We start from the raw sequence: 143,634 nt of genomic DNA, 5'->3' as shown, positions 1-143,634 counted from the left end.
CAGGGAGATGCGTATGAAGGGCACGGCCACCCTGGTGGCCATCGGGGACTTCACCTGTCTGTCCATGGACGTGCCCGATCAGGACGAGCCCTGGTCCATGCTGAGGTACGGCGAGGTGGAGCAGCGGTGGAAACCGCTCGCAAACAACCTGCCGCCGGACATGATCAACGTCAGAGGGTACGGCTCGGCCGTCCTCGACAACTACCTGTTCATCGTGGGCGGTTACAGGATGACGAGTCAGGAGATCTCCGCCGTGCACTGCTACAACCCCAGTCGCAACGAGTGGAACCAGGTGGCGCCGCTCAACCAGAAGCGGTAAATCCATACGGGGGTCAAAGAAACGCATCTTTTCTGAGTCTGAGCGTGTGATGTCAACATGTGTCTTTCTCTTCAGGTCCAACTTCAAGCTGCTGGCAGTGCAAGGGAAGCTGTACGCTGTCGGGGGTCAGTCTCTGGGCACCGTGGAGTGTTACAGCCCGGAGCAGGACTGGTGGACCTGCGTGTCCTCGATGCCTGATCCACTGGCTGAGTTCTCTGCCTGTGAATGCCAGGGAGTGATCTACGTCATGGGTGGATACACTGCAAGAGGTTCGTCGGGATTATTTAAGTCACAATGGACTGAAAAAAATGATATTTTTTTTATTATTTTAGCCACTCAATGAAAGTTCTGTTCATGAAATATACACCTGCTTAAGTCTGTGATATCTTAAAGGAAAGGTTTACCGCTTTCTCTTACCTTTGCCATGGTGAAATTGAAGTATTTCCCTAACTTGTTAACACCAAAGTCCATAGAAAAATTCAGCGTTTTTTAGCTCACAGTGACACAGGAGCTGCTGGTCTACTGCTGCCTCGTTTGGTAAGATTGTGTCACTGCGGTCAATCCAAATGAAGGAATTCAATCGCCAAAGTCACCAAATAACACATTTTAACTTACTGGTGGAGGCAGCAGTGGGTCAGCAACTCCTGTGTGCCGTGATCAATGTTTTTCTTTATGGGCTTTGGTGTCGGGGATTGAGCTTTGAGGTTTTCAAAGCGACACAAACTTCTAGTCAGAAAAAACTGTCTATCAGTGAGTTAGAGTAGTAAACATATTCAAAAGATAACAAAGACTTAAGCTGAACCTTTGGTTAAGTGGCTTAAATCAGCGTATGTGTTTCAGGCCGACTCATTTGAAAGTCGAATGAGTTTTTGTGGTTTTCTACTCATTTAAACTCAAAGCGCTTAACTGAAATTGTGAAAATAGCCCTTTGTTTCTTCTTCATCTTCTGTCCAACAGACAGGAACACAAACGTTCTCCGCTACTGTCCCACCTCGGACACCTGGTCGGTTTTCCGCTCGTGCTCCGCGCACATCCGGAAGCAGCAGATGCTCTCGGTGGAGGACACCATCTACCTGGTGGGCGGCTACACGCACGAGCTGGAGACGGGACACAGGCAGCGGCGTCCCAGCCAGACGGAGGACGTGCTGACGGTGCAGTCGTACAACGTCACCACGGGCGAGTGGATCCAGCTGAAGGAGAACACGTCCAAGTCAGGCCTGAACCTGACGTGCACGCTGCACAACGACGGCATCTACATCATGAGCAGGGACGTGAGCCTGCCCACCAGCCTGGAGCACCGCGTCTTTCTCAAGTACAACATCTTCTCCGACGCCTGGGAGGCCTTCAGACGGTTCCCGGCCCTGGGACAGAACATGCTGCTGTGTTCGCTTTACCTCCCCAACACGCTATGATGGACACTTGACGACGGGAAAGACAGTAAAGTGGCTCAGAACTGCGTCTGGTTGCCAGGTTGAACACCTCGTGACCAATGTGCCTCAACAAAAGGAGAGAAACACAAAACACTACATTGTACAGACCTGCTGTTGATGCAAATGTAAGCTTCATTTTCAAGTATGAAAGCGATAAAGTGCAATGGTTTGTGCCTTTCGTGTGCTAGCGCATAAATCGCAGTATTATTCATCGGTTTCTCTGAAAATAATTACCAGGCAAAGTTTGGAATAACCCACACGTGGCTGCTCTGAAGGTGTTTACTGCATCCTTAAAGTGAAAGTTCAAGTTTCTAGAGCTGTGGATGTATGAGATACTGACACATACTGAACACTTAACATGGCTGCCAGCAAGGAATACCAGATTTTAGCCACTTAACAGAAGGTTAACGTAATAAAATATATGCCAGATTACGCCTGTTGTATCTTAAAACTGTTTTGTTCACTGTTAAAGGACCTTTTCCAACAGAAAACAACAACATTTGTGTTGCTTCCTGAACCAAACTCCATAGAGAAAATCAGTGATTTTAACACCATGGAACACAGGAGTTGTTCATCCACTGCTGCCTCCATTAGTAAGTTAATAAGTCATTTTGTGACTTCAGTGTTAAAAATCTTTTGTTCAAATAAATAAGTGACCCAAACTTAACTAAATGAGGCTGCAGCAGACCGGCAGCTCCTGTGTCGCTCTGAGCTAAAAACGATGATTTTCTCAATGGAGTTTGGTGTGGGAGTGTGAGCTGTTTAAAAGCGTCATATTTATCAGGAGGAATAAGCAACATCTTCTAAAGATGGTGTGGACTTCATGCTAAGTGTAGCTGCCTGTCTTATGCTGGTTCTTCAGGCACAGGGGGCGCTCACAACACTTCAAATAACCCAAACTCTCCTTTCAAATACTAGTTTTACCATCTGGGTGAAAGATATTCAGCACAGTGGACGCTAACAATGATTTAACCCAATTTAATGACTCACTCCCTGTTCAGGTTGAGTCATGTGTTCATTTTCATGCAGCAATCAGAAGAATAAGAGGTTTTTAATGAATGAACCTTCTGGGTTTTTCTAAGCACCTGGTGATCCATTTTTCCAGAGAACCACACATTTGCCACTGTGATACGAACACACGACGAGCACAAACGGTGGATTATCCTGCATAAGAGCATGTTTTAACAGCTACGGGCCTCGCGGCTCCTCAATGTTTACACCCGATGTACATTTTTAATCCATAATTCACGACAGACTTACAGAAATAATACCACGTTTCCCGTCTCTGAAGACAAACGGCTTTGGTTTTACACTGCCACACGTTTAATGGGGGAACATGAAATTTCTGTGAACTGTTCTTTGTTTTCCAAACACTCGCACACTTTATTTCCCAGAGATACGCCGCTACGAGCAAAGCTTAAAGGGCAATTCCATGAAAGTGACGACGCACACGTGCCTTCCGCAAAAAAAAAAACAACCTCAGTTAACAAAAAAAAAAGAAGAAAAAAAAAGCACAAAATGCAAGACTTGTTACATTGCCAGCAACTGACCAAAACTTTGACTTTTCTTTTTTTTCCGTTTTGATTTATCGGATTATTTTAGCTTCTCTCTGCTTTCATCTGTCGGACGGGTCGCAGGTCATGATGATGATGATGATGATAATAAAGATGATGATAATCAGGGAGGGGCTGTTGATTCTGTCCTGTTGTTATTATTTATTTATTTATCTACGTGCGGTTCATCGCAGGGATGGGACGATACCACCTTCTTGTGTCTGATACCGATAACGATATCACAAACTCGAGTATCGACCGATATCAGTCAGATTCATGTCAAAGACATAATTCTCCAGCTGTGTCACAATAATATTCTTGTAATAAACGGCAATTTCTGGATTGTGTCAGATTTTACATTTTTATCTACCCAATATACCGATACTGATTCCCATCCCTAGTTCATCATTAGATTTGACTTTTTTACCAAAATATCTGCTTTGTTGTGATTAGACCATGTGACCAAGAACTCTATGGATTATTCTGCTCCGTTACGTCTTTCTCACGAAAAACTCAACACTGGTTAAAGACAAAAATTTGAATTAAGGCGAAGAAGAAATGCTGCACAATCCAAAAGACAGGGAAAAAACACTGCAGGTACATGTACACCAGCAGGGGGCAGCACATACCTTCTTTGTTCATGAATAAAAACATGAAAACATTTTCCCCGCAGAGAAAAAAGTGTCCTCTCCTCTTCACCTTCACACTAACATTCTGTTTCACTGGAAAACAACATAAAACATTTCATACCTGAGCCATCACATGGACGTTACTCAGAGCTTCGGTTGTTGGCTGGATGAATGATGAATGATGAATGGATGAAACAGCTTTTTAATCCACAGCAGCTGCAACGATGGAGAGAATGAGAATCAATTGTTGCCATCGGTGATTCATCAGGATTGATCCTCTGTTCTCTGACACACACATATGTGTCCCCCACGAGGTCTAAATGTCCTCACAGGTTTTTAGTTGTCGTTTTTTTTGACCTCACAAAAATATAAATACACAAGTGCACACACACACACGCAATGAGATCGCAGACACCGATTACTGCCAAAGGGATCAGCATCACAAAGTGATAATAAGTCATAATAACACAGTAATAATGTCTATAATTAACAGGGAAATATGTGACATGTGTCTGTCAATAATACATAATTAGCAGTTAACTAATAAGTAATGATAGCAGGTAACAAGTAATTGTGAGTCTGCACGTGACATTAAATATGTGATATTTGTCTTGAAGTAACAGTAACATGTGAGTAACAAATGAGAAGTAATAAAGTCTATAAATGATAGGAAATGTTAGGTTTGTTGTAATAACTGTGTAATAACTGTGTAATTAATATGTAATAATGTCTATAAGTTGGGTAACATACTGTATGTGAAATGTCAGTGAGCGTGAGGAGTGAACAACAACAATATGATGTTAAACTGCTGCGATGAGAGGAGAGTAAAGGTTTAAAATATACACAGTGTTTGTCTTTTTTCTTTGGGGCGAGAGACAACTGAGAGAATGTGCTCTGCATTCAGAGAGAGAGTGAGAGAGAGAGAGAGAGAGAGAGAGAGAGAGCAGGGAGGGAGGAGGAGGAGGAGGAGGGAAAACACTGTGTCACATCATCCACAGTCTCTGTGTGTGAGAGACAGAGAAGGACAGAGGACTGATCTGGACGTTTGAGGATGTTCGTCCACACAGCCGGAGCGTCATCCAGGAGACGACGATAGGATTACCAACAAACAAACAAACAAACAAAAATAAACAAACACAGAGAGAGAGAGAGAGAGAGAGAGAGCAGAGGAGATCAGAGCCCACGGGGAAGGAGAAGAGAGAGAGAGAAGCAGCAGCAGCAGCAGCAGCAGCAGCAGCAGCAGCGTTTCACAGAGGAAACAACAGAAGCACGTTTATGTTTCTGCTCTGGAGCCTGAAACATCACAGCTGAGGGCTTTTTCTTCTCCTGCTCCTCTGCTCACAGACAAACATCTGCACCATCATCACCATCATCACCATCATCACCATCATCACCATCATCACTGCTGCTGCTGCTGCTGAGGCTTCAGTCTCAGACCATGAGCGAGGCGAAAAAAGGCGAGCTGGCCATGCGGGACAAAGCCATCCTGCACCAGCAGAGACGCCTGAAGCAGGCCACGCAGTTCACGCACAAGGACTCGGCTGACCTGCTGCCCCTGGACGGGCTCAAGAGACTGGGCACGTCTAAAGACCTGGTGAGTGAGCGAGTGAGCGAGTGAGCGAGTGAGGGAGCGAGTGAGCAAGTGACTTTAGAGAATCTGCTGCGTGAGGCTGTCAGGTCGTAGTAGAAGGTGGTTTAGTGATATTTTTGACCCTTAGAGTATTTAGGCTGCTTTTTCCCTCCATCACAGAAGATAATGTGTAATATAGAATGTCTTATATATATATATATATATATATATATATATATATATGTATATATATATATATATGTATATATATATATATATATATATATATATATATGTGTGTGTGTTTCTTCAAAATTTTCACCAACTATATAAACACACCCAAGCAAAAAAGTACTCTAAATCTTTAAAAAAAAAATCGGAGTGAATTTGTGAAATTTTCTGAAAACTTCGCAGTTCAAAGCTCGTTTTTATTTAGTCTATTTTTCTGTGATTTATGCACAAAGATCGTAGATCGCAAAGTTACGATTGAAAAACGAGTCGTAACTTTGACTCGGCGACACAAAAGAAGACCTAAAAAGTCACACGCCCCCAGGATCGTCCATATAAGGAGCTGTGTATAAATCCCCATGGCAACTGTGAGCACTGAGGGTTAAAGTGAGTCGATTCACTGCTGCGCTCGTTTGACCTAAAATACGTCTCGGTAGGGGACAAATCTGCGAGTGACACAAACTTCAGAGTCTCCTTAAAAAAAAAAAAAATGACACGCTGTTAGCACGTGAGACGCTACACGAGGTCATGTCTCCACACACATGTGATGCTGCTCGCTGTCGCTAAATACACCAGACTCCTCTGTTAAATACTGACATTTTAGACATTTCCCTGGTCATTGTTAGAGATGAACCCACGTTTTTAAGGATCGTTAAGTCTTTTCAACTGAGCTGCAGTTCGGCTCCATTCTCGCGTCGGACGTCACTTCCTGTCACGGGGCTCCGACCAAGGTGCTATGCTAGCGGAAACGCAACTTAACCGTTGATGAATCACGTCGATAAAGTGCTGGAAAACTGACAAACGCTGCAGGATAAAACTGCGACTAACGAGTCAGTTCTTGACGAATCAATTTGGGCCTCAGCTGAAATTATATTTTTGAAAGTTTCTTTGAAAAAAAATAACGACTGAGCGACGATAAAAATTTTAGACATCAGATATTCCGTTGCTCAAAATCTGATAAAGTCTAAATATGAAGCAATTTCACTGCCAGTCTGGAGAAAAAAAAAACTAATTTTCTTTGAGCACTAACGCAGCGTCCAACTGTGCCGTAATATTCTGCGCTGCTTCCATTCAAACCGACTTCTTTTTGCACAAATTCTCCCCTGATGGGATGACAGGCAGTCCTGTAAGTAAAACAGGATGTGTCCAGCCTCTTTACTTCCCTTGACAACAAAACACCGTGAGCGTGAGAGAGAGAGAGAGAGAGAGAGAGCAGGAACTCCCTGTAATAATCTGAAGAATTAATGACTTCACTACTCACTTTGATGGCAGCTTCCCCAGCCTCCCCGGGCGTTTTCCAAGAACCCCGGCCGCTCGCTGGCACAGAGACGCGGCGTTCATCACTGGCAGGTTTTTAATTCCAACATTTGCTGCTAGAAGAAGAAGAAGAAGAAACATTTCACTCCCTGCGTTTTCTTTCTCTTTGACTGACAAAACATTTCATCTCATCTAATGATAGACGTGTTATTTTCCATCGCTTGCTTCCACCGGTAACGTGTCATTTAACACGGCAAGTGTTAGCGTTAATAACACGGCAAACAGACCGTGGACTAGTTAAGGTGTAAACACTGTTTTTCTCTGTTATTCTTTTGATTTATTTACGACAGCGTCATTCCACCGCTTCGGTAGACTGACTATAGATCCTCAACAAACAGGGAGCTCTTTCTTAGATTCACTAAAATGGTGGAAATAGTACACACAAAAACTTCTTTTTATCGCTAAAAAGGAGGCAAGAGAAGCTAAAATATGTCGTTTGGGTTCAAAAATGTGTCATTTATGTCAAACAACCCTCTTCTTCTGAAGCTAACTGAGCCCCAATCCCTGATTTAAAAATGCCAAGAAGTGGGCTGAGAGTCTGATATAATGATATAAACCTTCAGGTTAAAGTGTAAATAAACCTCTAAACCAATTATTTAAGGTAAAACAGCATGTATGTGTGTCTACGTAATGTAGTAAATGTCCCCAGAAAGATAGGGTTTTTTGTCTTTGGACCTCACACACACACACAAACACAGCTATAGGCTACAGTCTCGTCTTCCTCCCTCTTGAATTCTGGTCAGTGGAGCCGCGTTACATAACAGTGAGATTGTTTGGCTTCTCTTTAGCCTGAGGTCCTCTCACTATCATCATCATCATCATCATCAGCAGCAGCATTACTTAAATTCTAGAGTGAGCGACGCAGTGAGCATGAAAAGAGCAAAAGAAAAATCCACACAAAAGTGATGGAGGGGAAGTGAAGAGACGGTGGGAGACGTGGGTCAGGGAGGTAGCGAGGGTTTGTTATATAACGCTGATGCAGAGTGTTCAGTAGCCACAGTGCAGTACATCTAGTTTAAATCCACGGCTCGTGTGGGTTTTCAGTCCAGTTTTCCTCCCACTGTCCAAAAACTGGACACTCTGCCACACTCCGCCTTTCACCCTACGTCAGCTGGGATCACTCTCAGTGGTTTTTGCCATGGGTCCACGCGGTGGTTCAGTGGAGGTCATGTTAAAACTTAATTAAATCATTCAAAAATACTGTATTTTATTATTTGTTTCTCCGCTCTACTTCCTGTTCCTACAGGAAGTAGCCGTCTGAAGTGCACTCAAACGTGATTGGTCAAAGTGGAAACTGAAACCAGAACATTCCTAATCCCGTAATCTGGACCCTCACCTCACAGATTCTGCATATTCAAACGCTTGAATTTGCACGAGCAGCTGGTACACGCTGTGTCTAATCCTGGAGCAGGTTTTTATTCTCTTTCTCCTCCCGATTGCAACTCACTTGTTTATTTTCTCCCGGAGGCAAAGTAGCTCTTCAAAGTCGAGAGCAAACAGGACGACGTGACGTGACAGTCGGTCGGGACGCTTTTTACCTCCGCCTCCTGCGTCCAAAACAAACCGGCGGTAAATCGGTTTGGATGCAGATGCTTTATTTATAAAGCGAGGTGAGAGCGTGACCCATGTCTCCCTCTGTCATCTGGAGACGTGGACGGGTGGAAACCTGTCCTCAGCTGCAGCGAGAGAAGACGGGGAGGCTAAAAATAACCAACAAACACAATCATGAGAAACCCCCGACAACAGAGGAGGTGGAACAGAAGAAAGAGGAGGCTAGAGAAGCTAAAATATGTCGTTTTGGTTCGAAAATGTGTCATTTATGTCGATTTACTGGAAGTAAACGAAGAAAACCCTCTTCTTCTGAAGCTAACTCCCCCCAATCCCTGATTTAAAAATGCCAAGAAGTGGGCTGAGAGATGAGGCAAAATTGAGTTTCACCGAATTTCCCAAAACCTGGTGGGAAGATGTTACAGACCAGGACGAACAAAAAAGTTGACTGTAACCATGGCCGCAACTCAACAGGAAGTCGGCCATTTGGAATCTTGTTTGTCCCGTAATTTGTGTCACAATAGTTTAAGGAAAACACAAAAAAAATGGCTAATTTCATGTAATCAGTGTTGAATAAAATTCTTGACTTTAAAATGATAACAGGCCACATATAACACAGTATAACGGTCATCGTCATGAAGGTAGAAGCAACAAATATTCAAAAGTTTTGCTTAATAAGTCATTAAATTCTTTATCAACTGATTTTATTAAGAAAATATTGAATTGTCTGACGTCATTTGCATGATTTGATGAAAAGTACATTTTGAAACCTAATCAAAATGCCTCCATTTTTTAATGGAATAATTACAAGCTTAATTTATTTAAATGAACAGTGTCCAGATTTGATTAATTGTCTCCAATTTGTTCAAGGTTTTTTCCTTGAGTGGACAAAAAGAGATAAAGTGCACATTTACAGCATAATAAAAACCTGCTCCACTGACAAAGTCGTCATCCTTTGCACATAATTTAAAGATAATTTGAAATATTTGATGTTTTACAGACCAAACTGAACCATTTAGAACAAATTAGCATGTAGCATATGCATATATAAGAAGAAGATTGATTTTGGGGATCTTTTAGATTAAATCAATTGACTAGAAATCACTTTTTATAATCCAGCTGTATTCATTAGCACATATCAATGTAATTATCACAGTGAGCGCTGGAAAAATGAATCATTTATTAACAATCAACTCATTATCCCAGGATCAAATCAACAGATTCGCCGTCAGCTCTGTTTGATAAACCACGTCGACCAAATTAGACGAGTTTTATGGCAATTATAAATGATTTCAGGGTGAAGTGAAGAGACGGCGTGAGATGTGAGGGAAGAGAAGAAAGAGGGAAAAAATGGACAGAGCTGTAAAAGAGGAGTGGAAGTGACAGGCGGCTGTAGATGTGAAGCTGCCGGAGCTTCCTGGTGGGAGCGACGGGAAGTCGGCCGCCAGCAGCCTCGTTTCAGGGTAAAAGAGAGAGAGAGCGAGAGGACATCACGGAGGTCACGTGACCGGCTCAACCACAGAGCAGAGTCGGTCACAGTCACATAATTAGTCCACGTGGCAATTAACCTCGAATCTGAGTCACAGAGGGAAAAGAGGCAGAGGAGAGGCGGAGGACAAGGAGTGCTGGCAGCTTTAAAGCTGTAATAGGCGACTTTTTGGGGGGGGCTTTACATTGTCATCAGAAAAATGATTTAACGCGTACAATTTTGCGACATTTCTTGGTGAAGTTGTTGAAGCTGAATATCCTTAACCTGATTTAAATGGCGTGTTGTAACTGGGAATTTCCGAGTAAACACGCCAACCCCGACATGGGATTACATGGGATCACAAGATGGCCGCCAGCATACAAACACTGCTACTTTTACTGTTAATTTCACAGTAAATCAGTCGTACACATAGTACCGTTTACCATTCTTTTTTTTTTTTACAGCTGTTAGCATAGCCATTAGCCTAGCTGTCAGCCACTGTAGCGAGCTTAGCTTTTTTTCTTAACAACTGCGACCAATCAATCACACACTCTGCCAGAGACGAATGAGTGATGAGATTAACGGATTATGTGACTAGTTTAGTTTATAACTAGCTAATCCAGAAACTGTGAGTTCAAAACACTATGTCTGAAGTTATATGAGACAACATGGGAAACAACTCCAAGACTCACAATCAGCTCCTACTGAGATAAATTTAACAATAAAACGATAATGGCATCAGTGGGAAAAATAATAATAATAATGATAGTAATGGATTTGGCATTAAATTAATACCATTATTCTCTGCTGATCATAATAGACCTTTGTCGTTTTCACATATCAGTATCGTACAGTCTATTGCGCAATCAGCAGCAACAAATGTTCAAAATGATATCATCCAAAAATCAGCGCATGCTGTGAAAACAGATTACACCTCATTGGTGCCAATTCTACCTCAGCTGCTTCAACAATGACAAAGACAAAAAACAAATATTATCTGCCAATTCGAATTGAAGCAGAGCAGCCTGGACGCGTCGTGCCTAACAGATAAAGTCTTTACGGGGACACCTGTCTTTCTATCAGTCACCTGCTGTCTCCATTAGATTCAATAAAAAATAAATGCTGAGCTGACTCACACTGACATTCACTTAGCGCCATCACAGAAAAGAGTCAGCGGAATGAGGTGAGAAACGAGCTGGAACCTCCAGATCTGTCACCAGGGAGGACACTTGTCTTTGCACACAGTTTAACTTGACATGAAGTTCACTCTATAATTGGATTTTAGAGACTAACAGCTGGGGAGAATAGAAGTTCTGTAAAACTGCTCACTCACCTGCACCAAAGTCCATAGAGAAAACCAGTGTTTTCAGCTCATGGGAACACGGGACCTGCTGGTCTACTGCTGCCTCCTGTGGTCAGTTTGTGCCACTGCGGTAAATCTGAAAGAGGAACAAAATAAGAACAAAATAGCACATTTGAATTTACTGTGGGACGAAGCAGTGCATCCACAAACTCATGTGTGCTGTGGTGTAAAATGAATGATTTTCTCTATGGAGTTTGGTGCGGGCATCACATGTAAGAAATACACATAGTAAAATTGTATATATAAACACCTACATATTACCTACGTAATACCTACGTATACGTCAGTAAAAAAAAAAAGAAGCAGGGAAAACCTTTAAACTGTAGGGGGAGCTGTGTAGAGAAAACAGTGAAAACGTGACCACACTTTGACAAGTGCCGCGTTAAAGTAGCTAGCTTTAAGAATTCTAGCCAAGCAGAATTAGCAGATTTATTTCTTAAAACAGGAACATTTTTAATCAATTTAAGAATAATTGGCGTAGTCCTTGTAGAGCTGTTTTTTCGCTTTTTTGACTATCGCTCTTATCTTAGGAGTTCGGGTGAGGGTTGAGGAAAATTTAATGAATTGAGCAAAGAAGAAAAATATGAATTCTGTTGAGATAAGGGAAGAAAAGCACAAAAAGAAACACAAATGAAAGGGGAGAGAGCAGAGGACGGGGAGAAAATTGAGAAATGAAAAGTAATGGAAGAGAACGGCGCGAGGGGAAAATGAGAAAAGCCATAAAGTATAAAAAGGAGAGAATTGGGTAAAGCGCGAGAGGAGCGATAAAGAGGCGACGGAGGAGGGCATGAGGGGAAACAGAGAGGGGGCAAACCCGGAGAGAAAAATGGAGGCAAAAGCAGAAAGAGAATGGGTCAAACTGAGAGACGATGGACGTGAAGAGGAGAAGAGGCCATCATTACCGCCTGTTTATAACTCAGCTGCTCTGCCACAGCTGGAGCTCAGAGATGAACAAATGGGCTACATCAAACTCGGTGACATGGGTGGTGATTACGAGCGTCGAGTGCTGTTGCTTTGTAGCTCGGCACAGAGGACGTCAGTGGACTGACCGAGAAAAAAAACAACAAAAATCCTCTCCTTCCCCCCACCACCACTGAAGAGAATGTCTGTGAGCGAAATGACAGCCAGAAATGACAACGTGTGGAGGTGTTAGATGTGTGTGTGTGTGACTAGAGGTGACGCTAAAACACAATGACAGATAACGCAGAGCGAGGCCACAGATGCTCAGACATGGTCAAGCATGACATTATATTATTACAGCCACAGTAAGGTCACACAGCACTCAGTCTCTTATGCACTTTGGTTTTTTTTAGCTTCTTCTTCCATGAGACCTTGTGTATTTTCAGTATATATATATATATATATATATTTTCCCCCCGCGAGCAGAATCTAACATTGTTATGTGCAGGTTAAATAGAGCAGAACATTATATCATGAGCAGTAATGTCATTATATCACACACACACACTTTATTGATGCTGCTTAGCTGCTTAGATAATCAACAGGGACAACAGAGTTAATGTTAATACTGTGCCGTGCCAGTGTTTCCCAGTAGAGACAGTTTGCTAGCAAGCTAATGCTATTTACCTAGCGTGGCAACCGAGAGTCGCAAGGTAGAAGAAAAACACAACATCGTAAAAATGGTGAGAACCAGCATCTGCTGTTACGGCAAAGTCTTCTGAATTGTCTGAAACTTTCAGTCACCAGCGGAGGTAATGTTAGCATCAGGCTAGGGAAGTTTTTTTTGTCTTCTAAAGTGGCCAAACACTCTATAACTGTGATACATTAGCATGCAGTGCTACCAAAGTGCTAAGGCCACACTACACTGTCAGTTATGTTGTGTTATATTCAGAAAGAAGCTATTGGCTGTCGTAAAAGTTGCAAAATGACACTTAATGACCTAATTTCCTACGTGTATGGTAGTTGTAATGGACGCTGTAGAGGAGCGGAATAGACAAAAAGTGAGTAACAATACACCCTAAATATGTTTTGAACTACAAATGAATTTCTTTTGTCAATTATTGTTTTTTTTTAATGTCACAAACAAAAGTCCCCCAAAAGAGACACTCTAGCAGAGCTTTTTTAAAATGATCTTTATATATTTATTTATTATATTTCAGTGCTGTGATTTATTTTAGACAAAGAAATGGGGAGGGGCCAAACGATATGTGCTTTCACATCAGAGTCGCTAGATTGTTGATTACATGCTAAATTTAGCAAAGTCGCCTAGCTGCCATTATACAAACTCATAGTACTGTTTAATTTAAACTGTAGACACGTTGCTACTGTGTTTCTGTGCGAAAATGTGTTGTCATTGACTGGTATTGCTAACAAAGGCTACGCTCGAGATAGGTTTGCTTTTCTGACTTTGCAACTGGAACACGGTGAACAAAGCAGCATATTACACTGAAAACACATTTAAACATCCACCTCCTCGCAAATCAAACAAAGAGTGTTGTTATAAAGGCTTGTATTTCTCTCCAACGCATATTTGATAGCATATTTTTAAACAATCAGTTCTCCTTTCATGATATTTCCATGTTTGTTCATGTTTGAACATTTCTTCATAGAGGATTTTAGCTTTGGAGAAACCCTGAAAGGAAGGCAAAGGGCTTTATGTTTTATTCATGCGGTGAGTGTGGTGGTGTTGGGTGACCTGCTCTTTTTCCAAGTGTTCTGTCTGAACGCAGACTCTGTAATGGTGGAGCAGCAATGTGATTATGGAGGAACAGGCAGCTTAAATACAATTTACGTCTCCTACGGCCCGCAGAGAACAGTCAGTCAGTGACATGTCGTGTTAAAACAAGAGCAACGCACGAGCATTACATATATGCTGCACAACATTGTATTACATGACGCCGTAGTTCCCCAATTAAGCTTTCACAACATGATAGTGTGATCTTAATTTCAGCTAGTTGGGCAAGCGTTTTTTTGTTTTCCTTTCTGTGTCATTTGTCATGACAGGAACATTTTAAGGCCCCGAAGAAATAAAATCCCAACATCAAACCCAATTGACCCAATCTATGCTCGTTTATCAGTCCGTCTCGCTTTTTTCTTTTTTTTTTTTACGTTCTCTTTTGCCTCCCTAAGGCGTAAGTGCACTTCATAGATTGAGATTTCCTCTTCTTCTGCAGAGAGCGAGTAGCATGGGGCCTCTTTGATGGGTTGTTGTTGCAGTTTCCTGTATATGCAGCTGATCATAACATGCCACACAACCCTCACAGGATTGTTATTGCTGTGGAATAACAAAATTCTCGCCTGTCCAGCACATTTTGAATTTGTGCATAAAAACACCTGAATGAATAAATAAATAAATAAATATCGCATTCAAGTTTTTAAGCTCAAAGGAGGTGCAAAGGTTCTTGCACCCTAAAAGGAACTGCTTATCTTGGCAAACTAACTCCTGGCTAAATTTTGGAAGCCTTGTGAGTGGAAAAAAAACCCACTTGATTTCTAGGAGTCTGAAAGCTGCTCTTTTAGTAAAGGGCAGTGTCTGAAATGTTAATAATAAAGAAAAAAAAAATAAAGGTGCCAGACTGTGAAGCTGCAGCCTGTGAAGTGTGCTAATGCAGTATTCAAGGTGAGAATCATGAGAGGCATTAGTTTGTGTCACTAAAAAATCACTAATAGTTCTTCAACAACACAGTAAGTACCTCAGTCCTACATTAACTCTTGTCAAACAGTTTTTAATCTGAAAGGTACACGTTGTACCTCAAATATCAGCGACTTCTAGTGTTGCGCGTGCACATACTGATATGATGTACAGTGAAAATGCTACCACAGCTAATCTGTGTGCTTAGAAACGTCTTGGATGTACAGATTATCTGGAGGACAAAGAGTTAATCTGACATGTTCCAATAACACAGTGACCTACATATATTTTTTTCTCTCTCGATTAGATGTAAGTCGTAGCTCAGTACAGCCACCTGTGTCATCGTATAGAAAATGTATACAACGATGCCGAGCAGATGCTGCCTGTAATTCGACACGTATTGAATTCACTCGCACCATTTCACACCAGTTATCACCTCACAAATCTGTGCAGTGGCAACAACATAGGAATCGCTTTATCAATCCACCAATACCTTTCTGCCAAACAGCTGTCACAAAAAAATACCGAAATCATTTTCACATTTTCACTTTTCTGTCTCTTTCTTAATGGCAGAACAGGACATTTTGAATTTTAGGAGAGTGTTGTGCACATAACGATCAGTATGCGCCCCACTGAGTACAGTATCAGGACCTATTGACTGTATTGAATTGGCCTCTGGGGCTTCCGTTTCCGACAGTGGATGTGCAGGCAAAAACATCCATTTACCATTCGCTGTCTACTGTTTTCAGGATGATGAGCGATGTGAGAATGTCAAACATTTAAACTATGGCTTGATTTTTGTTCTCCTACAGCTAGCAAATGTTTGGTTAATCTATTAACCTGCACGTAAATAAATAAATAAAAAAGACGACAGTCCACGCACTTCGGACCACTTGTTCCATACCGGTGGGAAACCAAAGCCTGCACAAATGGAATTGGTCAAACTAGAAGTGGACATGTTAGACTCTGTTGATAAAGATATGCTGCATGTAGTAGTTAATATGTAGTTGAACCTCGGGTGTACCCCAAGTTCAGGATTCCAAGAACTTTGGGTATGTCTATGGGTTTTTACGGGTCTACCATAGACATGTTATTCCCCTGTTATTGTGTGTGAAATTCCACATAGCGCTGAGTGGTACTGCTAACAATGGCCAGACCGAGATACATTCGCGTTTTTCCGACTTCTCAACTGCAACGCGGAGAACTTGGGGGATGACTTCACTCACACTTCTGACTTCTGAGTTCCAGTGTAAATGGAATGAGCAATTGTCTGGAACTAGAAAACATAGCAAAAAAATTCCACCTTATCTCTCAAAGGTGGCCTTCCGAGGTCTTATTTTCTCTAACCAAATCCAGGTAAGTATTCCTTACCAAATAGTAGAAAGAAATGCAAAACAACTGCAAAGCACCACACTAAACCAACTTGCACTTTTGCTATGGGCAAAATCGTCACGTCGTCGGCATATCCATGAGAAAATGCTCCATACGTCATTCATTTCTCTCACTGTCTCCCTTTGTAGCAACCCCACAGTATCGTGCAGCGCCGTCTGCTGGAGGGAAACATCACACGGCTGCGGGGGGAGGCCCGGGACAACACCGCCAGGATTCGCTCACCGCTGGCCGACAACAAGGATGGGCTGCTTGACGCAGAGGAAAGGAGCGAGAGCACGGCCGACGACTCCACAGAGGAGAGGGAGTCCCTGGAGGAGAGCGAGAGGAGCCTACGGTCGGACGAGGAGGACGACAGCAGCGAGGCCGGAGCGAGACAGACGACCGAGAAGACCGAGGTCTCGCAGAGCTCGACCCTCCTCACAGCGCTGGTCGTTCAGTGCAAGGTACTGTACACTTGATTCATGCGTTTTACTACAACATAAACCTCAACTGGATAAAGGGTGATGACATAATAGCCCCCTGGTGCCTGGTTGTGGTGTAGGCCAAAAACCCTGAGCCAAACTAAAGAAAGTCTGAGGATCAAAAACTGCGCCACTTTCAGAACCAATCTATTGTCCAACATGGAATTAGCATCTGGGGCAATGGCCAATTCCTTGAGGGCTCTAGTACGGTATCCAGTACAGTATCTAGTACATATGGTACTCAGTGTAAACTGGTTTATGGTCCACTGAGTGTTGGTAAATGAGAAAAACAGAGTTGTCGTGGAGAGTTGATGTTTTTCCACTGCATCTACAGAGTTTTTGGTTAAAAAGTAATAGCTGATACATCTTGGATGAGTGGTCCACCTCTTTCACGCTCCAAATGGACCTGTGGACAACCAAAGCCTGCTCAAACATGACTCGTCAAACTAGAGGTGGACATTAGACGACTTCCAACCACAAAAAATATTGTTCTTTACCTCCAAATCCTGAATATTCACATGTGGAATCTGTTTCTAGAGATAACTGCTGTGTAGATGCTGGCAGCAGCATGTCTGTGAATCCAGTTGCCTACAGCTAACTACTATTAAGATGTTTCCAGGATATTATGGCTTTGCTTTTGGGGTCACTGAGTTCTGGTGACCAAAGGACCAACCTGGGTGACATGGATCATAAAGACACGTATAGTGCTGCCTCTGTCAAAGCTGAAGTCCACTTATCTGGCAAATTCAGCGTTTTCCCCAATTACTCATTGGGCTTTTGCTCAGTTTTATCATCAACTTGCTAAATGCAAAGTGCTCCTCAGTTACTCATTCTCCTGCTATTTTTAAACTTTGGGGAGAGAGAGAGGGGGAGATTTTGCACCGCAGGGACAGAGACAAAAGAGCAGGTTTGTGCGTCTGCTGATAAGCCAGCGTGACTCGAAGGACAAAGGCAGGCTCAACTCAGTCTGTACACAGTGTGAAGGATCAAAACATCATGGGCTCATGGACGATGAGCATATTTATTTCCATGAGGGGGAAACATCCACGGGTTAAGTGGGTATTGATTTGTGACGGTGGATGACGGGGAGGGAAACGAATGTTTTCAGGATGGGAGCTGAACCGCAGACATCAGAAAATGTAAAAATGTGTCCCCCTCTTCCCCAATATTGAAACTCCATAGTGTTTTCTAAACAATGGCAAAGACATTTCCATATTCCGTATTTGATTTGATTGGTGTTATTGTTTGTTGCACTGATTCGACACTTTTTTTATAGTCAAGGTCAACTGCTAATAAATCAATTTAAGCAGCAGCTGACAAATTTTGAAGGTCAGCAAAGAGTGGAAACCGCACCTCACCTCTTTTCACTGCCTGTTGTGTTATTTGTTTTTACATTATTCTCTGGTCCAACCAACAAATCAGTCTGGTATATGGTATTATAACTATATCTGGTATTATAACTAATAAAAGAAAATACTTAGACTTGAGAAGCTCAAAGCTGCGAAAAGTCCCAAAAATGATGTTAGACTCCACAAAAGTTCAAGAACGTTAACGTTACTGCTGCGTTTTAATTACAACAATAAAAGGCTGTAAATTCACAGGAAGAGAGAGAGGGGCACAATGATGAACTGTAGATCAGTTAAAAAGACTTAAAAATCTCTGAAAACACGCGTTAATCTGCAACATTTAGCAAAGGAAATGTCTAAAATCTTAATATTTTGCCGGCGATCGTGAGCCGAATCACAACCCCTTCAGTCGTAGTACAGACTGTGCTTCGGTCATGCAGGAAGGACGGAATGACTCTGTAAACAAATCGTTTTAATCAACTGATTCTAATGATTCAGTAACAACTTACTTTTAGTATTCAGTAACTGAATCATTAGAATCACGTTTGTTTTGTGCCGCGTATAAACTGACGTCACAGCGATTTCGTCGCACACGCCAACGCTGAGGACGTACTTTAGTCATGGAAAACAACGTGGCTGATACCAAACCGAGTAGAGCCGAGTAGAGCTAGAAGTGTATAATGGAAAAGCGCGTGGTGTGTGGTCTGATGCACAGTTAACAGTGTGCGGTCGCTGCTTATCTCACATACATGCAGAGCTGCCATATGTTCTGAATCTGACTCCCGTCTTTACACAAACATGTCTCTCTCCACTTGTGTAAACGTGACGTGACACCAACGAGTAGAAAACGGTCGTCTACAGACCAGAGTTTGTGCTGCATGACAGCTGAAACATGTGTTTGTGACACGGAGTGCCCTGAAGGCAGCACAGCGACTGTGAGGTGCTGAGGAGAAATGTCACAGGAATCTAGGACAAACAGCCTGTTATCATTATTTTTTTTCTTTTCTCTCTGAATCTGACAAACCCTGGAGAAAAACAACATAAAGTCCCTGTCGTCACATCCCTGTTTTGGCTAACGTTAGCTAAGTTTGTACTGTGAAATGGAACCACTAGCTTAAATGGTGCATTCAGTTGTTGTCATGTCAATAACACAAATTAGTTTTGAACATAACACAAAACTGATTGAAATGTTATCAGTTAAAGCAACATGTCTAACAGGAAAGACAGAACATGACCTAAATCTGAACTAGAACCCAGGCTAACACATCAGGAAACTGCTAAGAAGCCATTAGCTTAGAGGGTATAAGCATAAAAATAATTAAACATTTTAAGTTTATTTAAGAACTGCTGTAAAAATATTTGAGTTTTGGAGAAAGATAGACTGTTTCCATTCAAGAGAATGTAATGCTAACATTCAGTTAGGGGACTGATATAACTGCTGTGTCATTGCTCCTCTAAAGGGCAAAATAAAATGTTAAATTATTACTTTGAACCTGCTAGAACAGATTTTTTTTGGGAGGGGATAGGATTAATAATTTGTGTTTTCTGTACACAAACTGAATCACGTTACTATTTAAATATATCAGATTATAATTCGATCAAAAAAAATGTGTGAACATGGTTTTTTCAGGGCCAATCTGCACATTATTAATCGATTACTAAATGAATCTCCAACTATTTTGATAATCGATTGATCAGTTTGAGGGTTTTTTCATGATTAAAACAAGATTTCTGATCATTTCGGCTTAATGCAATTTTCTAGTTTCTGGGATTTTACAGCTTCTTAAATGTGAATATTTTCTGGTTGCTTTGCTCCATATAACAAAGAATTCATTACTACTGGATATTTTTGGTTTGTGGACAAAAACATGAGAACCATGAACGTAGCTGATATTCCAGGCTCTAGTGATGCATTTGAGATCATTGACCACATGAAAAAAAAACCCAAAGTCCACTAAAATGACTGACAAATAATCAATGCAGTCAGCACAGTGACCTGAAAAGATCAGCAAAAGTAAAATAAAAAAACAGCTTGTGATCTGAGGTAGAACACCAAATGGCCTTGTTGGTTTATTTTTAACTTGGTTATTAAGTGTTAAGCTGCTCAAGCATGTGTCCGATTCAAACCTCCAATGCATAAATCAATGCACAGATCAAGTTATGAAACACAAAATAACATCTGCTTGCCAGGAAATACTCCATTAACCAGAGGTTTGTGTGTGTGTGTGTGTGTGTGTGTGCAAAGTTGATTAACCATCAAATTGGATTAGGTTTTTTTTTCCTTTTTTCTCAGTTTGGCAGTTTCACAAACATGTAGCAGATGAGAGGGTTGATGCAAAAGGGGAAAAGAGATCAGTGGTTTCTCTCTGCAGAGGTGTGTTCGTGTGTCGGAGTGACTGATTGTTTCCCTACAGTGACAGATTAAAGTGGAAAATCACTCGGTGACACCAAACCTCTTCCTCCTACTCTGTCTGTCTATCTTCTCCACAGTGCTGTGAAACTGAAGTCAAGGCGTCCATCAACACGAGCAGCCAACACAACCACATCTCCACCACCTGCTGCAAGAGGCTGGGGTAAGAAACACCTCAGAGACTCACGTCATGAAGCACTGAAAAGATTTTAAATGGATTCTAATAAAGGAGTAAAAGCAAAACACCCTGAAAAAGGTCCAACATGGAGAACAAATCACTAGAAGAAATGTGGATCCTTGCAGATCTGACATTCACTGTAGAAATAAAAATGATTCATTCAATTCATCTTCATGCTTTGACTGAGTTAAGTTATGTCAACATAAAATGCCACAGTCATCACACACATGTCTAAATCCGACAAAACCTTTTAAAAACAATAACCCTGAAGTTCAAGTTTATTACACGGATTGCATTCTTTTTTTAATCGTCAAAAGATTTGAACTTGAACATATTGTTTTAGAGAGGACCAAAAATAAATGATGTTGGTTGAATTTACTTTGTCACATTTGGTTGATATTAACTTGTTGATATTGCATGCGGTTAGTTAACCCAGTTAACCCTTTTAAGGTAAATCAATCACACTTATTACAGTTAAATTAGTGAGTTGATACAGTTTGTTTCCCAACAATTTCAACTTCAAAATATTGGTTTACACTACAAAAACATGCTGGTTGAACTTACTTTGATATTAACTAAGTCACTTCTATGACAGTTAAATAAAAGAGTTGTTGAGTTTTTCTTAGATTAACTGCAATTTGTTAATCGGGCTAATCAATTTCAGTTGAATCAACGTAAAGTGCATTGCATTGCAGTTAAATTATTTAGTTAATAGAGCTCACAGTTTTAGTTTTGGCTCAAATATTTTGGACTTTCTGGTTGAATTTACAATATTTTGTCATGTATTTGTTTTCAATTAAGTGACTCAACTTGGCTTGATATACTATAACATTCTTAATTATTTGTATTTACTTATTTCTGTTACTATTACGGTTCCAGGACGGTTAACAATACCAAATGTGTTTCTTGACTTTAACTTTATATTAAACATATACAGTATAAAATAACCAGTAAAAGAGAAACTAAAGTACATATCTATATCAATACCGTATGTGATCATGTTAAAAAGTATTTTAATGATAAAACTTGGTGTATTTTGTGTGTTTTTCTTTCATTATTTAGATTGGTTCCAGACCAGGACACTTCACCGTCAGTGAGCGGTCTGCAGCTTCAGCTGGGCAGACAGATGCTGCAGTGTTCAGCCCACGTCAAAGGTAACGATGTTAAATAATTTGTGCCGTTATCGATGCCGCCCTGCATCGTAGTTGCCACGGCATTAGATTAATTTCAATTATAAGCGAATGATAGCGCCGAAATGAGACACTGAGCGATCGTGGCTACATTTAAAAATGTAATTTTATTGCTGCAAATTCAAATCATTCGTATTTATCATAGAGAACTCCTCGATCAGGACTTCTTTTAGTTCAAATCTATCAAATAAAACTCATGTTCACTTATTGAATGATTATAAATTGGATTTATAGTAAACAAAGATTAATAAATAGTAGTTTGCTAATTATATGACGTTCTGATATAACTTCCTTTGTTTTTATGGTTTCTTTCATTTGAGGGAATTATTGGGTGTTTTGTTATTAAAACATGTTATTTTTTCCAGTGTAATAAAGGTAAAACAACAAGACTATAGTTTTTATTTTTATGTAGCGTCTGTTAATTTTCCTCTCTAGTCGAGGAAAAAGAACCTCATTCCCGGAATGTAAACAGTGTCCGCCATCTTTGCTAACAGCTACGCTAAAAGGACCAAGTGTCACTGGTGAGAACGTAACAAAAAAAGAATGAAGATATTTCTCTACTCAGGGGAAACTGAGGTCGGGAAGCACAACTTTTCAAAAATACTACCCCTATTCTAGTAATACAAAGCTAAATGCAAATCGGTAAAGTATTCCTTTAAGTATTTTAGGACTCTCAAAACGTTTGGTTCCGTGTGGATAAGAAGCCGCGACGATACAGAGCTTACTAAACTCGCTCTTCTGTGTACGAGTCTAGTTCAGTGTTAAACCCGCCCCAGAGCTCGACTTCTTCATGCATTTTTAAATTCTACACTAAGCTCTGAAAGTCACACCCATGTTTATCTGCTATCATTAGCACAAGAGGGAATCGTGTCTGAGTGATTCAACGTTTGGGTTTGGGGGCAAATAAGCAGCTTCAAATGAGGCCGTTAATGATTTTAAAATCTATACGTCACCTTAGTATCTTAGTATAAGCTGTGAATCTCTGTGAAGTTCTTTGCTGGAGGAGCTGTAACAAAAACAATTTCCTTGCTGAGGATCAATTAAAAAGTATCTCGGATTCTGATTCTTTCTTCTTTGTGTGTTTCCCACCTTCAGACGACGAGGCCTTCGAGCTGTGCCTGGGTCTTCAGACTCTGTTGGAACTCAAAGTGAGTCTTTGCCGTTACTCCGCGAGTCTCTTGGCGCGGCGCGTGTTGCGGTGTTTGCGTATACTCTGAAATAGACACATGGCTTTAAATATGCAAGAAGGGAGGGATCATATACAGAAGGAAAAACATGAAGATTTCAGTAAGGAAGAAGGAGAAGGTGGAGGCAGGAGTTTGAAGAAAAAAGAGTAGTGTTATATAAAGGAAAAGGAAAAGGTTGAGCGGCGCTATTTTCCCTCCATCGCCAGCTGTGCAGGTAAAAGCCAGATAAGAATGAGTTTGAAGACATCCTGTGATGTGGAATTTCGAATATGAGAAACGCAATTTGAATCCCACAGGGACATTTATCTGGCAACCTGGAGGAAGCACTAATGCTAATTGGTGTGGGCGAAAGTGTTTTGGTAAATTAGCCCCAGAGGACATTTGTAACGTTTAATGAACATTTAACCGTCATAATAATTGTCATAAGCAATTTAGAGACACGTTATAACTAATGGCATAAATTAGCTTCTTTTATGGTGCATTGACACACATTTTTTTAATAATCTCTTACTGGTTATTTTCTCCATTCAACGATTACTTGCTTGGTCTGAAAAAGTTAGAAAATCATGAAGACGACACCCAAAAATGTCTCACTTTGTCCACAAACCAAAGAAACCAAGAAAAAATTGTTGGTGATTATTTGTTAGTGTTGAAACCAAACTTTTTTTTTTACGGGCAATGAGATAAGAAGCAAATCAAAGCCAAGATGCAAGAACCGTTGAGAATCACGTAAAATTTGCAAACTTCTGCCCAGTAGTGTTTTAAGACAATAAACATGAAGAACGCACCAAATGCACACAACCTTACTCTGCTGGGTCACCTTAAAGTAGGTCATATTAAAAGGTTAGTGTGTGGGATTTAGTGGAAGTTGCATATTGCAGCCAACTGAATACCTATTGCAAACAAAATAAAAACGGCAGGCTACAGTATATGGAGGAGGACTGACCCTGGGGTCAAATAAAGGGCTCGTTCTATGATGAAACGCGACAGTGATGAATTAACTTTAGAAAACATCATTTTATATATTTCACGTATGCACTGAACACACTGTGTCCTTATCAAGTCTCCTGCCGGTTTTGAAGCGTGTCAAGTGAACTGTTCAACAGTTATGCGCATGATCATCATGATATTCAGGCCGTCTGGATTTATGATGACTTTATGGCTGTAGAATTGTCAAAATATTAGGGCTTCTGCCCCTTTTTCCAATATAAAGTCAACTTTCAATATCCGGCAGTTATTCGGTACTGAGAAGCTGACATCACAAACGTGCGATGCACTGGTGAATCTTGTCTGCGATTGGACATTCGTTCCACGGAAGTCCTGAGGGCTACAGTAAAGACATACCGTTCTAAGTCTAGGAGATGGTATGACAGGATGGTAGAAGAATTTGTATTTACAGATAGATGTTTGTCATGTAACCACAGGTTGAGAACTGATTTACTTACTACCATGTTTTGTCCACCTGTGTCCTCTCACAGTGCTGCTTGGACCTGAGCCGTCGGGTCCTGAAGCTGCAGGGAAGCGGCGAGGAGCTCCCGTTCCACAACCCGTCCATGGACAGCCAGTGCCAACATGACTCCAACGAGAACCTGTGAGCGCGACTCATCGGCGGCGACCGATCTCACCGCGGCACGGTGCCGTTTGTGTCTGGGACCATGTGATGACAGTGTCCCGTGCTGCCAGAGCACGGACGAGCATTCACCGCCGCCGTTCGTCGTTGAGTTTACACCATTGTGTTTGTAGGATTTGCGACGTTCACCGCGAGTATCTCTTCTGTTCAATTAGTCTAGCACACGGAGCAGATGATTGCCAACCAATCAGATCTTTGAGTCTAATCTTTTTTTTGCAATGATGCTCTGTAAAAGGGAAGAAAAAAATGGTAATTTAAGGTCAAATATTTTGTGATTCAGCCTGAGAAAAACAACACTTTATAATTTAAAAAATAAAGTCACAAACTGTAAATGAATCTATATCATTCAGTTTAGATATTGTAAAAGGAGTAATTTTATATTTTGGGACATCTGCTAGTTTATAATAACTTAAAAAAATAGGAAGCCAGTTAGCTTAGCTTAGCATTTTACATTAACCTTTGAAAAGCCTGTTCGCACCGACGTTGCTCTGTTCACTAACTTGAGAAGAATTAGTTTAACATGAAAGATGGGAGCGATGAGACATTACAAAAGCTAATTGGCGATGAGATTATGCGAACTTCCTGATGCTGCATCGCAATTAGATTATATGTGCAAACCCCAAGCAAGAAAGACCAGGCGAAGACAGAAAGGAGAGGAAGTTGTACAAGATCCTAACTTCTAAAAAACGTGTCCCTTGGTTCGAGGTGTTGGTCAAACTAAAGTATGAGTGTTTAGCTCTACCGTTGTTAAGTAGTCAACCCTAGCATGTTGTGTTTACTCACGGGAACTTGCGTGAGTGACGCAAGTAAACACAAACAATCCGGCGACCGTGAGAATCTCATTTCGTAAGAGCGGCGGTGACTTTATTGCAGTGGCACTCTATAAATCCCCTCTAATAAAAATAGGCGCGAGGCCAGACAAACACGGATGACTCAGACTCAGTTACAGGAAAAATCAAAACATTCCATGTGCATGACTCTGTAAAGTTCTGCTTTTGTACAAGTCTGCATGTTTGTGCACTCGTCTGATTGTGTCAAGTTGGACGTCCGAAGGTGCTGGATGTGTGAGTGTGTTTGGAGTCAAATCGGGGGGGGGGGATTGTGTTTCCGCTACGGCCCACAGGTAAAGTGAGGTTTGGTCAGAACAAGCTGCCAAAAGCCGACCCCAGCTGCCTTCCCTCTCTGCCTGTTTCAGGAGATTTTAAGCACTCGGCCGAGGCTGCCCTACTTCAAGCTCGTCTTACTCTTCATTCACAGGACTTTGGTCTTTTTTGTGAGTTTTTATCCCACCTTTTGTGGCTTACGTTATTCACTTTGAGACGTCGCACGGATTTGCCTGTTACACAAGAACAAAATGTGGTGGTGTTTTCGCAAGTTGCATTTCCATCAAGTGGTACAGTGCAGTTTGGCTTTCCATGGAATGGTGTGGAAGAGTCAACCGAAGAGCCTCCGTTGCAGGGTACGTAGGACAAATGGCGATAGCTGCATCAGAAATACATGGTTCTTCTATGGGGTTTAACGGCAGCTTGCACCTATGACATTGCATTACTGCCCTCTTCTGGAATTGGAAAACGCCTCTCCTCTTGACCAATCAATGGACTGTAGTGTGTCCAATTCCGTTGTGTCAAGCTCCAACTTCTAGGCGCGAAACAACTGGGCTCAGTACCATAAAAAAAAAGGGAATACCAAAACGTTGAACCGTACAGATTGGGTATTTTGGTAGCCCTCAAAACCTTTAACTGCTGAAAAGCTACTCTCTGTTGTTGTATACAGTCAACCTTTAAGTGGCCATTCTGAGTACCGCAACAGAAGTACGGTACAGATCAGTTATTTTGGTAACCCTAACAATGTTCCACCAAGCAGCTCCACCCTGGTACAATATGGAACACAGTCACACAATGGTTAGCACTGTTGCCTTACATCAAGAAGGTCCTGGGTTGGTTTGGTTCTCCTCTCACCATCATCCTACTAACTCCCAACCAAGGCACTGATAGTCAATCTAGAGTTGATTCCTGGAAGCTGCACCTGGTTCAATGTGGATTCATAATGGGTAAAATGCGAGGATTAGTAAAATTACCTTAACCTTAAGTACCCCAACAGAATATTTTGTTGCCCTTCACAACTACTTGACAACCGAAACACAAATAACCGCGTAACGTACTTGACTGAATGGAACTGTACCACTTGATTGAAATGGGGCCCGAGTGGTGGCAAGAGCCACCTCAGATGTGCTCACTGAAGAACGTCACGCTCCGCTTTTACAACACCTGAGCCACAGCGTGCCGCCGACTGTATCCATCCGACCTCTTTGCTGAGGTCTTCCCCATGTAGATTTGCAGTGTTTGTTTCTCTTTGATGTACTGGTGAACTTCTCGTACGAGAGGAATCGATGTATGACAGAAAATTTATTTTTGGTGTTTCCCTTCTTCTGAACAGTATTTTCTCTGCCTAATAAAAAAACATGTATTCTGGCTAACTCTGTTTTGGATTCATAATATTTATATGAACTGATTTTGAAATGAAAACACTATGTCCTACGCCCCGCTAACAGGCCTCCCAACCTGTGCTGTGAATCCACTACAGATGGTCCAGAATGCAGTGGCACGTCTGGTCTTCAATTAGCCTTAAAGGGCACATGTCACCCCTCTGTTCATTGAGCTCCAATGGCTACCCACAGCTGCACATATCAAATCCAAATCACTGATGCTAGCCTACAAAGTGCTTCATGGGTCTGCTCCCACCTACTTAAATGCTCTCATAAAGGCTCATGTTACCCCTCGACTACTCCCTTCATCAAAGGATTTTTCGCCTGGCGGTGCCAACACCCCGCCCACGACAATCCACGACTCTTTTCATGTGTTGTTACGCACTGATGGGATGACCTACCGAGCGCTAACAGAACACTGTCTATCTTCAAGAAGCTCTTGAAGACCCAGCTCTATTATTTTTCGTATTTTCCGTCCTAGCACTTACCCTACCCCATCAGTCCACTGTTCCTATCTAGTGGAGTTCTTTCCAAGACTACTTCTATGTAGCTTATTCCTCCCTTGTAAGTCGCTTTGGAGAAAAGTGTCTGCTAAATGCTTAAATGTTAAGTGACATTTAAATGTCAAACCGCCGTCTGTTTGAAGAATGCGGATCAGGAGACTGATCGTGGTTGTGGACAGGCTCTATCAGAAGAGATATCCATGATTCCCATCGTCCGTACTAGCAAAACTCCCCTGAATGTGCCTTTAATAGTCCACAGTGCCATATAAGGAAGTCCAGAGAAAGCAAAAGTTCCCACAGCATTGAGCCCATGTGAACCTCCTCACTGTTCTGTCCTCCTCAGTCCCACACATATAGACAATTCTTCTTCTCAAGAAGAATTCAAGCGTTGCAAGGATTCTTCCATTTTGTGACACTTTGACAATAATGATCATTACTTATCAGATTAGGCATAAAAAATACTGTGTATGCTCTTTTCTCAATCACTTAGAAGTATCATTATGGCATATTAATGATATTTATCATTATTGATATATCTTTATGACAACTGTCGGGAGATTAGATGGCAAAACAACACATGCACAGCTAAATAAATAAGCTTTTGTTTGTTTGTTTTTTACACGCCTGCCTTGGGTAGAATTTCATATCTGCTTTAACGCCGTTTCCCACAGCTCGTTCTTGTCAGAGCTGTCAGACGCTGTTGTTTATGTGTAACAGCTTCATGTGACAGCTCTGAGCAGCAGAGACATCACTGGAAACAAGAAGTTACGACAAACCCTGCGAGAGAGAGGACCCCCTCCCTTCCTCCCTCTCTGATCCTCCTCGTTCATCTTCTTATGTGTTTTGAGTAACTCTGCACACCACATCCTGTTCACAGTCTTCTGCAGCAGCAGGAGCAGGTAACACCTCAGGTAGGAAAGAACCGCCACAACTGAAACACACGCACACTCATTTTGTGTGAGAACACTGCAGAAGACGCTGGGTAAACGGTTTGTATTTATACAGCAATTTTCTAGTCTTGATGACCACTCAAAGCTGTCTCAAAACCACAGAGTGATCGGTGTCCACCGATCACTGCTGCTTAGCTCACACACCGCAGGTGCACCCTTTTGTAAGAATAATACACAACTCCTTATATATGGACATCCTGGGCTGTGTTTATTGGTCACATTTTTAGGCTTCTGTCTTCTTATTCTTACAGCCTCTGTATATGTGTTTCAACATAGTTATGGGGAAAAAGGAGCTTAAATGCTCTGAGTTCTAAGGGTTCATTCTCTGAACTTTCCTAAAGCGTTCGTATTGGATCAAATAAAACTGCAGATCACAGCACTCTTTGAACTGCGAGTGCTTCACTTTGGTGTCAAAAATGTGAACCTTAGGGAATGCACAGGTGCCTTGTAGTTGCACATGTTAAACCAATAGGTGACACACTATGCATTGCATATGTTTAAAAAATGTAGAGATTTTAAGAATTTTGTGTTATTTTATTTATTATAATGGCCGGGAATAAAGGAGTCACGCTAATGTTTTTTCCATGTACTGGCAGTTTTTGGACTGTATAGTAAGGGTTTTTTAAACAAATGTGTCCCTAAATTCATAATTTAATAAGTCAATAACTAAAAAATGCAAATGAAGAATTAGTGATCTGCAGCATGTGTGAGCCACAGTGTGGGCAGAGGGCCTTTGACTTCATCTCAGACCTTTGATTCTCCTCCTCCTTCATCACAGTCGGAAAACTCCCACAGCAGCGAGACTGTGTCTCCACGTCACGTTCCCAGAAATGATTTACTCTGCCTGTGAACAGAAATAGCTTCTCTTTATTTGGCTTCCATTTCAATCTGTAGCATCTCCTCTCTCCTCTCACTCCATCTGGTAAAAACACACACACACGCACTCACACAAAGCAGCAGCAGTACCTGCAGAGAAGTCACTCAGTGGGAAGGACCACAAGCCTTAACCCCGGAGAGTGAGGTGGATGATGTTTATTGATCAGATCAGCTCTTCAGCTGTTCACTCCTTTAACACAATAGTGGAAACACTTCAAATTATGAACCAAGAAGCTAAAAATCGCTTGTTTTCTCTATGGACTTTGGTGCAGGGAATCGGCAAACTGCAGTTTCCTGTTGAAAAAAGGGCTACTTGAGATCTTGAAATCTTAAGATGTCACTCTTAACCAGATGTTTTATTAGGTTACGCTTTTGTTAAGGTCCAGTGCGAAAGAATTAGTGACATCTAATGGTGAGACTGCAGACTGCAACACATGGAGGACACTCCTGTTCACCCCTGCCTTTTCAAACCTGCACTACGGTGGCCTTCACACACCAGAAATAATGTCTTTATCGTTCATTCTCCAAAATAAGCTTCTGCATCAAAAACAGGTCTGTCACATGACGGCACAAAATGGCGTCTTCCATAAAGCAAGGCCCTTGCCTGCAGTACATACGAAAGGCTTCATTCTTAGGCCACGAAAATCAAGTCATTGTACATGTATACAAACATACTTAGAAGTTTTTACAGTTTTTTTTCTGCCAATAAACCCTCCTAAATATTACATACTGGTCCTTTAAGAAGGAAAAATGCGATAATGTGTGTCAATATCAGTACAGAGACTGATCTTGGGCGTATTAAACAAAATGTCAGCCCATATTTATCAAATTGAGAAGCTTAGTCCTACAAATTGAACTGAATACAGCTGTGTAAAAAAACTAAATAAATCTGTGACACAGCCCACACGCAGCCGAGCGACATGGGATTGATTTAGATGTTCTTCCATTCAGCCTCTCATGGACACCCTTTCACGCTTAATCTCTGTGACACTGAGCAGCAAAAATATAACACTACAGTCATGTTTCACGTGGTTTTTTTCGCTCCACTGATCCAAAATGCTGCGTAAGAAAAAAAAAATGGTATAAACATAAAACCAGCGACACTGCCGACACTCTCTGCATCTGCTCGGATTAAAAGAATAAAACGCAAATAAGACTTTGTGAGGATGACCAGACAGCACGGAATTGAGCGTGACACGGGGGCTGGGTGGTGGTGTCAGTCCCATCAGCAGCTGGGTAGATGTTAATGAAACATGATAAAGCTCGCTTCGTGTTCTCCAATCAGGAGGCTGCAGCTCCAGCTGTCTGTCTGTCAGCATCACGTCCACATCACCACCAACCACCGCCACCCACTGTGGGACCGGGCTAAGTAAAGATCCATGGTGGTGGTGGTGGGGGGGGGGGGACAGTCATGTGGACAGGCCAAAAGAGAAATTAGCAGTCACACTTGCCAATTACATTTAATTCATTATAAAAAATACAGTCTAAAATATGAGTGGAGAATACATTTGCCACTTTATTTTGCTGTTAGACAGCATTTTGTGACCGTGCAACTCCAAAGTCCAAAAAAAAAAAAGCAACGATTTTAGCCCCTGCAGATACAGGAAGTGCTGGTCAACTGCTGCCTCGTTTTTTAAGTTTGTGTCAATGAGGCTAATCTGAGCAAAGGATTTCCAACCCCAGCGTCACAAAACAACTTATCTGAACTTACTGATGCAGGCAGCGGTGGATCGACAACTCCTGTGTGCCCCGACGTGAAATCACAGATTTTATCAATGGACTTTGATGTGGTGGTGAGAGCAGAGTGACACGAACTTCAGTTTCCTGTTGATAAATGCTGCCTAACAGAAAGACATAGTGCTAAACATGTTCATAAAATAACACAACAATTTATCAGATGAGCTGTTTGTCAAGTGGCTAATGTGTGTGTTTTTCCTGCCGTCATGGCTGCCAGTGGAAACTGCAACAACTTTATAAAAGGCTCACTTCATAAATCTTTAAGAATGTTTTTGCCACTTCATATCATCATTAGACAGCTTTTCACTCCCCCGCACCTAATACCATAGAGATAATCCACATTTTTAGCTTGTATGGAGTTGTGGATCAACTCGTGGCTCCATCAGGAAGTTCAAATATGTTATTTTGTGCCTTCAAATGGCGTTTGAAACCTTTCGTTTAGATTTACCTCAAACACAAACTTACCAAAAAAAGACAGCAGTAGTCCAGCAGCTCCTGCGCCCATACAAGACCGTCACTAGTTTGTGTCGCGTACGAAAAAACCATGACAACCCCGTCCACGTTGAGGAGGTACTATGAAATAATGGAAAACAACGTGACTGAGTAGAGTCGAGCCAAGTAGAGTAACAACTGTACAGAACTGTAAAAGCGCCAAAGGTAATGCAGGGTCCACAGCATGTTTGAACGAAGATTAGCAGCTAATGAGATGCATTCAATGACCCTCGTAAACGTCATCACTTAGCCAGCACCTCCACTGCTGCCTCTCGGCACAACTGTCACTTAATCGGAACACTTTGAAACGGCACAAGCAACGACAATAGGTCTCGTCACCTCTCCCACGTCCTGCGGTGTTATCGAATCTTACAAAAAGCCTCCACTAAAAACCCTGATTCGGGTTCTTTCAAAGCCCCTCGCATAATTATCCTCAGGTATTAAAGAAAACAAAGCCGTCCCCGCCGCCGGTGATTCACCGGCATTGTATTTCAGGCGTGCAAACTCTCTCTCTCGCCGCCTCGGCCTGGTTTCACCGGGTATTTAGAGCAATCACGTGTAATTGCTGCAGACATTTCTCTGAAATCATATTCAGACTGTTCAGACCTTTAATTACAATAATAGAGAAGCACCGAAGGTATCAATTCACTTTTGAACATACAGACTTTTCTTAGAAATGACCATGGAAGAATACATAATCTGGATTGTTCACACAATTTCTGACTACTTTATTAATGAGGACAGGATTATCCGCTGCAAATGCTACAGCCAAACCTACGAGACCACAGTGTGTTGGGATGAGATTAGCAGGAAACGAGACATCAACAGACTGCTGTTACTGGAAGAGTCACGAGTGCAACATCCATATAATAAACGTGGGCCTTTTTAACAGCAGCCCTTTTTTGCTGTACGTAATTTTGATCCTTTTTTAATTTAGCGTCAGCAGGGAAAGCATCACATGCACATGTTGCAACAACATACGGTGACGCGGGAAGACGTATTTTTCATTTGTGGTCAAAGATCAATTTCTGACATTTTAATACAAGATACCGCTCTGTTTACGGGGATCGCTCGCTGAGAAGGTCGAGTCTTCTATACTGTGCCTTTAACATCTTCAAAAAATCACTGCCATTAGAGCCGACCACAACTCCCTGAAGGCTCCTGTGAGTGAATGCCAGAGCTTAGCCGAGTGTTTGCTTGGATACAGAACTCATTAAAAACCACTAAGAGGCAATAAGTTCCAACTCGAATGCTTCGTCCTGAAAGCTTAATCTTCTTAAAAAGTTTTGTAGCTTGTGGAAATGAAGGAAAACCTCAGTGCGTCACCTCGTCTCCGCACAACCTTCACTGTCAGGTCACCGTGTCGTCAGGCGGTTACTGTGAGCACCTACAATCACAGACAATCTGTGACGACGTCAGTGTCCACAAATCACTGGAAGACAGACTGGTTTGCACAAGGTCAAACACGATTACATGACACTATAGTGACAACAGCCTGACAACTGCCTGCCTGCACCTGTTATTGATTAAAATCACAATGGGCTTCTAGACTGTACATTCAAACATTTTTTTGTTTTTACAATTAGGTACTTTTAAGTAAGTACTTTTTGTAAAATAGAGTATTTGCCAGATGCAAAATGCTGCTCATATTATAAAAGAAAATGAAAAATACACTTCATATGAACCCAAAAGGATTATTTATGTATGAAATAGGGCTGCAACTAATTAATCGAGTAATCATAAAATGTCGGGAAACATTTAAAAAATGTTGATAATGATGATCTCAAATGTCTTGTTTTTGTCCACAAACCAAAATGATTCAGTATTTAATGATTCCTCTGTTATGTGGAGCAAAGAAACAAAGAAAATATTCACATTTAAGAAGCTGAAAACGATCCGAAATCTTGTTTTAATCATGAAAATGCTTTAAATCGATTATCAAAATAGTTGACGATTCATTTAGTAATGGATTAATCGAGTAATTGTTTCAGCTCTAGTATGAAATCAATTTACAAAACAGTTTTAGTTAATTATCGGTTTTTGTTTTGTTTTAAACTCATGTTTTTCAATTTTAGTTTCCATTCGTCATTATAAAACTATAAAATCCTCGTTAGAGACCAGGTTGAACCCCACAAGTCCCCTTTAACACATAAATAATATCAAGGCTATTTTGATGACGTTCATAAAACTGCACAATAACAAACTCATTACGTGGGCGAGCGTCCAAAACTCAGTATCTGTGGCTAAAAAAGGCAAAACTGGGCTCCGGTCTCAGAAAGTACAAGATATGATGCGACCCAAAAATAGTTTCAATCCGCGCTATTTACAGAGAGAAAAGGTCGGCTTGACCACGACAAGGTCAGCGCCCGCGTGTGTTCGAGACGCTTGTGTTTCATGACGTGAGCCGCGCTGAGAAAATATGTGACATTTTCTCTGGGAGATAAAAATGGAAACGGGAGCTGGACGACAGCGACTTTATAAACTAATCCTCCTGATGCAGAGAAATCTAGTCCTGTTTGACCAGAGACAAGAGTGGAAAAACCCACGGACAAGTGCAGCAGTGATCATGCGCCGTAACATCAGAGGCTGCGATTATTTCACGCTTGAAAATTATCAACTGTTTGTCTTTTTGTTGACAGATAAGACAACGCGGACAAAACAGACAAGGAAGGACATGGCTCTCAAGCTGCAGAGCGTGTACCACCAGTGGGTACGCAAGCTTCGTCTGGTGGTTTCGTGTGACTGGAGTGCGTAGAAAAAATAAAACAAATCATCCGACAAAGTTCTAGGAAACTCGATTTCAGCTTGGTTTTCACCTTAGGGGGCGCAATAGAGCCCTTAGGGAAACTTTTGGGCACTATGAAATAAAGCATTTTGGTTTCAAGTGTTTTTCTCTACATTAACGCCCTCATAAATGACCGCAAAGCCGCAGAATCTTTTAAAGGGCAATCACACACACACACAGGAGAGATGAGACGTGAGGTCGACAGCAACACCTGAGCCTGCACAGCTGACACACGCACACACACACACACACACGTTTGTGTTGTGTATCCTTCATAGTGAAGTCATTCATTGACATAATGCAGTACGTAGCCTCCTCTTACCCTAACCCTAAAACCAGGTCTTAACCCTGAAAAAGGGCATTTTTAGGGGTGCCAGAATATCAGGACTAGCGAAAATGACCAAGTTTTTTGGTCCTCACAAAGATACCCATACAAGAACACACACACACACAGTCACAAACAGCCGTGTCTCTGGTAAATAATGCATGAAAAGGGAGAAGCAGACGACATAGGTGGTTATAGGATCCTCCCAAAGGAAACAGCGGGTGATTTCCATCCTGTGCCTCCAGTCGTCACACACACACACACACACACACACACACACACACACACTGCTCTGCTCAGCTGACAGACAAACGCAGCGTTACGCAACATCTTTCATTTCACCATACCGTCGCCGACTGTGTCGAGGCGATACGAGAAAATCACAATTACAGGATTTGAGGACAGGATTTAATCACGAGGGAAGAAAAATGAATATTTACACATGAAATAAGTCGGAAATAAAGTGCAAATAAGACACGATAAGTCATGTGCACATATTATACTCATCAATATGCATAAACGTCGTGTATTATGTATAGTTTTGTTTTGAAATAATTGATGCACCTTTATGTCGAGAGTCTCATGTGCAAAATACACGCATGGTTTGTTTTTTTCTTCCATATTTCTGTATAAATAATAAATAATAAATGTAGTTTGTGCATTGTGCACTGGCAAACTGTAAAAGAGTCGTGTTTCACGTTTCATTTCTTGAATAAATGAAATAGACAAACATGTATTGATATCCATCAATATGAATAAATGTCTCCGAGTAAATCAAATCATAAACATTCGCATATGTCAATATTAGCGTCTTGTGAGCAAGAAAGATTTTTATCGATACTTATAAACGTCTTGTTTGCACAGTGTGTGTGTATTGGTATTTCAAGTAAGGCTTGTATATTTATCATATGGGACATTAACAAGTGTTTACTTTAAATATTTCTTTTTTTCCCTGGTAAGGGAGAGTTTAGGGCTGAGGGAAAGTTTTTTGTGGTTTTGTTTAGTCATCGCCTACGACAGTGTTTGTCAAACTTGTCCTGCGTGTTATTCAAAATATTAACACATAGATTTGAACTAAAACATTGGAAAATAACACTATCTACAATGGCACACACTGACCACAAGAGGCAGCAGTTGGACCAGTACACCCTGTGTTCTCCCACATGCTAAAAACGCTGATTTTTTTAATGGGCTTTGGTGCAGCGGGAGTAAACGTATAAATCTGAACTAAGACACTGGAAAATAACACTCATCTATATATATATATATATATATATATATATATACACATAATATCACTCCTCATATATAACCTTATAAACATAAACACTATTGGGGAAAACTGTTTGTTTCAAGCAAAATTATCTGCCAGTAAAAAAATGCCACTTAAGTTAAGTTTTCTTGAAACAAGTCAAATGATCTAAGTAAATAAGTCCAGAAAAAAATGGCGCGATTAGATAAACACAGTGAATTCAACGGAATTAGAGTGCCATCTGTGGGTCCCGCCCCACACTTTGAGAACCACGACCTAATGTGACCTCTAAGTGATGAGATTGAACTCTTCAATCATCACAAAATCAACAGTCGGGCAGAAGGAGGCGACTCTTCACAGTCACTCCTCGGCTGATCATTAAACTGAATGAATGAGTGAATGAATGAATGAATGAATGAATGAATGAAGATGATGATGACATTTCTAGGTCACAGTGAGACACAGAACACGTCTAATTCAACTGTCCTCGTGTTACTTGGTGTTTTTTGTTTTTTTATTATTTGCCGCCGATAATAAGGACACACTTGCGGCTTGAAGACAAATCATAGCAGGAAGAAACAACAACAACAACAACAACAACAACAACAACAAGAACATCAACAGGCCCAGAGTTTTAATTATTAACGCGCGCAGCAGGAACACCGCGATAAAACAGCTAAAAAAAAAAGAAAATCCTGCTCATCACGAGTTCCTGCGTCGTTCTCCGAGGTGAGATTAATGCTCCACTACAGAAGAGAAGCTCGACTTAAGAGGGGAAATAATAATAAATAACCAGCGGGCGGGATTCACAATCAGTCCCGTTTGTCAGGACTACGGTGTTTACGGCGGAAAGGGTCTGAACGGAGTCCAGGAGCAAAAGGAAAAAATCCGAGCAGAGACCGCGTGATTGTGGATAAACGGCCTCCTCCAAAACACACTCCAGTCTTCTCCGCTTAGTCGAGTGAGCGACTGAATTATATATGTGTGTGGTTTTGATTTGGATGCAGCATTGAGAGGAGGGGAGGCAGGCATTTGCATGAGCATCTGCGGCTCTGGGATTCAATTTACTGTCTGCACCAATCTAAGCGTCAGCACATTTCACAGGGTTATGGAAATGAAATGTTTTATTTCACAACAAACGCGGCCGCCGGTGGAGACAGCGGGAACTCAATTAAGTGCTCCCAAAGAACGGGTGGCTTTAAATGACTTTATACAGACTTTTCTTGACGCGGTGTTCGCCCGTTTATCCTTAAATATTGTATTGGTGTGCAGTGGCTTTTCTAAGCAAAAGAAAATGGCCACAAACTACAAAAACCCCACTGGAAATCAACAGAGAACAGAAATCATAGAATTCGGTTGCCTCAACATCAAATAATCCTCCAAAATGAGAATCTGTCCAGTACTTTTTGCCTCCCATGCAAAAATCTACCTTTTATTATTTCTCCCCATTCATTTAAATGGTCATTTATATTTTATAATTTCTTCGCAAAGGTTACGCAAAACATGAAGAAGAAGCATTACCCTCTTGAACCTCACATCATAATGTACGATCTGGGAGGTTTTTCTTAAAAAATGTAGAGCGACTCACTCCCGCTGCACCAAAGCCCATTGAGAAAACCAGCAATTTTAAGGTTTTAACATTTAAGGCACACGGACGTTGCCGATCCACTTCTGCCTCCACCACTGAGTTCCCATGTGGTATTTTATTAATTCGGCATTTGAAATCCTTTGTTCGGATTTACAAAAGTGACACAAACTGACCACAAGGGGCAGCACTTGGACCAATACCCCCTGTGTTCTCGCACAGGCTAAAAACACCAGTTTTATCAATGGGCTTTGGTGCAGGAGCGTAAATGGGTCGAAACTTCAGTTTCCCGTTAGAAAACGCGGTCCAAAGGGGGAAAATAAAGGGCAAAACTTACACTTAAGTGAGAGTAAAACTTACATAGGGAGTGCACGGAGCACAATCAGCTGAATAGGACCCGTTTCTGGTGATCTGTTTACATCCTCCGTCCGTGTGGATGCACTCGTAGCTGTGTTTACAGCGGATTGGAAACCTGAGCCCGACGCGTGAGGCTGCAGAGAGCACAAACAACAACAAGAGGAGCCTGGGAGCAGCAGCAGCAGCAGCCTGGGAGACACACGAGGGTCACCGGGTTTATTCACCAAACTATTTACAGCAAGTGTACAGGGAGTGTTGTCCTGTGCTACGTCTGTGAATCCTCATAGAGAACATTGGCCACCAGTGACCTCACTGCTGCCGGGTCCTCGGCATCTGTGGGAGGGAGAACACAAATGTGGCACAGGCGTGGTGGAGACGCTACGCTACTCTCTCTGTGTGTGTGTGTTATGTAACATTGACAATAAAACTAGAACATTTGAGAAGGCGTTCTGAACGGTGCCCACTTCTTGGTTTCACGGCAACGCGTCACATGCAGGAAACGTGCGTCCGATAACCGAGTACCTCGAGTTATACGTAACTAGGATTTTTATCAGATTTTACGTTTTTATCTGTCCGATATGCGACCCAGTTGTTTTCCAATGCCTCGCTTTAATCGTTATATCTTGTGTTTGGGTTGGTGATGTCATCGTTAGCGCCCGCTGAGGCTGAGATTAAAGATCAAAACAGGAACTTCAGACATTCATCGGGTTTCTTTTTCTTCCTTTTCTTCTTGTTCTCGCCAGAACCTTTTTCTTTTGCGAGGTTTTGAGGAAAGGGAATGCTGTGTTGTAGCTTTTGTTTCACGGAAAATATGAAATGTGTCTTTTGGAAAACTTCCCATTAAAAAAGGAATGGAGAACAGAGGTCAAGATGGAATCACATATACACTCCTTGCTTTTTTATTATCATTTATTCCCGTGTGAAAATTAGAGCCAATAAAGCGGTTCCAACGAGACGCGAGTACGCGGTGGAACGGCACCTGTTAAATGCTGGAAAGTCTGTTTGTGCAAACTTGGCTGCATTAAAGCGCAGATTATGAACTCCCCCGCGACGTTCCCTCGGATTTCCCTGCGCTTCGCCGCAACTGCACTCCATCGTCTCAATCATTAACTGTGACGTGTGTTTACGTCACACAAGCGCGAGTGAGTGAGTGAGTGGTGAACTAACTCACCGACTCCCAGCGCCTTCATGTGGTCTCTGAAGCCGGGTTTCTCCTCCAGCACTCGCAGCAGGTTGGTGGACTCCATGCGCTCCAGGTTCACCTTCCAGTAGATGTGGATCTTGTTGTTGAAGCTGACGTAGACGAGGCACGGGCTGTTTTTACCCTCCTTACACGTGTACTGACCTGAAAGCACGCGTAAAAACATCATCATTCACATGCATCACAGTGATGTGACGTGATATGAGGAGACGCCCGGTGTGTGTGAATCCTAATGAACACATGAGGAATCCTCTGTAGCCTGAATACTACTACTACTAATAATAATGATCTATGTGTAGAATAAATAAATGACAGATGAAACAAGCCTAGTTTCCATTACTGCGACACAGCAGGAGGATTTGAAAGGACAGGAGGAGGAGAAAGGTACAACAGCGACAGACTGGAGGGGGTTATCTTTAACTCACTGCTGCCACCTGCTGGTGTCAGAACGATGGCGTTTGAATGCATGTGAACGACTATGATGTAAACATTTGATGCTGAGGCACTAGGATGCAAAACAACTGAACAAATTCTGGGAAATAATAACAATTTAAAGCCAAAGGAAACTATAGATGACAGATTTTTCTCCCATCATAAACGCATTACGTGGAATATTTAAATTTGTGCATGTTTAGATTAGGTTTATTTCATACGTCACGTTTTAAGCGTGGTTGAGCAAATACTTCCGTCGTGGGGGAGGACATTATTTACCAAAGAAACAAAAACAAACAGGATATTTAAAAATGACGGCATGTGTCTCACCTGCACAGAACGCGTTGACATTCTCGTCGAACTGGAAGCGAACCACGGAGCGGTTGTGGTCGATGATGTACGTCTGACCATCCCACGCGCATGCAACCACCTCCTCCCTGCCGTCGCCCTGGAAACCAGACAGACCACGGCGAGCGTCCCGTAGCACGTTTATATTTTCACATACACATTAAACACAAAAAGGTCAAAATATTCCAAAGTGACAAAACCCTAAATATGGACATTTTCATTCAGAACATCCAACTTTTTACAAACTTAACCAACTATTCCTCTAAGGCTTGTTTTTCCCTTTATTTAATTTAGTCCCTTATACCTTTGAATTATTCCCTTATGTGACATGTGACATTCTACTCATCTAAAATCAGTTTTTTGGGTTTTTTTCACATTGTTATTTTACATATTTGATAAAGCTTAAGGGAAAAGTGATCAAAACATGGCCATGATCTGGGACAGGACTTGTTTTTGAGCGGGCGTACCTAATAAAACGGCAGGTGAGCGAGCGAGTGCATGAACTTACAGTGACGTCGAGCTTCTGCAGCGCAAAGAGCTGATGATCCACCTGCACTGACCACAGCAGCTGCTCCGAGCTGTTCATTAACTTTAAAGTACCTTTAACAAAACACATGAGAGGTAAAAAAAAACATAATATGCTGATATTTTACAACTGAAAACTCATAATTAATGACTGACCGTCTAAAGTACAGAGAGCAAAGAGGCCACATTTTGAAGATTCCTCTTTTGAACCTGATTAAAAAAAGAAGAGAGACCTAGTGTCAAAAATCATGTTTTAATCAAAAATCTTAAAAGCACCTTACTCGTAATAAACGGTTAAAAATTAAACACAATACAGTTTTATTTTTTCGTAAAAGGAACGCAGCGCAAACAAAGAACATGTTTACCGGCACCTTTACTGACGCTGCCGATGAGATGAGTGGAAACGTTCTTGTTGTGTATCCGCCCAGTGGTCAGGTGGAGAACTACGTCTCTGGACGGCCCGTCGCTGTGAGCAAAGAAACGAAAGAGTTAAAGCTGAAATTGCCACGTTAAAACCGACCGTAACCAACCGTAGCTCAATCTGTACAACGTCATGTTCTCTTTGCACTCGCGCGTATACCGACAGAGTCTACCTGCCGGGTGTGGCCGGGTCGTCGTCTCCGGAGCCCGACGAGTCCTGTTGTGTCCAGGAGCAGAGCAGGATTGCGTAGCCGCAGCCAGGCTGAGACACCATCAGCTCTGGTAAACCCTCTGGACCTGGGTTCACTGACAGACTGTCCACCTGCAGCAACAACAACAACAACACGACTCAAACAAACTAGAAAATGTTCACATTTAAGAAGCTGAAAAATGACAGAAACGAGAAAATATTCACATTTAAGAAGCTGAAAAATGACAGAAATCAGACCTTAAAAGAAGATATGAATCACAAAATGTTGGGTTCTTTTATTTAAACGTAGCCCTATGAATGAATGATATTGAGAACAAGGAGAGTCCAGCGTACCTGTCCCTCCAGAAGCCATTTCTTCAGCAGAACCAGCTGACCTGACCCCAGGTCAGACCCCTCAGTTGGCTCCTCCCACCGGAAAGCTCGCACCACGCGGTCCGTGTAGCCCACGACCAGCTCACAGCGTCCGTCTCCATCTACACACACACAGTACAGTGGTCACGTCCAACAACACAGCACAGAGGACACGCACGTGTGAGACGCGGTGGTGCAGAGAGCAGACGATTCACCGATGTCACTGATGAGGATGACTTTGGTGTTGGCGGGAATGTGTTGGGTGAAGAGCGGCCTCTGGTCCTCGGAGGACAGGGACTCGTGTTGACTGCTGGTATCTGATTTGCTGGCAGACGAGGTCGTCAGGTCAAAGAGGTGAAACCAGCCCTCTGCGCCCACGGCGACCACCAAGTTCTGACAAAACACAGATGTTTAGAAAATGTTGATCAAATGTTGTTACCCAAACCCAGAAAATACGGAGTGTTTCCTCACCTTTCCTTTGTTGCACACGTCTCCAACGGCGACACAGGTGAGCTGCAAACACAACGCGTGAAAGAATCAAAGATACACTACCAAAAAACAACACTCATTTTCTTCCCATCGATCACGTGACGTTACTGACCATGCCCACACACGTCCTCGTGATCCAGGGTTTACAGTCGTCGTTCTTGTACACGAGCAGTTTCCCGCTGGTGTCTCCGACAATCAGCTCGTTCAACTGCAACGACAATAAAAATACTTGTTTATGCTCTTTATACTATACACAACTGCTGAATAACAAACCTAAACTGCTGTAATGTGGTCAAAACTCTAGCTGCAAATTGATATTACAACTAAATGATGGGTCGTTCACTTTTTTCAATTAATTAGTTGGTAGTTTTCTCCATAAGTGGCAAAAAAATTCAAATGTTTTGATTTGTCCACAAAGTAAAACTGTCAAAGACGAGCAAATACATCAGCAACTATTTAACTCTAAAAAAAACTGAACTAACACTTTAAACTTGAGTATTTTATTACCATAATACTCACTAGAACTTAATTTAGACAGTGATTACTTGTAAGAGATAAATAATTAAGACTAATTGTGTCCATAAATGTCTGCAGTATATCACAAATTCTTTTCTTTTACAAATTAGATACACGTCAAATGGCTGATTTAATTATTACTAAGATGACACGTACAATAAAATAAAATAAACAAAAGTCAGGAGGGGATAAATAACCCTTTGTATGACAAGAGTAGGATTTTATCGAAGTCAAAAGTTGAAGTTAGCTTGATTACCGTGTCGTTGTCCGCGTCTCCGAGACAAATCGCGTGAGGAAACAACGTTCCGGTAAAATCCAAACTGACCCGCTGGACGTAATTTAAAGACCTCATAGTTACAACTGTTAAAATCACTAATTCGCCTTTAACTTCACTGAAGTTAGCTCACGAGCTAACAGTTAGCCTAGCCACCGTTAGCTCCGCTCCGCTCTGCTCTGCTCTGCGTGGCGACAGCTAAGACGCCACATTTACCGTGAACGTAAGATGAATTTATTAAAACGCAGCGTTTGTTCTGACGAATAATTCCAGAGCCCGCACGTTAAAAAAACTAAAGGTGTTAACTCAGGTAGCATGTGCAAGCACTGCTCCGTAATAAATAAAACCACGTGATGTGCTTTCTACGGAAGCTCAGTAAGGACAAATGGTTAATTTCGCAAACGTCCCCACAGCTGTATTTTTTTTTGCGCTTTATTAAGAAGTATTTCATATATACGCGAATACAACGATGAAAATTACAGGTATTTTTAACCTGATATATTTTGTATTTAACGTATTGATTCTGGATGCTTATCAGCTTCTTGGACGTCCTTTTTTCTTTCTTTATATAATGTACTGTTTACAGCCAAAATGAATGATGAGATTAAGTTATTTATCATTTATCTCTTAGTTAGGTCTGGTTTGTGCAAAAATAAACAGTAGGAGGTAAAAAAAAAAAAAAAGATTTTGAGATCATGCACAACTTGTTTTTTATATTAGATTTCCATTTATTTTGTAAAAAATACTGATTTATAATATGCTTGCATATACACAGCATATTATAAATCAGTTACACTTTTTGTGTGCGTGTGTTTCCATTGTTGTCCTCTGGAGGGCGCTGCTCCATCACAACTTTCATGAGGGGAAAACAGACACAGGCCTTTCGACCAGAAGACGGCGCTGTTTACAGAGATATGTCAGTGGAGACAAAAGTCCATCACAGAAAGAATCAAAGTCAAAAACGGTTTCTGTTAATTTTGTATCTTTACAATATTTTTATAATATTTTGTCATAGAAACAATAGCGTTGACCACAACTCTCATTCTAGAAGAATACAGTTTCTGTCTTAGTGTTTTCATTTAGAAACTGTTGTACTTATGTCATAAAGTAGATTGAGCAATGCTGGACTTGCAATGTTATTTTATAGACAGTTTTTATTGCACCTGTTGATCATAAACAAAATTTGATTAAAAAAAACAACTTTCAACAATGATGATATTTTCAAATGTCTTGTTTTGTCCAAAAAAACCAAACTTATTCAGTTTTGCTGCAAAGAAACCAGAAAATAGTCACATTAACGAAGCAGAATTAAAAAAAAATGTAATTATTACCAAAACACCTACACCTAAGTTGACCAGGACTTTAGTAATAGATTAATTATCTATTGAGTTAAACGATTTGTCTATGTACTTGAAATGTACATATTTTAAAGCTATATCAAAGTCTTCACCAGTAGGTGTCACTGTAGTGTTCCCTTGTAAAATGAATGTAGGGCTGCAACTAACAGTTATTTTCATAATCTCGATCATTATCTTGATTAAGTGATTATTTGTCCATAAAATGTTGACAAAAGTTTCCAAGAAACTCAAAGTGGTGTTTTCATCAACGTCCTCACCAGTAGGTGTCACTGTAGTGTTGTAAAATGAATGTATAGTATAAATAGGGCTGCAATAATCAATCCATCTCTTGGTTATTATCTCGATTAATCGATTAGTTGTCCACAAAAAAAAAATCCCCAAAACTCAAAATGATGTTTTTATAAACAAAATGATTCATTTTTAGCAACCCGGAAATAGTCACATTTAAGAACATTAAAACACAGATAAATTACTTTTAATTATTTAAAAAAACACAAAGTAGAGTTGACAAATGAGTTTATGAACTGATTTTTGCTCAACAACAACGATCCTTCCTGAAGAAAAGAGAAAGAAAGTGGTGAAAGTGGAGCAGAGGCTGAGATGTCATATTAATTATTACACTCAGCTCTGACTGGGAAACCCCTTTAAATAGTGTGTGTGTGTGTGTGTGTGTGTGTGTGTGTGTGTGTGTGTGTCCTCACAAAGCGCTAATTGGACTGTGGCAGCACAGAGTGACTGACAGGCCGTGGATTGGTTTCAGAGCTGGTGAAGAGGAGGAGGAGGAGGAGGCTGAAAAGAACCCACGCTTCTTTTCTAAACTCTCTTGCTGCGCCGAAAAAAAACACGGAGGGAGGGAGTGTGTGTGTGTGTGTGAGAGAGAGAGAGGAGGTGAGGAGGGGGGAGGAACTGAAGGAAAGTGATGGTGGGGGTCAGAGTGTGGGTGGGTGTTATATTAGGCAGCAGCAGCAGCAGCGCTGGCTGTGAATGCCACCGCCAACACTGAGAAACTGCACAACCTGTAACAATCCACGACTCAGGAGGCGCGTGCACGGTGGTAAAGGAGAACACACACGCGCACACACACGCGCAGAGAATGAGGGAGAGAGAGCGAGACCCGGAGTAAGAGACAGAATAATCTCGTGCGTAGAACTTGAAAAAACATGAGCACCATAATGAAAACTGCTCCCATTCATTTGGAGACATATAAACTTAACCATAATTACTAACACTAACTTTAACCATATAACTACCACCAATTCAGTTCAACACTAGTCAATTAGTAAACCGGTTCCTCTTTGGGACCAGGTTTTGGTCTCCATGAGGACTAAACTGGTCCTGACAAGGTCAGTGTTTTGTGTCAGAAAACGAGGAACCAAATACAAAAACGCACGCGCACATCATCATGACGCTCAGGGACAGGAACACTTGCGCACGAGCCGAAAAACAGCGCCTTCATAAATCTGCGCATAAACACGGAATAAAATTGCAAAGAAAACCACACATTTCCCTCTGTTCTTGCACGCGCACAGAAAAGACAGTTTATTTGTTGTTGTTTAAAATAAATAAATAAATAAATAAAACGTCCAGACGCACTCCTGATCCTGCTCCAGGATCCAAACACAGACCAGATTAAGATGGTAATATGAAAATAAAACCACACTGAGATGATTTATAGACACACAGTGAAGAAAAACACAAGATCATTTACTTTTTTTTTTATCCTTTTAACTGTGTATTTTTTCATTTTTATTAACTAATAAATGTAAATGTAAAAAACAAGAATCTAATGAGTGCTTCCTCTAAACAAATGTTGCTTTATGTAAAGCATGTTGCTTTTGTGTTTCAAATCAACATTAAAAAAATAAAAGATGCAAAAATGCAGCCAGGCTTTTTTCTGTCACGAAATGACATGAAAATCTGTTATTTCTGGAAAAAAAAGTCTTTTTTTTAGGAAGAAAAGCAAAACAAAAGAAACTTCTCTGTTGTGATTAAACGATTCCAGTGGAAACTTTCCACACACACACACACACACCAGGGAAAGATAAAAACACACACTCTGTTTGTTTAGTGCTTCAAGTGGCACGCGTCCGGCGCGCGCAACACACCGGCACCGGCGCAGGAGCCCAAGGTGGATCCACGCGACAGGAGGGCGTGGCCAGCCCACTGCTCCGTGCGGAGACGGCATTGAAAAGCAGTGGCGTCTGTCCTCGAGGACTCAGAGAAGCTCTGAGGAGCGCGCGACGCTGAATTATCCCCCACCACCCAACTCTGAAAACAAGTGCGCGTCAACGACACGTGAACGGCACGAGCGGGACACACTGACCTGGTGCTTTTGGATTTCGTTTTTATGCGCGTGTTTTTTAATGGACTTCACAGTCAGGATGGAGATAAACGTCCAGCACCAACAGCACCAACAGCAGCAGCAGCAGCATCTCATGCCGCCCGCCTGCTTCTTCTCCGCCGCGGCGCAGAGCGTCCAGCTGAGTCCGTGCGGCAGCGGCAGCAGCAGCGGCAGCAGCGGCAGCCAGGGCGGCGGCAAGTCCGCGTCCAAGCCGCCCAAGCGGCAGCGCTCCACCTCGCCGGAGCTGCTGCGCTGCAAGCGGCGGCTGAACTTCGCCGGCTTCAGCTACACGCTGCCGCAGCAGCAGCCGCACGCCGTGGCGCGCCGCAACGAGCGCGAGCGCAACCGCGTCAAGCTGGTGAACAACGGCTTCGCCACACTGCGGGAGCACGTGCCCAACGGCGCCGCCAACAAGAAGATGAGCAAGGTGGAGACGCTGCGCTCCGCGGTGGAGTACATCCGCGCGCTGCAGCAGCTGCTGGACGAGCACGACGCCGTCAGCGCCGCCTTCCAGTCCGGCGTGCTGTCGCCCAGCATGTCGCAGGGATACTCCGCGGACATGAACTCGATGGCGGGCTCTCCCGTGTCCTCGTACTCGTCTGACGAGGGCTCGTACGACCCGCTGAGTCCAGAGGAGCAGGAGCTGCTAGACTTCACCAACTGGTTCTGAGCATCCGTGTGAGGTAAGAGGAGCTGCCATGGCAACCACGCGCACATCACACTCTGTTATAATAAAAAAAAAAACCAAAACCCAAAACAGTCACTTATCGTTGTCTCTTTCCTCTTCTTCTCCACAGACGCTTGTATCAACCTCGTCCCTGTTGTCGTGCGCTTGTGATGGTCCTGGTGGAGGCTGGTGTCCTCCACGACGTGACGCACTCACTGCACGAACACTGCGCGCTCTCGCCTCTGCTCACGCGCTGTTTAGAGACAGAGACTTGGACAGAACGTCCTGGAGACTCTAGAGAAAGAGAGAGAAGAAACCAGGCCAGAGAATCAGCGCCAAAGGATTAAAAAACAAAAAGAAGAAGAAGAAGATGGACTTCCCCGCGTGGGAATCCAAACTTCTGCGCATTTGCCCTTTATATTAAAAAACAAACAAAAAAAAAAACAGAAAATCCCGCTCTTCTGCAGCACATTTAATTATTATAAAAACATTATTTAACGCCTTTAACTAAACTATGCTAAAGAAAATCAACCCTTCAGTCAAAGTCCAACAAAACGATGCTTCCAAGTCTCGGATTAAAAAACAAAACAAAACTATTTTGGGGGGGAAATATATTAAACTATTTTTGTATGTAAGAGATTTATACATAGATGTTTTGTACACACTGTATATATTTTGTCTATATATTAATGCTTGTACACCTCCTGCCTCTGTAGACTCTGTGTAGTCTATTACTCTCTGGCTCTTCTGTTCCACGAGGTTTCCAGAAGGAGTTTGACACTCTGTTTATATATATATATCTATATGTATACGTTTTTTATTCACTCTCTCTCCATATATATATATATATATGTAGGTAAATATATATATATATATAGCACCAACGTGTCTTATTTAATAGAAGGAGAAAAAAACATGTCCTTGCATCATGTCATGAAGTTCACAATGATCAAAACTTATGCAGCTATTGTCCAAACGTCTCCTGACACTGCCTGCTCTTTATTGTCTTCACACAAACACATGGTGAGAAGAAGAAGAAAAGTCTTATAACCATATTTTCTAAACTCGAGGACAAGAATAAAAATGATTTGCTACTGAATGACCTTGCATGTCGTCTTTCTTGTTGACTGTTTCACATTTTACAGCCTTTATTGACTCACTTTCTTGGCATTTATTCAGAAATACGGTCCTAAAAATTTAAATATAGTGACATTCTTTACGTTTATTGACGCATATGATTGAAAGGGAAAGTGAGAGGGAACGAAGGAGAAAGAATGGGAAACTTTAAACTGCACCAGACGGACAGAAAAGGGACAAAGAAACCCACACTTTTACGCACAATTACGCACGCTTTACGCACGCACTTTTCTTCACTCCACTGTGGAAATTCCGCACTTAAACGTTTTTTAGCATAAATACAAGAGGGAATTCCTCAAGTGTGATCACTTTTTTTGTTTCATACCGAGCACAAAAAGTGCGCAGGTGTCCAAAAAATACTGCGACTCAAGTGTCTCACGCGCGGGCAGCTGTGAGACTGTGACATAACGATGCAGTCCTTTTCTTTGTTTATATACACGAGAGAATGTGTAAGAAATAACTTTTAGAGATGTTTTTACTTTTAAACAATTTCTAGAAAGTTGTGGTTCTCGCAGTTATTTCTAATCACATCGCGTTTAAAAGTGCGGAAAGAATCCAAAATGAGTGAAAGTTGGAGAAAACATCCACATAAAACCTCAATGAATTGTTTTTACACCGTTTTTGTGAAGGGGTTAGAAACCAAATATTTAAACAAACAAACAAATCATAAAGTGCAGTTTGTAATGTCAGTGGCACGCGCTCTTTCTTCCCCTCTCGCTTTCTTTGGCTGTGACAGGTACGTGCGTGCGGTGGGGGCGGAGTCTGCAGCCACCGGGGGCGGCGCGTGTCTGGTGAAATGAGTGAGTGAGTGGGGTTTGTGTGGTGGTCGAGTGGAGACACGGAGCTGAACTGGCTGATGGCTCGTGCCTCCTGACAGTCAGCAGCGTGCCGCCGCTCAGCACACACACACACACACACACACACACACACACACAGTCAGCAACCACCTGGCTCTGCCTGTGTCTGTGTGTGTGTGTGTGTGTGTGTGTGGGTGTGGCTCAGATTCTTTGACCGCAGTGATTATGAAGAAAAAGATTTCAGATGGACTAAACCACATGTTGCATCTTTCTGGAAACGTATTAATAACAGAAAGTAAAGTTAATGTTATATAATTTTGTCTTTTAGTGAATTATGAGGTCATATGATGAACATTATTTCCGAATATGATACCAAAACATTCTGGGAAAGCAGACGGAAATCACAGAGTTATTGTCTTCTATCACACGACTTCAGCTCCAAAGGTTTCTGTAAATGAAACAGTATAAAGCGGTATAAATGTTGTATTTTGCTACATAAATTACCCCTAAAAACAAACATAAATCAGTCATAATTTCACAAGCAACTTTATACTTTCTCACATATAAAATCATAAAATACAATCAATATCTTGTAATTTTCCCTCCACTCACAGTTTTAAAAGAATAAAAAAAATGCCCGTGAACTTGTCTCCAGTGAATCCCTGTGGTATAGAAGTGCCGCAGATACTTGAGCCTCACAGGAACAGACCGGACCGTGACCGCGGGTCAGGTCCTGCAGGAGTCGTCCAGAGGGTTGGAGATGACGGACTTGTGGATGAGCATGAAGAGGGGCAGATAGGCCAGGAAGTCCAGCAGGTCCAGAGGAGGGAAGCGCTGCAGCTCCAGTCTGACGGCCGCCTCCTGCTCCAGGCGGATGCCGCCGGCCTTCAGCTCCAGAAGCAGCTGCTCGGCGCTGATGAATCCCTGCTGAGGTCCGGCGTCTCCTCGCTGCTCCTCCAGGAGGAACAGGAACAGTTGCTGCACGAGTCAGGACGACAACAACAGCAACGCACATGTTTTATTACTTAAATCAACATCTTTGGAGTCATTGTGATGGTTAAATGTCATGTTGTGTAGTGGGGAGATTGGGGGGGGGGCTGTCTCCACTGCCCCCTACTGTCTGTGAATGGAAAACCAGGTGAAAAACGAGTCCTCAGAATCAGGAGGTCACTCGCTTTACTCGCGCAATGTTGCCGTTGCGTGGCGTGAACTCATTTAACGAAGGTTTTGAAGAGCGGCCATCTGCCTAGACAGGTTGTGGTGAAAGGAAACATGTGCGACAGAGGAGAGGAAGCGGGGGGGGAGAGACAGAAGAGCGAGACCAGGAGCAGATAAGCGGATATACATAACAGGTGTGTCAGGTTATAAGTTTGTTTATATATGCGACGACGTCAGCGACAAGAACCCCAACATGACGCGACACCGTCATTTCGTGACGTCCGAAATTTACATTTCTTACAAATATTCCCTTTGTAAACAAGGGAAAGTGGCTCTTGACATGTTCTGGTCACAGTGTGTGTGTGTGTGTGTGTGTGTGTAGCCTCAGATTACCACAGACTGATTCCAGTCTTGTGTGAGTGCACCTGTTTGCGCCGTTAATGCAGTCAAGGTAATAATTGCCTTGGAGGTGGAGGTGGTGGAAATAATCCCTCTGGCAATTAGCCCACTCCACTGCACCACCCCCTCCACCCTCCACCACCAACACCGCACCGACTTCTCCAGTTAACAACCCTATCCCTAGCAGCTCTGTAATTACACGGCCTCCTCCTCTACCTGGCTCGACAGAGGCTCAGTTTTCCATCGTTTCATCTTCCTCCTGCCTTTCAGCCTCTCACCGCTTCCCCGTGTGAGCGAGGAGTCTGTTTTTTTTTGTTTTTTTTTGGCCCGCGAGCGTCCGTCCAGCTGGTACAGACCATAGTCCCGGTCCACCTCACATGAGCCGCGTGTCCCGGGCTGATTACAGGACTGGGCGGAGTGGACGGCGAGTTCACTGCTGGGCACTTTAATGAGATTAGGGCCGTGCTAATCTGTGAAAAGAAGGGAAATGCGCCGCTCTCTCTTTGGCGTTCTTTCCTCATTTCTATGCATGAAGGCCTCTCATATTTTGTACAATGCACGCCTTGAGAATCTGGCTCTTCAAAGTAGTGGACCAGCGTTTATTCCGGTGTAATTACAGCCGCGGCGGGCGTGAAAGGGAGACGGAGGCGTGGACGTGACTGATGATGTGAGCGTTAATGCGACGTGATCGAGTGAAGTGCAGACGTGTGTGGAGGGGAAAACACAAGCGACACCTTCTCCTCACCTTTGCTTTGAAGAGCCGAACCTCGAGGGAGCGAAAGTCCGTGCTGCTGATGAGCGATCGCATGAAGTCACTGAGGGGGAAACAGCAGAATTCACAGGAAATAAAGACATTTTTATAATGCTGAGGGGGATTTAAGGGGAATGTTAAAGGGTTAGTTCAGGTTGGGGGGGGGTTACTGTAACTTTTTAGTTTTAATCCACTACATTTCCGCTCACTGTCTTTATTACTTGTTACTAGCAAATAGAATCAGAAGAGGAAGAGTTGGTATTATGGTCTGTATTCACTCACTCACTCACTCACTCGTGCTTCAACATGGGGTTAAGTGTCTTTGCTCAAGGACACATGTAGACGAGCAGAGGCAGGAATTGAACCCACAACCTTCCAGTTGAACTGGCCCTACCACTGAGCCGCCATGGCTCCTCACTTTTTAAAACTTTAGTACATTTTATATCAGAAAAGGACTTTTTGACACGTTAAACTTTAAGACTTTTACTTAAGTACTATTATGACAAAAGTCATTTTCTGGTAACAAACTTTTACTCCAGTAAGAAAACATACGAAAACCTCGTCCACAGCGACGTCACACGCTGGTGTTTTTCCTCGAAGTGTAAATCCAGATTTGGATTAAATCTAAAGATGTGTCAGAGTTGCTGTAAACTTCACTTCCTGGCGGGTGATTTTTATTTTTGGCGTCTGTGTGTGTGTGTGTGTGTTGTCTGCGATGTTTGTGGTCGACGCTGATGACGGTAAAGTGTTCTGAGCCCTTTGTGGTTGCTCACAGTCGCCTGAGCCGCCCGAGACAATGCGTGCGTACGCGAGGACGTCCCGCCTTAGTAACGGATAAAACTGCGCGGGGCTTTTTTTGGGGGACGGCCGGGCGAGTGTGGAGGGAGGGAGGAGGGGGGAGGTGAGCGAGGTCCGTGTGGAGGTTTCGGTTTAGAGAGAGAGAGAGAACACACTCTGTGGTGAAATGTGACCAGAGAAAATCTAGGTCCACGCGGATAATGAGAGGACAGACTTGTGCTGTCCCGCGTGTGGCTCAGCGACAGTCGTCCCCTTCTCTAACGAGCGCCTGGTGTTAATGAGCGCCGAGCCGCTCAATGGCCTTTTAGAGGCCAAAGAATGGCTGAGCGCCGGGGGCTGTCGGGGCAGCGGCACGCTTGAGTGCTCGCCCCCGCGCTGCCATTGGTTCCCCGCTCGACCGAGACTTGACGGGGATGAAGGCAGACGAGGCAGCTAATGATCATTAATTGCACTTGGTTTCGCAGGAAAAGAGTCCAAAAGCTGTTGCACTCGCTCGGGGACGGTGGCGTGACGACCGGGGAGCGGCAGTGACGGCGCGCGAGGCCTGATAATGGCAGCGTAACCTATTTTTCTTTTCTTTTGTCAGAACTTCAGCGGCTCCCCACCGAGGCCAGCGCAGCAGACTTCGCGCTTACGTAATCCCCACTCCCCCCAAAAAAAGTTTTTGGCGGTCTCCTCATTGGGAGCTGGTGTTCAGGCAGCTCTCCAGCTGGCCTACTTTGAGTTTTTACAGAACTAGGATTTGTTTTATGGGATATTCTTGGGTTTTCCCACCAACAATTACGGGAACGTTTGAATGATACACACTTTGGGGAAAAACGTTCCCTCGACTCCAAACTTCACCCCAAAAAGTTGCTGGATTTGTTGCTTTTTTAGACAAATTCTCAGCTGCAAAACGTGTTCCACCAATCAGCAGTCTTCAGCTCACACGAGTAGGTTCTTCTTTTTGGGGTAAAGTTTGGGGTTGAGGGAACGTTTTTCCCGGTGTTTACAGTGAAGCAGGAGGCGTAAACGTACTCGAGCTGGCCTACTTTTATGGGATTTTTCCCGTCAGAGTCTCCGAAAGTCTGTCACGTGTTCCACCAATCAGCGGTCTTCAGCTCACAGCCCCGCACGAGTAGGTTCTTCTTTTTGGGGCAAAGTTTGGGGTCGAGGGAACGTTTTTCCCGGTGTTTACAGTGAAGCAGGAGGCGTAAACGTACTCGAGCTGGCCTACTTTTATGGGATTTTTTCCGTCAGAGTCTCCGAAAGTCTGTCACGTGTTCCACCAATCAGTGGTCTTCAGCTCACAGCCCTGGACGAGTAGGTTCTTCTTTTTGGGGTGAAGTTTGGGGTTGAGGCAACGTTTTTCCCCGGTGAAGCAGGAGGCGTAAACGTACTTCAGCTGGCCTACTTTTATGGGATTTTTCACGTCAGAGTCTCCAAAAGTCTGTCACGTGTTCCACCAATCAGCGGTCTTCAGCTCACACGAGTAGGTTCTTCTTTTTGGGGTAAAGTTTGGGGTCGAGGGAACGTTTTTCCCGGTGTTTACAGTGAAGCAGGAGGCGTAAACGTACTCGAGCTGGCCTAGTTTTATGGGATTTTTCCCGTCAGAGTCTCCGAAAGTCTCCAATAAGACCAGGTTCTACCAATCAGTGTTTTCCTGCACACAGCCCCACCCCTCTAGAGTTCCTGGTGATCTAAAAAAAGTAAGTTCTTCTTCTTTCGGGGGGAAAGTTTGGGGTCTAGGGAACGTTATTCCTCCAATAATTTCCCCCAATAATTTCACCAATGTTTCCAGGAACTTTTATTACCAGGAACTTATTAAAGACTTTCCTGGTCATCTGTGTGGTTTGTGTTTTCACCGCACCTCAAACCTGTTTAAAAAAGTTAAAATTTTCCTTCCTTTGACTTTTTATCTCATAATTTCATTTTTTTTTATCTCATAATTTCCACTTTTTACTTCATAATTTCAACTTTCTATCTTACTTGGAGAATATTTTTATTATCAAGACTAAGTTTGACCTCTTTCATTTATTTCTGGTGGAAATGGGCTTCCATAAACGTGCATAAAATTAAGTTTCAGGACATTATTGCGTTGCAGATAGGGCGGGAAAATTTTGGTCGCAATTGTTTAAAAAGTGGGTCATTGTATACTGTAGAAAGTTTGGGGAACACTGGACTACACTAAATAATTAAAGGTTGTGCTGTGTCATCAGTCACTGACCTGAACAAACCTCCTGAGTTACACACACACACAAACACACACACACACACACACACACACACACACACACGACAGTGACAATGACTGCGACGACGGCTCCACTGATGCCGTCTGGGAATCCTGTATGGCTATGCACTTGTGGGTAGGTCATGTGACTTGCCCTGAGGGAATGTGGCGCTGTGTGAGGTGGACTCTGGTCGGGGGGGTTTGACGAGGGGACGGGGGGACACATGGACAGATGGGCTGAGTCATGAGCCAAAACAGAGGGAGGAATGAGACGTACGGATAAGAAAAGAAGAGGAGAAGGAGGGAGACGTACGCTACATACAGTATGATGTTAAGGTATATAAAGTGTATTTAAGGGTTGTTTAATAATCCATTTCTACATTAACCCTTAGAACACAGAGCTTTTTTCCATCACCAAGTTTAAATGTGATTTAAATTTAAATGTAAATGCTTTTTTTATGACATTAAACTAAATATTTTTGGTATGTTTTGGGAGGTTTTGCACATTTTTGCAGACAAAATGAATCATTACACTCATAATTCAGGTATTTTGTAACGTTTAACTGTATTTTTTGTTTTGACGAATTTTCATGCTCAAAATCATAAAAAATCTCATCTTTCTCAGTATCTATTCTCACCTCCGCTCGTCACACTAGTGGTCACCAGTGATATTGCAGCGGAAAAGAGAAAACAAGCTGTGAATTCTGACTATTTAAAAAAGTGTATAAACTCGCACTTAACAAGCTGATGCGACGATATAACGATAAAGTACAACAGTGGTTCCCAAAGACTGGGGCGGGACCCACAGATGAGTCAGAGGAGATTTCTTTTGGGTCCCCCCCCAAAAAAAGTCAAATTAAAGTGTGTTTACTGTGATGTGTTTAAAGTTTTAATGAATTTACCAAACACCTGTTGAAAATGATATCAGGTCTTACGGAATTACATTGGCGCAAGTTTGCGTAGCACGATTTAAATTGTTTACTTGTTTATTTACTGGCAGGTCTATTAGCTGTGACCTAAAGAAATGCTACTCTACTCTACTCGGGCTCCACAATTCAAAACATAAAAGAAAAAGGATATATAGTTGCTTAAAGGTCAATTCAATGGTCAGTTTGAGGAAAACAATGGTAGATTTATCAGAATATAAAGTGTTAGACTTAACTCTGCGCTACAATACAACGTGTGTTTTTACTCAATTAACTCAATCAAAAATGTTGTTTTCAAGTCACCTACAAGTCCAAGTCCTACTAATTCAGTTACATTTGAAGAATTACGACAAGGGGAGGGGTTAGAATCCGCATCATCATAAATCAAACGTAATTTTACGCGTAATTATTTTTGGCTGCATCTCCTCAGATTTCAAAGCTCGTCCTGATCAGATTAGCTGATTGTGTAACTACTGTTGCAGCTCATTTCTAAACCCGGATTAGAGACAATAGGATTAAGTGAACCAGGTAAGAGGATCAGTTGAGTTGAGTCGGGATGCGACGACAGAAGGAGGCCATTGTTTTCCTCCTCGTTCGCTACGAGCGCTCATCTTCTCCTCTGCTGATTATTTGGCGAGAGACAGAGACAGAGAGAGAGAGAGAGGAGTTTCTGTGGAAACATTCATTATCATTACTATAATTGCCTCTATACAGAGCGGACACCCCAGGTTCAGGCCGCCGCTCGTCGAGCACGCAGCACAAAGAGCTGGCCGTAAATCAGAGGAACCCGTGACCCCCGGCGCTGTCCTCGCTGAGAGGGAGCTCTCACTGCGGGGCGAGGGCTCTGGGAGCAGAGCAGGCCTTGACCCCGCGGGACCTCCAGAGCGGCCGCGGCTCCACACACACACTCCTGTCTGCAGGAAGCTATAAAACCCCAGGGCAAAGGAAAAAGAACCAAAAAAAAGAAAAACTAATAATAACGCTGTGTGTGGGAATCTGCGGCATATGGGTTTTTTTTTAACGTAGAGACACAGAGGCCGAGTTCAAGTCAAGTGGGGCGAGGGACCGGTTTTCTGTCGGGGACAGGGTTCAGCGGACGGCTGAGGATCACGATCGCTTTTCCATCGCACAGTTCCAGCACGGCGCGGCGCGGTTTCTTCGCTTTTTCCATTAGGGGTCGTACGGAATTAGATCCGTGTCAATATTCTATGAAGTGAGCCCAACAAAAATAAACCGCAAAATCAAAACAACACAAATTGCAGATAAAACGTCTTTCTGATATCTTCTGTCCGTGGGCGGGGCCTTAGGAAGCCTGCCTGCTGATTGGCTAGTGAGTTTCGGAGCGAGAGTCCCTGTCCGTCTGGACGTTTTCCCACGTCAACGTCCGACAAAAATAATTATAATAATAATTTATTAAAATAATCGAACGTTTGTCGGATTATAAACGTAATCTTTACACGTGTCACTCTACGGACTGAAGAGAACGTCTTTGATTCTCGCAGATCGGCAACAAATATCACGTGTTTTTCGAACGAAAAAATGAGAATGACGATGTAAAAAAAGACAATTATCGCGATCGCAATTCCCGTCAAAAGGAGGACCCGTAGTTACGTTTCAACTGGGAGTAGTTACGATTCTGAGACAACACTGAGGGTTAAAGTCAGAATTCTGGGCGTTTTTTTTGGCCCTAATCCTCTTCCGTACTTATGGAAGCTACTTCTAATGACGCCTTCCACGCTTTATTTTAGTACCTGCTCTGACGAGGTTCCAATCGAACTGGGCGCGGTCGCTGGTGGAGTCACGAGCGCGACGTCACGACACAAGAATCAAAGCGAACAATGCTGACACTGTAGATTAAAGTTAAAAAGACACTTAAAAAATCCCTGAAAACACATGTCAATCTCAATGTGTCAAAAAGATTTACCCGTGAGCTTTAGGTTTGGGCCCTAAAAACTTACTTTGTCTCTCTCGTCTCCTCGGCGACTCTCAGCAATATTTCTGCTCGGCTGTGATGCATTCACTGACGTTTGTAAAATCCGCTCGTGCACAGGTGGGACACGCTGTACACCTACGTTTTTTAGTTATATTTCAAGTTGTAAAATTTGCCCGACTCCTCTTTTATGGGAACTCATTGGCTCCCACTGGAGCTGAAACAATGAATCGATTATTAATTACTAAATTACTAAATGAATCGACAACTATTTTTATAATCGATTCATCGGTTTGAAGCTTTTTTTCATGATTAAAACAAGATTTCTGATTTCTGATGTTCTTCATTTCTTGGCTCCGGATAACAAAGAAATCATTACAAGTGAATCATTTTGGTTTGTGGACATTTAAGAACATCATCATTACCAGGTTTGACGAACACCGATCTGCATTTTTTTAAAGGTTTTCTGATATTTTATAAACCAACCGATTCATCGAGAAAACAATCGACAGATTCATCGGTTATGAAAATAATGGTTAGTCGCAGCTCTCGCTCATAATTTGCAGTTACAGCATAAAATTCTATTTTATTTAATTTAAAGTGACATGAATTGGCAATATAAGCCATTTCAGACGTCATTTTTGGATTATTTTCATGTCAGAAAAATCTCTTTGAAGAGGAAAAAGCCCCCACACACGACGACAGAATCACTGGAACCAACTTGCGTACACATGCTTGTTCTTATTTATGGCAGGTCAGTGACTCAGGTCAGTGTGTGTGTGTGTGTGTGTGTGTGTGTGTGTGTGTGTGTGTGTGTGTGTGTGTGCGGACGCTCACTCACTCCATGGTGGTGACTTTCTGTGCCAGACTGGCGATCACAGAAAACAGCCTCAGGTCCACGAGTCCATCTGTCACTCTGAAGTCCACCATCTCCAGGATCTGAAAGGGACATTTGACGGTGGACATGAAGACACTGGGCGGTGCACGTGTGTGTGTGTGTGTGTGGACGCTGACCCTATAGACGTAGATTTCCTCCTCGTCCGACAGCAGCTGTAAAGGCACGATGCTCTTCAGAGCGAGAAGAACCTGAAGGCAGGAGATGTAGCCGTCACCGTCGCTGTCCTCCTGCAAAGAGAAAGAAAAATCGGCATTTAAATAAAAGGGTTCAGAATATTCTGGATCTGGTTTGTATCACTTTCTAAGCCGCTCACACGCTGCACCAAAGTCCATGGAGAAAAGCGACAATTTTAACTTCACAGCACACAGGTGTTGTCCATCCACTGCTGCCTCCATCATTAAAGTTCAAATGTGTTATTATGTGAATTCTGAGTTTTCAGAGTTTGTAATCCGTCCTTCAGATTTCCGATTCGTGGCACAGACTGACCAAACGAGGCAGCGGTCGAACAGCAGCTCCTGTGTCCACATGAGCTTAAAACGTCAATATTTTCTATGGGATTTGGTGCTTAAGACAGTATCTCATTATTTCGACTTTTTATCTCATAATTATGTCTTTTTATCTAATAATTTTGACTTTTTGTCTCATAATTTCGACTTTTATCTCATAATTATGTCTTTTTATCTGATAATTTTTACTTTTTGTCTCATAATTTCGAATTTTATCTCATAATTTCGACTTACTTTGAGGATATATTTATTATTAATTATTAATTTAATTTATTTATTATATATATGAAAGGCTAACTTAACGATTCCTTTTAAAAAAGCAGAATTTGCCACATTTTCCTGACATTTGATCAATTATACATTTGATGAAAGGACAATCAATGCATACAATCACTAGTGTCATGAGAAGTCTTTATCTTTAATTACAGAAACACAAAACAGAGAATATTTAAATAAATACAAATAAATATAATAATAATAAAATATATAATATAAATAAATACTACAACTAGTATTTTTTTTCCCACTTACTGCTTCAAAAGCTCGTTCATATTCCTCCAGCTTCTCCGGACTAAAAATGCAGTATTTTGCCAAAAAGTCGACTGACATGAGAAGAAAAAATAAGAAAATTATTCAAATTTAAGCCTCAAAATTAGAATTCAATAATGTGTGATGTTAATTTCCATCTTCAGGTGGATTAGAGTGACATTTATCACCGTAAATGTCACGACAGGGGGATGAAATTGGCAGAAGTCACTGAGAGAAATCACTGAGAGAAATCAATTTTTTGGGACAAATTTACAATTTTACAGGCTTTTTTTTAATGCGAAAAAACAAAATGTATTTCGCTTTTTGGACAAAAGAAAACATATATTTTATACACCATGATTTGACAATATTTACCTTTTTAAATATAGATTTTCAACATGTCTTATTGTTATTAGTATTATAAAAAATTTGAGATATTTGCAGGTGAAACCGATTAGGTTTTTGTGACTTTAAGTGTTGAAAAATGTCACTTTTTTTCCACTGTGTTACCTAAACGATCAAAGCGACGACCACAGGAGCGAACAAACCGACGACCATGAATATTTTAATAAGCAAATTTGAGAGCGAGCGAGACTTAGAAGAAGGAAAAGGGCGGGTGTGGTGGTGGTGGTGGTGGGGGGGGGTGGGGTGGGGGTGTAAGCTGCTGCTGCCACTTCAATTTAGGAGATGAGAATGAGTCTGACGAAGAAAGGATCTATTCATAGGTCTGGAGAAGAAAGAGGAGCAACGGAGTTGATATCGCTGTGGATTTAAAGCCGTGGACCTCTGGGGGCTTCTGTGCAGTTTCAGTCTGCCATTTATCAGCTTAGGCCTAATCAAAACCAGGCCTTCCACAGCCTCGGCCTTTCACATGCTAAACGTTACACTGGTATCTCGTCAACTTGACTTGTTAAAGCTTGAGTGATCAAAAAAAAACGAGGCGACAAAAAAAGCCTGGCCGCGCGCATCTGTTTGCAAATGTCAGGGATGAGGAGAAGCTGCGGCGGAGATCTGGAGTCAAACGTGTGCGACTGCTGCTGCAGAGCGGGGATTTAAAGTCACTCATTCACACCGTGGACGCTGTGGATGAATGCGTGAGCGAGGGAAGCAAGCGGCAGCTCGCGCAAGTGAGGCTGAGGCTCGCTGACCATCTGGACGAACTGAACGCCGGACAACACAGTGACTTTACGGTGTTCCCACGGCGGCTCATTCACTCGTTCATAAGAAGCCATAGAAGCCAAAACTATTGTAAATAGCTCTTTTTCTATGGCCTGGGTGACCGCTACAATTCACCCATTCACTCCATGTAGACCAGCAGAGTTGGGAATCAAACCCACAATCTCCCAGTTAAAAGGCAACTCTCTCTACCAGTTAACCACCGCCTTCATTCATTGTATGAAGCCTAATTTATTTTTTTACACGTGTGGAGTATTCGACGTGAATCGTTTACATTTACACACTGTACCTTTAATTTGACTTCATTTGATTCTTTTAAACACTGACAAATGACTGGATTAGAAAATAATCCACAGCGGGACAAGATAAATGCTGTTCATTAAAAGTAAAGTAATACGACGTCCGACGCAAGAATCAAAGCGAAGGATGACCGAATGTAGATTAAAATTAAAAAGATTAAAAATCCCTGAAAACATTGACGCTAACCTCCAACATTTAGCAAAGTAAATGTCGCGCTCCACGATATTTCAGTTCTGCGAACAATTCTGTGAACAAATCCTTTTAATCGAGTGATTCTAATGATTCAGTTACACGCAAAAAAACTGCTTGTTTTGTCGCTAGTTTATGTTTTTGTGTCGCGTGACAAGTCACCGAGTTTGTGCGTTTGTGTCGCGTTTAAGACCACGTCGCGGCAGCCGTGCTATGATGACTCCGCTCACGTTGAGGAGGCGCTAGTCGAGTCGAGTCGAGCCGGTGGAAAAGCGCCGTAAGTAACGAGACAATAAAATCGGCTTTAAGGAAACTGCGGCGTTGAGTCGTGAGGAAGAAGCAGAGCTCAACATCAGCCATGACCAAGACCTTTCTCCAGTGCAGCGGTGCAGGAGGAGGACGAGGAGGAGGAGGAGGAGGAGGAGGTCAGGGGGTCCCAGGCTGAGGGGAGACAAAAGGTGCAGCGGAGTGAGAGATTGAGGGAGGAAGCGAGGGCGGGTGGAGGAGCGGGGACAAAGCCGGGGCGAGTAAAGCCTCCTGCCTGATAGCCTTATCTGATTCCACTCCAGCGCTTGATGGCTTTTTTTCCAGCCCGGCCTTTAAAGCGCACAGGTTGTGCTTTTGGTGTGAAGCCTAGCAGAAAATGTTAATCAACAGAGGGACTGTGTTTGGAGCAGAGGCGAGAGAAAGGGGGTGGTGCGGGGGGGGGGCGGAGTCGCACCGCCGAGGCCGTAATCTGTAACGAGAGCGAGGCGATTCAGTTGCAATGGAGAGAGGAAGAATGGGGGGGCCGTGATGATGATGATGATGATGAGAGGGGAGGTATCGCTCTCTCACCGAGCGTTTGTTTTTCCCGTTTTTGTCAGCATCTCGTGCAGCAAACACGACAGCGACTGGTACTCGTCCGTCGAGGATTGACTTTCTTATCATCGTCTCGAGTATAATATTTGACCTTTCTACGACCAATTTGATCACTTTCTCAAAGCCTGAATTTTGTGTTTTGCGCCACGACCGCACAGTATCCTCCAAAAATACAAAATATAACTTTTTAAAGACCATCTTCAGGACCACTTGACCACCAGTGGCGTCGTTACGACCTTTGAATATCGCATTAAGGACTAATTGTCACTGTGAAGGATGATTAAGGCCTTACATTTTTGAGGACATAGGGACATCTTCAACTCTCTGCTGACCTTTGACTCATGGAGAACTCTTAGCTACTCCAAAGAAAGCATTTAACATAAAAAACGATGAGCATTGGAGACAGTCACGACTTGAAGTTAGCATCAGGATTTGCAACTTAACACTGAAGGTGAAAAAGGTGCTGAGTCAGCGTTTATGCTCCCAAAATATAGTAGAAAAAGAAATCCCCGCCCCCCCCCAAAAATACTTTTGTATAGTTGTTGTTTTTATTAATCATGTCAGTTTCAACTGAGAAGTTTGGTGTCTCACACACACACACACACACACACACACACACACACACACACACTCCGCACACAGAGGGGTCCATTGTGTTGTTTTTTTTTTTGACGTGCCTGTTGCTCTCTTTCCCGCTTAATCCCAGACTGTTGTTTCTGCTCATCCTCAGCAGCTCCGTGTAAAAAATGTGCCATAATTCCATAAACAATCGTCACATTCAGCCGCGCCGAGGAGGTGACCCCCTTTTTTCCAGTGTCAGGGTGCAACAATGCCCCAAATATACACACGGAAAATATGTGACTAAGAGCATGAATTTAGAGCGTTCACTCACACACACACACACACACACACACAGATAATGGGATGTTTCAGGTTTAAGCTCTTGAACGTGCGGTGATTCAAATGTGTATCCGTATCAAACACGAAGATTCAAGTCTTATCTGATGAAACTGTCAGGACGGCTATTGTAGATTCTGATTGAATAATAATAATAATAATAATAATAATGATGATAATGAAAAAAACACATAAAATGTGAGATACAATGTTTATCTCGCCATTTAACGGCCTTTTCCATGCAGGAGACTGACATTTGTCACCCGCTCACTCTTCCGCACCAAAGTCCATAGAGAAAAAACATTTTAGCTCATGGAGACATAGGAGCTGCTGGTCCACCGCTGCCTGTTTTGGTACGTTTTTGTCACTTGGTTTAGTCCAAACAAAGGATTTTAAACGTGGAAAATAACGCGTTTCATGTCACTGATGGAGGCAGGCGTGGCTCGACAACACCTGTGAGCTGGGATACAAAAATCTCCATCAATCAACTCAACAGCCAATAAAAAGGTTTCTCTATTTTACTGATTTGGTTCACTGAAAATGAATATTGCCCGTTTGTTCATCTAAGACTGCAAGTATGACTTCTGATGTGCAGACACTTTAAAACAATGACAATGAGTATAATATGCACCAAATGCTGTCATGTTAATGTTAATGTAACCAAAATAATGTTCTACAAAGGTTGCGCGTAGGTTGTGCGTAGGTTGTGACAAACGTGGTTATAGGGGAACGTTCTGGGAACCAAAAGAGAATGTTCTATAAAGGTTGTATGAAGGTTAAGACCAAGGATTGTTCTGGGAAGTAAACGTGCAACCAAAAAAAAACTAGGAAAACTTTCCATATCAACCACAGGAGAACCTTCAGGGAACCCGAACCCTCTACCCTGGCCTCCTCCCTTCACATGGATGGTCGACAACCTCCCGACCCCCATCACCAGAACCAAGCACCAGGACCTTGGGGGGGGACAGAGTTCCCTCCAGAACTCCCTTCAACCACACATCCGGAACTCCGACTACACTTCAGACTTAAAAAGTGCCACAAAAACCTGATGTATTATTATTGTTATTATTTAAAAATGCTAATTGCGTAGTGGTTAGCACCCGCCCCCTGTGACCTCATATGGAGGATACAGAAAAAAAAAAGTGCATTTGTGTGTTTATTGTTAGAAATCTGGACTTCTTTATTAAAGAAAGTTTGGACAACCCCTGACATAGAGAGTCAGTGTGTGTGTGTGTGTGTGTTGAGGTCGGGTTAAAGCGTTTGGTTGTAAAACAAACAAAGACATACGTCGCTGCCACACTCCGCTGCACGCCACCAGCCTCACAGGCCTCACCGCCACAAACCACAACTTACGTTTTTACACACACACACACACACGCGCGCGCGCACACACACGCGCAGATCCACACTGATACGCCCACAGAGTGAAAATCATGTGCTGTATCTGCAGTAAGAGATGTGCAGATAAACTCACAAAGCGAAATCATCTGCTATTATCGCGCCGGCCGCTCCTTGACATTGTGCCATTAATAAGGCCATTGTGGAGTCTGCTCTCTGTTTGGACACCGTATAATAGACTCTTTGACAGATTTACCCCCATCTACTGCCCCCCTCCCCATTTTTTCCTTGCTTGTGAATACAACGGGCATATTCCACACCGCTGCTCATCAATGGCTGAGCTGTTTGTTTGCACAGTCATTCTGGACTGATGGTAAACACATAGAGGTATTCCAGAGCAAAGGCTGAGCAAACAGGGGGGTGGGGTTACATAAAGGCACTGTACGCACACACACACAGGCAACCATCTACACACACACATTAATCCACAAACACCTCTCGCTACGTCTCGCTTTTGAACTTCTTGTTTATTTGGAAGTTTTCCATGTGTGTGTGTATGTGTTGTTTCTTAGGCTCTGTCTCCGCCCCCACAGGTGGAGGACGGGTGACGTCAGTGGGCGGGGTCAAAGAGAGGCCGGCAGGTGTTCCACATCAACGCCGACGTTTGTCAGCGACCTTTTTCGCCCACAGAGAGGAACGATAAGGGAGTAATTAAAGATTAGTAATGAACACATTATGGTGAAAAAGGAATTATTATGAACGTATTCCAGGCTCAAAGGTTAGGAGATTATTATATTTCTGAAATTGACGTAACAGTTGTGTCAGCCATGACATTTAGATTCTACTAACTTTTGTATCCTGTACTTATTCATATCACAAATTCATGTTGATGCCGTCAATCCGGGCATCATTTGTGTTTCAAAATAAAATGAAATATGACAAAAACGGAGAACGGACAATTTATTTAATTTTCAAAATAAAAAAAAATAAAAAAACGGATAATGAACCGTTAATTGGATTTTCAAAATAAAATGAAAAATTAAAAAACGGATAATGAACCGTTAATTTGATTTTCAAAATAAGATGAAAAATTAAAAAAACGGATAAAGAACCGTTAATTGGATTTTCAAAATAAAATGAAAAAAGAAAAAAAAAACGGATAACCAACTGTTAATCTGATTTTCAAAATAAAATGAAAAATGAAAAAACAGACATGAACTGTTGATATTTTGTCTGTTTGATGACAATGTCGTGGGTCACAGAGTTGAATGGACGGTGACCGGCAGAATGCAAGGGGCGTACAGGAGTGTGTGTGTGTGTGTGTACGCGTGCCTATGCACATAAGGGAGAGATTATCTATTTTAAAGTTTGGCAAGTGGTGAGTGTTGGCCCTGAATAACAGACAATTATGAGACATTTACAGTTCACTAATGAGGAGCCACACACACACACACACACACACACGCCGCGCACGCACGCACACACACACCCACGTTAAACAAAAGGACTCTGACAAACGCTCGGGGGCAAAATATGACCAGAACACACACAGACACACACTGATAACACACCCCCATAATCACATACACAGTCACAGTTTTTTTTCATAATATTACCTAAGTACGAGTACTGTAAGTTTATGACATTTACTTTTAAGAAGTAAGAGTATTTAAAAAAATGGATTGAGGATTCAGGATTGAGCCACGGTGGCTCAGTGGTAGGCCGAGTTGTCTCTCAAGTGAAAGGTTGTGGGTTAAATTCCTGGCTCTGCTCACCTATATGTGTCCTTAGTCATCACAACCTAGATTATGACAAATAATGAACTGGAGAAATGAAACGCCCTGCATCTATCTATTGTACAAATATAGACAAAATACCACAAATTGCACCTTTAAGAAACAAAGACCAGCCAGTGGGACGTCACCACACACACACACACACACACACACACACACAGTCCTGTAACAACACAAAAGCGTCTCATCATCAGCAGTAAAACCTTCCTCGTCTTCCTCCTGCTTGATTACCATCTCCACCAAAAAAACACCCAAAAACCTGTCCAATCAGTGCTCCATTCACAGGACAACTGTGACCTGAGTGACCTCTGCAGGGGGTCCAGCCCCCTCAGCCTTGACCTGAGGTGTGGGACGCTCATTGTGGGAGCCGACATCCCCGGCGCTCCCACAAAGGCTTGGACAGCAAAATGAGACACTCGAGGGGAAACGAGAAAACTCCTGACTCAACTCTCTCTCAAAAAAAGCCAATTCTAAAAATCAAGTGCTGTAATGAGGTGGACATTTTTGTCCGCGTCGAGACGAGTGTTTGGTCAATGTGTGTGGCTGTTTGTGTTTTTCCCACCGTGCTCCATTGTTGAAGTAAAGGACGTGAAAACAAGAGTTGAAAAGATTGATCTCAGGAGAACTTGGCCTTTTGAAACAGTTCGGGAAAACACTTTTTTTGTGTTTAATCGTCTTCATGAGACACTCGTCACAATGCAGAGCTGAGTATGCTTTTATTTTTTGAAATAATATCGTCCCTAAAAAGTTTAAAATTTATTCCATCAGCGGTATCTTTGATACCCTTCACCAATAGTCCAGACAGAAATGGCGCGAAATGTAAAAAGTTTGCAAAAAGTTCCCCCGTAAACAACGCTGTAGTACATCTGCCGGCACTGTGAGTGGCGCTGTAACGCTACACCAAAAAAAACAGAGAAGAAGAACAGAAACGGAGACGGAATGAACCCAAGCCAGAAACTTTTTTTTTTGTTTTCTGTCTTTTTGTTTCCGTGCAAATATTTAGCGACTTTACAGACCGCCGACTTCCTGTCATTAACCTAAATACTTTTACGAGAAGAAAATGCGAACTTCTGCTTTTAAAGTGGACTGAGCAGGTTGTTTGGATTAAGTTGGATCTACATCATTGAAAATCACTTAACAATAAACTTAGACCAGTAAGTATGTTCAAAAAAAAGAGAGACAAATTAAAGATTGTATTGTGTTTGTGATGTGATGTGTTTTTGATATCAACTCACAATCTTCAAAATTGGAGCAGCCTTTCCTGCTGCTGCTCTGTCGAGGAGGCTCCTCCTGCAGTTTGGAGAGCATGTTCAGCGCGTTGGTCCTCCTTTCCTCCGCCGTCCTTCTTTCCTCCTCCTCTTCACTTCTGATTCTCAGACTCTCCGGGCTCCTCCCCACGGCCGAGGCTTCGTCGTCCTCGTCGGGGCCTCCTCCTTCGTCCGAGCTGCGACCTGGCGCTGAGACGATATACAACATGAGATGCGTTCAAGAGCTAAGGAAGACTTCAATACAGTAGAGTTTAACAGAAATACTATTAAGCGCTAAAGTACGTCAGTGATTTTCCAACTGTGTGGATCAGTGAGAAGCTCAGCTCCCTCTGAAATCCGTTCAGAATCTGTTTATCACAGACGACGGATCAAAGTCCATTTTGATTGGTTTAAAATACGCTATTATATAGATATGAAATGCTATATATATAGCATTTCATCTTCTACTGCTTTGCGCTCCCCATATTTTTACTTCTACAACATTAAGTACATTATATATCAGAAAATGACGTTTTGATACTTAAGTACAATAAATGTCACCAATGGAGTCTCTCTTCAAGAGAACACTTGACAACAAATGCATAGACATTATTATTATTGTAATATCATTAATAAGTACAAAAGCTTAGACTTTGACAGCCACCAGCTGTTTTTGCGTCATCTACAAGGTTTTGAATCTAAAAAAAACCTTCTAGAGCAAACACCAGGACACTGACTGTGATGAGACTGTGATGTACAACGGGCGCAGGACTAAATTATACGTTTTTCTGTCTTGTGTATGGACTTTTGAATCGGGATTTCTACATGTTTTGTCCAGTTGTCATGGTATATTGTCTGTATATGTTTTTTTTTTTTTATCTTCAATGACACCTGCCTTAGGACAACGGATGAAATGTAGCAAATGTGCTAACTGCTATGAATCAAATAAATGAAATGTAAATGAAAATGAAATGTCATAAACTTTAAGACTTTCTTACTTAAGTGATATTGTATAAGAAAAGTGACTACCAAAGTCATTTTCTGGTAACACACTTGTACTTTTACTAGAAGCATCTCCTTTAAGGTTCTTTACACAACAGTGGGCATTATAATAGAGTCCAGGTGAAAAAGGTCTGTGGTAAGTTTTGTTACTTTGCATTTTAACTTTGTATTTTTACTTCCAGTTTGACTCGGAACATCCTTCCAAATTTTCCGACAAGTTGTATGAGATGTTTTCCGACAAGTTGGACGAGATGTTTTCTGATAAGTTGGACGAGATGTTTTCTTGGATGAGATGTTTTCCGACAAGTTGGATGTGATGTTTTCGACAAGATGTTTTCCGACAAGTTGGACGAGATGTTTTCCGATAAGTTGGACGAGATGTTTTCCGACAAGTTGGATGAGATGTTTTCCGCTAAGTTGGACGAGATGTTTTCCGAACCTGAGAGGAACCACATCTGTATTCACTGCCGTCCACATGGAAGTAGCCACTTAGCGCCAGAGCTCTCTACAAAACCCCATTTCTGCTCCTTTAATAAACACCAATCCACATCACATTGTCCTCCCTAAACGCTGCAGTCACATCTCCCCACAGTCCCCTTTTCAGACGCTCACTAAGGAGCGGACACTCTCTCCCTCTCCCTCTCTCTCCCCCCCGAAAACCTCCATCTCCACTCCATTTTGTCACCCACCGGCCAATTAAGAGTCCCCATTATCTGTGAATGCCGAGTCCACAGAATGCACTTCTCTCTCTGGGTTTGTGGTGGCGGGCGTCGAGACAAAGAGAGCCTCATCAATGCAGACTCCAGCTTAAAGGGACGCTCGGATTGTCTCCGGCAACAGTTTCCACTACAGATTGGGACTCCTTTCTTCGCCTCCTCGCTCGCGAACCACGAGTGCTTTCTTGTGTTAACACATGAGCGATAATTCGGGCTGTGATACAATTTTTTTGGAGATGGCTGCGTTCATTAGGGGAAGGAGAGTGAGAGAAGGGGCTTGACCGGTGGAGGAAGAAGGCAGGCAGGATTTATCACAAACGCGCCGGCGTGGATTCATTTATCCTGTCAGTGGGCGAGCAGCGGGGTCAGCAGCTCAGATTGATGGAGCCATGTCTCATTGGACGGGGCCGTCTTCCACCACACTGCACACAATCACACGCCACCGCTAAGCCCCCGCGTCCCCCGCTCCAAGTTTCAATGTCACCAGAGGGGGGCGACGGGATGGGAAATTTATTCATCTCCGGCGCGGAGAATTCATCATTTCTGAGCAGTTTGTTTTGTTTGTTTTTCATATGTGACGCAAACATAACGTCACAGGGACGGACGAGATAAATGTCTTTATGATGTTTGGAAACACCCACAGTTGTTTTAATTGAAATAAAGTGATTTCAGTTGTTCTGTATCTCTGTATCCATAGTATTTACGTGGCTAATTCAAGTCGTGTCACGTCACTGGCTATGTGTCCATTTCAATGTTATGCTTTTATTAAATTTATTTTTTACTGATATTTATTGTCACAACTGTTTGATGCAGTTGTCTGGTTTGTAAAATGTCTAATAAACTACTGTCCGTGGCAGATTATTGTGACAATTGAGAGTGTTTGTGGAGCGTTTTAACATGCACAAACAGAGATTATCAGAGATTATTAGAGACTGTCTCGTATGATGGTTTAATCATTTATGACTGTTTATAACTCGCCACTGTTTGATAAACCTGATGAAAGGTCAAACTGACAAATATGTCATAAATACTGCAATATTAGCAACACATAAATATGTGCAGTAAATGACACAATAGGTGGATCATTTTTAGATGATCCACGTGAGTAATTGTGTGTATATGTGGCCCAAAATGGGGCCCATGGGCCAAAGTTGGCCCGCCAAAGGGTTGTATATTTGCCCGCCAATATCACGTTTTTAAAGAAAGTTTGGCCGTGTAGTAGAACTTCAGGTTCTTATTGCCATGTATTATGACATGTATCTACATTTTACACATATAATTTCTTTTGTCAGCATTAGCTTTGCCTTTTTTCCAATCCTTAGGTGCAGTTCGTTGACCTCTCAGGGCCACCGTACCGACATCATGTTCTGTTCTTTGAGTCAAAAACCTAATCATATAAAAGACAAAATAAGACAGTGACAGTAGTAGAATGAATTATTCCGTTTTAAGGCTAATCTCATGCGCACGGGGGTTAAAATCTGCGAGCGCAGACTGTTTGTACAATGTACAATCTCTAAATCTGGTTTAACGTCCGACTGAAATTATTCAGGATTTGGTTTTCTTTCTTTCTTTTTGAAAAAAAACAACAACCCTCCTATCCTAACCTCCAACACGGTCCTAATCCATGAATGCACGGTGATTACTGGTCAGTTCAAGCTGGAAACCAGATCTACCCATCTAAACACACACACACACACAGAGCATGTTACCATACCAACCAGCGTCTGAACACGGTAGATAGCTGGATTTGGCTGCGAGCGGCCCGAGTCAAATCCCCTTTTTGCTGATCTCGCAAAGGCCATCGAAGACAAAACACACACACACACAATCACCACCCACAGCTCGCACGGCCTGTGCTTTACACACACACACATCCTGCAGTATGGTTTGACATCCAGTGCACCAGGCAGAGGCAAGAAGGTCCGACTTGTATCTTATTCTTTTGCGTGTTTGAGAAAGGGATGAGCATCAGCGAGACAATTCGGAAGCCGAGGCCTTTTCACTTGATGCCACCCAGCGCCTTCACTTCTCAATCTCCTGGAAGAATGGCAGAATAGGAGTGGGGTGGAGTAAAGAGGGAAAATCCTGGCCAAATTATTATTCATGGGGATGGGATTCTCCTTTTTATCGAAAGCCTTTCTCAATACGTCACCCCTCTCTATCAGCGTTGACAAGTGCCAATCAAAGAGCTCGAGTCCGGGTTTTTTTTTTGGGGGGGAAACGCTGGAGGATTTCAGAGACAATAGGCACTGAGTCCACAGAGGCGATGGCTCAGAGACAATAGTAACATGGCTACACTGTCAGTGTGTGGTCCTCTGGGGGGGGGACGGGACACGATCCTTGCTTAAAACATGACTAATCTCTGCTCGCACCATCTTCTGTCTTTCTGGAGCCTAATCTGTCCCCGTAGTTTCCTCGGCCTCCCCCCGGAAAGACAATCCACCGGGGTCAGTTCAGATTAGTGCTCTTTGTGGCCGCTGCTCTTCCCCTTCGTGACATTCATTCGGACGCTAACATCTTCAGTAGCAGCTGAATGCTAAACCACTAGCGGACGAGCGCGCGGAGTGACCAGGGCAGCAGGGAAACCGTCGTGAAACTGTTACGAGGGGACGGATTAGTCCACCTATGAATTCCTGATGAGCCCAAATGGACAAAGGTCTCACCCCGAGCCTCACTGGGGAGGCAGCAGCATTTTATCACTGCTGATTTTCGGCTTCAGTTTAACCTTGAAAACCATTTCAAATGTCTCCATTCATTCAAGGAATGTCTGTCTGTCCGTTGGCAAGTGACTTACCAATTTGTGCAGTGCCGACTTTGGTGGTGTTTGGATTAGAAATCCCAGAGATGTTGGTAGAAATTAGACGGATACATTAATAAAGGAGCTACTTCCGACTCCCATCAAACTCTTGCCGATCAGAGCATAAATTCGTTGGGTTTTGGAGCCATAGACTTTCATATGTACTTCAGGCGAGGGCCTCCATCTCCAGAGATATCGGTAGAAACGTGACAGATTCATTGCGTAATAAGCCACTTCCGCATGCCTAGAAACAAAAACAATCGTGCCACTTGATCACCGGTGTGATCTTCTGTTGCTGTGGCTCTTCTGCTTCCAAGGTTCATTGGTTTTTCATATAGTGATAGTGGGCAAAATGACTTTTACTGCTTTGCCTCAGACTTTCGGATTGCTTTTCTGTTCATTTCTGACATTAAAACCACATGAATCAACTTTCACCCAGGAGCCAAAATCTCCAAAAGTCTAATGCAGATTTTTAATGCCTTTCAAGTTTCAAAATAGCGCTACCTTTGCTCCCTTTAGCGTCTACTAACCACTATCAGGTCAGCAGCCAAGCTAATCCAGCAGGTTGTCTCAACCAAGTGTAAAACCGTGTAAAGATTTCAGACATGGGTCACTTATGAAAGACCATGTGAGAAGGTCGTCAAAAGAATTGGTTATTGGCCAACATCACGTTTCTAGTACTGATTATTAAAATGTTTTACAATATCTTCTTTTCAGTTTTGGTTTTCGATCATTTTCTTTGTAAAAGCTGTTGTTTCTGGCTCGAATGATTCGAAGCCATAGTCAAATAGTCAGTATGTTTACGTGCACAGTTTAATCAAGCTAAAGCCATAGTCTGACTAAGACAGAATTTGGCATTGACAGACCTGCAGTGAAAATGCAGCCTTGGAGAACTACGACCTGGATGAATAACACTCTACACAAAAATCAGTTCTCACTGTATATATTTTCTTTGTTATGTAAACTCAAGGAACGGTGGTGAAAATCTGTAGATTAGTAGTTGCTGAACCTACACTGTGATGCTTGGTTTGAACTTCGGCAGATCATCTTCTCTATCGTCTACATGCGTAAATGTGTTGACTTGTTGTCGTTGATGTGTACAGGTGTAGCTAATAAAGTGACCTGTGTAAATTATTGAATATAAATCATGCATATTTATATATATACTGACATTTCACAACAAAATTACTGATCTCTTTAATCTCTTACTTACTAACGACAACGCTGGACAGCGTTCCGTTGCAAGTAGCAGAACAAAAAGCCAGGATATTTCAATCCTTGCTTCTTACACTTTTTTACCTTCTTGTGTGTTCCTGTGCAAAAACTAAATCACGGTAATCATGTCGCAGGCCCATTTTCCCAACCGCTTTATATCCACTGAGTCAAAATGGGGTCAGTCCCTCTATTACTTAGGGGCACGACTGAAAGGTTGAACTACTTGCACCTCCGGGGAAACCAAATCTCACCTATCCACACAAAGACCTGCCACACACTGGGCATCCTTTAAAGACCGTGTGACCTCAGGCGTAACCTCTCCACGCCCTGTCGATGACCCCCCACCCCCTCCCCTCCTGCAGAGGGTGACCATGCCTTTGGCCTCTAAAGGGTCAAAGCACATAAGCCATCGGGCAAATCCTCTAGGTGACATCTCTCTTTACTATGGTTTGTCTAATTGTTATAGGGCAGTTAACCAGGGGGCAGTTGTATATAAATGGAGTAGAAAGCTGAATTTTACCACTGACGAAGGGAATTCTCCTCATTGTATGCCGTGACAATGGACACATATACAGTGTATACATTTAATAAGCAAATAAATCAATCATTCTAGGTGCAATGCAGAGGTCTGGTCACGTCTTATCGTCCAGAAGAGTACGTGGGTCTAGACATTTTCCAGAATTTCTCATTAAGTCATCATGAACACAATGAGATTGTCTGGGTAAACTGCAATCATAGCAGCTGGAATAATTCCAGAACATCCAGACAAGGTCCGGATTGACAATTGAGCTTAAAGGAGAATGAAACAAATCCTGTACTTGAATCTTGGATCTACCTACATGTTTGTCTCTGTATGCTGGCCTTGCGATAAAACGGCACCCTTTCAAGGGTGTGACAGAAGTTTTGTGACATCAGAGACGGATGGTGACGGAGCGGTCCGACTTCTCCTTCACTCCTGACTGCGTTTCATGCAAAAACACCCCCAAAATTCCCCGTGAATAATCACGCTTCGCATCAGACATACGAGATCGCTGCAGCCCGGTCCTCGTATCAATCTCTGCTGTGATGGATGCATTTGGAATGTCATTCTGGAATATCATTTTGGAACACAGCCGACCACGGACCATTAGCGTTACGGCACAATGACTGATACTGGACAAGTGAGTCACCAGTGGAAAGAACCAGAACATGATGGCAGCCCGACAGATTCAGTCAAATGGCGGTGGAAAGAAAAAGAGTCGTCTCTCCGCTCGGAGGTGGCTCTTACGTTTCCACGCGGCGACAGAACCCTTGACCTTTTCTCCGTCACGTGCTGCCAGCCTCCCAGTGTTTGTGGTCGGTACAGTAGGCGCCGCCTCTGCACCCATCACTCATGAATGTACACAAGACAGCCACACAGGTGAAGGTGATACTGGGAGCCAGCTGGCCCGAGCAAGGATTAGTGGGCTTAAGTGTACCGGAGGGAAAGGGAACGCCAAACACAGTGCTGACAGTGAGGAGACAATGGCTCCTAATAAACCAGAGCTGACAAGGACTGAATGGGCTTTTACCGGATCAGACGCTAACACGAAGGCAAGCTCTTGTATTGATTAAGTATCGTCGTTATAGGCTCTCGAGTCTGAGCGCCAGCTTTCGACAAAGAGGTGGTATGTCTTAGCGGCAGATTGAGAAAAGTATGATTATATTCTCTCGAAGAAGATGTGAGGGATGCTTTACCATAGTTGGACGGGCAGGGAGAGAGTGAGGATCTGAACATGTTGTGTGAAGGACTCGGGTCTATGATCCATGAAGACGGAGAACCGGAACCTCCTTCAGACTGATCCTGCAGGTGAAAAGATAAGAGAGGTTGAACACAACTTGTTATAATTTAATTTGACAAGGAGCTGAAAGATCAAATGAGTGGATGGACATTAAAAGACAGTAAGTTAGCAATTATATGGTTCTCTCGGTTTCCATCATGTCTGAGAAACCTGCTGAGGAACTAGAGAAAAGTGCTGCTGACAGTTCTAGATCAGATCTAGATGTCTATCTCTGTGAAAGTATGCGCTAGTCTATTGTCTCACGTTGTCTTAATTGTCATAAACATTAAATGGGACAACGCGGCGACATTTGGAAGAGGAGATTACCCAGGCATGGCGACATCAAACCTCATCTCTCAAACATAAAGAATATCTATATGTTTCTTTAATCCCCTACAAAAACTACAGCTAACATTAGCCGGTGCACTTGCAGCTCGCAACGCTTTTATAGTTGAAACATTCTTACTATACTAGCTAGCGTTGGTCAGCTCCTAATTTTGTTAGCATTTTTACTAGCTTGAGTTTAGCTGTTGGTTGCATCGCAATTCTGAGCAGTAAAGTTTTTTTGAAGTAACCAAAAAAGTACTTCATTCCCCTCCCACCTTCCAACATTAACAGCTAGAGAAAAACTTTTTTGTTCTAGAGGCACAAAAAAAGAGCTCCTTTGTTGTTAGCATTTTTACTAGCGTGATTTAAACCCTGGTTGCATCATGTTTGGTGAGGATTAGCATTTTTTTTTCAGGTATCACAGAATTCTACATTTATAGTGCGTTCCAGTTGCCTCGTAAGTCGTAACTGGTGTTTTTTCCCCAAAACTACATGTTGGACGACTTTAACGTTAAAGCTACAGTGAGTTCGCTAACTAGCAAGCTGATCACGTCCAGCGTATTCAAACACAGTGTAATGTTCCACAGACAGGACAGTGTCGTGTTTACGACTAAGACACAAATAAGTACTACAAAAACCCACTGACATTCTGGAAAGGTTTCCCTTATATTTACTTTTTCCGACTTCTGAGACTGATGTCCGCAAAGGTCAGCACGGATTGAATGACTGTGGGATTGTTAGATGAATGCATGTTGGAACGTGTGAATGTATATGTTGCACCTGAATTTGACAATAAAGAATCTAATCTAATCTAAAATCTTACTCCGGATCAGTGATAGCTGAAGCAGCAGCTCCTCCCCCGGCTAATCTGGTGTGTGAATACTTGCTTCACTGAGGTGTATGATGCAAATGGACCGGCGTATGAATCCTGCTCAGAGCACTCCAGCTCCTCGCTGTGGTCAGACATAATTATAGAGGGGTGGTGGTGGTGGTGGTGGTGGTGGGGGGGGCCCGCTTATGGGTCTCATTCACGCTTTTCAGGGGGCTCTCTCTCATCCGTCATAAAGGGGAGATTAATCGTAGATCACGTGGAACACCTGCGTCCATTCCACCGCAGCCCAACACGACACACTCTTACCCCCCCTGACCTCTCACCCCTGTCTGATCCTGGTGGTGGCGCATCCTCCAAAAGAATCCCACCGTGACTGGCGTATAGCCGAGAGTCCCCCCCCCGACCGAGCCGGGGCAATGAGCTGGGGGTAAAAGGCTGCCTGTTCCTGTACAGTCACAGACAGACCTCCCCCCCCTTTCTACTGCTCCTCCTCCCGCCTGCAGCCCGTGACTGATTAACCACACACCTGCTGCACGCCGCGTGCCCTCTGTTATATTGTGTCTCAATTATCAACAACAATTTAGCTCGTCTTGCTGGAACGACAGTTATAAATGTGGGCCAGTTCAAGTTTGTAAAAGGGGGTCTTTGTGCGGGGGGGAGAGATTGTTTGTACCAGGTTCGAGGTTATTGTCCGATCGGAGTTGATTCTTGAAGATTTAGTGTTTGCTCACGGCACGGTCCCCGCTTTTGGACGGAAATCTGATAGATGAACGGCGAGGAGGAGGAGAAGGCGGCGGAGGAGGAGGAGGAGGAGGAGGTGGGGGTAGAGAGTGAAAAGTGCTTTCACAAGAGGCGGCGGCACTCACCGATTTGTTTTCCTGGACTTTCCCTGCGGAGTCACACCTTTCAGAGACGTCGCCAGCTGTGAGGGGCCTCAAAACACCTGACAATCACACACACACACACACAGGACAGGGCGTCAAGCTAAAGGGAGAGGAAGCAATTGTGTGCTTGTAGATGTGGTGAATGCAGGCCCGGCAGGCGCTGTGTCTGCGCACGGGTGCACATAAATGTTAGCCTCCAGCACACACACACACGCACACACACTTACACGCACATTAGCCCATTGTGCTTGAGTGTTTGTGCACAGATATGAGTAATGTAGTGTATTAGCTCCAATTATGGCTCTTAATCTCTGTGCAAATAGTGGCAAAAAAAAGAGAAAAAAAGTGGAGTAACAAAAAGCCCGGAGCACCTGTCTGCGGGAGCGTGCCAGGTGCAAACTTTGTCCTGGAGACACAGAGAGAGAGAGAGACAGCGAGCGAGAGGAAAGACACGCACACGTCCGGCTAACTCAGACACGTTCTCTTTCTCTTGTTGGAGGCACACATGCATGAACACACAAAAAAAAAAGCACCACCACAGTTACCAGGTTTCAATCTGAATCTTCTCTCACTTTTCACTTCATTTGATATCGCACCATGCACATAATTGTGGGTTTGTACAGGTTTTTTTTTACATTTGCGCCTCTGGGATTTTCTGCATCTTTGCCAATAGACTCGGGGTGAATGGAATTTAAATCACGTCGCTCTTAGCGCTGAAAATAAATCCACATTTGAATATCGCAGAACGGGAACGAGTTTTTGGAGCGGAGCGCGACATCGCTAAACAAACTTTGATTTGTTAGCACCAACATTCTTAGATTCTGATGTTTATCAGATAACGTTAGCTTCAAATAGTAGTGGTTTTTTTTTTAATCTAATTGATTTACTTTAAAGCTGCTGTCAGTCATGTTGGATACTGGGCAAACATTCCCCTCCATAGTCCCCATGTCACCTCATGAAAAATGTGACTTTCTTTTACTGTGTGACTATCACTTTGCTGCTGTAATACTGGGAATTTCCCCGTTGTGGGACAATAAAGGTATATGGTACGGTATCTTAATAGTTGGCATCAACCACAATGCTTCTTATTTGTGTTTTTCTTGTGATGCACAAAGACAAGTTGAGAAATATTGAACTAGCTCAAACGGACAGGGTGAACCCAACATAGCATCGCTATCAATTTAGCAAAATTAGCAACTTTGGCCGAGAGCCCTGATGTCCAATAACCCCCTAAAGCACTAAGTGTCAAGTGCCAGGCTTTAAAAACGCCGCTTAAAAGCCAAAGTGCCACAAACAGGTGGATGTCAGGTTGGTGGTATGAGAACACCTTCATTCCCATGCATTATTGGGCTCATATTTTGATGCTATTAGTGCTGGAATTTCAATTTTGCATGAAATCTTCTCACAAATCCTATTCATGCGCAACAATGCTTCTCTGTAATTTGTCCAAACTGACCCTTGAAAGCCCCCCACCCCCAACGTGTTTATCTCCCTCTCTGAGACGTTATCAGACTATAAACAACCAGCACTGAACCAAACGAGTTTTCTGGACACACACACACACACATGCGCTCGCCTCAGCTTATCCATGGTTATGTAGCTGCATGCGCTCGCTTCCAAGTGTCCCCAGCTATCTGTGCCGGACTTTCCCAGTTAATAATCCACTCCAGTGGATTGATCTTTATTAATATGGCACATCCTGATCTGCCTATAAACCTCCCGCCTGTGGCCACACCTTTGGGGGGGAAACAGTTACGAGCTCAGAGCGGCGGCATGCCAGGCAGCAGATGAGAGACGCTATCACTGCTCGTTAAAAGAAAAGCTGCTCAGCGCCATAAAGGCATCGCTTTTCAAGGCCAAACCATGGACAGGTAAAACACACACACACACACATACATATATATATATATATACGTGTATATGTGTGTGTATACAAGCATACGTGTGGTGTTTCCCCGCCCTCCGTCTGGTAATTTGTCTCCACACACGCAAACACTGCACGGACACACCTGTCCGACGGTTTCTGCTTATCAAACGATCTCGTGCACAACTGTCAGAGAGAGAATTATCAGCGTTTAGTGAACTGAGATTGCATGTGGATTTCCAAAAAAAGAAGAAAATAAAACGAAACTCATGACAAGCAATCGCATGTAATTATAGTTCATTATTATTATTATGATTATTATTATTATTACTGTTGTTGTTATTTAAATCACACATTAATCACAGGGACACCTGTCAGCCTGAATCAACAAGTTTCAGTCGTCGCTGAGGAAACTTTAATGTTGACTCAAAGTGAGCCTGAACTTCCTCTTTTGGCTCCATTCACTGACATTATTTACCTTTTTTTTTTTGGATGATATTTTATCCTTGTTTAAACTGGGTTTATAGAGCCTCCCCCTACAAACTCCCCATGAACACCTCACGTACAACATAAGATCTTTATCTCACTGAGAGTTATGAGTTGTGGAATAGAAAGTCTTCTACATGTGATGTTTCCATTCAGGTTTTTGTGGACTTTGGCTCCTTAAATAAAAAAATGAGGCATTCATTCATATAAATGTGTTAAGCGATACCTTCTGAATTAAATCGCGGATCATGCTGCATCCTCATTTCCATCCAGTCCTGCACTGGCGAGAACTCCTCGTCCACACTGCAAGGACTCGGCAAGGTCTCAGGTTCTGGTCGGTCCAGTAGGAGCAGCTGGACCCGGGACAGAGGGCCCAGTTTCCCCGAGTCACAGCCCACCGTCAGCGCCGCCAGGCCAGGAGACAGCACTGCAGATAACAAAGATATGAGGGAAAAATATCCTGCAGCACAAAAACAAAAGACAGTGTCATTTCTGCCAAACAGGTTTGCTTTTGCACAGGTGAATTATATGAAGAAGTAAACAGATAGGGTCTGCATGGCAGGTGCAGACAAGCTATTTTTCATAAACAACACAAAATGAGAGAAATCATTCAACTTTTTAATGGGACAATTGTTTTTTTTTTTACACGTAAAAAAGGTAACTTCAGCCCTGGAACATTATAACTAAAAATATACATGTAAACCTTTAAAAACTTTACATTTCTTACTTCATGAAAGCATCTTACCTAGTAATGAAGTTGCATCTGTTCGTAAACTGACTCTAACTTTGGTTAAATAAGGACAAAATGGCTGTTTTAAGCTAATATACTAAATTAATCAGTTTACGGCCAAGCTACACAGCTGAAAGAATGCTAATGTGCTAACACATATGGTGCTATAGATTTACCATGCTCATGATTTTAGTTTAGCAAGTGGCAATTCTAACATTTTGTTAGCTGGGACTGAATACAGTTCTTATGCTAACATTTTCTGATCAGGGCTTAATAAAGACATTTTCTAGCTAGGGCTAAACATATTTTCTATGCTAACATTTTCTGGTTAGGGCTTAATACAGACATTTTCTAGCTAGGGCTAAACATAGTTTCTATGCTAACATTTTCTGGTTAGGGCTAAACATAATTTCTATATTAACATTTTCTGGTTAGGGCTTAATAAAGACATTTTCTAGCTAGGGCTAAACATAGTTTCTATGCTAACATTTTCTGGTGAGGGATTAATAAAGACATTTTCTAGCTAGGGCTAAACATAGTTTCGATGCTAACATTTTCTGGTTAGGGATTAATAAAGACATTTACTAGGTAGGGTTAAAATCTGTTTTTATCCTACTATTTTCTGGTTAGGGCTTAGTGCAGTTTCTATGCTAATATTTTCTAGCTCAGGCTAAATAAACATAGTCAAAAGCGGCTGTATTAAATTTGTTTTAAGAGGAGGCTATTTGGTATGTAGCTTCTGGTCTGATGGGGACACCACATAAAACTTTACCAACCAAAGTCAGCGCAGTTCACCCTGAGAAAGACAATGAATGAACAAACCAAATAGCTATCACGCTAATTCCCGCCCACAGACATGTAGTAATGTAATTATGGTTCAGAAACTTGAGGTTGCACAAAAGTTATTTATAGAATACTTTGCATCTATATGTTTTTATTTATTGCGAACTACACATCTTTCCAAAATTTAGACAAACAAACTTTTACTTTGAAATATTGTGTTAAATTCACTGTTTGCCCCATCCATTTATTTTAGCCTTTCTTTTAGGTGTAATGTGTATAACTCCACATGTGTGTATGCCTCGCTGTTTGTTTACCAGACAGATGTTGTCAGTTTTGCTGTCAGTTGCACGTTTCCCTGTTGTCCATTTTTAATTGCACGTACACCTGCGCATAAGGGCGTGTCCCCCAGCCCCGGCGTTACCTCTGACCTTTGAACATAGTCACTCCAAAAAAATGACAGCGAATTACTTGTTGAACTGGATTTATGAAATTACAGACAATTCCACCACCACCACCACCACCACCACCCCCAACCTTCCATCCAATCATCATCAGATCAGTGTCCTCACACACACACACACACACACACACCATCTCTCCCTCAGGCTCCAGAGTTCTCATCGTCACACCCAATTAAAAGCGGATCAGTGTCAGCGTGGCTCAGTGCCCATGCAAATCCCCGACCCACGCTGCCACGCTTTTTTTCCTTCTTCTTCTTCTTCTTCAAGGGGATTTCACACAGCACGCTCCACTGCAGGTATCCCCACCACACACACACACACACACACACAAACACACACTTTCCCAGCTGTATCCTATAAAGTTTCCATGTGCACTTGACATTAGAATAACTTTTTTTTCCCCCCCAGTTTTCAGTTTGTCTGTTTTGACTGTGTAATGACACCATGTCCGCTCTGCTCACACACACACACACACAGACTTGTCAGTTGGCGAGTCTTCACACTGATGTGTCCATTGATGTGCCGGTGTTTGGTAAAGTCAATCCCTTAAAAAAAAAAGAAAAAAAAAAGGAACTGTTGCCTTGGCAGATACACACACACACGCAGGAGTCGTTGAGAGGAAATCCCTGGGATAGTTGCTGGTGTAACACAATGTGGTGGTGGACACACACACACTAACTCACACACACTTTCAGTTAGGGCCGGTGGCGGCATTAGTCCCGTCATTAGTCTAAAGTGGCCGCAAGATTGGAAAAAAAACACTCAGCAAACACAGCGGCAGATAACGAATGACTAATCTTGTGATTAAGGCGTCGGACACATTGGTTGCCACCCACTTAGCGTCAGGAAGACAGAGGTCCACGCATGTACTTCAAATTCAAATGCTAAGTAATCCTGCTGAGGGGGAAGTTGGCTTAAGAAACCAATGAATTCACATCAAGAAACGTTTACCAGAGCTACTTTGTTATTCTTGTCGAGCACTTTTTAAAATCTTTTTAAGAGCTCATTTTATTCCCGGGACTCCCCTCGTGCAGTTGCCGTGGAATAACCTGATGATGATTTGTTAATTTAGTCTGAGTCTTTTCAGATTACACCATTCATTGTACGAATGGGGAAAGTTTGCCATGGCTTTAGAGCGAATACAAGTCACGCTAATTGAGTTAAATTAAGATTTAGCCATTAAAATGGCATTTAGAGCCAAATAATCAGGTTTCTGGTACATTGTGTAAATAGTGCTTTCCTTAGTCGCTGCGATATGAATCAGTTTAGAGCATTAGCTCACTTTGGGTCAGAGGCCTGACTTGATTGTTATCAGTCGGCGGCCGCTGTGGCCATAGTCGTCCAGATCCGTCCACATCCTCGGGGTCAAAGGTCACCAGGTTCAGACAGCGGTTCAGGTCAAACGAGCAGGTTAAACACCTTGTTGGGGATTAGTGGGCTGCGAGGGAGGTGGAGGAAGTCATCATTGGCTAATGTCCCTCTCTCTCTCTCTGGCAGCTCACTGAAGCAGCCCCAGGACAAACACACACACACACACACACACACAGACACTGCATTTGTTGGCCAACATGGACTCATATAAAGACCTGAGACAGATAAACTCGTCCCTGTCTCTAACAAGGCACAAGTCACTGTGGAGGGACGGCGTGTCTAGTTAACTACGTTACCGTGAGGGAAAACAACAACAAATAAACACATTAAAGTGAGCGGTTTCGGGTTCTTAAGCGTGTTTGGCTGAAGACTTAGTGGCCAGTGGTGGGACACAAGGAAAACCAGCTACAATATCTAACCTTTACCTTTGTTTCCTGCTTGGAAAGTGAAGTTTGCGTTCACACTCCTGTCCACACCAAACCCCATAGAGAAAATCATCGATTTTACACCACAGCACACGGGAGGTTCTGATTCACTGTTGCCTCCGTCAGTAACTTCGAACGTACCAATTTTGTTAGCTCCAGCGTTTGAAATCCTCCGTTCTGATTTACGTCAGTGACACAAACTTACCGAACGAGGCAGCAGGGGACCAGCAGTTACTGCTTCCTGTGAGCTAAAATCGCACATTTTCTCTATGGGGTTTGGTGTGGCAGAGTGAACAGTTTAAAATGTTCAACTCGTGACTATGTGACATTAAATCCACCCTTTGAAAAACCTGATCTATCACAAAAAGTACAATTTCTCAGCACCTCGTAAAGGTCCAGTACATAAACTCTAGCAACAGAATAACCTTGATTCAATGGGGATATTATTTGATTATTTAGATGACATTAAATACCACTTTCACACTTTTTGTGTTGCTGAATGTGTGTTTGTACCTGTGTCAGGTGAAGGACAGCCCGACGAGTCGGACGCCTCGTCCAGGGAGGGACAGGAATCCGACCGGGGAGCGATGGCCTCCAGCTCGTCAAACACGCGGGACTGACTGCAGCTGAGCTCCGAGTAACGTGACGCAGCTGAGCCGCAGCGTCCTGTAACAGCAGAGTGGGCGGGGTTAATGTTATGATGGTCGATCTTTATGATGATGAGAATTAGATGTAACTGTAATCTGGGTTAGGAAATTATTGGATTTGGAAGAAATGTGTCCAGTTTTCACCTTTATGCTGTTACAGTTCTGTGTATTAACCAGCGTATGACCTAAAACACCAACAAGCCATCATGGCAGTAAACTAAACACTTCTAGAACACTAAACATGTTCTTCGTTAAAAGGAACACACCAGTGTGCACAGTGTCAACTTTGAAATCTGTCTTGGAAGCATCTCTATCAGCTATTTCTACCAAAATCTCTAAAAGAGATGCTTCCAAGACCTAAAAAAGAGTAGATTTTACAGCATAAAATGACTCTGGTTCCTTCAGATGTAGAAGCACTGGTATTCGTTTGGATGTTGCCCCGGAATTCCAGAGTGGCTCGACAAAGCACATGCACTGGACTGCACTCTACAATGAATCCCTGTGTTGTGATGGCAGTAAATCTCAGGGATGTAGCCTGGGACTGGTAAATAGGCTTGTAAACAAACAAAGAATACCACGGAAGCTGACAGTTTAGAGGAAACACCGAGGTATCAGACTGTGGATCTCAGCTTGATGTTGTTGTGGGCTTAGTTAAGCTCGGTCCCTTCCAGGTTTAACACTTTGACAAGTGGACAACTCCCAAAACAAACCCCCCTCCCTCAGGACCTCCAGGAGTGAAGGCACTCAGCGAAGGTATGAAAGTTTAAGGACTGCGTTAATGCCGCGCCCCGGGGGGCAGAGAAGCAGTCTGGTCTCACCTGACATAAAAACCAAATAAGTAGCTGGAAGACCCCACGCAAACGAAAGCTGAAATCAACCGAGCGAATGAATTTTGAAAACCACAAAAAAACCCAAAACAGTTTCACTCGTCCTGGTTTAGAAGTTCGAAGATTAGCGGGCGAAGCAGGTTTTGAGCGGGTGGCGTGTTGTTTGCCGTCGTCCTGAAAGAGGCCTGTCGAGGCTTTTTTCTCACATTAGAAATGCAGAGCAGCTCGCCGCGGACAAAAGGATAATATATACAGAGGCAAAAAAGGCAAACTCGGCTCCTTTGGCTTTGGCCCACATGGGCAAGTTTAAACGTACACATGGAGCCGCCGCCCTCACACCACTGTCAAACACCCACACACTATTGTGCACTTGAGCAGCTCTGTGCTCTACTCGTAGAGACAATGGAAGGACTTGACTTGACACTTCAAAGCATATTGCTGCTGTCAACTCAGCTGTCGTTCTCATCCGACGAAGGCCGCACTGAGACACGGCCCAGTTTTTCAGGGGAGGTTAAGGGTGGCGGTGTTGGTGGTGGCGGTTTTGAGGGGTTTGCTGTGTTTGACACAGCACAGTTAGAGAGAGACAAGGCCTGCTCTGTGTGCCTGTGGCCCTCCTTTTCCCAGTCACAGTGTCGGGCTGACAGACCCTGAGAGGAGAGGCCAGGCCAGGCCAAGACAGTTCCCCTCCAGCCACCCCCCACCCCATTGTCGGGGACAGTTACACTCTGGAGATGTTGCTCAAAACAGGTCAGCTCCGGGTCACGCTCTGTGGATTGTAAGGGATCTGAGAAAAAAATAATGTGATGGAGGGGTCACAAGAGGCTGAGTGGGATAAGAAGAAACTGCCATTTTCGTTTTTAAGAAAAATAGACGTACTGTATTGATCCCAAAAACTGGGGAATTCTTAGTTGGAGAAACAAGTGAAAATAATCCACTTCCAGACAACAGTTTCAGCTCTGTATCACAAGTAATCTGTGTTCCTGAAGATTAGAGCTGAAAAGCTAAACATGAATCACCCCCAGCAATCAGATAAATAGGCTGGTAGTCATCATCTTTTGGGTAAGTGTGAATTCTGGTTAAGTGGACATTCTAAATTGACCTGGAATGGTAACCTGTCCAGGGTGTGCCCCATCTACTGCATGCAGCAAAGTGTTTAATTGCTTTAAAATAAAATCATTTTAGCATTGTTTTATTAAGGGCCTTGCTTTTTGGAGGTCGCCATCTTGAGCCATCAGTAGCTTCTACAGCAGATTTAATGGATGAAACAGCCAAAGTGTGCATTTTCAAAGTTTTTAAGCAAAGGCTTACTACACAAACAAAGAGGGACGAGATCCTTTTTGATATGCAAAGGCCACCATAGTTCCCTGACATCCTTGGGAGAGTGAGAAGGAGAGCAGATGATTCCTCTGTTCAATACCATTTTTAGAAGTTTAGAAGTTACTAATGCTGGACCTAAAAGTTGATGTAGATGAACATTGTATGAAGTCTGTTGTTCACCTTGACCCATCAAATGTTGCTGTAGTCCCATCTCTGTGTCAGAAATGTCTTTGGTAAGAAGATTCGAGGAAAGTCATGGCTCAAAACAACAAAACCAGACTTATACTTTACTTGCCGTCACGTTGAGACCACATTGAGATTGAACTGCCTCCATCTGGGGTCAAATAAATGAGCCGGTGACACTTGCTCTGTGTCCGCCATGAAGAGAACAGCATGCTCCGATACAGCGAGGGCCCCCCCGCAGTACAGCACCACACAGAGAACAGTAGATGCCTCTGATAGAAAGGAGAAAATCCCTACACAATTTCCACATTGTTTGCTTTCTTTCATAAAGTTCCTGGAGGAGTCAGATGTCAATGGCCCCCGTTCTTTATCCCCATTGGGGACGGTAAATTAGTGGCCGCAGGAAAGCCGCAGAGGTATTGTAGATCAGGACTATTGTGGCGGCACTGTGCCGTCAGCGAGCGGTGGTCAGTGTGGATTTATGACCATCGGCTACACGACTCCTTCTCATAGTCCAGAGAATAGCAGAGGCATGGGGGAGCCGTGGCTGAGAGACACGGCACACGAGGTAGGGACCCCGGCGCCTATTGTTGGGGGCTCATGCCTTTGAACGAGGAATCAAATGGTACCAGCTTTTCATCAAAAGCTCTCCTCTCTATTGATGATTTAGAGAGAGAAAGAAAAGCTTTCTGCATTATTTATTACGATGCAAGAGGAGGTGGTAAAAACAGGCTGACAGAGACGCTTTCACAGTGCGCTGATGGGGGCAGGAGCGAGTGAACGCCTCACTATAGAAACAGGCTTTGATTTTCCCCCGTGTCTGGTCATGTGTCTTTGTTTAAGAAAGATGTCCAACCATGTTCAGGACAATCGGGCGCTAAAAGCGCTTTCACGTCAGCAAGCACCGGCGCGGTTCCTGTCAGCCTCTGGTTCTACTGAGAACCTTGGTGCTCTAAGGGGCTGTACACACGAAAACAAGTCTAGGTGAATCCGGTTAAGTGTTATGGGTTTTGTCCACACATAAATGGCATTCTGGGAACCCTGAATTGCTATTTTTTGAAAACGGAGCCCAGAGTGGGAAAATCTGCAAGCCGCACCCTAAATATGCTACTTTAGGGAAATAATGCCATCATCCCACCTCTCTCTTGAGCTGATATTCACTGCCGGTTATCTTCGTTGACATTTGTTTTGAATTTGCTTGGTCTTTTCGCTTCATGATGTCTTTCCTCGGTCGTCCTGGTTTCCTTCATTCTGTCTCCGTTTCTGTGATTGTATTGGTGTAGCAGTGCTACAGTGCCACATACAGGCCGGGCATATGTACTGCAGTGTTTTGGGAAGACTTTCCTGAAACCAGGCTGGGTTTGTGGGAAAACGAACGATTGTTTACTTTTCATTCCATGTCTTTGTGGAAAGGGCCTGAATCCCAGCTTCCTGTCACATGGTACATTATATTCATGGTGTCATCAAGGTACGTGATGAATGTCTCCACAGAAAACTGACCTGGAGTCAGTCATGGCTCTTCTCGGTCTGATAAATGTCTCTGTTCTTCAGCCTTTGAAGCCATGACAGAGGGACATCTTTCTTACCATAGCAGTGTTTTTTGGGGGCGAAGCTAATTTAATCTTGGTTTAGTTTCCACGGGTATAGGGCTTCAGTGAACCAGGACCAAAGTTCTACCACCTTAAGTCATCAATGGTGGGTGTGGCTCAATGCACAACATAATTGAAAATAAACAAACATTAAGTTTTGGCAAGCTGGAATTCAAAGAACACCCAAAACTACCACCAACAACATTATCTCTTCTGGAGACGACTGCATGTTCTTCATTTCGTTTGCCATTTTTCCATCCTTCTTCCTCCCATCTACAACTTGCACTAATAATGAAATCGTTCAAAAGAACATTAGCTTATGGAATTGGCTTTTTTCAGTTTCTGAACCCCATTTCTTTTTGTGTGTGAATATGCCTACCTTTGATGAGAGGAGAGATGGGCGGCAGAACGGGCCAGCGATGAGACTGCAGTGGAGGAGGAGAAGGGGTCAACTTTGCTCCTGACCCTGAGCAGTGGGGAGTTGTCGTGCTCTCTGGACTTGGGCAGGAGGACCAAGTGGTAGAGGGGAAAGCCAGTGGAACAAGGCCATGATTAGAGTCCCAGGATGGGTCAAGACCAGGATCTGTGACGACATCCCGGTGTTGGATTTCTGCTGTTTTGTGTTTTGTGTTACTGCTGGAAGGTTTGTCTAAAATTGGACGGAGGTGTGAAGTTGGGTGAGGTGAGAGATGTTTGGTTTGGCCAAAGACTTGTTCATGGAGAGGAAGACTAGTGGTGGTGTTGGTGGTGTTGGTGGTAGAGGATTGGTGAGAGCGAGTCCCTGCTGCAGTGTGACGGACCACAGGTGACTGCAGCTCTGGAGAAGACTTGGAGAAACAACCACTGCCACCTGGGTCTGAGTCCCTGTAAACTGCCGTAAAAAGACAGACGTAAAACATAGTTCTCTGGGTGAAAACGTGGTCAAGAGTCGAGTTGAGTTCACATTTATTCCAGTGTCCCTGTATAAAGAGCATATTTACCTGAGAGGATGCTGCTCCTGCCGCTCAGGTTCGTGCTGCGGCTGAATAAACTGGATGGAGGACGACTTAAATCTGAGAAGGACGTCCGTGAGAGCAGCATCTCTGAGGTTGAGCGTCCAGAACCAGCAGACCTGAGGAGCAGCTCCACGTCAGGATCTGTGACGGACGCTGCAGCGGCTCGAGGAACATCCTCCATCTTCTCAGATTCCTCTTTGTCCTCCAGCGAACGATGGAAGGAGCAGGTGGGGGAGGAGGAGGTGGAAGACGATGGAGACACTGGACTCGTGTTTGCTTTGTGTTTTTCTCCTCCTCCAGAATCCAGGTGAAGATTGTCGTGGTGGTTCCTCGCTGGACTAATGGTGGACAGAGACGGTGTGACAGGAAGCGGAGGACAGGGAACGACCACAACAGCAGAGCTCCTTCCTGTGATCACACCTTCATCCTTCACCACATGTCTACTTCTACTACTTCCTCTTCTTCTGTGTGGAGTGAGATGGAAAAATCCTTCAAAAAAAGACAACACAATTACTTTTCACTTAATATTCACTCTCATCATCTTATATTTTATTTTAATTATTTGGGAACAATGAATCAGCATTTCCAACTTTCGCTTTCCTGTTCTTAGAAATTGAATTAGAATAGAAAGCATTACATATACATATATAGGGTAGGGTTGGGTTAGGGTTAGGGTATATATATATATATATATATATATATATACACCCTAACCCTAACCCAACCCTATATATTTGTATATATATCAATAACTGGGAACAGTGAGTCTTTATTTCTGTATTCAAATTAGTTCCTAATTGTTCCTGTTTTCTTCAATTATTATAATTTTTATTTCGAAAAATGACTCAGCATTTTCATATTGTCAGTTGGGAATGCTGAGTCACCATTTTCCAACAATAGTGTTCCTGTTTTTTTTCCTGTTATTAACATTATTGTTATTAGTTGAGGACACTGAGTCAGCAATTCCAAATATCGCTGTCTTTACCATTATTATTTACTGGGAATGAGTCAACATTTTTCGACCACTGAGTTCTTGTTTGCTATCTTATTATAAGTTGGGAACAGTGAGTCAGCACTTACACCTACCATTTTCCTGTTTTCTGTATCAAAATTACGAGTTGAAAATGCTCAGTCAGCATTTCCAACTATAGTGTTCTTCTTCTCTAATATTACTAGTTGGAAAACCTTAGTCAGCATTTCCAACTATTGCTTTCCTGTTTTCTTTAGTTTAAGAATGCTGAGTCAGCATTTTCAAGAATTCATACATGTATAAGTTCAGCTGGTCCAGGACAATATGTCATATATATGTCATATTTGTATATTGTCTTATGTTTTTATATTAATAGTTTATACTGCGCTACTTTAACACAACATTTCCCGTTTTTTTGGTGATCAATAAAAGTGTTTGTATGTTTCTGTTTCATTCAAAGAGCTTTTTTAAAGACGGACTTTGGCTAAACTGTTCCAGGACCATCTTTGTAGTTTTGGACTCTGACCCTGATAAAAGCCTCGTCTTTGTCCTCTGGATGATGAACACACACACACACACACACACACACACACACACACACACACAGCAAAAGATCATTTTTTTAAAAAGCTGCGTGTGACATTTTCTTTCCCACTTTACTTTGGTCCTGGAGCAAACACTTGTTTCCCTGCTGAGAGGGTCGAGTCTCTGACAAAGGCGGCGAGTAATCGTCCCGCTGGAGCAGCTGGCTGTTTCCCAACGCTGTGTTCACGCAAGTAACCAGAGCCGCGAAACACACACACACACACACACACACAGTCATCATAAGACGGAGACGTCTGAAAATGAAACTGTGTTGTGAAAAGTGTTTTACAAAGATGTTCAACAAGTTGTTGGTGACAATTTAGGAAACTTTGAAACAGGTAAAACGTGCGCACAAAATATTAATTAGTTCCCATGAAATGCTAATTTGTGGCCACAAAATAAGTCAAATGTGCGCAATAAATACTAATTTGGGGCCACGAATTACGTAAAAATGTGTGCACTAAATATTAATTGGGAAATTAACTTTGATTCGTGGCCACGAAATATTAATTTGTGGTAACGAAATATGTAAAACATGCACACAAATGACTAATTTGGAAATTCACTTGACCACAAAATATGAATTAGTTCCCACGAAATACATAAAATCTGTGCACTAAATACTAATTTGTGGCCACAAAATAGGTAAAACGTGATAATTAGGATAATTTGGAAATTTAGCCACTAAATATGAATTAGTTCCGACGAAATAGGTAAAAGGTGCGCACGAAATAAATCATATCAATAAGATTCTCATGAATTACCTGGAGAGTTGCACAAGTAAAGCAAGTGATTACTTGCTTTACTTTTAGGTTGGGAATGAGTTACAAAGATAGTGACCCTCCTCCCCCACAGTGCTCCTCTGCTTTTGAGAATATCTTAAACATAAAGTAAAATAAGGTGAATTTAAGTGGTTTTTTTTATTATTGGTTTTTATTATTGGTCAAAAAAGTAGAGACTGACCTTGTGTTTCTGTTGAGAACTGGAATGATCTACTATTATTATTATAATAACACAGGATACTGAGTTCAACCACAGTGGATGTTCTCGGTTTCCTCCACAACAACTCAAAATAAATAAATAATGGATGGATTATGTACATAATTATCAGCGGTTGAAGTTTAAATAAAGAGTAAATGAAGTAGAACTGATGGCAGTTAGTTCAACTCAGATTAGATTTGTCATTAAAAAGTAATAAATCTACAAATGAACGATTGAAAACCAGCTTTTTAGACTGCGAACCAACGTATTATTAGTGTTAATGTGACGACAGGTTCTCAATTTGGTTTGGTAACCGGAACCATGTCAGAACAGCAAGAGGGTGTGAAAGAGACAGATTCTCAAACACCAACTCCAGCTTTTCCACCTTCTATTCTCTCCCTCCTCCCTTTTTTTTTGTCTTGTTGTCCACTCTGAGGGTGTGTGTGAGGGAGGGTGAGGAGGGAGGGTGTGAGACAATCTGCTCTTGTTTCCTGCAAAGTCTGCTGCTGCTGCTGCCAGGAGTCAGCACGGGCACGGATAAAGAGAAGCGCAGTGGAGGCCACATTTCTGCACTGCCTCCCTCTTACAATACACTGCCATTACCATCTGTTACACACACACACACATGGAGGAGTGTGTGTGTATGAATGACATGTGTCAGACTTGGCCGCAGCACGTTTCTTCAGGGTTAAGGACGATTGTGAGGGAGTCGACCGACATATGGTGGAATAATTAGTGTTTTACCCCCCCTATACACACACACACACACACACACACACACTGAAAGCAATGCCCTGCTGTGGAGCTGAGGTGTGTGTGTGTGTGCGCCCGGGGGAAAATGCCTTCACATCAGAAGCAGAAGCTTTGAAAGGAGCGGCAGGGCAGGCCTCCCACCGGACCTCAGGTCCTTTCACTCCCCGACCAAACCGCGGGGCCACCAGGAGGGCGGCGCTGTGGGCACTTCCTCACCAGAGACTTGCACTTAACCCAACACAACCCCCCACCCCCCAATGAAAGTGAGTGAGAGAAAGAGATTAAGAGCTAACGACGAGCTTGGTGGCCTCCACTGCCACCAAGCTCCAGGAAGGAGGAGGAGGAGGAGGAGGAGGAAGAAACAGAGGAGAGAAGTTGTTAATGAGCAGCGAGTGCCGGAGTCAAAAGGAGTCAGCGAGCGTCCTCCACCCGTTGGGCGTGAAAGCAGCAGGTGTTTGTGTCGATAAGCCTCACCCTCCAGCGCCGGGGTCTGCGGAGTGGTGAAGGAGGCGTGTGCGCTCGGCGTCCTGGCCGCAGACGGAGACCGAGGCTCGGGTCTGGACTTGAAGTTCTGGAAACACGGCGGTCGGAAGTCCTCGGGGCGAGCTCTCATGTGGGACAGGAAGCGTGGACACAGTGAGGGACGAGACACTGGACGGACGGGAGGCTGGTAGCGAGACAGAAGAAGAGTCACTTTAAAGCTGAAGTGAATATTGCAGCTCAAAAAAAACCCCCATTTTGTCAAATAAACTCTTCACATCTCCGGCCCCGCCCCTGCTCTGCCGCTGTATACACTGAAATGCTCCTCCTGTCTGGTCTGTTTTCAGATGACAGACACAGCAAAGTTTCTGTTCACAAAAACAAACCTGAGGCAAAATAAAAACATCAACAGAAAATCCCCTAAAAGTTACGTACTACAGCTTTAAAATCTAAATAATAATAATAATAATAAGAGAAATTAATATGAGAAGAAGACCAACATCTGTGTCCATGAATGAAGACAGACGATCAACGAGTCTGCTATGGAAGCTCACATCTGACAAAAGACATGAAAAATAAACATATGAATCTTTTATTTCTTAAAAAGAAATAATAAAACTAGATCATCTATTTTTCAACTTCCTGTTATGGCTTTTTAATTCAGACTAAGTCCACTTTGATTTCTGTAAGAGAGTTTTGTTTAAATGACAGATAATAATATTTTACAAGGATGACACAAAACGGCGTAAAGGGAATAAAAAGAAAATTATAAAACCAAATTTAAATTTTGTTTTTTGAAAAAATAAAATGTAAAAAGAGACATTAATGACATGTATGTATTTACTTTTGAATTCATCTGGAATTTTTAACAAAATATTTAGCCTAATCTACTATTTATTTATTTATTTATTATTATTATTTTTACCTTCTGCATTAATGTGAAATTTAATAAAACTTCAAAATAAAAGCCAAACTAAAAAAACAACTGTTCAATGAAAGTCCTGCTGTTCTGTTGTGATTTGTTGAAGGGGGAATTTCAAATGATGCACGCTGCCACCGCTGCCCTCTTGTGCTGAGAGAATGTATTGCACTTCAACACACAAACACACACACACACACAGTGAGTGTGTCAAGCTCTCTGTTCAGTCTCCTCCTCCTCTGAAGGAGAAAAGGAGGCGGAAAATGATGTGAAGAGCGATAAAACAATGTAGAGCAAACACACACACACACGGTCAATATTGAAAATGAAGACAGACAGACAGACAGACAGACAGAGAGGAGGACGAGAGCTGCTGAAAACTCCACTTTGGCCTTTAGAGACCAAACACTCGTAATAAACGAGCGACAGGCGCTTTTATTTGACTTGGATTTAAAGCAGCACGTGAAGTTCGTCTCCTCGCCTCCTTCAACACACACAACAAAAACACAACGTGTGCGTGTGTGTGTGTGTCGGTGAACCAGGAGACCTTCAGATGGAGGGAGGAAGGCGGGGTCACTGTCTGTGACTCACACAGGGAGGATCAAGCCTCTAAATCCCTGCAACCATCTCCCCTCAGATCTGCAGGCTTTAAAAGATTCGCATTCTTGTGATGTAAAGAGGAGGAGAAGTGAGGCAGAGGCGGCAGAACAAGGGCAAGGAGCTCCTCCTCCACGCTCCCCGTCCTCCCCTACGGCCCTTCCCCTCATTACCTGTCACTCAGGGACGTCAAAAGGCCCGAGAGGCGCTTTTGTGTCATCACAACAAGTAACGTTTAGAGCGAGCAGGTCTGAGCACGACGGTGCTACACGGGGACCAAAATAATGACAATGATGAAAAAGAAGCTCTTTTTAAAGCATCGTTTAAATATCACACACACACATACAGGTGATCCACCTGGCGTGAGTTTGTTTACACTACATCAACAATACTCACTGATTCTTTATTTAGTTTCTTTTATTTATTTATTTCGTTTTTATATATGGATACACTGGCGCAAAGTTAGCATCGCTAAGAAGCAGTAAGGGTCGGTGGTGTGGTGGAGGTGGGTGGGGTCAGATTGTGGGGGCGGGGCTGACTCGGGGACAGCGTGGGCCCGCTAAAGCGCGCTCATTGTCTCAACCATTGAAAGTAGAAAGTTTCTCTGAATGCTAAGCTGCATCTGAGCCCGGGCTCCTGACACGAGCTGATAATCAGATTTACTCCTCCGAATCCGCCGGACTCCACAATGTGTCCCACTGTCACCATGTCCAACATCCCCTATCCTCCGTCCACCCTCCTCCTCGTCCCCCACAGCAAAGCTAATTACACCCCGCAGAAACACAAATCTCCATGATTTAAAAAGTCACTTTTTTTGAGGGGTTTAACCTTGTTAGAGCCTGAGCCTGGCTTTCTTTCTCTGTGAAGAATCCTCTGTTCCTGCAGACGCCGGGACATAGACACACTTGTGTCTCCGCTCACAGTCGTCTGCCTTTCACAGAGTTCACTCAGAGGCACTGTAATTAACTGTATGTGTGTGTGTGTGTGTGTGTGCGTGCGTGTGTGTTTAGAGGTGAGGAGGGGGGAGGAGGGTGAGGCAGCACAGGCGGGTCCATCCTCTGCAGGCCATCTGGGACTCTGACTAACTAATAGACTTCCTACATTCATTGAGCCGCGCTGCGACTTGTGCGTCTCAATCAGGGAGCTGTTGACCACAAACAGGCTCCGTAATGACATTAGCCAGTATGTGGCTGTGTGAGGACAGCGTGTGGGCTGCCTGACGCCAGGAGGTCAGCCTGTTTCCTGGGGGCCTGCAGGGGCCCCCGGAGGAGCCCACACCAGTGTCATGGATGTCGACGGAAACAGTTATACTGAGCGTATGTAACTGCTGCAACCGATACAGTTATTTTACTGCAAAGCAGAACTATTGCAACGGCTTCAGAGTCATTGTGATGGTTAAATCTTGTCTCGTTGCCGGGAGATTAGGGGCTCCCCCTAGTGGTAAACTAGCCTTGGAGGACCAAAATCCTAAGTATTGCAAGACATTTGCATAAATTGTTTCACGGCACTACAGACACCCTCCCTACCGTCTATAAGATCCAGGCAGTGATAGCGTCCTTTTAGACGTTCATCATGGCAGAGCCGCTCTAAAAGAAACAGAGAAAACCGTTGTCAGGGGAAGCGAGGAAGAGGAAAACGACCCGAGAATTTAAAAACACAGAATTGAAACCGATGCCGACCGACACGGACATGGCACCACGGCTTGTGTTTGCCAATTCCGAAGGGAGGGGGGAGTGTCAGCGGGTAATTTTAGTCAAACTAAGGCAATAATTTGGTTTTCTTAATGTCTTGTAAACATATAAAATTGAGCTAGTCTTAATCCGAATAACATGCGATTCATAGTTGGACTGGAGTTGGACTGGAGTTGGACTGGAGTCAGACTTGGTGTTCTGCACATACACCATGACGATGTACAGCAGCTATGAAACGGTCCATCTCTTTGTGTTTTTGTGGTGTAAAGGTCGACGGGTAACGGGATTCAATATGCACTAGCTTACTGGGAGATACAGCGCCACCTACGGAGGCGGAGTCAGACGTACACGGCCAATTAATCTCTTGTCTTGTCTTGCGGAAAAATGGATGCCGACAAGACATGGACATGGCTTGACACTGGCTTCAAAAAGTCTGAGTCTAAGCTGTTGTAGCTGCAAAAGTGGGACCAACTCTATATTAAAGTACTTCATATGTATTTTAATACGTCACTACTGTACAGCCCCTGTTAGTGGTCCTATTAGTGTATGTACTGTAAATGCTGCAAAAAGAAGCTAAATCCTGTCTGTTTTACTCCAGTTAGTGATCGTGAATTGCCCGACCCTCCAGTTGCCAGCCCCGATTCCCCGCCAAACGTGAAATATAAATGCCTCAAATTCGACACCTTTGTTGCCCTGCGCCACCCGTTTAAACGAATTAAAGGAACAATGCGACAAGGGAACAGCAAAGGGGAGCGAGTCGGCCTCTGAGTGAAACCATAAAACTTGTCTTGACCTCCTTGTTCACACATATTAAAGTGTCTCAGGGCAGCGCTGTGCTTGTTTGGGCACCTGTACATTCTGTCCCGCGCCGTCCCTTAGCAGCTCGTGTCCCAGGTGACAGGACGGGGGCACGTTTTTGACGCCTATATAAAGCGGACCGCTGGGTCAACAGCCTCTTGTCGACCTGCCTCTCTGTTTAGACAGAGACACTCTGTGTCACCGTAGGTTTACCATCACAATGCCCTCTTGATTTATTAGATATAGCAGGAGCGGAGCCGAGGTGGAGGACGGCGGTGGCGTTGGCGGCGGCGGCGGTGATGCCAGCGCTGATGAACTCGCTGAAGGCAGATCAGGATGTAAATGAGGCTGTAAGGACCAGCAAATGTCTTTGTCTGTCGACTTTACTTGTTTGTTTAACCAGAGGCCGAGACAGGAAGCCGGCCCCACACAACTCTGCCGTCGCCACGGCAACCCCACTGTTAATTGTGGCACATCCACTCCCAGACTCTTTTGAGCAAAGGGGAGAGGTGGAGACTTTAGAGTGTTGGACGGGAGAAAAGAGTGTGTGTGTGTGTGAGTGGGCGTTCTTGTATTTGTGACCTTGTCAGGACCAGCAGTCCTCATGGAGACCAGGACCTGGTCCTAATGAGGCAGAACCTCATTTCTGAGGAACTGGTTAAGTTTGAGATTTAACATGTGGTTAAGTTAAGGTTAATGTTAGGCATTAACTAGTTATAGTTAAAGACATCACTGCAGTGTCCAAAGAAGAAAAGCTAAATTAATTTGTGTGTTTGTGTGAGCACAGAATTTGTGGTTTTGAAGACATTTTACAACTTCAGAGTGTTTTTTTTTGAGGATTAAAGGTCCCGTGTGTAACAATAAGTTGGGTTTATTGGTAGAAATGATAAACATTATCCATATTTATTTTCTCTTTATGCTTTTATCCACATGGAACTTCCGCTACACAGCCTTGTCTGTTTTTAATCTGGAAAAGGTTTTCCGTTAACCCGAAAAACACCCAAAAAAACCCACCCAAATGACGCTAGATGCTGTAGTACATATGCCCGGCCTGTATGTGGGGCTGTAACGCTGCCACCGAAAATGGAATAAAGCTTTACTTTATCAAGGAAAAAAAATATAAAGCAAAGTTAAGTGGGTCCTTAACATAATTTGTTGTCCTAGCCTTAGAATGAGCCTATTTTTGTGTGGTTTTCTTTAGGAAAACAAGATTTCATTTTATGTTACAGCGGCGTGAGCAGAACGTTGATTCACTGGAGCTTCTCTTGCCTCTTTTCTCTCCATTTCTTCCTGTCAGTCACGCAAATAAACAGACACTTACATACAGTATCTGTTAGAAAGTGCACGTTTTGCATTCCTGTGTACATTAGACTGTCAAAGGTTCCCACTTGTTGTTTTTATAGATCTTTTTTGTGTCAGTTTGCTGCTGCTGCTGCTCTGTCCAAACAATATCTTACTCGTCTTATTTGATCAGACACGTCTGTACAGTCAGAGTCGATAAAAACATAATTTTGTTCTTGCTAACATAGTAAAGACAAAGAGTGGGTGAAAATCTAATCTGATCACGTACCATGGTTCACCCGTTTGAAGCCAAGTGTGAACAGGACCATAGGAAACAAACGCACTGTATTTGTGGACTCACGGTGTAGTGACACAGTCCTCGGTCCCACAGGACGGCCTTACTGACAAAAGACACATAAATGGGTCCCTGAAAGAAAAGAAAATAAGCCAAATTAGAGTGAAAACATTATTGATCACACACAGAGGAACACAGATTTAAAAACAGCTCCATCAGAGCCAGATTGAGATTGATCAGACAGAACAGTTCACAGATGAAGTGGTCTCTCTGTGGCCTGTGAGTCCCCACACCGAGGACAATGTCTCGTGCCTGACAAAACAAACATAAAGAGGACACACGGTGAGAGGCCTCTCCACTCCACAGACATTTAAACCCCCACCAGTGCATTAATAACTGCTCTGTCATGATAACTGAGCTGCTGTGAAGACACTGAGGACTCACTCAGGCCCTGAACTTACCCGACACGATCTTTATCTTTTTTTTTTGTTGTGTTTGTTGTTTTGTGTGGTTCATCCACACGAAACAACTTTAAATGATGTAGCATACATGCTAGGCCTGGGTGTGGCGCTGTAACGCTGCTACAGAACAACAGCAGAACACCGATTAAGATGGCAAGCGGTGGGGCGATGACGTTATTATTTTAGGGATCCCAAAATGTTGGTTCTGTGAGGATAAATATGATACAAAAAAATAGTTGCCACAATTGCTAACGTTGATTAGCCTCCACTTACCATGGAAAACACCCAGAAATCATGCACGGTATCATGGGTAATGGGAGTATGGTGGACAGCCGAAACCTTACAATATTATAGAGAGAGAGAGAAGAATAGAACCCAGGAAGAAATCTATGAAAGAATTAGCTTTAAAAATGTGCAGAATCTGCCTCGGCAGGTTGTGGTGAAAGGAAAAAAAATGGGGGACAGAGCAGAGGACAGAAGAGAGAGACCAGGATCAAATATAACAGCTGTCAGAATAGATCTAAAGGTAGTATGACTGTACTGGCAGTAATTCAAGCAGTTTTTGGCTCCATGTTGCAGCGGTTTTCTGACTGATGGGGTCTGGTCTCCCACGTCCCCACCATCTGCTCAGTTAACACACTGTCTTTTTCCTCCTTTTCTTCTTAACGCGTCGAGTCCTCGGGACAGTATGGTGGTCTTATGGCGCGGGCACTCCGGCGTGACCCACGGATCAAGGGCCAACGTGTTGGCTCATCAATCACTGCAGTGATACCAACAGCTCGTCCGTCTCTCTCCCTTTCAGCTCCGCAAGAAGCACCGAGTCGGCTCCAGAGCCGCTCCACTGCAGGGAGCGGGAGAGCAGATCCTCCCAGGACTCACCCTTTGATTCAGGCCCTGTAACCTCACGCCAGAGTGGGTGACAGAGGCTGAAATAGACTCGCAGGGCGGGAGGACAAAGGGACCTGACATCCGTGTTACACGTGCGTTTCCTTTTTTCCTTTAAGAGTGCGCTGGTGTGGAGATTTCCAACTGCTGGTGGCACATCCTTAAACCCTTTCAGCGCCACCATGAGACAGGAGGGCAGTGTCAGCTCTGTCCATCCCATCGCCTTTGTCTGCTTCATTTAGTTTGACCTCTTGAACTGGGAATTTAGAACCAAACTGAGAGAACAATGCGTCACATTAGAGGGAATCTGAATCAAATAAAACAATGTCATCTGCATATATATTATATATACTGTATATATTCTGGTAACTGTGTGTCTTGTCTTATCTTATCTTGTCTCATCTTATCTTTACATATCGGCCCTTGAATTTTTTACCTTTCACATCTACTGAAGACTTCAAAGCTTCACCTGCTCATAAAAGAATCACCCCAATCAGTTAATATGTCACTGAGATATACACATTTGAACTTGTCTGATGGGACTTCCCATGTGAAATTTAAAGCACCGCCAAATCTGTAATCTGTACCAAACGTAATCTCCCAGTAGAGAGCCAGATCCTGCGTACCCGTATCAAATTCAGTTCCAATCCGTTGATTTTTAACAGAGAAATGATTGACATTTTTCAATGTTAGTGCCCATTTTTAATAAATTGGGATTTCTTGAGCATTCATAGCCGTTTGTGGCGTCGTTGGTGGGCGGATTCTTACTAAATTCTAAATTTAATGGGAGCATACTTGGGTGATCACTGATCCAGTACAAAGAAATTGGATCGATCCGTAGCAGCGTACAGTGTTTTGTTGTTGTCTGTTCTTATTTTGGGTCGGATGACATGAAACATTTATACAGAATCTCGAAAAGGCAAGTAGAAAATTATTTTTCTGCATTATTTTCCCAAAAGGAAGAAATAAATCATCCTAGAAATTGCATTTTCTTCAGGATGTCTTTAGATTCACGTTTTCTGACTTTCTTTTTTATTTGTCAGTATTTTGCTTTGTTTGAGGAGTGAAACAAACGAGTAAAATACACACAATTAACGACGGTCATTACGTACAATTACGCACATTAAGCCCCAAAAAGCTTATAAAGCTTCTCCGCCCTGAATAGAAGACGTAATTGGAGGTGATTTCCCAACAAAATCGCCCCAATCTTACTAATTACGCACTAATTGAGAAAACAAGTACATTTGCAGACAGCGGAGGGTGAAGTGACAGAGGGTTTGGACCGACCTGAGACGACAATGTACATTAATTATATGAAGTGAAAATGATCAAGAGGCAAAATACAAATGAATGAGAAAATTAAATAAGAAAAATCATATTTTTAGTTTGACAAATATCTTCTTCTTTCTGCTCCTTTTCAATCTTTTCAATTTTTGTGGCATTGTTGTTTTCGTTAATAAAGATTTGTTTTGTATGTTTCATTTTCGGTTATTTTTTGGTGGTTGATCGATGTTTAATTTTTAAACAAATGGAATAAACTTGACAGGATGGAGTTTTGAGTCCTAGTGGATTTTATATTCAATATCTGGGTAACACTATTCGTCCTCACAGCACTTTTCTGACACGCTTGTAAAAATGTAATAATCTACTGTTTCAACGTCAACAATGTAAGTAGAAGTTTTTACGAAATTTTTTTTTGTCTTATGGTGTAGACAAGTAGACGTACATTCTACTTTTTGCGTAACAAGAGAAATTATGTGTTTCAACTGATTCCAGCTCTTGGTTGCGTTGTCATCGGTTAACTCAAGCATTAGCCTCAGGTGTAACACGACAAAAGAACAGTGAACGCACCAGTGAGGCGAGTTAATGACATTAAAATCGACCGTACAGTGTAACGGGGACAGGAAAAAACAAAACAACACCATCTGTGGTTTCATCGATCCGATCCTCTCTACAAATGTTGCTTTCACTGTTATTCACTTTGCCAATGGGAGGATGAAAAATGACAACTCCATTCCCATCGGGAAGGAACGGAGTTATTCTGTCTCCAAAACAACAAAAGAGAACAACGATTAGAGAATTTCTCCCTTTTCCATTTTGCAGTGATTGTTCTTTTTGGGATCTTGGTCAAAGTCAGTCTTTGTGACACCATGTCTCTCTTTCTTAACTTTACTCACTCTTTGTCCTGCACGGAACCTCACGTCAACGGACGGAGAGAGAGAGACAGTGGACAGTGTCCACGACGCTGCTAGTAATTACGACTCCACGTTTGTCCTTGTGTATGTACATTTACTTAAATATCAACTTAACTTCTTTCTTGCACAAAATTCAAGCACTTTCAATGACCCATGTCTTTTTTTAGGATGATTTTCAAAAACTTGTTTTGTTTTTTTCAAAATTCACAAACTTTCAAGGATTTCAAGGACTTGTGTGAACCCTGGGCAGTTATCTAACTAGTGTTTTCCAATCCAATCCAACTTGTACCACTTTATCCTCTACAGGAGGGTCATGGGTGGTCACTGGTGCCAATCCCAGGTGGACAGGGGACACATGGAGACAAACAACCATTCATTCTTACATTGACACCTACGGTCATTTTTGCCTAATCCCCAAAATCTGCATATGGGGGGAAACCAGAGAACCTGGAGAGAACTTCAACTTGTGTTTTTTAAAGTCTAAAATGCACTTTCTTTTTTTTGAAATTAAAATATATCAATATATGCTGATGACAAACAAATATCGTCCAAATAAAAGCCAGGGTTTGTCTGAAGTGATCGCTCCTGTTCTTCTTGTCGCTCAGTTCACATGATGAGATTAGGGAGATTCCTGCCAGATGCATTTCCCACAGTTTCCCACTTTTTTTCACGCAGACCCCACCTCATGGATCTGACAGGTACTTCCTGTCAGATCCACCGAGCACAGCAGAGCGGGCGGTGGACAGGAAGTGCTGCTGTGCTGCCGCTCCGGGCCAGCAGGGGGAAATAAGCCTGTTCTTATCAATAATGAGTAGGTGGAAGATCAAATTACCAATTTGGAGCTAATCACCAAAGTGGTGGCTGGTCTTTGCTTTATCCCTTTCTCCCACTCGCTCTCTCTGGTGATTCCTGCCGCCATCTGTCCGTCTTTCTCGTGGGAGCCCGTCGTTCTCCTCCGAGCTCTGCACTGAATGGTTTATTAATTCCGTTTCACCTGATTACAGCCTGTCTGTGAGCTAGCGCACATTAAAAGGCATTTAATCACCTTTGAGTTGAGGGGAGCAGGGGTCGAGCCAGGAGCCAGGGATCGGAGCTGCATCCTGGTGACATCGGCACCAAGGGAATAAGAAGTAAATAAGTCGTCATTACTGTTGTGGCAACTGAGCAAAGCTACACCAAATAACAGACGTGGAAACGACACTTAAATGAACCAACTATTGATTAAATCACACTTCTTACCTTTAAACCCGACTACATTTCTCCACAACAAAGAATATTCTCCTCATCTGGAACTCACTTTCCAAAACGCAGAACCATCACATTTTGTATCTGCGCTGCTTTTAATGTATGTGGTTTTCTTGCACACTTGTGGGCTTTTTGGGGTTTTTGAAAACATGGTTTGATATTTTTCCATCAATTTCTGACAATTTCAGGATTTCACTAGTGCTGAAAGATGAATGAATTAATAAACAGTCATCACATGCAGTTAAACGAGGTTATAGTGTATCTTTTCTAGTTTTGTCCCATGTACACAACTGACCCAGTTGTGTGCAGTGGCAACAAGTTGGAGTTGTGTATTTTTTTGGAAAGTTTGCGTTCTTACCAAATTCAAGTATTTAGAAAATGACTAAAGAGACCACCCACCTAAAATCTCTGATCTAACAATGACCGTCCTTTGTTAAATGTGTCCAGTTTCATCTGTAAGCTAGTGTATATCCACACTCATCTGTTTTCAGCCCACATTACATTCTGTCCGTGTTTAGAGCATCGAAAACAGAAAATTTGAAAAATCTATGGTTGCCTTTTTGTCTGGAAGGTCACAAACAGAGATATTTGAAAACAATGCTAGTTGAAAACTAAGGGCTGCGTTTTAGTCTGGACAGGTAGAAAGACAGATCTTTGGAGCTGATGACGCAGTTACGCACTTCCTGTCTGGTTCGTATCAGCCACAACTGAACTTTCACCTGTGAACAAAAAGCTCTGCTCACACTTACTTTCAGCACACAGGCACACACGTGTTTTAGCGTGGACGCAGATGTCTTCTGATACATTGTTTGCGACACACGTCTGGAAAAATGAAAATGTAGCAAAGTGGATGTCGCCTGAGAGCGGGACAAAGGAGCTTCAGAAGCTCCAAAGCGGAGACAAAACTTTTAAAAGAACACCACAGGAACCCAACAATGCAGCGCCACACAACGGATGAGGAGACGCAGTCCAGAAAACAATCGGGCAAACGGCTGAGCTATCAGTGGCAAACAAAGGGCGAGGGTGACCACCTCAGCATGTCTTTGGCCAGGTTAGAGCCAGAGACAGAAGAGAGGAGCATGCAGATTGTGCAGAGAGAAAGCCCGGGGTCAGCTATAATGAGCCATGAATGTGAGCATCCGACCAATCCTGTTTAATGGGGTTCATCCCTGGAAAGGTTTCTGTCCTGTCTTGCTCCGGTGTTTGTGTGTGTGTGTGTTCATTGGGGTCTGGGTCAGGAATCTGCAAGGACTCCGTGACCCTGAAATGAGCTCCAGGAGTTAGTGGGGTCCCTGCTGGTCGGACAGAGCTCCTTTTATGCTCTAATCTGAAAGCAAGAAGGATCAATATGGCAAACTATTGGTGCCGGGATTGTGAGCAACCCGGGCCTTTTCTGACGACATCTCACAGGGGGTTGGCAAAAACCCACACAAAGGCAAAAGCCTGCTGCCACCAGTGGCCACAAAGAGCTGCGGGACAGTGGCACACCAGCAGCTAACCTACTTAACATTCATTAGTGTCAGAGAGGTGGACAGATGCTGCGGTTCTTCATGGATCTTCTCCCTCTTGTCCTCTCCATGGGGCACATTCAGCAGCGTTTGACGTGTCTTTCATTGGGGGATATTGGAGTTATGGGCAGTGGCGGCAGTGGGCCGCCCCGGGGCTGAGGATTAGGGGAAGAATCTGGGTGGGCATGGATGGACTCACCCGGTGTTTGTGCTGTGCAGAACGGGAGCCATCAGGCGGCCAGGTGCTCGTGCCGACGGGAGGCCGACGCCGAGCCAGAAGTCCCAGAGGAGGCTTTAAATCCTGGCTTCTGGAAGGTTTCTTGGTCTCCCAGCGAGGCTCCCGAGCGCCTCTTCTATCGACAGCAGACATCTCCAGGGAGCTCTCACCTTCACAATTTAAGTTCCGATGTAGAAAAGGAGTTATTTATCCTTGTTTCTTGCGGTAAACCTCGAGTCTTTGCAGCCGAGCGATTTTAAGCAACGTCTCTCTGTGGGAGGCTGAAAAAAATGCAGACTGTTCAAACAGTTAATAATTACCATCCTGCTAAACTGGGGAAGAGCCTCTCATGCACATTGTTTCCTTGGCAAACACAAATGCACACACACACACACACACCACTCTTCTGGATTTACGACATTTTCAGCAACATTGTCTCTGCTGCTATGCTTTGGTAAAATCTGTGTATAAAAAAATAATAATGTCAGAATGTAGAATTATTCTGAATTGTCTCAAACGTGTAAAATTAACATTTGTGGAATGAGTTGACTCTAAGTTTTCACCCAAGCTGTTTCAAGGACATGAACTTTAAAGGTTTCACATGAACGCATTAGTGACATCTAATGGTGAGACTGACGGACAAGTCTCCGTAAAGCAAAGCCTTTACCTAAAGTGCCCAATAATAGGAGGAATCTAGTGGCATTTCTTTAACGCCTACTATTATTATTATTTTTGATCAGATAAAGCAGCCATTTACAAGAGCTCTGTGGTCTGCCGGAAACACAGCCTACTGTACAACTCTGGTGACTGAGTTTATTTTCAGACAAAATAGTGCACATAACCCTCGTCGTTCTTCCAGATGCAACAGGAAAAACCAAAAGCTTTCAATTAGGATGTGAGCAGCACAGTGAGCCCACACAGTGACAGAGGCCAGAGCAGCAGCAGCAGCAGCTGGACAGAGAGAAGGCTTTTCAGCCCAACAGCCAGACACAACATGGATCAGGTTCTGGGCTGCATAAATCTCCTGGCCTTAATTACATTACAGGGCACAGAGTGGCAAGTGCTCTGGAAACAATGGAGCCTATCAATTCCACAAATCAGAGCTCAGTCTCTGTGTGTGTGTGTGCTCTGAAGGCTTATTATCTAGAGTGTGTCTTGGTCTTGAGGTTCTTCATCTTCAAATTTGTAGTGCAGGGAAATCCTGGTCAACATGCACTTGGTGTAATATTAACAAGGCCTGAGAACAAGCAGTGAGTGTTTACCATGGTGACAAGACCAAACGTAAGACAACCACTCCCACATGAACTTAATCCCAACAATCTTAAACTGACGCTCCAAAAACGTTGGTCTTTTTTGATGTAATTTGTCACAAAAGTATATCGCAACATCCTCCAGATACTTAGAAACTGTCTGAGATAAAGACCTGCCTTTTGTAAATCACACTCTGCCTGAAATCTCCCTCTGTTTGACACTACAGGAGCTTCACAGTGCACTCTGGATCATCGAGATGCCACAATGAGAGTTGCTAAGAGAGCTTTTGTCTTCTCGAGAGCAAGCGCAAAGGGGGGAGCTTTTAGAGATAGTTTGTGCAAATGTGTTTTAATGCAAATATTTCTTCCTTCTTTATGACACATCGTGATCTTAAAAAACTGGACTGATTTGTCTCCAAAGGTCCAGTGTGTAACAATAAGTGCCATCTAAGGGTAAAGGTCCTCCGTTCACTGTTCCCTTTTCCCAAAAAAAACCATCAGGGAACTACGGTGGCCTTCGTGTATCAGAAAGGATGTTGTTCTTCATCAACTGCTAAGTAAGCTTCTGCTTCGAAACTCAAAAACAAACGCGTTAAGCGTTCCGGCCGCTCTAGAAACACTGTGCCTCTTAAACTTGGAAATTCCAAAAACTGGAATGCCCTAAAAGGCAACAAAAACCTGAATATTTTATTTTGAAAGAACTTGGGCGGGTGTTGGTGGGGTCTCAGCATGGCATGGAAACCAGGATTTGGAGTAGAAGCAGAAGTGGCATTTATACACTTACACAAACACACTTAGGGGTAGAATATTACATTTCTGCAACAAAATGTTACACACTAGCCCTGTAAAGCTGTCACATGTTTACTATGATCTGTTACCATTTGCGAAACACTACAAATATTTCACTGCGACGATGCTAGGAACTTTTCTTATTGTTTATTTTTACTTTAATTCTACTGTAGAGCGTTGAGTGATACTGTAAGGTTTTTTTTCTATGGTCAATGCCGACGTTTAAGAAGAAACTGATCGTGTTACAGTCGATCTATCAATAACGGAAATAACCAGCTGTGAAACCCTGTTGCCGGGAAACATTCAAACCAGTTTCCAGCGTTTGTGAAACAATACACATTTTTAAAAGTGCAAATATCTTTAAAAGCATCTCCTGCTGACGCTAAGAGCCTGAACGCTGCCATCGCCGGTAGCAACTATATTTGGTGTTGACGCCCTCCCCTGGCCCTGAGGCACCGGGGGAGCAGACCTCGGGGATGAGCTGACTAATCTTGAAAAGCTGGAACCATATTGAAAGAGAGAGCATGAACTGAGAGTTGCTGGGACTGTATTGTTGCCCGCGTGTCAAAGGGCTTAGCTGACAGATTGATGAGATGAGGAAATAACGGAGCTAACCGGGGGGTGGGAGGAGGAGAAGGGGTGTGGGGAGGAGGGGGTAAGGGTCTCAGCATGGCATTGCAACCGGGATTTGGAGTGGGAGCAAGAGAGAGTGTGGGTCTTGCTACCAGGCAGACCCGGCGCAGGTCAACCCTCTTTGATTCTGGGTCCTGCTGCTGACAAAGGGCAGCACGCAGTGGGCAGGGCTGCTTTCCTTAGAACAGCATGAAAGCCCTTGTAATGGCATTTTGATGTGTTTTGTTGGAGGCTTTGTCAGATCTTCTTGTGCTGATGTATGTGTTTATTTGTGTGTGTGCTTTCAGGTTAATCTTTATTTTCCTCCGATTGAAAGAAACATCTAAAAGAAGTTTTAGATAAAGCCAGTAGCTTTTTAATCACTGTAAATGTTAGTTAGGCGGCTAATTTTCAGCCGTTAGTTGTTGGTCTTTCCCACTTTAATTGAATTGAATTTTATTGAAATGAATAATAATAAAAAAATGTTGTCGACACCCTGAGAAAACCCGTATACACGTGGAGAAAACATGCTAACTCCACACATAAAGGCCCCCCGTTGAACTGGGATCTGTACCTTTGACATTCTTGCTTTGAGACAAAAATGCTAGCCACCATGCGGCTCCTTTGGCAGCCACGGATATGTTGATTGAATTCTTGCCATTTTTTGTCTCAGAGCAAGAAGTTCCCCGGTCCAGGGCTTCTATGTGTGGAGTTAGCACACATAGGTTTTCCTCGTATGTGTGAGTGGCCGCAGTTTGACAAATTTGAAATAAACCCCTTAAAAACCTCCATGACATGGCATAGCTTGTCATAGCTAGTAGCTTCCACGTACTTGCAGTTACACTGATCTACAGGGCCGAGTCTCGTCGCCATGACGATTGGCGTTTAGCATAGCCAGTAGCGCCACCACTGCAGCGATGACTCAGCGTGATGACGTAGCTTAACTATGTAGGACTTTTTTGTGCGGTTTTAACTGAAAAGGAAAACTCGGAGCGATGTTTCTGGAGTGAGGTCTTGTTGAGTACAAGATGAGTCGTAGTTAGCAACCACTAAAATTTCATTTTTTCTATGTCTGGGTAATAAATACGGGCGTGTAGGTAACATATATGTGATTAAAGCACAAAAGAAGTTGATGTTGATGTTTATTAAAATGGACCGGGAGCCGTAGAAATCCATGAAATGTGATCCCTTCTCTTAGACCTTTGAAAATAGCTTTAAATTTGGTTTTGAATTTGGTTAAATCAAACTGCCGCTTATTGTTTTGTGGAGAGAGAGAGAGAGAGAGAGACAGGAAACAGGTGCCCTGCAGCCGTTTGAACCTGGATGAAATGAAGTTAGCGCGAGATAAGAATGACCCTAATGTTTTAAGAAGTTCTTCACTGGGGAAAAATAGAAAGAGAAACCGTAAACTGGACTGAACTGGACTGGACTCACTTGAGAACGTGCCATTGAATTTATTTTCAAGTCAGGATGAAAGGACGACTCCAAACTATAGCTTGTCGCAAAAAAAAGAAGACAGCCAAAAAAAGAGAGTTGGAGAAGGGCGGAGGAGGTGGAGGAGCTGCATAAATTTTACATATACACAAGGCTGCAGACAAAGTGATTGTTGCTTCCCCTTAAACTTTTTTTTTTCACTCTCTCGCTCCCCTTCTTCTTCTTCTTCTTCTCTCCCCCAGAAAACACTTTCCTCGCTGAATAGGCACCTATTAGTGACTCCATTATGAGCACAGGACTCTTGAATGGCTCCTCACTGTGCGTCTTTATCATAGTCAGACCGTGAATACAGGCAAACCCCACCTCCTCCTCCTCCTCCTCCTCTCAGCCTGTATTGATAGGTGCGTTGCTGCTGCTGCTGCTGCTGGTGATGATGGGTGAGGCAGAGGGGGGAGTGAGAAGCCGCTCTCACCCCCTGTTGTGTGCTCCAGGTGTGGCGGGTTAAGCGCAGCGCTCTTTTGTACCGCACTCCTTCTTTACCACTTGTTCCAGTAAAAGAAGCAGGAAAAAAAAAATGGATGCAGTGTTACATGCATTAGCTGATCTCCATAATACCATTCCCTCCTCCTCCTCCTCCTCCTCCTCCTCCTCCTCCTCCTGCACCCCAAAAACAAGTCAGGCCTGCGGCGAATCGCTGCACACACCGCCTCACAGCCGTGGGTATTGTTGCCCGGATTATTCAGGAGTTAGCAGAAAGAAAGAACAGGGGGGGAGAGTGGGGTGTCTGTACTTTATCTCCAGGGGAGACAGGAGGCGAAAGCAGGAGCTTCTTTTTAGAGTGAGAGTGAGTTACAGCAGGAAAAAAAAAAGGCAAGTCTAAAAAACACCTGCAGGTCAGAGACGAGCGCAGGGAGGTCGAGGATTAGAACCTCGATACAGTTTGTCTTCACTTTTCTCCGACTGTGACGATGCGATGTCGGGGTTTTCTTTGGCCAACAGGAGAGAGACGACAAAGTTTAATATACTTTGTTACTGTATTTGTACTTCTAGCAACTTAAAGTAAAGTAACACTCTTCTCGCTAACGTGGTAAAGGTGAATTTTCCAGCTTTAAAATGATCATGAAAGACACGTTTTTAGCCATTTGATGACATTTTGCACCACACCACACTGACTGCATGCATTCACTGTCATCCAGTGAGTCACACTTGCACAGTTTTCACCGCTATAATTTACTTTTTTGTGGTATAAAAAGCAGCCAAATGTAGTTTTTTTTTTAATAATCAGCATAACAAGTCAGACAAACCTCTTTGTCTCATTTCAGCCATTCACTCAGCGAAGATTGTTTTAAACTGTTCATGTTCAAAAACCTTAAGTACCAAATTCACGTATCTGCACTGTACTTTGTTATTTATACAGTACATTTATCCGCTACAGTTCCTCTTAACTGTCTTTGTTGCTCCTATCCGCGACACAGGTCATCAAATAGTTCAAAAGTTTGACATAAAAGATCCAGTTTTTCACGACTCGGCAGCATTTATCGAGTTTCCGAGAGCAAAACAAGTGAAATAATCTGCATGAAAACTGGTACAAATCTGTGTATTTTGACTTTTGCCACGGAACAGAACCTGTCGCTGTCGTCAGTCACACTGTTCCAATCAGCAGAGCAAACACATAACTGAGCGTGTTTGTGTGTCACTGAAAGCGCGACTCATTCAGCTTTGAAGTTATGTGTGTGTGTGTGTGTGCGTGAGTGTGTGTACTTACAACACACACACACACACACACACACACACACACACACACAGAGAGAGTTTAGTGAGACTTTATGATGAATATGGAAGCATTGTTGGGTCGCGCTTACCTCCACAGGGAACCATCTGCTCCCTGTCAATGCATCACCTGCTGGTCTGAGCCGTCGCCACGGCAACAAGGGGTGGGGTGGAGGGTGTGTGTGGGGGGGGATTAGGGAGAGGTTATAGTTTGGATGGATGGGAGGGGCCAGTGGCAGGGACAGAGAGGAGAGTGTGTGTGTGTGTGTGTGAGATGGGCTAATAGCCGTGAAGCAAATGTCGCCCTCTGCTGGTGGAGAAAGTTGTCAAGAGAATACGTTCACCAGCCACTTTATTAGGTACACAGGAGTTGTGTCCATTTGTGGCGTAACAAGGGTCCTTTGAGTCGACAAAGGATTTCTATGATCTTTTTCTACAGAAAAACAATTAACTGGTTGCTAAAAGCAAAATTAAAATAAAAAAACTATGATTTTAAGACAAAGAGGTTACATTTCAGACTTAAAGCGCTGTAGAATGGTGCATTCCGCACACTAGAAATATCAATATTGAGTAAAAATGAATTAAATAAAAATAGAATAGAAAGTCCTTGAGGCACATTTGTAAGAGATTAATGTTAACGTATTTTTAGGGTTTTTTCACCACTAAAAAATAAAGAGTTTAACACAAAAAATATGTGAAATTAAAAGAACCACCACTACTAAAGTAACAAAAAATAATAATAATGACGTAAAATAGAGTAGAATAGAAATGATTTATTAACTATTATTACCAATAATTACTATTATTACTTTTTACTTGTTATTTTTGTATTACTTGTGAATCCCGTAGCACATACACATGTTTCTAATCTAACATTATAACATTCACTCAGTATTTCATATAGTTAATATTTAACACTGCGTAAACTGATTTAACTGACTTTTTCAATGTGAATGTGATAAAGACATTAAACTGTGGAGAGGAAATGACTAAAAGTCAAACGTCCGCTACGATGATTATCAGCTGCAGAGTGACGGGTCGTGTGTGTGTGTGTGTGTGTGTGTGTGTGTGTATTGTGTCATACGGCTTTCATGAAGAGTCACCCACAGCTCGGCGTCAGCGACGGCTGCGTAAACACAAACCTGACAACAGGTTCAAAGACAAACACGGTCGCAGGAGGGTGTTTGGAAAAGGTTTGAGACATGAATTAATGAATGGCAACAATCACAACATTAACATCAGAGATACGTATAAAAGTATCTGCCCAAAAAAAATGACTGGTAGAAGTTGAAGTCACTTTTTTATAATATTATAAAAAAATTATATATATATATATTATATTTTACTTATATTATATATAAGTAAAATATTAAAGTTCAATCTTAAAGTTGAGTTTTAGTTATCGCAAATGCTGTGACGGTAGTTTTATGACACACCGAAACACCACGGAAGGCAGATAATGCGGAATAAAGCCAGTAGGTGGCGGCAGAGGCACATCACACATGTCCATTGTTTCTGCTGTTAAACGGAAAATAAACAAAGCAACTGTTGCAGTAAATTGTAGAAAATGTCGTGGAAAAAAACAACAACTTGTGTATCACAATATGTGTCGTGTCCTGGTCTTTGTATTTTGAAACATTAATTAAAATGAGGAAACTATTGAAACGTAGAATTCAGCCTTTTTTGATCATTTTAAAGCTAGAAAACTCAACTTCAACATTAAATGCAATTCCGTTTATTTTCGCTCGTATCTCTCATGAACTGAAGCTATACGAAGTCGTTTGCGTTGCTCTCGTGTTGCACACCGGGCCTCCACCACCCATTCACAGGTGACGTAGGAGACGGTTTCCGTTTATTTTCTGGAACACACACACACACACACACACACACACCCCTGCAGCCGTGAAGCCACGCTCACCTGGAGTCTGCGGGCGGCGGTGGGAGAAAGTCTGAGTGACGGGTGAAAGTGACCACGGCCGCGGGCTGGAAACACCCTCTTTGTGTTTGGTCAGAGAGTCGAGGCGAGCGCTGACCCGGGTCACCCTTGGGGACGAGATCATCAGCCTGAGGGGGGAGAAGTCACAGGAGACACAGGGAGAGAGAGACATTAACATGTGATCCCTCTCAGGGTTTAAAACAAACCCTTGAAGGCAACACAACAATTGAATCTAATCAATTTATCCACATACAGACAAACATTCACCTGCAGAGAAACACGACTCCTCCTGCTTTATCTGCTGTAGATTCTGTAAAGACAGATGTCAAGATCTGTCACAGCAGTTACAGTCACTGGCCACTTTATTAGGTACACCTCCTTCAACTGTGTGGTCACAAAAAAACAGCGTTTAACACATTTATTTATAAGAGCGCCAACCAAAGTAATAATCCAGTCTTCTATAAAGATACTTGAGTAAAAGTACGTAAAATGTGTTACCAGTCACTTGTCACTTAAAATTTACTGTACTTAAGTATCAACAAGTACTTTTTCTGGTATAAAATGTACTTTTAGAAGTAAAAGTATTAAAAGAGTGAGCAGTTAGGATTGAGCCATGGTGGCTCAGTGGTAGGGCGAGTTCAATTCCTGGCTCTGCTAGTCTATTATGTGTCCTTGAGCAAAGACATTTACCCCATGTTGCAACAGGTGAATTCATCAAGACTAGAAAAGCTCAAACAGACCATAATACCAGCTCTTCTTCTGATTTTATTTGGTGGTAACAAAGATAGTTAGAGGAAATGTAGTGGAGGAAAAGTAAAAGTTGCTAGAAATATAAATAAAGCTAAGTACAGATCTCCAGATGTGTCATGTGACTCAGTGTTTTCGAGCCGTCAGAGTTCACCGCACACTTTATATCGGTGTGAAAATGCAGCAAAACGGTCGCAGAACTTGACAGACTGAATATAGCTGACCTTTACACTGCCCCCTGGTGCTTTTCAAGAGTATGGAATCAGTTGGAGGAGGCTGGCTTTCATTCCAGACCTGCGGTTTTGCAACATCATCAGCTTTTCGGATAAAATTTGCCTTCGTCCTAGGTGTTTTGAGCACCTTCTATGGCAGGAATCCAACTCTGCCATATCTTAGGATCTTAAGTGATCTAGTAAATATCTTTCCCGTTGGTTGGAGCTGTCACCCACCTTCACTTTTAATGAAAACAGCTGAAAGGGAGACTAATTTAAGTTATTTAGCTGTCACATGGCCTGGTACAGTATATATGTATATGGATTAAAGAATGCTGTTTCCTGCCAACATGGGGTTGCCTTGGTTCTGAGTATTGCACGGTACTAGCAACCAGAGCTCGCTACTGTGATAAGTGGATTAGATATTTGTGCTAACGTAGATGGTGAAGTGGCCTGATTTTGGGTTCCCTTTCTCTCTCCACGGACTCCGACTCTGGACTCAGTCCGAACTCTGATCCTGGGAGAGTTCCTGTCAGGGCAACGTGTAGCCTGAAGACCCGGGCCAGAGAATGAGGTGACTTTCCCGGGTGTAAAATTCAATTATGTGGCCAGCGAGCGTGTCTGAGCGTGTCTGTTGTCAGCAAACAGGCACACGGCTGCGCGTTCCCAGCGTGCGACAAGGGGGTTCAGAAACACAGAAAGGCCTCCATTATCCCGAGTGAGAACGGCCCATGTGGCTGGCTGCACGGCCCCCGCACTCATTCACTCACTCACCCTTTTCACAAGTGAAAGCCTCAAAGTTTCATTTTCTTTTCTCTCCCTTCTCTTGCTCTCTTCTGGGAGAAAAAAAAAAAGAGTTGCCACAAAGCTGCTGGAAGGCTGGAGTAGATTCTTCAGCTCCCCCCCCGGACAGCGCACATGCGGACAACATTCACAGGATGTCCGTCAACTCGTCCATTAATCAACAAACGGCTCATGAAAGCACAATTAAGGAACTTCACGACCTCCAGAATCCGTTATCATCTCTATAAGCACCGCGCTTCCTCGTCCAACTGCAGACACGGACAAACTTGTTGATTCCCTTTCACAAAAGAAAGAAGAACCTTCAAAACAAGAATAACTATATCTGAAATAACTCGAAATTGACTACAGTAATTGGCCTCCTATCATTGTTCATTCCATGAAAACTCTTTGGGTAGAATATTGTAAAAACAATTTCGGCCCCGAGCTATCATCGGAGTGTCATACAGATTTTAAAGAAGAGACCGTTTGAGAGGAACGCACAAATATTGCGTTGGATTGCATACACAGACACAGAATTTACACCAATGGAGCGAGACAGTAGATTCAAACATAAATGGGTAAATTCACCTCATGCTGTACAACATCATCGCCTGGACAAATATTGTAAGATTCTTTGTAACACCCAAATCAAAAAAGAGTGCGGAATGACTGAGACAGTAAATAGGTTTTTGTCTGGGTTCCGACACCATTGTTGACTTCAAAGTCAAGGACTTTCCAGTACCAAATGTGCTGACACAGCTTTAGATGGGAGGCCAACTTGTAAGAGCCGCTTCGTTCATGGCGTCCACATTTATTGATTTGCAGCACCTTTTTTGGGATCTTGGTCAAAATCAGCTTTTGTAAACTTTCATTTCCCAGGTGCCATTTCTCTCCTGCTTAACTTTACTCGCTCATTGTGCCGCACGGTATCTCACGCTAACGGTTGGAGAGAGAGACAGAGAGACAGAGACGACGTTTGTCCTGCGTAGGCTTGGTCAACATACATCAAGCGATGCAGGACACATGGAACAGTAGGTGGCGCCGTAACAAACAACCTAAATATCAACTTAACTTCTTTCTTGCACAAAATTCAAGCACTTTCAATGACCTGTGTCTATTCAGGGTGGTTTTCGGAAACTGTCAAGGGCCTTGAGTTATTATTTTTTTAATTTACAAAGGGTTTGGATTTCAAGGTTTTCAAGGCATCCAATGACATACTCCAAAATACTCCAGTTTAGAGTTGATATTCTCCTCCTTTTGTTTGAATAACTTTTAAGGAAAGAATGAAACAACTGTTTTCGCCACAAGGGCGCCAACAAATGTGTCCACGTCTGTAAGAGGGAGGAGAAGAAAAGTTGCATAATCAGAACAAAAGCAGAAATCAAAACGAGCAGAACAGCTGCGGCGCGAAAAAGTAGAAGAGCTCATTCCTTACAGTCTGAGTCGCTCAGACAAGCGAGAGTGTCTCGCATCTGGCCGATCATTAGTGTGAGAATGGCGCTTCAGTGTGTGAATGAAGAGTGAAGTCGTGTGGAGGAAGCCATTGTGGCACCGCACACTGCACCACTTCTTGGTGATAAATGAGCGATTGTCTCATTGTGGCCATTAATGACAGTAAATGACGCGGCGGGAGGGGGGTGGGGGGGTGGGTTTGGGACTCTCCGAGTCACTGTACAATGTGACGATGACACTGAGGTTTGACGAGGCGTCACGTTCCACATGAATTCACTGTCTCTAATGGCACAGATACGCACGTACAGTACCTCCCTGAAACATTCACAGTACATTTTGTAGCACTGAAGGAACAAAAACTACACGATTGCACGAATTTGTGTGAATTTGGTCTCAATTTGAGTTAAATGAACACTTGAAGTGTTTAAGTGACACTGCAAATGTTCAGTAGTATAAACAGGGGTCTCAAACTCAAATGACATGGGGGCCAAGGAGTGTCTTGGCTGGTCAGGAGGGGTCACTCAAGAGGAAAAAAAAAAGTCCCACTATTTAAGACAAAACAACTGTGCAGTGGGGGCAGGCGAATTAAGTCGATTACATCCCGATGTTCCACAAACCTATAAATAACAAAAACTGGATATCATGTGGAGGGCCACACGTTTGAACAAAAATACTGTAAATGTCATTTGATCACATTTCATAAAGTTCTAGCAAGTGGCGGAAACCCAAACAGCAGATGAGATGTTGGGTTTGGTCTCTAAATAAATAGATAAATAAATTTAAAAAAAGGTGAATGTTAGAATCTATGCTCTGGTGGATGAAGGTCAGTGAGTTTACCTGAAAACACAGCTGGGTCAAGTGTTGCTGTGTGTCGCTCGCTCCACATTACCAAACCTGCACTGCCCTCATGTGGTCACCTGTGGATCCGTTCCTCCACCTCCTCACACTTTTTTTTTTTATATCATCCACCCACATGAATCACATCTGAATGACCCTCCACACAACAACTCGCTGTTCATTTCTTTTTATGCGTCACCATGTCATTCCCAGTAAACGTGGATTGACGCGGAGGAAATGCGGCGTAATGTCATGAGGTTAGTTCTTCTTGAAAAAGGGGTCTTCCAGCTGAGTCGAGATTTTGTAACCGCGTTTTCGTCAACCTCGACTTAACTCAACTGTCGAGATGTAAATTGCATCAACGCTGAAACCTTGCTCATTCAAAATATAACAACAATTCATTGTTCCATTCATACCTACTGTCAATTTAAAGTGTCCGATTAACCTAATCGCCAATTTCTGTCATGTTTTTTATGGTTTGGAAAACTCCGCTTTCATGGAAACAAAGGCCCTTCTGAAGCAGTGATTTCTTACTGTGAAATGGTTAATGGTCTGTATTCATATAGCTGCCAGCTCCACATATAGACGAGCGGAGCGGATCGTCCCATAAGTCAGACTTCCTGCTTTCATTCTTTCATCATATGTGAATAAACTTTCCTTTGGAATGTGATGCAAATTTGAAGTGCATCAAAAAAAAAGAAAAAGAAAAAAAGAACCACATTCATGTGATGTTTCCATCCACTGACGACGTACAGAGCGGAATTTGGGCGCTCATTCGCAGAAAAAAGCGGTGTCGGTCTATTATGCTTACACGTATCGCACGTATCTGGTTTTCAGACGTTCTAGAGTGTCGCAAACTCAAACAACGGCAACATCAAGAAGAAGGAACATGAGAAGAGATGTACCAAGATCTCAAAGAGGAGCGGAGAACTGAAGGCCACTTAGGTTCTCCAACACAAGAGGAAAGGAAGGGTGAGGTGAGGTCACCATTGAGTTTTACCTTACAGTCTGTGTTTGGACCGTGTGTCAATTAAACACATGGCATGACACTCATGCCATGTGTTTAATTAAGCACAGTCGTGGGGGAAGAAGACTGTGAAACTAGATGTTGTTCTGCCAGTAGGCAGTTTTTTATTGTTTTTAATTTTTTATTGTCCCATCCGATATCAAGAAATTGAGTATCGACCGATAGTCCAATGTAGTTATTTTAGACCATTAATCAACTGGGGATGGGAATCGGTATCAGTCAGTTTCGGAACTGGTCCATTTATGCACTACGAAGCTGTGAACAACACATTTATGCTGAGCCATTTCAAAGACATAATTCTCCAACTGTGTAACAAATATTGTTCTCCCAAAAAAACAGCTGTAACATGACATAATTTTCGGATTCTACATTTTTATCGGTCCGATATCCGATCCAGTGATTTTGACCGATCTGAGCGATACCATTCCTACTGTAGAAAGGAAGTTGCTGCTAACAGAAAGGACAAACTTATATAATAAATAAAGCCACCCCTGGCTGATTGTACTCAATTCAATTGTAAGTCGCTTTGGATAAAAGCGTCTGCTAAATGACGTGTAATGTAATGTAATGCCACGCCAATCGGTGGAGGTAATTAGGAATTTCCCATCACCCCCCAACAAAAACTTAAGAACATAAGAACCCAGCTGTGGACAATAAAAACCAGATCCGCTTAGAAAACATCCCATGACAGACCCGTGCGGGGGTCACGTGGTCCAGAGTCAACCGGAGAGGATTAAAAACAGAGAGCAGCTGTAACAGCAGCAGCAGTTGGAGGGACGAACGGAGAGAGCATACACACACACACAGAGACAGTGATTCACCTGTGGAGCTTCAGCATGGACGCTATCTACAAGAAAGTCAACGGGGACTGTGGTCCTCAGCCGGAGGAGGGCAAAGAGGAGCAGGGCACCAGGGTAAAAAAAATCTATCCAAGTCTATAATCATTTTTGACATTTCAGGAACTGTTTCATTACTGCTGGTGTGTTCATTTGTCCTCATGTTGTCATTGTGTCATTGTGTGTGTGAACTGCAGCACCGGTGACATAAAACTGGAAGATTCCACACACACACACACACACACACACAGACAGGAGCAACAGAAAGGTGTTTCAGGTGTTTGGATTTAAAAGCTGTCCTTTTTCCTCGTGGAATTTAAAAAAAAAGTTGATTAATAGGAAAAATACTTAAATCTTAACTTAAACTTAAAATATCTTACCTTTGCTTTTCTGTTTTGGACGCTTTTATTCATAAACACTTCACAAGTAGATATTTAATGAACAAAGTTAGTTAATTATTGCCCAGTGTGCTAACTTATCATTATGTTTTAACTAAATTAACTCATTTCAAATAAAGTTTTAACTTGTTCAGTTGTGATATTAAGCCCCAAGAACATCACGTATGTGCTTAAGTTTCTTGAAGTTACAACATTTAAAGCATTTTAAGAGGTCCAGGTTATTTTAAATATCTGCTTCTCATCAGGACCAGTAGTCCTCATGGAGATCAAAACCTGGTCCTCATGAGGCAGAACCTCATTTGTGAGGAGGTGTTTAAGTTTAGAAGAAAACCCTCCCGGCAGAAGACTAGATTTCACGGTTGTCGTCTTCTCGCAGCTGTGATTTATACACATGAACTGACCTGGCGTGACAGCGTGATCCACAAACACAAACGTGAACATACCTCGCCACTGACATTGTTTGGTCTCCTTAAGTATTTGTACCAGCATTTGTGCAGTATCTGATCTCTTCTTCCAGGACTACCTGGAAGAAGAGATCTTGTATCTCAATGGGATCTTCCTGGCTAAATAACTAGCATAAATAAATACAATAAAATCATGATACATCATGGAATAGAGCAGAATCATTGACGTAGTAATCCAAAATGGAAGCCAATTGTGGGATCGGTGAAGATTAGGGTTGTCAACAACAACCAGTGCCACTGTCTTCTGTCAAGTTAACACAATCAAGTGATATTTCTCTTAAAAATCCCATAATGACGCTGAGGAAAGTCAACCAGCAACAAGACAAACAGCTTAGGAACTCCACTCGATGGAGTATCGTGTATTTTGCTGGTATCCACATCAACGTTCTAGTATCGTGAAGACGTTGGTGAAGCACAAACGGACAAACTAGCCAGACTTCACAAATAAAGAACTTCTGGTACTGGTGAAGGCCCCCGAAGTTCTTGGATGTCACTAATTCCTCAATCTCCCAAAGGCTGCTTAAACTAACTTACTTAAAAGTTCTTCACATGTAAAGAAAATGATGATTTTTTTTTTTTTTACCTTGAACTTGTCTTTGTCCACAGAGGAGACGAGGCTCCATGTACCTGGAGGAGGAGACCAACAAGTCGGAGGTGATCTCCTGTATCTTCTCCCTGAAAGAGGAGATTGGAGCTTTAGCCAGAGCACTAAGGCTATTTGAGGTAAAAAAACAAACACTTTTGCGTCAAACTTCTCTTCCTGGACTTTGAAAAGCAAAACATTCCGAGTGGTTCCTCTCAAAGTTTACAATCAACGGGAGGTACACAGGAATGTTAATGAAGTTGAGTCGACATGGGGTAAATTTAACGACTTAAGGGAGGTTTAAGAAGAAAAAAAATGTCATTTTAACTGCATGTTGAGAGCTCAAAGGACCATTATGAAAAAAACGTTGGTGGTGGAATTTTTTGAAAACTAGTAAAATAAAAAATAATCCAACAAGAAAAACCATAAATAATGAATAAAATTAAGAAGCCATGGTGAGGAGATGACCACATACCCAAGTTATTTCTGTTTATTAGTTTATTTGAGCAGGCTTTTAACTTAATCGTACATAAACACTGGACCAGTCCAATTCGAGGACCGAATGTGCCGACACAGTTTTTTTTTTTTGGGAATGATGGTAATGGATTTACTGCCCGTCTGGGTTAATGACACTTGTGATTTAAGTGGAAACTTAAGAAGTTTCCCCACACGTCTTCCTTTTCTTATGAAACAAATGTAATAATAATTCGCTGAACGTCAAGCACCAGTGTTCCAGTGTGTGACACAACCGAGCGAATCGACTTTTCTCGGTGGGCGCTAACTTCGGTCAAGCTACTGATTATCGTCAAACAAAATAAGCTGTGTGACCACGAGATTCTATTTTAGATTGTTTTCCCGACTCACATTATTGTGTTACGACATCAGGCTTCACTAACGTCACGGTCACGCCTCCTGTTCGGGATTATATATCTGCTGGTGTTGTTTTCATGCTGATTGTTGGTCACCAAAAAAAAGAAGAAAACTAAACAAACAGGAGCTTATCTGCGATGTTTGAGGATCAATGCACCGCCTTCAGTCAATGTGGTCATCACTCGCTGGGGAAGGACAGAAAGAAAAAAAGGTTAAATGCAAATATTTTCTTTGCCCACGATGAATATTTTTTGTTGTAGCTCAAACGAGACATTTTAGCAAACGAGGCAACATGTAAAAAAAGTAACTTTTTCCTGACCAAAAAGCACCAGATTAATCAAGAAAATAACCAAGAGTGACATGGGAGTTTGGGATCTGAGTGTTTTTAAACCCAGTTGGAGGAAATTGGGCTAGTTTTAGTTTGTGTCAACTGTTTAACAAACGTACAGAGATTCCATTTCTGTAATTGATTAAAAACACTAATAATCAATCAAAGTTCTTACAGTTGAAGGGAGGCAAGAGCTCAATGCACATTCTCTTTGACAGTAATTGCAGATTTGTGGGGGGGTATCAGTTCAGTATTGAGCATATAATGACTTTAAGCGCGATGTTTCCTTTTCATTTAAACGGTAGTTAACCCAAGCACATATTATATATTTATGATGTTGAAGAACACCAAACAACATAAACAATTCTTGAATCTATGCAGCGTTAAAGTGCCTTACGTCTTATGAAGTTAAACTACTGCAATTTAAAGATATTAATTGGTAGACAACCAGCGATCAAAAAGCAGATCAATCAAACTGCCAATGCTGTCGTTTTTGAATGTCTACGTTTCCCACCTTTCAAACCTCATGCCATCACATTGCAATGCTTTTTCAATTTGGACTTTTAAAAAAATGTTTCTGACATTGTGTGACTGACAGTTGCACAGACTGCCCCTTTAAAATGCTACGCTAACCCAATTTGATCACAAAAATGAGGCTGCAGAAATGAATTTCCTCTGCGAAGTCGCAGGGGTGGAAGCGTTGGCAGGCGGAGCGCGATCGATAAAACAGAACAGGCCAGAAGAACATCAGCAAACATGCAAGTCTTTCCTGAACCTATGAGCTCCCACTTTAGCAATCCTCCCCCTGCACCTCCCCCTCTCTCTTCATCCTCCCCCCCACTCCTCCTCCTCCAACACACACACACACACATTTCCAGATTTTCAAACATCAACCCATCGAAACACGCCTGTCAAAACTCCTCTGTCACATGTTCATCACTCTATTTATATACTTATTTATATAAGTAGCAAATACATTTGTGAAATACCTCATGATACACCTAATTAACCCACTAAATTAATAATATATATAAAATAGATTTAAACCTTTTAATTCAAGCTTCTTTATTGTTATTATGCAAGCATAACAACATTTCCTCCCAAGACTCTCAGCACACATTGAAATGTCATAAATAAAACAAGTCTTTCAATGACAGGAGTTTAATTTTTAATTCCACATATTAAATGACACTTTTTTTAAATCCCAGCCCTCTTTTTTGGTTGTTTTTATTATTTTTTTCCCCCCCATTTGTGTTTATTTCCACTTTCCTGAGATGATCTCTTTAATAATTTCCGTTAACTAAAATAAAAGTAAATATATATAAATATTTAACTCTAATATAAATACAAGTTAAAAAATACCCAGATAACTGAAACTGGCTTAGGGTTAAATACGTAATGAAAATGTGCTTTATTGAATTGAATTGAATTGAATTGAATTGCTTTCCTACATAAGGCTTTTGGGTTCATATGAAATGTGGGTTTTCTTTCTTGGCAGGCAACTTTGGAAGGTTTTGAGACACAATACTTTTATGATTACCTTGCACCTGGAAAACACTTATACTAAAAACTAAACTAAAACTAAGCATTTAATAAAAAACAAAACTATTATAACACACGCGTACACACACGCACACTCAGGACACTGCATCGACTTCGACTTCATTCATTTGCCTCTTAACAAACTTAACCAGTTCCTCCAGAAATGCAGAAATGAGCGTGTGCCTCTTTAAGACCAGGTCTTTGGTCTCCATGAGGACTATGAGGACACAAAAACACACGGCTCAGGCAGAATGACCTGTACATGCTGCTGGGGTCGAGGTTTAAGGTCGAAATATGTTAAGCTGAACCAGGCCGTGAGCATGTGTGTGGTGGAACGACACTCGCTCCTCACCGAGTCATTCAGGGGAAAAATAAAGGATTATTGTGAATAAACACTGAGTGCCAGATCACAGGCTTGTTCCCTGACAGAAAGAACAATAAACTTTCCTTTTTCTTCCCCAATTAATTGCGAGGAAAATGGTTATCACCATATTTCTTCACACAGCTCAGAATGCTAACATGACATGACAAAAAAAAACCAAAAAACACGGACTTAAAAACACGATAACGTGTCGGGCTAGCTCACCCGGTCTGAGCTACGACTGCATGTACCAGACTTCACAGATCGCACCCCCAGGCTAATGGTGCATTCCAGTTTCAGAAGTCAGAATTCTCCGACTTCCTGTCACAGGAACCCCCCCCCCCACCCCCCTCGGGTTTCCAAGATGGCTGCCACTCGTACAAATGCTGTTACTTTTACCGTTAATATTAGTTTAACAACACACAGTACAAAATACTGCGCAGAGTGTTGTTATTGTCAGCGCTAACAATGGCTAACAGTAGCGAGCCCGAGATATGTTTGCATCCACGCTTCGTGGAAAGTCTTGTTTGAAAATACTGACACAAATTTAATTCCATAAACTTCCAGTTACGCCTTTGACTTCTGATGTAAATGGAACACATGATCATATACGAAGACAACAGTGACAAAAACATGGAGAAATTTGCTGTTCACACTCATTTTAAAAATGTTTAAATTTAATTAGAAAGTCATTTATAAGAAGGATATCCCCAAAATATTCACTTTAGTGTTATACATGAGCAAATAAATGAGAAATTACACATTTAAGAGGCTATAAATTGGATAAATTGTTTTAATGAAAAAGAGCAGAAAAGACAAATTAATCATCAACATATTCATAAAATGATTTAAAGTCGAAAACTGGCATGAATTTAAAAAGGGAAATCATGGATTAATTGGTTAATGATTAATGGTTAATAATTTGTGTAGAGTAACTGCAAGAACACAGGGGGTTAATCTGCCAAAAGTGGATAAAAAGAGGTTGCATCATGAATAGTGAGTCGTGTTTACCTTCAAATTCAAACCTGGACTTTGGGTCAGTGTCAGTCCTGAGAATTGGCGACCATATGGTTTTGTTGTTTTTTTTAAAAACCTGTTATAAGTTGAATGGGATCCAGATGCTGGTGAAGCGTAGAGAGGCAACTCCTCTTTACTGAGCCTATGGGTGACAAGAGAACAATATCCTCCCTCTCCCGCCCCCCAAACACCATGTAAATAAAAACACATTTTGGCAATAATTACCATTTGACGATCACGTTCCGCTGAAAAAAAAAAAGGAATGTCCAAGAGAGCGAGAGAGTGGAAACTTTCCAGCCTGAGGGTCTTTTTTTTCAGGCTGCAAGAACAAGAACAAGATTAATGAACGTGTTATTTATTCCCCAGTTTCTTTCTTTCTTTCTTTACGCTAAAGCGTTGCGATTTGTGGTGAATGATTTTACTGTGCATGTCCTGAGTTTTGCCTGCAGTGTGAGTGAACACAAGGACAGAGGTCAAGGCAGCTCTGACCTGAAGGCCTCTGTCGACTCCGCTCATACATGGAAGCCCTTCGTTTAGTGGCCGCACACTACCCTCTAGTGGTGAAACAGGGGCAGTGCAGAAGTCCTGTTAGTTTATCATTAATTCACACTGAAAATGTTACCTTCCTACCTGTAAAATCTGAAAAGCTGAATTTTTTTTCATAAATAAACAAAACAAAAACAGTGCTGGTTACAAAATTGTGACATTATGGTAATAATTTAATAATAGGTAGGTAATAATGTGCCAATATTAATAGACGTTGACTCAAATTGGTTCTTCTATGGCAAATTTTTAGAAATCAGATCAGCCAACAACCGATATGTGTTCCCAATTTTCTTCTGATGAAATATAACTTTTTAATGATAACAAATAACTTCAATAACCAGCTATTGAAAAACACTAGTATCCTGTCTCTCCAAACTACATTTTATGTCTGCATTGCTGTGCAACTATATATACATAGTATTTTCAATTAAATATAATGGATTCATTAATATTTAATACGTGAAACAAGTCATCAAAAACCAAAACAACAACAACATACTTTTAAATTATATAAATTATAATTATTTAAATGAGATAATCATTATATATAGTTGGCTAAAACAATTGCTATCTATCTATCAGCTAAAAGCTAGCTTGCTTGGCTAAAACAGTTCTACCAACAAACTGACAAAACTGAAGCAAAGTGACTCAGGTCTCACCAAAGTTTTCCCTCTTGTTTTTGCAGGACAAAGGCATCAACCTGATCCACATCGAGTCTCGTCCATCCCGGATGAACACGAACGAGTACGAGTTCTTCATCAACGTGGACGCAAACTGCTCGCAGGCGCTGGACGAGGTCATCAACAGCCTGGGGACGCAAATCAGTGGCACCGTGCACGAGCTAACGCGCAACAAAGAGAAGGACACAGGTCAGTGTCCTCGTCAGGAGTCCTCATGGAGACCAAACACCTGGTCCTAATGAGGCAGAACCTCATTTGAATTTTGGCTAGGTTTAAAGTTGTTTTTTTTGCCCCTGCTGGCAATTCAATATGTTGCTATGTTTTATCAAATTAGCTAGATTAGCTTGCTGGTTAGCTAACCTAGTTGTAACGCTAACACTAACCAGTGGATAAAATGAGTTGTTACGTTGCGTAAAAAAAGCTCGAACATACTGTAAATGTAAATCTGTTGGGTATAACGTTGTTCCCATTCCTGACTTAAGAATTTTCTGTCTAATTTTATCTTAAACTTTTACGAAAACGGTTACCAAAAGAGTTCTTTTTGGTGCCATTCAGTAAATTTTTACTTTCAAATTGGTGTAGCACTAAAAGGTAACATTCCCCTTTTTATCTTTAATCTTTGACATGGTTTATTAGCATATAATTTCATATACGACACACAAGAATGTTTGTCTTGATGGCTTTAAATAAGACAAATGTACTTTACATGGCAAAGGCCGCCATTTTGTGCTATCATATCGCTACAAACCGGACCTTCAGTATATTTACGGGACAAAAGAGTTAAAAACATAATTAAAATCACAATTGTTTTTTGATTTTACAATAAATAAATGTATCAAAAAATAATATAATAATGAAAATTATCAGTAAAGTAAGATATTTGCCTTGTTTTAGCCACTAATTATTACATAATAAAATTATTGGTATTTTAAGTAATAATTTGCATTTTTACTGGGAAAAAAAAAAAGGTTTTGATTAAACTTAATTTCCGTTTCAGACAGTATGACATAAAAGGGTCCAAATTTCATGCCTTTGGGGCAGCGTTTGTGAAATTGAAACGGAATTAATTTGACGAGTTGAAGCAAAAAGAGTGACAGTCTTTCGTCCTCTGAGCCACACGCAGCTGAAATCATCATCCATTCATCAACAGTAGCCACACACACACTCCCAGTGTCGCCAATGAGACTGTGATGAGCCGTCGTGCTCGTCCATATCCTTTCATGAGTCTTTTTCCAGAATGACATTAGTTTAGCTGCTGAGGAGCAACAGGCGCGACAGGAAACAGAGGAGCTCTGTGTCTGCACGCTAGGACAGAGGAGGATGCCAAGGTCACGGGACACAGAGACAGACAGGCCCACCATGATCTTCTCCTGACACCGAGGTCTTCTGGTCAGGGTCAAGTGGACCATGGTGGATTTTTTTTATTTATGGCCTGTTGTGGAGACGGCCTGTTTATGGAGGAGCCTGGCAGGGGCCCGTTGTCTTGTAGTGGGGCCCTCGAGGCTGGACCACACTGCATAAATGTAGATTAATGACTGGGCCCCAGTGTTTTCCTTCAGGGTCATAAATCCATATAAACTCGCAGATGCCAACCCATGTCGTCTTCTGTGCAGCGTCAAAATGCCACAGCACAGAAGGAAACGCGATAATCAACCTCAGATTCAGGCGCTGAATTATTTTGTTATTTTAATCACCACTTCATCATCAGTGTGGAGACAATGCATCTTTTGTGGCTTTAACTTCAGGAACAAACAAAAAAATACTACCCAACGATTACTTGGTTAGGAAGTGAAATTCAGCGAGTAGATTTAAAATGAACCAATATTAAGACAATCCATCCTACGATTTTCCCTTTTCTTTCAGTAAAATGTACTTTTTTAATGTTATTTTTGGCTTTTTTTATGAAAAAAAATAATAACAATAACATTTCAGTTTTTTGGTTTTGCAATTTACAATTTACGTATTTGTATTGACATTATTCTGCACAGCACGCTGGTCAAACCTCTGTTTTTAATTGTGCTAGTAATTCAGTAATTAAATTAAACCTTTATTTACCTGTGAACAGTGATGATTGACATGAATGATTCATTGATTTTAACCTGAATAATCACACGAGGAGTAAAAACACTGATTCTTGATGATTACTGATGATTACTGATAACTATTTCTGATCCTCCAGTGCCGTGGTTCCCTAATGACATCCAGGACTTGGACCGCTTTGCAAACCAGATCCTCAGTTATGGTTCTGAACTGGAGGCTGATCATCCGGTGAGGACTGACTCACCCTGTCTGTGTGTGTGTGTGTGTGTGTGTGTCTCACATCCTGCCTCTTTGTGTGTGTGTGTGTGTGTGTATGTGTCTGTGAGTGTGTGTGTGTGTCTCTGTGAGTGTGTGTGTCTGTCTGTGTGTACATGTGTGTCTGTCTGTCTGTCTGTGTGTGCGCACACTTGTATTTAGGACACTTCCCCGGCATAAACACTGACCTTGTCAGGACCAGTCGTCCTCATGGAGACCAAAACCTGGTCCTAGTGAGGCAGAACCTCATTTTTGAGGCGCTGGTTAAGTTTAGGAAGAAAAATATGAATTGTCCATGAAATGTCCATAAAAGGATAGCAGTGTGAAACTGTGTGTGTGTGTGTGTGAATGAATGAATGAATGAATACTCATGCCCACATGTTTTATGAAAGACAAGGCCGTGGCGGAGATGACAGGCCGCTCATGCTGCTGCTGCTGCTGTCTTTTCTAATGGAAACTACCTGGACACACAAATGGATGTCATTGCTTTAATGGAGGCCCCTATAATTATAGATAATTGCCGTCTCTCGTCAGCGAGGCGTACTCGTCTGTCGGCTGAAGAACTCGCTACAAAGAGAGTTTCGATCATCTCAATATTCATCTGCGCGCTCTTTTTATCCGAGGACACAAGAGTGAGTGCATAATGCTGCCAAAGGCCACGCAGGGCTGTTGTGCCTCAGCAGAGGATTTCCACTCTTTGATTCAGCTCAGAGCTCAGAGTGGGCGGGGGACGGGGACGGGGGGTGGAATCATGAGATCTAACGTGTAACGTGTGTGTGTGTGTGTGTGTCTAGGGCTTCACAGACCCAGTGTACAGAGCCCGCAGGAAGGAGTTCGCCGACATCGCCTACAACTACAGACAGTAACTATCCTGAAGCTTTATATCCTACTTAAATCCATAATAATAATAAATAAAATCCATAATAATCCCTTTCTATGTTTGTTTACCACGACTGGAGAATCATAAGGGAACATATATATATATATGTGTACATATATATACAAATACAAATAAATAAAATACAATATTTTTGAAGGATTAAATCGATATTTTGTTTGCTTCGTGAAAAGTGTTGTTTGAAAATACTGACACAGATCTAATTCCATAAAATTGCAGCTTCATACTGATGAGTCTTGGCATTTAGCTGCAGACAGACAAGAGTATTTATAAGTATATATTTTTTTAGGATTTTGAAAAGTCAAACCCATTTGCAAAACATAAGCGGAAGCTAAAAAGTGCTCAAGACGCAGTAGATAAGTCGCCCCCTCATTGCCACCAAAGAGAGCACAGGATTCTGCCAAGTTGGCTTTACTTTTCCACAATAAACCACTTATTTTAAATGTATGAAACTGCACACAGAGCCTGTGCTTTTGAAAAAATAAAAGGAAATTAAACAATGTTTTTTTCCCGTGTCAGTGGTCAACCCATCCCCAAAGTGGAGTACACAGAGGAGGAGAAAGCCACGTGGGGGAAGGTGTTCAGGGAGCTGAAGACTCTGTACCCGACTTACGCCTGCCGCGAGCACAACCGGGTCTTCCCCCTGCTGGAGAAATACTGTGGCTACAAGCAGGACAACATCCCGCAGCTGGAGGACGTCTCCCGCTTCCTGCAGTGTGAGTTCCCCGCGTCTTATGAAGTTACTAAACAAATCTGACTCGCTCATTCACTCACCCATGTCCTCGCAGCGTGCACAGGTTTCCGTCTCCGCCCGGTCGCCGGCCTGCTCTCATCCCGCGACTTCCTGGCCGGACTGGCCTTCCGCGTCTTCCATTCCACGCAGTACATCCGCCACAGCTCCAAGCCCAGATACACACCTGAGCCGTGAGTGTGAACCTATAATAGAAAAAATAAATAAAATAATACGCTTAAAAAGTCGTACATTTGTGAAAGAGTCATCTGTGTCCGCGTCGCAGGGACATCTGCCACGAGCTCCTGGGACACGTTCCGCTGTTTGCCGACCCGGGTTTTGCCCAGTTCTCACAGGTAACACACAACTTTTTTTAACTTATTTACTTATCCCGTTCTGGTGTTTTTATTGTACTTGACCCCAAATGTCGTCCTTCTGGTCAGGAAATCGGACTGGCCTCCCTCGGCGCCCCTGATGAGTACATTGAGAAGTTGGCTACAGTAAGCGCTGCACAAGAGACAGAGATTTTATTTGGTTTCTCAGTTATGATCATCTATTTCTGTGTATGTTACGCTAAATTTTTTGACGTTAAGGTCATATTTTTTTAGGGCCCTAAAATGTTCTGATGCTTGAAAAGCTCTAAACTTTGAGTCCCTAACGTTAAAGACCAGGTCACCAAAGAAATCCCATTCCTTACTGCGCAAAAAACAGTTTTAATCCCAGGTTTACATGGGATTACACTTCCAAGCCAAATGACACTGTGACACTGTGAATGAAAAAAATGAAAGGTTTTTAATAAACCATACATTTCACAGTCTCTGTTTTCTTGGGGGCATTTTCCACACGGAAACACAACTTGCCCCCACCCCCACCCAAAATGACTATAAATGCTGTAATATATATAAACCAGGCCTGTAACAACACCAGGGGCTATGACATCATATATTGGTGGTGCTTGCCTCCAAAACCCCAGTTATGTGCGGATAAAAAGCTGATATGATACAAAACATGAACATGTTACCCTTAACACCTAAGCCTCTAAATGTCCGTTGTTGGTTTTTTATGCTTACTTTAACCATGATAAGTGATTTTGCCCGTTTTGCTATAATAACTGTTGCATTAACAATTTAAAATGAAAAAAAACTAAAAGTTTTATTTAGAAAAAACACAAAAAAATGTAAACTATGTACAGCACAAACTGTTGTGTTATTACGGTAATGCAAAGTGTGTCGTCTGGGATTACTAGTATTAAACACCAAAGCTGCAATCGTCACAAAATCAAGTGAACTTAGTGAATTTCTTTGGGCATTGTCTTCTTTGCTTTTGAATCCAATTCCAAAATGACAATTGTCCAATAGTCCTGGACTTGTGTGCTGAAACCCTAGCTTTTCTGATTCATACTCTGAGTGTTCTTCCTCAGGTTTACTGGTTCACTGTGGAGTTCGGTCTGTGTAAGCAGGGATCTGAGATCAAAGCTTACGGCGCTGGACTGCTGTCATCGTTCGGAGAGCTGCAGGTAAAGAGCCAGACGAATATTTCAGTGCTGGCCCTCCCGCCCGTCTCTTCTCACAGCCACGTCCGCCTCTGTAGCACAACTGCAGCGGGTGCAGGCACTGGGTTAGTGGTCCACTCGCTTTCCAGGTTCATTATGTCAGTGGGTGAGAAGCCGCAGAGTGTGAGCAAAGAGCAAAGTGGTTCACTGGGGTAAGAGGAGGAGGATGAGCAGGTCACAAGTTACATCAGGAGAGGATGTGCACTCTGTCACGTCGCAGGGACACAAAAGTCCAGAGTCATGCCGCACTTCCTGTAGGTACACTGATGGGAACGGCCATTGAGAAATAATAAACAGTAGAAAAAAGGTAGCATTAAATTTATGGCATCTTAAGTATATGTTTGGCACGTTATCTCGCTCTCCTGCACCAAATTCCATTGAGAAAACCAGTAATTTTAGCTCACGGGAACACAGTAGCTTCTGGTCCACTGCTGCCTCTTGTGGTCAGTTTGTGTTCCTAAGGTTGACCCAAACAAAGGATTTCAAATACTGAAGTCACAAAATAAGACATTTGAACTGAGCGACTGAGGCGGCAGTGGATCGGCGACTCCTGCGTGCTGTGATGTTAAATTGTTGATTTTTCTCAATGGGCTTTGGTGCAGAGGAGAGATGACGTTTTCAAGCATGAAAAGGTCGACTAGCCGCGTGAAGGTGAGGAGCGAGAGATCCACAAAGAGGCGGAGCTAGAGATCCAAAAAGAGGCGGGGCTAGAGATCCAAAAAAAAGAGGCGGGGCTAGAGACTGTCACTAGGCGGTCACTCTCTGTTCCTGACAATAATAATGCCCCGCCCCCAAAGGACGGGAACACTAACGGCAGCAGAGAACACAACTAAATCACAGCAGTAAAAAAAATATTTCCCCTTTTCTTTACCGTTTCTTTTTTCAGTACTCCTTGACAGACAAGCCCCAGGTCTTGCCCTTTGACCCCGAGAAGACCAGCATCCAGAAATACCCAATCACAGAGTATCAGCCAATTTACTTTGTGGCAGAGAGCTTTGAGGACGCCAAAGAGAAAGTTAGGTGAGTATTTACCATAACTCCATCATCATCATCATCATCATCGCCGTCACCCTGCTAAACAATGGACGTCTTTTGTGTGTCTGCAGAAAATTCGCAGGGACTATTCCCCGACCTTTCACGGTGCGATACAACCCTTACACCCAGAGCGTGGAAGTGCTGGACAACACCCAGCGGCTCAGGAACTTAGCCGACAGCATCGGCAGTGAGTATCGCGCCACGCTTTCCCGCAACTCTACGCGGGTTGGGTCATTACTCTAGCTCCTCCTCAACGTGGGCGGAGACGCCATAGCATGGTTGTGTGAAACTGTTGTCAGCATTCTAGCTAGCGCATGGAAGCGTATCGGACAGTTGTGCTAAGATTTGCGGCCGATGCGCAAAATTGGAGGACCGTTGCGCTAATTTCGCTAATCAGCTAGTCAGGTATTTTGACTGGAATACTTCCTCACATTTTTTCTAGTATCGATATTTGAAATTTTTGCTATAGATTGCACACATATCGGCAAGAATACCGTTCAGCCACACAACTCACGATATTAGCAGCATGTCCCACCGTAAGGGGTTACGAGCGAACAGAACAATTACAAAAATGTGTCAATCGCTCAGCTGATGGTTTATTTCTAATTCAAATTTCAGTTAACGAAAGTTTTTTCAATTTTAGTTTTCTTTATATTTTTTTAACTTGAATAACCTCGGTACCAGGTTCTATCACTAATGGAAAAGAGAAAAGAAAAAGCGCTAGTAGAGCCGCACTGCGCTGGGTCGCAATACAACTGAAAAGTGGAAGCTGAAGTCGTGATATTGCGATAAAAGGTATCTGTGACGACTTTTTCCTGGTTGTGAAAGGCAGTTGCATTGATAATATTATTTTAAAATATGTAAACTGATTAAAAATAAATAGCCCAGGGAAACAAACTGTCTGCAAAAACGTCCAGCGATGAATTATTTAAAGCCATAAACTGTAAAGTAGATTATTTGTATTCTTTTTGTTTATTTCAGGTGAAATGGGGAAACTGTGTGAAGCTCTGAGGAAACTGGCGTAAAAAAAAAACGTGTGAAGAGAGAACCGAGGACTCGCCCGACCATCATCACCACTTTCTTTTTTTCTATAATCAAGTATTATTATTAGTCATAACTAATGACCTTGTATGATTATGCAAAATTAGTTATTTGTATCAAAACCAATACAGCATTTACTGTGTAATTCATAAAGTGGTTAAAAACGTCGAGGACGGGCGTGGACGTGACATTTGACCGCTCAAATGTTGTATAACCATTATTGAAATATAAATGTATACGCTTCTCTTCCTTTCTTTTTTTTCAAAATAAGAGTGTCCTCTACGACGGCATCTTCTTCGTGACTTGATTTTTTAAAAATTTTAAAGCATTTTGAGGGATTTTCTGTCTTTTTTTGGGTGAGATTTCACTTTGGATTGTTTCAATATTTGTAATATGCATGAAATTCATTCAGTGAAATAAATAAATATTGTTTTCTTTGGACGTCTTGGTTTTGTCTTCATTGTTTTCAAGTTTACTAAATAATACTGTTACTTAGGTACTTTAAAGGCACTCAAAATTTCAGCTTTTAAATAAACTAGCATTCATTTAAGTGGTATACATTTGACCATAATAGGAAAAACAGAAATACATTTACAAAAAAATTACTTGTATATTATATAATAAATCATTTTCTGACTACCAGCCAATATTTTATGGCTTTTGTGTGTGACGATAGAGAAGATTATGCTCTGCCGTGATAATAAAACTAAGATATTTGTAAATTCATGTAGGTCATATTTATTGTTGCTTTCAAACTTTATTGAAGTTGTCACTCAACTGTATTTTTTTTTTTGGTGCAGTAACATTGAACTGTTTCTGTAAAAAATAACAATAAAATAAAAATGAATCTGGGGGAAATAAAAACCTTTTAAACATCAATGAAATCAAATAAATAAATAAATATTATGACGTAACATTGATGTTTTGGTTGAGTGCGTTTGTTATAAAGTACAAAGCTGTTTCCTCTCATGGTCACAGTCACATAAATGTGCACTATTTTTATCTCATAATTGATGGAATATAATGACGCAGACAGGCGCCAAAAAAGGCCAAACGCACGCGCTGTCCCTATATGTGTGTGTGTGTGTGTGTGTGTGTGCGTGTCCTCCACCCCCCGGAAGGGACAGAGTATATAAACCTGTCCCTGCACCGGTGCCGGTTCATAAACCGCTGACATGAAAACAGAGACTGCGGTTCAGACGCCGCCGTTCAGCGGGAGGAAGCAGAGTCTGATCGAGGACGCGCGCCGGGAACGCGGCACCAGCGGCGGCAGCGGGTCCGCGGGCTCCCCGGGGCCCTCCAGGTGCGGAGACGGCTGCGTGTTCGAGGACAAGGACGGAAGAGTGACACTGAACATCCTGTTCACACTGAGCAACGAGAAAAACGCGGGATTCTTCAAAGCCGGCAAAATATTCGAGGTGAGATCATTAAAATTAACTAATCTACACTGTAAAAAAAAAAAAGGCTTTCAAGTACATTACACTATAAAAATTTACATTTACGCACAACGTTTGTGATAACTGCTGATTTATCTGTAAAAGTATCTATATTAAAGTGTAAACATGGTGATTTATGAGTAAAAGGAATTATATAACACTATAAAAAATAGTCTTTTACACCTAAAGTTGTGTAAACCTGCTCATTTTAAAGTAACATTAACTAAATTACTGCATAAACATGATGATTTATGGGTAAAAGTAATTATATTACACTATGAAAAATAGCCAATTTACAAGTAAAAGTGATTATATTAAAGTTAAAAACGTGGTCATTTATGAGTAAATGTGTCGAAATTACTGTGTAAACCTGCTAATTTTCAAGGAAAATGTAGCAATATTAAAGCGTGAACCTTATATTTTACTGCAAAGAAACAGGTTTACAAGTAAAAGTGATTATATTTAAGTGTCAACATGGTGATTGATGAGTAAAAGTACTTGTATTACAAACAAAACGCCATGTTAACTGCAGATTTAACTATATTAAAGTGTAAACCTGCTCATTTTCAAGTAAAGGTAAGTATATTATATTGAAAATAATTATATTACACTATAAACAAACTGATTTACAAGTAAAAGTAACAAAATTACACTATGAAGATGGATTTTACAGTGTGAAACCTGCTGATCCAACTATAGTCAACTGTAAACTGTAAAAAAATCTCTAAAAGTCTCAATATAGTTTTGAAATGTTATTACACATTATAGCAATATTACATAATTATTGCATAGTATTATGAATTATTATGACACAGATCCTTGTTTTGCCCCATATTAATGTTATTTCATATCCAACAAAACGTAAATTATGATTTGACGTATTTCTCTGTCGCAGACGTTTGAAGCCAAACTCCTGCACATTGAGAGTCGTCCGTGCAGGAAGTGGAAGAACAACTCGACGACGGAGCTGGAGTTTTACATGAAGTGCGACGTTCACAGCTCAGACCTGGACGTTTTCATCAACGCGCTCAAGAGAGTGGCCGGTGACGTTCGCTCCATACCAGAGGAAAAAGGTCGTTAATTTAGTCCCCGTTTATTTATTTATTCATATATAATAACATGCAAAGAAGATGAAACGATGACTCTTTTGTTTCCCTGTCTTTGTCACAGGTCCGTGGTTTCCTCGGCAGATTAAAGACCTGGACAGATGTAACCTGTTAATCACCAAGTTTGATCCAGACATGGATCAGGATCATCCTGTGAGTTTGTCACAGTTTCACTGCAGATTAAAACAAAGCCTGCACTTATTATGATTACTTATTTATTTATCCATCTATTTATTATTTTGTGCGTGCAGGGCTTCAGTGATTCAGAATACAGGAAGAGACGAGCTTTCATCGCCGAACTGGCCTTCAGATACAAACAGTGAGTCCCACTAAAGACACAGTCTGGTGTTCACATTCATGTCACTGATTTATATTCATAGTTTCCTTCTGTTTTTTTATTTATATTTGTGGTTTTTCATCTTTTATTTTCTTTCTTCACATCGCATAAAGTTTGCGATGTGATTTTCTTTTGCTACAATTTCATGTGTTATTGTATCATATGTGTCTACGTATCCATCTGTTATTTTGTATACATTTTATTGTAAATTTGTGATTGTATTGTATCATAGAAATTGTATTGTAGCTACAGGTTCTTATCGTATCATATTCACTATATTGTATCATAGCTTACCTATGTAATCTTATTGCATACCATCGTATTCTATTGTATCCTATTGTATCCTATTGTATCTCATAGTATCGTATCCATCGTATTTTATCTATGTATGCTGCTATCTTTTATCGTATCTTATCGGATCCACCATGCTGGATTGTATTGTATCTAAGTTATCGCATTGTACCCATCATATCCAAGTTATTGCATCGTATCCGAGTTATCATATTAAATACGACATGAAAATAAGGTATTTTCATAGCGTATTTGTTATCGTATCTAAGTTATGGCATCGCACCCATTGTACCATATCTAAGTTATCGTATTTATTGTATCTAAGTTATCACATCATACCCATCATATCGTATCCAGGTTGTCGCATCACACCCATTGTATCATATCTAAGTTATTGCATCTATCGTATCTAAGTTATTGCATCTAAGTTATCGTATCTAAGTTATCGCATCGTACCCATCATATCATATCTAAGTTATCGTAGCTAAGTTATCGCATTGCACCCATTGTATCGTGTCTAAGTTATCGTATCGTATCTAAGTTATTATATCTATCGTATCCAAGTTATCACATCGTACCCATCGTATCTTATCATATCTCAAGGTATCAACGCTGTTGAGAAAGCTACGTTAAGAGATGCTCCGTCCACGTTCAATACAGACTTTATGACTTTTTGTTCTCCATGTTGTGAACAAACAGAATCCTGCACTTTTAACTTTTCACGTTTACGTATTTCTTTTCTTCAGTGAGACAGATATCACAATGTATCGCCGTACGATTGTCTCGCAATATATTGATTATCACAGAATCGTTGTATCGTGATATTATTGGTATCGTGGATCCATGTGTTATATCCATTGATCTCAGCAGTATTTGACTGTTTGTTGCAGAGGAGAACCACTGCCCACTGTGGAGTACACAGCAGAGGAGACGTCCACATGGTGAGACACTGACACACATACAGGTGCACTATGGTTCAAAGGGTGTGTAACAATAATAAAAATAATAACAATAATATGGTACGGTTGTATTTAAAGGAGGGAGGTTTACCGACAGCTGAGGAGCATCTACCCGAGTCTGGCGTGTCGTCAGTTCCTGGACGGTCTGCAGCAGCTGGAGAAGGAGTGCGGCTACGGAGAGGAACGGATTCCTCAGCTCCGAGAGGTTTCTGCTTTCCTGAAAGGTGACGACAGAGATTTTAAGGATTTTTAAAGGATTTCAGCTCGTAAAAAAACACAACAGGCAGAAAGGGTTCATCTATTTACTAATTTATCTATTCCTTTGCTTGACATTACTAATCTCCTGGGTAATGGTGGATTACATGTTTACTTATTTTAAGGTAAATTGTGTGAAACTTGGCCTTAACATTTATTGGTTGAAGCTGTTTTTATTTTGTTTTTGTTCATAAAAAGGTACCAAGTGACAAGTACCTTTTACTCCAGTGTGTTTATATAGTTGGTGAAAATGAAAATGATAATTTCATCAGTCAGAATTTTGAGATTAAAAATCAAAATTCTAAGATTCAAGTGGTAATTTTGAGAAAAAAAATCTAAATTCTGAGATTAAAGTCAGAATTCTGAGATAAAAATCTGAATTCTGAGATTAAAGGAAAAAAATCAGAATTTTGAGGGGAAAAAAAATCAGAATTTTGAGGGAAAAAAATCTGAATTTTGAGAAAAAAAGTTAGAATGCTGCACATTTTAAAGCCTATACGGTATATACGTTTAAAACATAGTGTTCTAAGGGATAAATACAACTTTATTTTATCCACGTTATTTACGAAATATACACATAAATCTCTACTCTAAGTTTGGGAAATCTTACTAATTTCTTTGGGGACCCAAACAAATCTCCTGCAACCCATCTGTGGGTCCCGACCCTGTGTTTGAGAATTATGGATGGTGATCATAAAACGAGTTGACTAAATGAACAACAGAGTTTGTTTTATTCTCTTCTAGAAAAGACAGGTTTCCAGCTGCGTCCAGTCGCTGGCCTCTTGTCGGCCCGAGACTTCCTGGCCAGTTTGTCCTTCAGGGTTTTCCAGTGCACACAGTACATCCGACACTCGTCGTCACCCATGCACTCGCCTGAGCCGTGAGTGTTTGTTTACTGTCTTTACCTTTATTATATGGTTGTTTTCAGCTGCTATTGTTTATTTTTTTGTATTAAATCTTCTTTTCTTTGTGTGGGTGTGTGTTTTACGACAGAGACTGCTGTCATGAACTGCTCGGCCACATCCCCATGCTGTTAGACAAAGAGTTTGCCGTGTTTTCACAGGTAACTGGACTTTAAAGTATGGAAGAAAGAAAGTTAAAAAATAGAAGGTATATCAGAATTATAAGAAACAACCAGAATTCTGACGTTAATCCCAGAATTCTGATTTTTTTCTTATAATTCTGATATATCTTCTAGACTATAATCCGAATTCTGTGATTAAAAGTCAAAATTCTGAGAAAAAAGTCAGAATTTTTTATTATTTATTTCAAAATAGTTCTTTACATGTGGTCCTAATACTCTTCCATTGTAAAGCTGCACTATGTCGATCTGCACATTTGATTTTTCATAAATAGCTAAAGTAATTTCTGTTTCTGTACGAATGACACTTACAGGAGATCGGACTGGCCTCACTCGGAGCTTCAGACGAGGACATTGAGAAACTGTCAACGGTAAATCTTCTTAATCCTTTTCAAATATGTCACGTTAAAAAAAAAGTAGAATTGTCTCTCTGACAACCTCAATTTAAAATGCATAAATATGTACCCAATCTAAACTTTTGATTAAAAACTACCACATATGTTTACATTCGGCATAAACATAAGCACCAATAATCTGAGAGGTAGAAAAGTGTCATAGCAGCGTCTAGAATATTAAAAAATAAAGAAGCTTCATGGTTGTATGATTAAATCTTATTGCATTAAAATGTGAATGAGGAGGAAACTACTCTCCTGTGATTGACCTTTAGTGCCATCTTGTGGCTAATGGTAGTGATTGCAGATTATGCTGAACCGGTTGAATTATTTTAAGTCTAAAGTCTAAATTTTATTCCCAGCTCTCATAATTACAGCAAAAACGGAGCTATAATCTGATTTAAATAATGTGTTAATATCTGTTTTTTGAGTACTAACGTGAGTTCTGCTCCTTTTAAATAAAAAGTTGCAAGATCAGTTGACACATCCATAAAAATGCACTAATTTTTAAATATCATCTAGGACAGTTACAGAGGCTTATTTTCTTGGTTTTTATTATATTTTTATTATTATTGTTAAAGTCTATTCATGCCTGTAGATTAATGTAAAAATGACTATAACAAAGAAATCCTGTGCCACTTTTTCATTTTTAATCAAGTTACTCAAAAAATAAAGAACTTTAGAGCAGACAAACTGTAATTTGTCTGCTTTTAAAAAAATAAAAATATATACTTTACTCCATTACAGTTGTACTGGTTTACTGTGGAGTTTGGCCTCTGTAAGCAGAATGGAGCGGTGAAAGCATACGGCGCTGGACTTCTGTCGTCGTACGGGGAGCTCATCGTAAGCACTGACTCTCACGAGACATTTGTACCGCAGTGTGTTCTTCTTGTTCTCGTGATTTTATTCTCTCAGTCTCAGTCTCTAAACCTGTTCTGTTCTTGCAGTATGCGCTGTCCAACAAGCCAGAGTACAAGCCGTTCAACCCAGAGGAGACGGCAGTGCAGCCGTACCAGGACCAGACGTACCAGCCCGTTTACTTTGTGTCCGAGAACTTTGAGGACGCAAAGATTAAGATGAGGTATTGACGGCATTTATGTCATTTCATTTCTGCAATGTTAATCCTGGACTTTAAATTGCAGTTATTAATAGAAGTTATAGTATTTTTATTTTTTTTCGAATAAAGGATATGATAAGTATATTCATGCATTTAATTTTTACAGTTTGTGTGCTAGTTTGACATCCCCACGGATGTCTGGGGATGTGAACTCGATTGATATCAATAGGTTACTAAATGAATCCCCAACCATTTTGATAATCCAATCAGGTTGCTTTCTTTAAACAATTAAAAAAAAAAAATTTTTTCAACATATTCTGGTTTCAGGAAAACAGAATAACATTTGAGAATGCCATTATTTGAAGATTTTCGTGGATCAAACAATGAATCCACTCATCCATAAAACAATCGACAGATTAATAGATTATTTACTAACTGTTAGCTGCATTGATGACATCAACCTGAACCTTTGATAAGCAGCTTCTATCAGTTGAGTCACAGACAAACAAATCTGAAAGATTTCTTAATCCTAATCCTAGGAGATATTCAACGACCATAAAGCGCCCCTTTGCGGTTCGCTACGACCCATTTACCTGCAGCATAGAAGTTCTGGATCAGCCCAGGAAGATCCAGAACGCCCTGAGCCAGATGAGAGAAGACCTGAAGACTCTGCACAGTGCCCTGGAGAAGCTCGGCTCCTCTTGAAACTGGGAGGAGACTTTCTGTTCAGGGATGGGACGGATGGAGACCTGCCACTAAAGATCAAATGATGACAAACAAACACAAATAATATGAAAAATGTAGTCCTCTTCTCGAGGTTCCACAGAGCTGTTTGTGTGTATGATGTAAAAAGAAATAAACGTTTATTTTCATGAGGAAGTCTTCCATGTTCTTAAAATGTCTCATTCATAAAAAACAACAAAAAAACAGTGACCTTGATCTTTGATCCAAATGAATGCTCCATTCCGTTGTGTTCTGCTTATCCGATCCGGGTCGTGGGGGCAGCAGCCTTGGCAAGGAAGCCCAGACCATCCTCTCCCTAGACACTTCTACCAGCTCCTCTGGGGGATCCTAAGGTGTTCCAAGGCCAGCTGAGAGACATAATCCCTCCAGCGTGTCGTGGGTCGGCCCCGGGGTCTTCTGTCAGAAGGACAAGCCTGAAACACTTCCCCAGTGAGGCGTCCTAACCAGATGCCCAAACAACCTCAGCTGGCGGAGCAGTGGTTCTACTCTGAGCTGCTTCCGTTTGCACGGAAATTTGAAGAAAGTCCCTCAAGGTCTTTCTGAGATCTTTGCATTCACAAGGTCACAGTGGCCTTGGCCCTGGACCTTCAACAACCAAAATCCGTTCAGTTTAACTTGGGAGTCCAGGTGAATCTTTGTGCCAAATTTGCAAAGATTCTCTGGTGGTGTTCCTGAGATAAGACAGGTTTGACACCCAAAATATAATAACTTCATCCATGAGTCCAAATGAAGGTATTTCTGAGATCTTGCATTTACAGAGTCTAACATGTTTTGTAAGGTCAGGCTGACCTTGACCAAAGAAATTCAGCCTGTTCAGATCAACATGGAGGCAAGTGAACATTGAAGACATTTCGTGAAGGCGTTCTGGAAATATCGTCTTCACAAGAATGGGCTGGATGGACGGATGACCAAAAAACATAAAACCTCCTGCCACCTGCATGAAACAAAAAAATAAAATGTGTCAAAGGCAGAGACGTTCAGTGTTTCTCCTGCAGGAGAGGGTACCGCTACAATACAAGGTTTTAGGTCACTTTCTGGCTTTCAAATCCAAACCAAAACATTTTCCATTTGGAAAATTCTTGGAACCCATTTATATTCAAGCGTTATTAAGTAAAGGGAAGGAGCTAATTATGAATGATTTAAGTATAATGTTCCCTCTGCTGGTCAAGGCCAGAGCCAGCACTGGGGCCCAGCACATCAGTAGGGTCCAGGTCACCAGAACCTCACAGCCGACCACAGCATGGTCCACGGAGCTGCACTGCTGACAGACGCTCTTCTCTCTTTATTTCTCTTCTTCTCTGCCACAGGAGAATTTGGCCCTCTGGGTTTTCTGTCGGGCGTCCAGTGTTTTGATCTCCACACGGGCGACAATGCATATCAGAGCTGCGCACGTCAAAGCAACTCTTTGAAGAGACAGAATCCTCTCTGCCTGCGGGCCCATCGTAAAGCATCAACACCAGTGGCATGGTAGCTGGCTGGCATACCCTTCCGTCAACCACCTTGTTGTGGAAAGCCTGCCATAATTCCACTGTACAGTAAATCAAAGCCTTGCTGCAGCCTCCCTGGGAAAGCCTGTGTTTGCAGAGTCGTGAAAACTCTGAAGAAAGAGGAGGAAAAAAAGGGATAAAGCAAGTGGAAGGGAAAGAGGGATCTAGTGCTTGACAAGTGTGTTGTGACATGCGTATATACACACACGCTCTCTCCCGCTCCAAAGTCAAGTCAAACATTTAATGATTTCTTTTATGCCGCTCAACTTCCAGCACTCCCGAATTCGCAAATCCCCAATAAAACTAGTGCCAGAACGTGATTCTGCGGGGCACTAAACAAAAAGCATGTTGCCGTGGCAACGAGACAACCAGCCAAAGGGTTCCAGCTAAATTCTTGTGCCTCACACACTCGCCAAAAATTCCAAAATCTGCATCTTTGCCGACTCCGACCATAAGTGGTTCGCCAGCCTGAAACAGGGTCATCTGGTTCACTCTGCCCCAAGGTCCCGAAAAAAGTCAGTGGGATATTTAACTATTAATCACCCAATAATATTTTTTATATTAGTTATGCATCAAAGAAATGACTAGTATGAGACAACAAGAGGCAAACCAAGTCACATGGTCACATGGCTGTGCAATAAAGTGATGGCTGAGGTTTTTATACATGTGCTAGTATGACGTACTAACACTTAGTTAGCATCACCTTTGTTTGCCACTTGCTGCTCATTATTTTTACAACGTTTTCCCAGTGGCAACATAAGTTTGTGTTGCTCTGTAAAACCATCACAGCTAACACGAGTTGATGATCCACTGGTGCCCTCATTCATCAAGTCCAAAGGTGTTGTTTTGTGACTTCAGTGTCGCAGTCCACACCTGGCTCCAAGCAAGCGAGCCGTTCTTCTTACTTTGGAGGGAAGCAGCTACTAGATGGTTTGATTGGTCAAGCGATCGATTTGCACGTCAAGACCGCTGCGGGCCTCCACCAGTGTTACTCTCCTGTGGCCCCAAAAGCTAAAGACAAAGGTCTTTTTAGCTAATTCATTCAGCATTAATCCATTCAGTGAGGGTGAGGATCTGTGTCTCAAGTAAGTTCTCAGCACCAAAAATTTTCTGAAGGTGGAAACGGTCTACACTGATAAAGTGTCGCTACCTCAAACAACCACATTTCAAAATCCCGAAATATCGCTTTAAAGAGCTGTCGTAAAACCAACTGATCAATGGCAAAATTCACTTCAAGGAAAGACGAGTGAAAGACGAGTGAAATCAAAAAAAGAGGTTCACGTATGTGAGAGCAACGTCAAGTCGATTCTGGTGGTTCTTCTGGATGTTGGCGTTAGACCACAGTAACACAAGCAGGATTTTCTAAGGAAGCCACGAGGAATCTACAACCCCAGTAAGATCACAAACCTGGACTTGCACAGCGAACAAGAACATCATCACTGACGTTAGGCAGGGTCGACTGACTGATGGCTGGGCAATGGGTTTCCGCTGGACGCACATCTTACCCTCGAAATTGTGCCGAGATGGATGCCTTACAGGCAAAATAAAACCTGGAAGGCCAAAGTGACCTGGCAGAGAAGGGATACTGATGAAGGTAGCCAAGATGAACTTACTGAGGGCTAGGCTTAAAAAAGGAAAGGGAATGATGGAAGGAGCTTAATGCAGCTTTATCCTCCACTCAAGACAAAAGTTATACATAAGAGTTGCGATACACAAGTCTTCTGGTTTTCTTCACCGAAGTCAGTCACAAAGTAATAGCCACTAGGTTGTGACTCAGCTGGTTGCAAGTCCACCATTGTGAACTTGCAAAACATAGAAATGGTGCCAGCCATATCACGATTGTAGAGATTGTTATGGGTGACTTCAGGACCAGGTGCCACTTGTTGGCAACACAGAAGCAAGGGGGGGTCTTGTGAATATCTACACTGAAAACCATTACAGAGCTGACTGCTGTAGTGTTTGATGACGGCATCTCCTTGTTTAGATGTTCAACAAACTCAAAAAGAGTTAGAGATGGAGCACTTTTTTAACCCCGACTTTCTTCCAACCTCATCAAGATCAGCATAATCACTTCATTCTGGGAAAGCATCTCAAACAAACCAAGCCACGAGATTAAATCAAACACCAGCCTCAAAGGGGTTCCCTCTAATCTCTGCCTTTGTTTTTGCCTCATATCATGGCCCTCATTATTTTTGTTTGCGCTCGTTCTGCTGAGCCC

The 143,634-nt window shown here is 42.3% G+C and overlaps 8 protein-coding genes across 11 annotated transcripts in view; 5 read left to right on the top strand and 3 right to left on the bottom strand.

Annotated features, from left to right (window-relative positions):
* klhl42 (kelch-like family, member 42) overlaps positions 1–3,431 on the top strand; it is a 4,693-nt gene extending 1,262 nt beyond the window's left edge. The window contains exons 1-3 of the mRNA XM_044020657.1: positions 1–315; positions 395–588; positions 1,277–3,431. The exon at positions 1–315 is cut by the window's left edge and continues 1,262 nt beyond it. Of these exons, the coding sequence (XP_043876592.1) occupies positions 1–315; positions 395–588; positions 1,277–1,731 (964 nt within the window). The 3' untranslated portion in view covers positions 1,732–3,431. The remainder of the gene's footprint in view (positions 316–394; positions 589–1,276) is intronic.
* The window catches only part of LOC122766048 (endosome/lysosome-associated apoptosis and autophagy regulator family member 2-like), a 39,068-nt gene extending 14,373 nt beyond the window's left edge, over positions 1–24,695 (bottom strand). The window contains exons 1-6 of the mRNA XM_044020642.1: positions 24,627–24,695; positions 23,084–23,207; positions 22,948–23,000; positions 11,396–11,501; positions 6,991–7,102; positions 4,053–4,147 (exon numbers count right to left, since the gene is read on the bottom strand). The gene's annotated coding sequence lies outside the window, so the exon portion shown is untranslated. The remainder of the gene's footprint in view (positions 1–4,052; positions 4,148–6,990; positions 7,103–11,395; positions 11,502–22,947; positions 23,001–23,083; positions 23,208–24,626) is intronic.
* On the top strand, positions 5,304–24,776 carry nrip2 (nuclear receptor interacting protein 2). The gene is made up of 6 exons (XM_044020680.1): positions 5,304–5,525; positions 16,538–16,852; positions 20,707–20,789; positions 21,867–21,958; positions 23,090–23,142; positions 24,660–24,776. The coding sequence occupies exons 1-6, from the start codon at positions 5,370–5,372 to the stop codon at positions 24,774–24,776; spliced, it is 816 nt and encodes a 271-aa protein (XP_043876615.1). The 5' UTR covers positions 5,304–5,369.
* Positions 24,777–36,692: 11,916 nt separating this feature from the next.
* Positions 36,693–43,272, bottom strand: itfg2 (integrin alpha FG-GAP repeat containing 2). Its single transcript, XM_044020660.1, has 12 exons — positions 42,908–43,272; positions 42,248–42,343; positions 42,118–42,159; positions 41,862–42,039; positions 41,629–41,768; positions 41,258–41,406; positions 41,036–41,130; positions 40,821–40,874; positions 40,648–40,739; positions 40,122–40,239; positions 39,330–39,503; positions 36,693–38,491 (listed from the first exon to the last, which is right to left on the bottom strand). Exons 1-12 carry the CDS (start codon positions 43,001–43,003, stop codon positions 38,424–38,426), a joined length of 1,302 nt encoding a protein of 433 aa, XP_043876595.1. The 5' UTR covers positions 43,004–43,272; the 3' UTR covers positions 36,693–38,423.
* A 3,222-nt stretch (positions 43,273–46,494) lies between these two features.
* ascl1a (achaete-scute family bHLH transcription factor 1a) lies at positions 46,495–48,125 on the top strand. The gene is made up of 2 exons (XM_044020690.1): positions 46,495–47,307; positions 47,422–48,125. Exon 1 carries the CDS (start codon positions 46,647–46,649, stop codon positions 47,292–47,294), a length of 648 nt encoding a protein of 215 aa, XP_043876625.1. The 5' UTR covers positions 46,495–46,646; the 3' UTR covers positions 47,295–47,307; positions 47,422–48,125.
* A 1,630-nt stretch (positions 48,126–49,755) lies between these two features.
* On the bottom strand, positions 49,756–119,441 carry LOC122766049 (mucin-5AC). 4 transcript variants are annotated; one of them, XM_044020647.1, is made up of 18 exons: positions 119,377–119,441; positions 112,305–112,347; positions 112,020–112,165; positions 97,802–97,867; positions 95,197–95,256; positions 92,149–92,341; positions 88,371–88,874; positions 87,770–88,261; positions 83,341–83,493; positions 79,284–79,484; positions 76,690–76,766; positions 74,582–74,687; positions 67,124–67,345; positions 59,335–59,405; positions 58,414–58,524; positions 58,241–58,338; positions 51,528–51,597; positions 49,756–50,203 (listed from the first exon to the last, which is right to left on the bottom strand). In XM_044020647.1, exons 6-18 carry the CDS (start codon positions 92,285–92,287, stop codon positions 49,952–49,954), a joined length of 2,496 nt encoding a protein of 831 aa, XP_043876582.1. In that variant the 5' UTR covers positions 92,288–92,341; positions 95,197–95,256; positions 97,802–97,867; positions 112,020–112,165; positions 112,305–112,347; positions 119,377–119,441; the 3' UTR covers positions 49,756–49,951. The 4 variants fall into 4 exon arrangements, with proteins under 4 accessions (XP_043876582.1, XP_043876578.1, XP_043876581.1 ...); XM_044020643.1 differs by lacking the exon at positions 95,197–95,256 and adding an exon at positions 104,229–104,527 and having other exon boundaries at positions 112,305–112,421; positions 119,377–119,433; XM_044020646.1 differs by lacking the exons at positions 95,197–95,256; positions 97,802–97,867; positions 112,020–112,165; positions 112,305–112,347; positions 119,377–119,441 and adding an exon at positions 97,730–97,786.
* On the top strand, positions 117,844–132,712 carry pah (phenylalanine hydroxylase). Its single transcript, XM_044020658.1, has 13 exons — positions 117,844–118,009; positions 119,400–119,516; positions 124,726–124,909; positions 126,900–126,988; positions 127,810–127,877; positions 128,433–128,629; positions 128,702–128,837; positions 128,930–128,999; positions 129,087–129,143; positions 130,064–130,159; positions 131,082–131,215; positions 131,302–131,417; positions 132,212–132,712. Exons 1-13 carry the CDS (start codon positions 117,932–117,934, stop codon positions 132,253–132,255), a joined length of 1,386 nt encoding a protein of 461 aa, XP_043876593.1. The 5' UTR covers positions 117,844–117,931; the 3' UTR covers positions 132,256–132,712.
* A 427-nt stretch (positions 132,713–133,139) lies between these two features.
* th2 (tyrosine hydroxylase 2) lies at positions 133,140–140,058 on the top strand. Its single transcript, XM_044020656.1, has 12 exons — positions 133,140–133,689; positions 134,603–134,780; positions 134,878–134,966; positions 135,065–135,132; positions 136,332–136,382; positions 136,479–136,624; positions 137,400–137,535; positions 137,649–137,718; positions 138,051–138,107; positions 138,876–138,971; positions 139,076–139,209; positions 139,725–140,058. Exons 1-12 carry the CDS (start codon positions 133,447–133,449, stop codon positions 139,888–139,890), a joined length of 1,434 nt encoding a protein of 477 aa, XP_043876591.1. The 5' UTR covers positions 133,140–133,446; the 3' UTR covers positions 139,891–140,058.
* Positions 140,059–143,634: the final 3,576 nt, after the last annotated feature.

This window comes from Solea senegalensis, linkage group LG3 (genome assembly GCF_019176455.1).
Source record: "Solea senegalensis isolate Sse05_10M linkage group LG3, IFAPA_SoseM_1, whole genome shotgun sequence".
Classification (NCBI taxonomy): domain Eukaryota; kingdom Metazoa; phylum Chordata; class Actinopteri; order Pleuronectiformes; family Soleidae; genus Solea; species Solea senegalensis.
This window is presented reverse-complemented; position numbering and strand designations above follow the sequence as displayed.

What these genes read in the sequence shown, in the direction of transcription:
- LOC122766049 (XM_044020643.1), bottom strand. Translation starts at nt 104,399, where the DNA reads ATGTCTGCTGTCGATAGAAGAGGCGCTCGGGAGCCTCGCTGGGAGACC. An exon ending in GAGGACTGTGTCACTACACC is followed by an intron (nt 92,342 to 97,801) that starts GTGAGTCCACAA and finishes TCTCGCTACCAG; the next exon opens with CCTCCCGTCCGTCCAGTGTC. An exon ending in CAGGAGCAGCATCCTCTCAG is followed by an intron (nt 88,262 to 88,370) that starts GTAAATATGCTC and finishes TTTTTACGGCAG; the next exon opens with TTTACAGGGACTCAGACCCA.
- itfg2 (XM_044020660.1), bottom strand. Translation starts at nt 43,003, where the DNA reads ATGAGGTCTTTAAATTACGTCCAGCGGGTCAGTTTGGATTTTACCGGA. An exon ending in GAGACGCGGACAACGACACG is followed by an intron (nt 42,344 to 42,907) that starts GTAATCAAGCTA and finishes TTGTCGTTGCAG; the next exon opens with TTGAACGAGCTGATTGTCGG. An exon ending in GACCCGGCCACACCCGGCAG is followed by an intron (nt 41,131 to 41,257) that starts GTAGACTCTGTC and finishes CTTTGCTCACAG; the next exon opens with CGACGGGCCGTCCAGAGACG.
- th2 (XM_044020656.1), top strand. Translation starts at nt 133,447, where the DNA reads ATGAAAACAGAGACTGCGGTTCAGACGCCGCCGTTCAGCGGGAGGAAG. An exon ending in ACATTGAGAAACTGTCAACG is followed by an intron (nt 138,108 to 138,875) that starts GTAAATCTTCTT and finishes ACTCCATTACAG; the next exon opens with TTGTACTGGTTTACTGTGGA. An exon ending in GACGCAAAGATTAAGATGAG is followed by an intron (nt 139,210 to 139,724) that starts GTATTGACGGCA and finishes TCCTAATCCTAG; the next exon opens with GAGATATTCAACGACCATAA.
- ascl1a (XM_044020690.1), top strand. Translation starts at nt 46,647, where the DNA reads ATGGACTTCACAGTCAGGATGGAGATAAACGTCCAGCACCAACAGCAC.
- nrip2 (XM_044020680.1), top strand. Translation starts at nt 5,370, where the DNA reads ATGAGCGAGGCGAAAAAAGGCGAGCTGGCCATGCGGGACAAAGCCATC. An exon ending in ACCTGCTGCAAGAGGCTGGG is followed by an intron (nt 20,790 to 21,866) that starts GTAAGAAACACC and finishes TTCATTATTTAG; the next exon opens with ATTGGTTCCAGACCAGGACA. An exon ending in AGACTCTGTTGGAACTCAAA is followed by an intron (nt 23,143 to 24,659) that starts GTGAGTCTTTGC and finishes GTCCTCTCACAG; the next exon opens with TGCTGCTTGGACCTGAGCCG.
- pah (XM_044020658.1), top strand. Translation starts at nt 117,932, where the DNA reads ATGGACGCTATCTACAAGAAAGTCAACGGGGACTGTGGTCCTCAGCCG. An exon ending in ATCGCCTACAACTACAGACA is followed by an intron (nt 127,878 to 128,432) that starts GTAACTATCCTG and finishes TTCCCGTGTCAG; the next exon opens with TGGTCAACCCATCCCCAAAG. An exon ending in CGTCTCCCGCTTCCTGCAGT is followed by an intron (nt 128,630 to 128,701) that starts GTGAGTTCCCCG and finishes ATGTCCTCGCAG; the next exon opens with CGTGCACAGGTTTCCGTCTC.